We start from the raw sequence: 126328 nt of genomic DNA, 5'->3' as shown, positions 1-126328 counted from the left end.
AGACACCAAGAAGTTAAGTAACTTATTTCAGGTTACATAGCTACCTAACTATTGATTGGTCAAGCCAGGATGAAAGCCAAGTTTTGAGTCTATGCTACACCCTTCACTACCATGACTACCATTTCACTAATGTAAACAATTAAAACAACTTTATTGTAAATGAAAAATTGGACAAGCAACACATGAATGCATGATTCTTTGAAAAAATTAAATCTGCTCAGATATAGCTTGAATTCCCACCAGTGAGCATCCCCATTCCCGGTTGCTCTTCCCCACTCAATGGGTAATTATTCTGAGTTTTGTTAACATAATCTTAGTTATTTTCCGATATAGTCACATACATGTAAGTACAATACATAAAAGGAATCACCAGCATCATGTGCTCCGTTATATAGGGACCAGCTGTCAGCATCATTCCGGAGCCGCTTCCTTTCCTTCACAGTGTGCCTGTAAAATTATAAATTCACAAGAAGTTCTCTGGATGTCTTCGCCTTGATGTGGCCTAACTTTTAAACCCTAATTTCTTTACCATTCTGTGTGGAAATGTGCCAGAGTCTAGATCATCAAGGCAATGCCAGGAAAGTAACAAAGCCTTCATTTTGTGGCCCCTTCAATGTGAGCAGAGCAGATTCATCCGCTCCCTTCTACCGCTGCCTAGAATTTCGTAGAACGGGTATGCAGAGTAGTTTTCTTTTATCTCTTTCTCTTATACTCTCAAGTTGGTGAACATTTGAGCTGTTGTCAAATCTTCATTGTCATGATGTTTCACCCAAGATCCTTGAACATAGCTCCTGTGCCCCTTGGAGGCTATTTTTCTAGGTCAGAGGAAGTGGAATTGCCATGTGATCAAGCCTGCAAATTTTGAATTTTAGTAGATACTGACAAATGATCCTCCAAAGTGGCTGCGCCAATAAACACCTTTTGAACAGTTGTTACACATAGATTGAATAAAAGTACTGTCTCTCCAGGGAGGTTGGCACAAGAGAAAAGGGCTTAAGTGGCAATAGGTCACACACACTTAGGCAGCAGTCAGTGAGAGGTGTGAGCTGTGACTTCACAGCCTTCCAAGCAGTGAGTGGGGCAGGGGCAGCCGCTCTGAGCCTCAGTGTTCACATCTGCAAAATGGAGACAAAAATCTCATTACCTCAGAGGGTGGTTGTGAAGATTATGTAAGACTAGAGGTAGGGACCCATGCACAGGTAGGGTCCCTGGTCCTGGCTGGTGATCAGGGCCCATAGGGACCTTCTGGCTGCCAGTCAGGGCTTTCCTTCCCCTGCCTGCCAGTTGCTAGCTGCTGAGTGGGGCCTTCCTTCCTTCCATGCCATCCTCTGGTGGTCAATGCACATCATAGCAAAAGGTCGAACTCATGGTCGGTCAAACTCCCAAGGGGACAATTTACATATTAGCCTTTTATTATATAGGATGATATATGAGCTCATAGCATATGACCATAGCAAAGCACTTGATGATAGTTATCATTAGCTGCCAGCTACATGGGAGGGCAATAGGACGGGGGAGGTTCTAGGATGTACTTTCTAGAAAATGTTTAGGACAGCCCACCTCTGGACTGGACCCAGGCGTCATGTCCTGGAGGCAGAAGACTGGATAATACTGCTATCCAAGCCATTTAAAAGTGACCTAGAAGCCAGAAAATCCATGACCTTGAGCTTGATAGGCCAGCCTAGGAAAGAAAGAAAACTATACAGCATGGATATTCATTATCTTTTTATGAAAATTACAAATTCCCAATAAATTCTCCAGATGTCTTCACCTTGATATGGCCTACCATTTAAATCCTAACTTCTTTAACCTTCTGTGTGGAAATGTGTTGGAGTCTAGGTAACCAAGACAATGTCAGGAAAGTAACAAAGCCTTTATTCTGTGGGCTTTATTTTCCTATCAGCACTGCACAGTAGTCTTGGCTCTGACCTTCACTTGGTATGTGTAACCTTGAAAAAACTATGGAACCATTTTAAATACCTGTCCTTTGTAAAAAGTAGATAATAGCCAAAACTGGTTTGGCTCAGTGGATAGAACGTCAGCTTGTGGACCAAAGGGTCCCAGGTTCGATTCCTGTCAAGGGCATGTACCTTGGTTGTGGGCACATCCCCAGTAGGGAGTGTGCAGGAGGCAGCTGATTGATGATTCTCTCTCATCGATGTTTCTAACTCTCTCTATTCCTCTCTCTTCCTCTCTGTAAAAAAATCAATAAAATACACTTTTTAAAAAAGTAGATAATAGTAGCTGGAAGAAAAGCTAGTGCTAATAGAACACTTAAAATGTAGCAGGCATTGTGCTAGTGAATAACTTTATGTGCATTATTGGGTTATTGTCTAATTTAATGCTCACAATAAGTAGAAGTGGGTGGTAGTCCTAGGGGGCAAATGCAGGTTCAAATCCACTAGCAGTGTGATCTTGGGCAGGTGGCCTCGTGTCTCTGTGGCTCAGGAGGTCTTGTTGGAAAGGGGAATGGATTGACCTACAGGACTCCAGAAACACCCATGGGCCTTCAGTGAGAGTCGCCTTCCAGGGGAACAGGGACAGGACTCACCTGTGTAGGATGCCCCCACTGGATACTAGGGACTGAGGTGGGCCTGGAAGCTAGGGGGGCAAAGGCCCTGTGACAACCTATGTAAATATAACCATGAGAGTGATAACTGACCCCAAGTGCTAGGCTGGGCCCAGCTCTCCTGAGAAGTGGCGTTCTCGTGGGCCCTGTAGGTAAGAACAGTGTTAGCAATCTTTAGCTCAAGAGAAGCAAATGGGTCACACCCTGCAGAACTGCTCCTTAGAAGCCTTCATAGTATTCTGGTTCTTGCATGGCTGGTTGGGACTGAAACCAGAACTCTTGAATCTTTCTTAGCTTCTTAAAACGATCATCACCCCCTTTCATCCTTCCTTATGCCCAACTCCATTGTGCTAAAGGATTGCTCAAAGCTCAGTCCCTCTTTCTCCGCCTTCTAAACTGCTAAAACCCACGGTGAGAAGTCCATAGGAGGAGCAGCACATTAGCACCTTGGCACCTTGGAGCTCACTGGAGCTGGCTTTCTATCATTTAGGAATGTGAGGAGAGGACAGGACACCACAGAGGTCAGCTGTGATGGTAGAGAGGTTCGAACATGTGACTTGGGAGCCCAGGCCTAAGCATGGTACAAAAGGGGGAGAGAGGGGACAAAGAAGGAGCTCTAGAAGAAAATCTTTGTGCTTGTTGTCTGGGTGATTCAATTGTCTCCCTTTGAACCCCAGGGACTATGAAGTCAGCCTCCCTTCGCCAGAAGTGACACTGCACACTGGGCAGCATGGGAAGCCAGTACCAGATCGGCATGAAGACTTCCAAGGAGCAGGTCTGCAATGTGTGACCCCTTTGTTTCTCTTGAGTTAAAGATTGTTAACACTTGGAAGCTTCTGGCTCCTGAGAGGGCAGGACATGGGCACAGGAAGGAAGGTCTTCCTGAGCATTGGAGGTTTCTTATCTGCAGGAATCTGCATACCCAGGACCCTTTGACAGCCATGCTCAGAAGCACCTGGCCCATAACCATTTTAAATTAATCAATTTATTGATTGAGAGAGAGAAAAACATCCATCGGTTATTCCTCTTATTTATGCATTCATCGGTTGATTGTCCTATGTGCCCTGACCAGGAATTTAATCCACAACCTCGGTGCATCAGGACAACACTCAAACCAATTGAGCCACCCAGCCAGGGCCCGGTCACCATCTTTAAAGAAAAACCATTTCTTGTGCCTGTGCCTGAGCTGCCCTCTCCAAACCAAATGAATAAAATATATTTTTTTAAAAAGTAAATAATAGTAGCTGGAAGAAAAGCTAATGCTAATAGAACACTCTCACACAGGGAGTGGCTGATGGAGCACAAGATGGGAGCCCCAAGACCAGGATTAAGTAGGTGGGTAACTGTGAGCAAGTGGGCTGCACTGTGCTTCGTTTTTTTCCTCTGTGGAGTGAGAGGCTTGGGAGACCGTCAGCTCACAGTACATGAGGTTGAAGAGAGCCTGGCCATTCTGGCAGAGCAGCTTGTCTCTTTCTAGGTGAACTTAACAAATACTCCTTGTATATGGCACTGAGTTCCTAAGAAGTCATAAAGCAAAGCTGCTGAGTCTGAGCTAGTGAAGAGCTTCTGAGTCTCCAGGTCTCTGTTTTCCAGGAGCACTGTTCCTAGGTGTCAGGGTCCCAGGGTGCCCAGGGAGGCTCGGGTGCAGGAATTTGAGTGCTAACACTGGGAGTGTCTTGGCAAACCAGGACAAATTGGTTTGTACCCCAAATTCTTTTCCCCAAGGCCTAGGGCAAGGCCTAGAGCAATCAACATTTTCATCCAAACTCACCCTCCTTCCCCCCTCCCATTCTGAGAGTCAGGCAGTGCTGAATTTCAATCCTGGTTATGCTAAGTTCCCATCCACAAAATGAGAGACATTACTGTTTTATCAGGTGCCATTTGATGTGCTAAGAATTGTACATTTCTTTATTCTATTTTTATTTATTTATTTATTTATTTATTTATTTAAATATATTTTATTGATTTTTTACAGAGAGGAAGAGAGAGGGATAGAGAGTTAGAACTATCGATGAGAGAGAATCATTGATCAGCTGCCTCCTGCACAACCCCCTCTGGGGATGTGCCTGCAACCAAGGTACATGCCCTTGATCGGAATCGAACCTGGGACCCTTCGGTCCGCAGGCCGATGCTCTATCCACTGAGCCAAACCAGTTAGGGCCTATTTTTATTTTTTGTTGATTTCAGGGAGAGGAAGAGAGAGATCACAATGATGAAAGAGAATTATTGATCGGCTGCCTCCTGCACGCCCCACACTCCATTGAACCTGAAACCTAGGCATGTGCCTTAACTGGGAATTGAACTGTGACCTCCAGGCTCATGTCTTGATGCTCAACCACTGAGCTACACTGGCCCAGCAGAACTGTACATATTTTAATTCATTATTTCTCTCAGAACCCCATGAGGTATCATTATCTGTATTAGTTAGAGTTCTCCAGAGACAGAGAACCAACAGGATATTTTTATCTATCTATCTATCTATCTATCTATCTATCTATCTATCTATCTACCATCTGATGAGAACATTCAAAGAAGAGACACTCATACTTGTTAATTCCCTTTCCCACTCTCTTTTTGTTGTAAAAAATGAGACACATGACCACAGACAGTCTGGTTCCTATTACTACTCAGATCCCTCAGCACCCTGAGAAATGGACTTTTAGCCAGGGGTGCATGGGCTGTTTGTGTGTCTGGGCGTTGGATGGCTGGCGGCAGTGGGGAAGCTGGGCTGACCTCCTGCATTCTTCTGTGTGTTCCTAATCCAGATTGGGGCCGAACCCTCAACAAGCCTGGAGCCTGGGGAGAGATAACAGGCCCTGGCCTGGGGCTGGCCTAGGAGTGCGGGGCCCTGCAGCCATTAAGGAGACAGGGGCCTCTTTGAGCTGCCCCAGGACTGTGGCCTTGGCATGCACCCAGGCCGTGTCTCTGCTGCCAGACCCCAATCAGTGTTGCAAGGACACAAAACCAGTTGGATGGTGATCTGGAGGCCGCCTTACCTGAACTTCTGCCCCAGTTATCGGTCCATCTGACCTGAGACTAGAATGATGCAACTGAGCTGCCTGGCTGTGGTATGTGCAGGCGATACTATGGCTCATGCCTGCAGGCTCCTTGTGCTGGCCCCTACCTGTAAACTTTCAGGAGAAAGTGACCAAGTGCAAGGAGGTGAGCTCTGGGGCAAGCAGGCCTGGGCTCAAACCCACGTACTATCTTACTTCTCTGTGCCTTGGTTTCATCTATAGAATGGGGGTGATTTTACTGATCTCTGAGCTGTGGTTGGTTCAGTTAAAGGTGCTCACACATGTTAAAGGGATGGGCCTAGAACAGGAGGTTCCTGCTTCTTGCCTGTCCTTGGAGTCATTCCTCTTTTGATGAAGACGTTGGTCCTGAGGCCACCTTCTCTGATGATCTGCTCTGTCTCCCGTGAGTCCAGAAACATCAATGAGGGCCCAGAGCAACTTGGGGTGGGCCCCGTGCTTGCAGCCAGGGCTTAGATGAACTGACAAAGCCAGGCCCACTCCCTCTACAGCCTGGACGGAGGTGACAGTGTCCCTGCAGGGAGAGGTCTCAAACTGCTGGGGTGGATTCTTGTCTGTTTCAGTTATATCTTCTGGGAACGATTGATTTTTTCCTGGCTGGCTCTGATTGATTTTTTTTTTTTTTTTTTTGGCTTTCAAGTTATAGTATATGAATTTCTAAATTTCAAAGCCCTGTAGCAGACATGCAAATGGATTTAATTTAAGGTATAACAGACAGGTGGAATTAACACTTGAAAGCTGACACTTTCTTGGTAGATCCTGCCATAACACCAATCACTAACAAGCAAGATTATTTATTTATTTATTTATTTATTTATTATTATTTTTTCTGAAGGAATTGGTTAGGTCTCTTCTGCCTCGGGGTGCCTTTAGGCTGTGGTGTTGAAGAGGAAAACATTGAAGGAGAAACTTCTAAGAAGAAGAAAATGTTTCTGTGCCTTTGGATAGGATGCATTGTTCTCTGTGTGTGGTTTAGCAGGAATAGGTTGGATGAAGACAGTCCGGTCAATCTGGGGTCAGAGAAGACATTAGCCAACTCTGGCCGCCCCTCCCCCAGGCCTTGTTTTGGTCCTTCCTTGTCTATGTTTTTCTTTATGTCTTGGCAGGCTTTTCTTGAGGAACACTGTGGTCCAAAAGAAAAGAGCCCCCCAGCCACTGGGATTAGGATAATGGTTACATACATGAGAGTTAGATGTGGGTATAAATTCTGACTTTCCCCACTTCTTGTCCCTGTGTCTGTGGGCTTCATTTAACCCCCTAAGACTTGATTACCTGTAAAATGGGAATGGAAACAGCACCTGCTTCATGTTGCTAGGAGGAAATACATAATTACGTAACTCACAGAGTACAGCACATGGCACTTAACAACTTTCACAGCGAGTTTTAATCTCTGTTTAATGTATTATCAACACATTTGGCCAGTCCAACCCACCAGCAGCTGACGGGCCATCCTGTGGCCTCAAATCATGCCCTTGCTTCATGGGGGGTAGGAGGGGGTGGGGAAACAAGAGAAATATGGGCCTTATTTCTTGGTTATAAGGAGCTCTATGAGAGACTAGACTTACACATGCCTAACGATGAGCTAAACAGATCTAAGCCAGTATTAAAGGAGATGCTAAGTTGAATGAGGCAAGTGATAAGAAGAATTGAAATGGGAGGGTAAAAGAGGCCACTGGGAGTTGGTGCCTGAGCACTTACCGTGTGCCAGGTTGCACAGGGCTGGACCCCTTCATCCTTACCAGAGCTCTTCGAGGTGGGTGTTTTTACCCCAGTTTTATTTACAAACTGGCATTGAGCCTCAGAGACATGATCTAACCTGTGCAAGGTCATACAGCTAGAGGTAGTATTGGAGTCTGCTGGAGCTGACCTTGAAGGAGGGGTAGGGCTGGGAAGGGCAGAGGTCAAGGTCAAAAGAGAGTTCTGTTTCTTGTTTTCTTATGTCATGGACTGTGTGCCTGCTGCAAGGTGGGGGTGGGGGAGTGAGAGGAGGCCCCTTGGGGCACACCGCTTGCTCGTCATGCTTGGCAGACTACAGGCATCAGTGCCAGCCAGTCCCGGCAGGTGGAGACCACATACAGCTTCTGCTGGCCACAGCCCAGCAGTGAAACCCGATGCAGGCCCTGGCTGCACAAGGTGGCAGGCATTTGCCTTCTTATCAGCCAAGCGCATTCCAGGGTCCAGTGACCACCTGGGTTGCTTCTGTCAGGGTAGATCCACTTGGGGCTGTGTGCGCATTGGCATTGCTGCCTGTCCCGTGCTTTCTGCGTTTCTGAGAATCTGGCCTGGCTGCAGGGCATGGGCGTGCTGGGTGTGCTCCCCTTGCAGCCACTGGATCTTCAGGGAGAGCGAATCCTCATCCTGGGACAAGCACGTGCTAGTGTCAGGGGACGTGGGTCAAATCCTGCCCCTTTCTTGCTTGTGTGACCTAGGACAGGTCACCTCAGCCCTTTGCACCCTCAGCTTCCTGTACCATGACATGGGAATGGTAAAAAAAAAAAAAAAAAAAAAATACTTAGGTTCAGTTTCCTTTTGAATATCGACTATTACCAAGAGCTGGACTTGCCTTCTGGATGCTCCCTAAAATTAACAATTGCTACTTTAATGGCATTAGCTGCTTCTGAGAGCTCCGAGTTCTAGAACAATGCTCAGAGGGGGAGGGGAAGGGTGGTCAGAGTGTGCTGTGAGACACCGGGACCTCTTGCTTACTCAGACTTGGAAGATCTGCTGGAGGGAATGGTGCTGAGTCAGCCGGAGTGGGTCGCTAGCCCCTGTTTCACCAGTGTGCTCAGGAATGGCTGTGTGACGGTGATAAGACGTTGCCCCTAAAATGTATCTGCTGGGCTGAAACTGGACGGCTTAGCTCCACGCTAGCCCCCCAGCCCAGAACAATAGCATTACAAGATAAGGTGCATTGAGATCTTTCTCACCCTTTGTATCCAGGGGTTTGTGGAGAGAACACAGCACGAGTCAGACACACCTGGATTTACAGCACAGCTTGCCATCGTGTGAACTTGGGCAAGTTCCTTTCCTCCTCTCTCCCCTTTTTGGTGTCAGGAGAGCTGCATTCCATTCCTCTTTTCTTCCCTTTGGTATTGATGAGAGCCCTGGGAGGTAGGCACTATTGTGAGTATGATGAGGTGAGCAAACCAGCTCTGATCACTTAATTGACTTGCCCAAGGTCACTTGTCTGAAAAGCCAGAGTGAGACCAAGGTGTTGGGCCTGGATGCAGCGTCCTGTGTTAAAAGCCCCAACCAGGTCCCCCCGGGACCCTCTCCAAGAAGTTCTGGGCTAGGGATCCAGTCTGACACCCCAGTCTGGCTTCCCAGTCACTGTGCTTTTCCAAGCTGAGTTCCTGCTCTCTGGTGATACCAACTGGATATTTGCATAGTGTATCTCTGGGAACAATCTCATGGCGAAACTCCTGCTTTATGAGAAATTGGCACATTTTATGAGGCCCCCTTGGTGTGTTGCCATGGAGCAGATAGGGCACATGGATCATTTCAGGGGCTTGTAAAAATTCTCTGCCAAAAAAACAAAAAGCTTTAAAATGGAAGCCAGGAATTTCTATAGAGACATTTTCTTGGGGAGGGCAGATCTGGCTTTATGGAGAATCATAAAAGAATTGTCTAGATTGGCCTGGGGGGTTGATTTGGAGCAGCGCTGCCTGAAATCGACTTTATTCTCAAACACCTGGTGGACCAGCTTACAACTCTGGAGTCCCAAACAGGTGAACAAATGCAGAGGTGGGGAGAGGATGGAGGGCAGTTGGGGGTCACTCAGGGTTCTCTGAGTTTCAGAAAAGTGGTGTGACCTCTTAGAGGTGGCAGATGTGTGGATCAAACAAGAACATTTTATTTTTTCCTTTGGTAAATGAAGGAAAATTCCCAGTGGCTGGAGGAGAAGCTGTGATCTTTGTGGGTCCAACTTTAACACTGGTTTCTCCACTTGGCCTTACACTGGTTAGCAGAGGGAGCTGACTGTGGTGAGGTGCGGAGAGGAAGAGGAGCTGACAATGGACCACCTAAGCCAGGAGGAGCAGGTTTCTGCAAGTTGTTTTGGGGGTGAGTCTGAGACCTCCACTTCCTCTTGGCTCATCTTGCTCCCCACATGGAGAGTGGGGTACAATCCTTGGAGAGATGAGGTTGGAGAAAGAAAGAGGTTGCATGAGTCAGACCTACAGCTGGGGACACAGAGTTTTGCCTTGAAGCTTTAGTGACATGTGACTGAGGCTTGGGAGCTGGCTGATGTCTTAGTTTCGGCCTGAATCCTCTCAGGGGGTGCCAGTCCCCAAGTTTTAAAGGCTATGAGTGAAAAGAGAGAGGAGAGAGAGTGCTGCTTCCCAAAGTCCTTTTGAGGAAAAGGTAACCCAGTTCTGCTCTTCCCAGTATGACAAGCTGTCAAAACCCATCAGTGTTCCCTCGGACTGTGTATCTCTCCTTCCTGGCTCAGGAGTGGTTTCCTTTTCCTGGAAAAGTCAGGAAGCAACCCCTGATCTGGGGATCGAGCCCAAAACTTCTGATGTAGGGGATTAAACTCAAACCACTGAGCATCCTGGCCAGAGCTGCTCATTGGTTTATTCTTCCTCTTTCTTCTGTTTCCCAAAATTGAAAAAAATATATACATTGATTTTGATCCCCACCCTTGACAATTTTGCCTCCTTAACAAAGCTGTGGGCTCCCTGAGGCCTGGGACTATGTCTTGAACTTGGGAGCCAGATGGCATATGCAGATACTAGAAATTGTGTCAGCGAGGTTCTCAGTGAGGCTGTGTCCTCTGGGACCTGTGACTGCCACAGAGGCCAGGGCACTGCCCTTCTTCCCTGAACCTCCTGAGCCACTTTCTTTGGCTGAGACTCTGGCTGCTACTCAGCAGCTTTGGTAGCTGGTGGTTGCCTGTCTCCTCCCTGGGTGGCTTGACAAGTCCTCAGCCCATGTCATCTCTGCAGCTGGAAGAAGAGGTCCTGAAACCAACTAGCCAAGTCTAGAGTCCCCTTTCCCTGCATTTCTTGATTTCTCTACTGGCAACAAGAGTTCTCATTGGCTAGCAAAACTAGAAAATATCTGAGCCTTAAGTTTCTCACTCAGCCGGCTGAAAAAAAATAACACAAAATAAAAATGGATTTGCTGAGCTCTATTCATAGGACATCATTGCAGATAAACTTACATCATTATCCAGATTTTAAGGGGGAAATCTTGACTTTCTGTTGCTAAGGTTTGTGACCACAATGCTGTGGTGCATGGGGGTAGGGAGGTGGGGATGTTAAGAAGTCTCCATGGGAGGGTTTAGTTGACACCTTAAGGTTAATTAACTAATGCCATGGTGCCCAGGCTATGGGCCAGGCACAGGTTAGTTGCTTCATAAACATTCTCGAACCCTCAAACAATCATGGGAAGCAAACAGGTGCTATTCTTTATGCTCATTTTACACAGGAGAAAACTGAGGTTTAGGGAAGGCTAAGTGGGTTAGCCAAGCTAACATGCCTAGGAATTCAAACCTGGGGTGCCTCTGGTCGGTGCTCATGCTCTTAGCCCCTACAGTGTACCACCCCCAACAGGAAAAGTGGGGTGGTATCCTTTAGAAAGCTTTCAGGAACCAGGTGCTGAAGGGAGGCAATTTAACCTAGAATGACCTGTCAGGTTAATAAACCATCCCAAGCAGAATATGGTTTTTGCCTTTGTTTTAAATGCCTGGGTCCATGAGACGGGCCCTATAAAAGTGTACTATTGACTTCTGGACACGGTTACTAAAAGTTGCAGAGTTGTCACGGTGAACAGCCATTTTAGCTCCTTGCTACACAGAGCGGTCAGAGTCCACCGTGAGCCAGTTGGAAACACAGGTCTCAGGACCCAACCAGACCTGCCCCATCGGAATCTCACTCTCACGGGGCCCTGGAGACAGTGACTGAGTGAGATGGGTTCCTGGTCTTGGCCTGTGGCTGTGTGGCTGGGGCTGTTGGGTTTTCTCAAGAGTAGAAAGCAGATATAACTGGTCACAATTTAGTTCACTTCTTTTTTTAATTTAAAAAATGTTTAAGCACTCATGATGTAACTAGTAATGATGATTAGTTCATAAGAACTAATTATTTAAAACCACTTCTGCTGAACAGTGAAGTTTACCTGAAACTGAATACTTGGTCACACTTCATGTGCCTCATCCACTGAGCATGCCCTGTTTTCTGTGCCACTCCTCAGGACGAGGTCCCTGCCAATAGCTCCACAGCAGCACTTAGCCACCTGTGCGCACTTATCAGAGAACAGAGCAAAGCCAGCACCCTTAGTAAGTACAGCTACTAAGAGTCAAGAGCACTTTACTGATATTGCTATTATTTTTTTGTTTGGTTCTTAAATTTTGTATCTCTTTTGATTTTTTTTTTTAAATAAAAGAGTTTCACATAAGGTTGTGTGAATTTGTCAACAGGGACTGTGTCTTAATCATTTTTCCACCTGCAGAGTGCCCGGTGCAGTATTTGATATATAAGAGTTGCATAATAATTTCTTTTGAATGTGGAACAGCCTAGTAACTCCAAAATCTTCCCAAGAATACTTCTTAAAGGAGCCTTTTGGTTTTGCTTAATGGCATTTAAAATAACAGTTCTGTGGCATCATTTTAGACAGCTCTATTGGAGCAGTTTCCTTATAGAGGCCATGACAATATCTGTTCAAAGTCTCCTGGGTCCCTTTCTGTTCTGTACCATTTCACTATGTAGCTTTCCAACTCAGCACTTTGATGTCAGAGTCAGTGATGCTCATTCTGCTGATGGGCAGCCCTGAGCACTGATGAAGAAGGAAGCAGTAGTGTGAGCTACCCACTTCAGTGGACTTCTGTTTTAGAAGCATCTGGGCCACTTCCTAGGGGAAGAAGGACATGTATTGTGAGATTAGACAGATTCAAGTTTAAATTATGATCCTCTAATATATTGGCTTTATCTGCTTCATTGAAAATTGACTCATTCAAAGTTGAGTCAAAACACAGTGTTGGGGGAAAGCTTGACAAATACCCTGGGCCCCCAGAAAGAAGAACAAGTGGGCCTGAGAGCAAATAAGCCTGAACTATCCCTGGAGGCAAAAATGACAAAACTGAAGTTGTCTTATTTCGGGCACACCAAGGCAGGTTTCTTTGGAAAAGACAATAATGCTGGAAAAATAGAAGACAGCAAGAAAAGGGGAAGACCAAATAGAAGATGGGTTGACTCCATAAAAAGAGCCACAAACATGATTCTACAGGCACTGAGCAGGGCTGTTGAGGACAGGACATTGCGGACATCATTCATTCACCGACTCACCAGGAGTTAGAGCCAACTTGTTGGTATGTAACATACACAATGTATTGGCTTGGACTTTTGACTCAATCTCTTTGAATTTTGATTTTCACATTTATAAAATGGGATAACAAGACCAAATGAGATAGGGGCAGGTAGGTGGTCTAGCAGACACAGTAAACCTGGGGAGCTGCATCACAGGGGCTGCCAGCTGAAGCCAACAAAACATGGTTTTTCCTACAGTGCAGAGACAGCAGGAAAACCAGATAGGCAGGGTAATCTTTTCCAAGGGAATGAAAGTGACTCATCTTGGATGTGCCATCAATGATGCTTCTCTCTAAGATAGGACAGCTTCTTGTCCCAATGCTTTAGAGAGTTTGGAAAGGCCTTGGACATATGGGCCATGTGATGTGGCCCAACTTTCTGAGATGACTCCTGTTATAAGCTCATTCAGATCAACAATAAGTAAAATAGCATTCTACAAGTTGTTCCCAGGACAAAACCAATTTTGAAGAATGAGTAGGTTTTATGCCACTGATCTGTGCACTTCTGTCAATAAATTGTAGCCTAGAGAGGCTAAGTCTTTTGTCCAACACCAAAATAAGAGGTGGAACCGGGAATCAAACCCAGGACTATCTGGCTCCAAAGTGCATATGCCTGGTCTGTACCAGTTTTGTATGGAAACGATGGAGTCAATGTCTGGGAGGCTGAATTCTTCTCTTTTTGTCGCAGGAAGAAGTACAGAAGCAAGTGCACCTTTCTCAAAGGACTGGGAGGGAACACCGAGGCTCAGGCTCCGCGTGACTAACCAGGTCAGAAGGTTCAGTTATGTCCTCCACAGGTGAGCTCCTCCAGCGAATCACTGAGTTCTTGCTCCCAGCCTGGGAGGGGTGCTGTGCTGGGTCACCAAGCAGGGGTCCTCCTCCAGCCATTCTCACAGGAGAGGAGATAAGAATTAGGAAAGGGCCTTGAAACTCAGGGTAGCTTTGACCCCTCCTTTACCTGCTGGGATATGTTGGGGACAGAGGGAAAAATCTCAGCCTTTTCATTTTCTTATTCTTGGCCAGGAGTGAGTGATTAAAACAATTAAAAGAGGAATTTAAAAAAGGTGCAGGGAGATTCTTCAGCATCTACCTCTGGTGCTGCTTACAAAGCCCATGGCAGAGAGAAACGCTGCTCAGAAACAGTCTGGCTCCTCAAACCCAATTGGAATTTGCTGTGGCTGGTAGACTGACAGGCAGGTCCCAGGAGGGAAGGTAGGCAGGTCCCGGGCCTCAGGTCAGGAGCTGCAGGGCTCTCTCTGCCACTGCCATCTCTGGACACCCTCAGTCCACTCAGCTTTCTTGGGGCCAGCTCCAGGGAAAGCATAGATGGATGTCCTGGCTGTATTTTTTCAGGTTCAGGTAGAGGGTGGTATGTGAAAAGATTTACTGAGACAGGTGAGGTGTTCAGGCTAAGAAGGAATCAGACTGAAGCCATAGCACCCACATAGGGGCCGTTTGAGGCTGTTGGAGGCTCCCCGTGAAGACACAGGCTATTGCAGAAGGAAGAACCATTTCTGTGGCTTACTCAGGGTAAAATCCCATGAAATGAGCATGCCGAGTCCCACAGAGAGTCGGGAGCTCCCCTGCTGGCCTAGCTCAATGCCTCAAGTGGAGATGGGAGGAGTGTTCCTCTGGAGACGTGGCAGGAGGTCATGGTAACAGATCTGACTATGTGTTCCAGCCACTGAAACCGAAACAAAAGGAGCCACACAGGGAGGAAGGCCGAGAATACGAGGTGGTCCTAGCTGGCTTGGCTCAGTGAATAGACCGTTGGCCTGTGGACCGAAGGGTCCTGGGTTAGATACCGATCAAGGGCACTTACCTTGGTTACAGACTTCTCCCCAGCCGGGACTTGGTTGGGGTGCAGGTAGGAGGCAACTAATCAATGTGTTTCTCTCACATCAATATTTCTCTCTGTCTTTCCCTCCCTCTCTTCCACTCTCTAAAAATCAATAGGAAAATATCCAGGCCAGAATTCTCTAACAATAATAATGAATATGGTGGGAGGATATTTATTATTGGCCAGGACCCATGCTTTTTATGAATCTTAAAAATATGTATTTTTATTATAAATAACCTTTGCTGTTGGAGGGGATATCGAACTTGTTTTGTGTTTGTCCCTTATTAAAGCAACCTGAAACATTAGGCATGTGCCCCTTCTAACTCTTGCTACAACCCTCAGACTATGTCAGTAGCACATGCTGGCCGGTGAGAGCCTAATGAACAGTCCATTGCCCTGGCCTAAGAACATCCCTGCCTTCCCTCAGAAGGTCTTCCTGGTTGAGCCCTTTGCCACTCTGAACTCACTTTCCTCACCTGTGGAATGCAGGTTGGTTGGACTGAACCATTAGTTCCCATCTCTGGGATGCGAACATTAGGATCTTCAGGGAATTTTTAAAAATACTAAGGCTTCTTTCACATGCCGATAACACTTACATGGATGTATGTAAAAAATGGTGAAAACAAATACCTATAGTTTAGGTAACAGCATTGCACTGATGTGAACTTATGGTTCTGATACTGTACTCTAGGTATTCAAGAATTCAGTCACACCAAAACTGGTTTGGCTCAGTGGATAGAGTGTTGGCCTACAGACTGAAGGATCCCAGGTTAAATTCCGGTCAAGGGTATGTACCTTGGTTGTGGGCACATCCCTGGTAGGGGGTGTGCAAGAGGCAGCTGATAGGTAATTCTCTCTCATTGATGTTTCTAACTCTCTATCCCTCTCTCTTCTTCTCTATAAAATAAATAAATAAATAAATAAATAAAATATATTGAAGAAGAAGAAGAAGAAGAAGAAGAAGAAGAAGAAGAAGAAGAAGACAGTCACCCTTGAGGGAAGCTGGGGGAAGGGCACCTATGACTCTATCTATTAATGTTGAAACTTCTGGCAATTTCACAAGAAAGGGTTAATAAGCATTCTAATGCCCAGCGCCCACCCCAGAAATTGTATTCGTTGGTCTGAGGCTTGGACGCGTCAATGTTTTTAAAACTCTCCTGGGTGATGGTCATGTGCAGCCAGGTCTGAGAACCAGTGAACTAGATGAACTCTGGGTCCCTTTCCAGCCTGAAAATATTATCAGTCAAATTAATCTCAATCCCTCTTGAAACTATTTAAATGTTCTACTTGTCGGGGGAATATGCTTTATAAATTTATTACCTTCTGTTAAAAAACATTATGTTACTTGTCCTAAAGTGACCCGAGCTCTGGCCTCGTTCATTTCCGAGTATTGTGACCGTCTAGCTACACCTCGGGCCTGCTGCTTCTCAATCTGTGTCCTTCTCCAGGAGTCTGGTCTCCACGGTGGTCGCCACCTACTGGCTGCAGACCACTTCCTGTTTGCCCTGGACCACTAACCCCGAAATAAATGCTACCAGCTCCGCACAGGTCTCCCCACTGAGGACAGAATTAGGCAGGACACGTGTCCTATTAAAGTCCCTTTCCTTTAGCCCTGGCATGTGTGGCTTAGGTAGGTTGGAGCCTCACCCCATACGCCAGATTTTGGGTTTGATCCCTGATCAGGTGTACATCGGAGGTAAGCATCCGTTGTTTCTCTCTTATCAATGGCTTGCTCCCTCTTCCTTTCTCTCTCTAAAATCAATGTAAACATAGCCTCAGGTGAGGATTAAAAAAAAAAGTCCCTTCACCTTATTCTCTATACTTATACCTAAAGTTCTATGGGCAGCCAGACTTCCTGAGCAGTGCAGTCAACCCACAGGATAATAATGTGGGAGGGGAGAAATTCAAATATAGTGCTGAATGGGCTGTGATCACACTTAGAAAAGCACCCCAAAATTAAACCTCTCACAGGAACCCACTTAAGGATGTACCCTAATTCTTAGTCTGGATTCTCTGTCCCCTTAGGAGCCTTCCTTTCAGAGAATGCTTCCTTCTTTGCACAACCATGATTCTTACCCTACCTTCCTTTACGAAAAGTGTCTCCTCCCCCCAAATTGGTCTTTCCCTAGGGATGCCCCCTCCTCCCATCAAGGCAAATCTGGAACTTGACTAACAGCAGAGGTCGTCTCAAAATCTGGCATATTCCACCATGAATTGCACAATAAGGGAAGGGAGTGACTTTGCATTTTGGGCACTCCAGGTCCAATGCTGACAAGTTAAAAGGCAGATGTCTCCTTTTGCCTCCTGGTTATCCAGGTGGCAAAGTCTCTTTCTCTCTCTTTATCTCCTTCTCTCTCTCTCTCTCTCTCTCTCTCTCTCTCTCTCTCTCTCTCTCTCTCTCTCTCTCACACACACACACACACACACACACACACACTTCCATATTTGTCAAAGACCAACCATCTGTTCTCTATCCATATTAAGGGAGAGAAATTGTTTTCTAAGACACATTCCTGCCCTCAGTGAGTTCTCAACACTTTATTATTATGCAGAGCTGTGTCCTCTCAAATTTGTCTACCCTCCAATGCCTACCTTTGGCCCAGAGGCTGACCTATACTAACAATAGAGGAATATGAAAATAGCTGGGATGCTGTCATGTAACAACCAATCAGGACGGGGTAGAGAGCTCTCAGCACACCTGTGCCGGGGGTTTGAAGGGTGCAGAGAGGAGCGGAGAGCAGAAAAGTAGTTAAGGGGATCAGGCCAGGAGGGGAGAGCAGTTAGGGGCATCATACAGGCAGGCAGGTGAGCAGTTAGGAGCCAGCAGTTCCAGATAGCGAGAGGTATCCTGGATTAGAGGGTGCAGGCTGGGCTGAGGGACCCCCACCCTCACCTCATGCACACATTTTGAGCAGAGGGCCTCTAGCTGGAGCATATGCAATAATGCCAATTACCCTGCCTGTGAAAGCACACAGCCACCTAGCCCAGAACGGCTCCACTCTGGCCACACCAGAATCTAGGCCAAATGCTGTTTTCTAGGCAGGACACCTTCATCCCTTTATCTATAAGATGAAGGGAGGCAGAGTGAGGGTTAATTTACATTTCTGGGCAGTCTTGCCTGGGCATGTACTGGGGGCTAGGTAGGGTTTGAGGACTTAGAAATGATAGTATGGTGGCTTTCGGCTTTTGCTTTCCTCTCTCAAAAATGCTGGTGCCTTTCCCAACCCTCTTCCCCCAGGGCATTTTCCTGACCTCTCTCTTTCTCCTCAGCTCCAAAAGCCCTTCTTTTACCTCTCTAATTTGTTTCCTGAGCTCATTTCTTCTATGGCTCACTTCTTTTAACTTTAAATGAACCTTTAGAAAGTCACTTCTGATAACTTTCTAAATAAGCCTTCTCTTATAGTTTGATTCTTGATTCTGAATTCTTTCTTAGCTAGAACTCAAGCCCCAATCATGGGTGACAATCTGGTGCTGTTTCTCTGCTAACAGATCCAGGAACTTTTTACCTGCTGAGTTTATTCCCAACATGAAAGTCATGGAACAGTTTGAGAAAGACAGTTACTGGAGCTGAGGAATACATTGTGTGTGAGTAGAAAGCAAATGAAGGATTTCTCTATTTTTAAGACCGTCATAGTTTTGGAATCATAAATGAAATAAAAACTTATTCTGAGCACCTTCTATGCACAAGACATTGCTAACACCCTCTATTTTTATATCACCCTTCTGTGATTCCTTGTGTATCACATGTCCTCATTCAACCTAAACTGATATTAATCTCACCTTTCTTTGTGTTGCCCACGTATTTATTAACACACTTACTTTAACACATTTCAGCTTTCTAATAGAGGTCTTTAGAATTCAAGTCTTGTTTTCTCTGCACTATCCAACACTAAATCTTTCCTTAATTCCAATAATCATCAGGTCTTTAAACTGATATTTTATCAGGACAGGAATATTGAATCTCTCTCAGAGAGAGAGAGAGATCCAGGAACTTTTTTATATATCTTATACACACACACATAAATGATGGTAAATCATGTTTATTTTAAGATATATTATTAATTTCATTAGCTTTGATTCTAATTATTTTTTAAAATATATTTTATTGATTTTTTTACAGAGAGGAAGGGAGAGGGATAGAGAGCTAGAAACATAGATGAGAGAGAAGCATCTACCAGATGCCTCATGCATAGCCCCTACTGGGGATGTGCCTGCAACCAATGTATCGATATATGCCCTTGAATGGAATCGAACCTGGGACCTTTCAGTCCATAGACCAATGCTCTATCCACTGAGCCAACCCAGTTTTGGCTGATTCTAATTCTTTTTAGCCTTCATCTTCCTTGACTAAATAAAACATTTTTTTTTTAATCAAAGATGACACCCCACCTCCAACCCCTCCTCACCTTCCCTCCTGCAGTTCCACCATTTCAGTTGTGCTTCTCTGTACCTTGTTCCTTGTGTCCACCTGCAGGCTGAGGCCAGGTGCCCAGATGCCACTATTCTGGGCCATTGCCTAAGGTAATTGTTTCCAAATGTTTGTTGTATTCGGCTTTGTCTCATCTTCTCTCTCTCAGGCTTCAAGGGTGGACCCCTAATTTAAATATCTCAAGTATTTGAAATTCACTACATACCCATCCTAACTGAAATTCTCTAAGTCTTAAATTTTAAAAATTATGTCCCCTCACCTGAAACCAATACAGTTTTATGAACCAATGTCACCCAAATGAATTCAACACAAAGAAACAAAACAAATAACAATTACATCCCCCTTTAAGCCTTTGACTGCATTTTGAAGGCATTTGATCAATCTTGCACATGGTAAACAATCAATATATATATATATATTTTTTATCAATTTCTAGTGGCTCTGAATAATAAAACCATTTGAACCTCCATAATAATCTATTTAAACGCATCCGTGGTCTGAGTAACTGGCTACAGATATACATGTGATTTTTTAAGTCAAAAAGATCTAATTCCTTTAAGTATAATGAATGAAAACTTCACCGAGGCTCTTACAGCATCAGACAATCTGAACTGGAGAGTTCTTACCCTGGTTTATAGGTTGTGTGACCTTGGGCAAGTTGTTTTATCTCTCCAAACTTCAGTTTCATTATCAATTAAAACGAGGAGATTAAAAAGCAGTCTCTCTCCTATGGTGGTTTGAGCATTAACTGAGATAAGGCCCACAGCCCTGGCCCAGAGAAAGAGCTCAGATCCTGTAACCTGTTATTGTGCTGCTAGTTCCTACACGTAAACAGTTCAGACTCTGAATATGTCAGTGTTTTCCAGGTGTAGACCGAGGACAATCTGTATCAGAATCCACATAGGTACATTTGAAAATGCAGATGTCTGGGCCCCAAATCATGCTCTCTCACTCTGAGGCACAGGCACCACACCTGTATTTCATACAACTTCCCGGATATACGCCGATGAGAGGCATTCTGGGCTGTGCCAGGGCTGCATGCAGATGTCCTACCTGCCGCCACCTGGGTCCCAAGGAGCTCCGTGTGAGCTGTGCTGATTAGGAGACTGGGCAGGCAGCAGCACACACTTGACCGTGTGCCAGGTGACCTGCTAGTCTAAATTGAAGAAAGATCTTAAAGATCAATTTAAGGTGGAGAGGTAATTAGTGTTGATTCACCACAGCTATATGAGTCCTTGTCTCACATTCTTCGGTGAGCCTTTCCTCACATTGGATTTAGGCCAACAGTCAGGGACATGAAGAAAAAAACAAGGAACGGGGAGGTGGACATGCTCTCTGTGACTGCTGCAAGGTTAACTGACTCAGAAGGCAGAGGACACAAGTGGGGAATAAAAAAGATAAAGAATGATAGCCAAGAAAAAGGGATTATTTATTTATTTATTTATTTATTTATTTTTTTGGTGCGAACCACTGCACATCTTTTGGTTCTCTGCTTTTTGTCCCTTGGGGCAGGATGCTGGTGTGTGAAGGGTTCGGTCTGTGTGAACAGATATTTGTTGACAGCAGGCCAGTTTCAATTCAGTTTGAAGCTATTAAATATTTAGCTTTGTTGGCTTCTCAGAAAGGCAGTAATTGTTCTGTTTCCCTGGCACATTTACCCCGTGAGGCAGGTTGCAACCTGTGCCGTTTGCCCAAGCCTTAGCAGAGGCTTGAGGGAGAGGGCCATCAGAGTGTCATTTTGAAAGCGTAACTGCCTCTGAGAAAAAGAGGCTCACTGAGGTGGCAGCTGGTCAGCTCCTTCCCCTGAGTCCCCATAGCGGGGGCCTCTGAAAGCTCTTGCACAAGACGTCTTTGGATCCTGTGGACAGGCCAGCCCTTCTGGGGAGCTTTGACTAGTTGGATGGGGTACACTTCTCTGTGTGAGGTGATTGGGGTTTAATGGGGGATGATTCCACGGGTTCCTGAACAGTCTTTCACAAATGGTGGAGCAAACTTTTCACCATCACCAGAGAATGAGGGAGAGTGAGTAAGAAGCATGTGTTTTTTTGTTTGTTTTATTAATACTCACCTGAGAATATTTTTTCTATTGCTTTTCAGAGACAGTGGAAGGGAGAGAGGGAGGGCAAAAAAGAGAGAGAGAGAGATAAATATCAATGTGAAAAATACACATTGATCAGTTGCCTCCAGCATGACCCAACCAGGTATGTGCCCTTGACCAGGAATTGAACCATTGATCCTTCAGTGCATGGGCAGATGCTCCTAACCACTGAGACACTATCGGCCAAGGTGAGGCATGTCTTTAATGTCCTTCAGACCCAAGTGCTTATTGGCTGGGTGACCTTGGGCAGGTGACTTAAACTCTCTGAGCCTCATTTTGCTACCAATGTTGTGAAAATTAAATGAGGTGATATGTGAGAAAACCCTATGCAGTTCTGGCCCCACAAAAAAGGGCTCAGAAAGTGGCAGCTGTGGCCTGTGCCAGTGGTACCAGCATTGCTGTCACTGTGCTATACTGGGGACCCGGAAAACGCTTCCCAGACTTTAATGCAGGGAGGATCTAATCCAGCGCCAACAGGATTTAACAATGGAGTCTAGCAAAGGCAGTTTAAGTAACTCTCCTCACCTTGAAAGACAGTTGGGCTTGTTCAAATAGATTATTCAGAGGAAGTGAATTCTGAAATTCAGTTGTAAACAACATGGCCAATCCTACAAGTCAATCTGTAAAGATGAGTGATGCGTATTTAAGGACCTGAAGCAGAAATTCAAAAATATAAGGAAACAATGAATTCTAAACTTTGTGATTCATCAACTGCAAGGCAGCCCTCAGGAGAAAGAAGATCAAATATTTGTCCAGGCCCTACCTGGTTTGGCTCAGTGGATAGAGCATCAGCCTGTGGACTAAAGGGTCCCGGGTTCGATTCCCATCAAGGGCACATGCCAGGGTTTCAGGCTTGATCCCCAGTATGAGGAGTGCAGGAGGCAGCCAATCAATGATTCTCTCTCATAATTGATGTTTCCATTTCTCTCTCCCTCTCCCTTATTCTCTGAAATCAATAAAAATATATTTAAAAAAATATTTGCCAGAAAGTTTACAAAACAATGCCTTGGAAATAAAAAGAATTATCTTCAGGTAAATATTGCTGTGCTTTTTTATCATATTAATATTTCATTACCTAATGTTACATACAAAAATCAAATGATTCATAAATGTCTTTCTCTGATGTATGTATGCCCTTGGATTTTCACTTTTCTACCATCACAGCTGTGTCTACTCCTTATCCCCATGGGTGAAACCAAGGCACCTCACCACATTAAAATCATTTTAAATTCACGAGTAAGATTAGACTATTGAAGAGTAATTAGTGACTCTCAGAAGTGATATTATTCAAACCAATGGTAACTATTATTCAAATAAAAAAATAAGCCAACATTTAATAATACAAAAATTATTTATTAGTAAAAAAAAAAAAAAAAAATTAGGCTTTGTTCGTGATACAGAAAAGTAAAATCGTTAAATGTTCCCTACAAAACTTTTCACTGGAAGCATACAGAGTAGGAGTGGTGCCGTGACCGGGTCTGAGAACTTCATCTTAATGCCTAAGACAGCGCCGGAAAATGCAAAATAGTGACCTGTAAACTGCACCTGCGATGTTTTGTTAACAGATTGCCTATTGCAAATTCTCGTTTGGCGCGGCAGCAAAACAGACATATGCATGCCAGGTTCTAGGTGAATGAAACTCTATGAGCTGTAGCAGATGTCACAGTTTGTTTCCTGCATGTAGAAATCACTGCCGGCTGCTGCTGAGGGATCCAGGGTCACACAGTCTGTGCCGGGACAGGAAAAGTACTCAGATGCTCTGATGGTGGCCAAGTGCTCAGCCTCGCAGGACACACAGTAGCAGCCTGAGGTCGAGGCTGGGAAGAAGCAGTCGTATTGGGCGTGGGAGGGCAAGTGAGGGTAGGAGTAGTCTTCCGAGGGATAGCCACAGTTTCTGGTGTCCAGAGAAGGGGCGGAATTGTAATTCTCCGGTGTATAGGAAGGCAGATGAGATGGCGAGTAACCGAAGTCTAAGGAGCCAGAGAGAGTGGAATCTGAAGGTGACCCCAGGGTCTGGGAAAATAAAAACCAAGGAACAAAGAGCTTGATAACTTAGACAGGATTAAAAGGACTGAAAAGAGTGGATTTAATAACTCAGGGTAAGAACATTAGGGGTAAAGAAACAAAACACCAAGCCCAACCCAAGTCTGTAGAAGTAATTTTATTAGCTGATTGCGTGATTTCATGACACCACATTCTATATTTACCTACTTCTTTCCCAACAATAAATTGCCTTGCTTCACTGGCTCCCTTTGTTGTAACCATACTTTAGAGGATGTTTTGCCCTTAAGCCACATAATCCCATTGTGCTTCGAGTCACCTGCTCATCAAGCCCTGCTGTGGGTCACAATCTAAGCTCTGGGCACAGTGTAAGCTGCAGATGGCACCGTGGACGGCTCTCCACACCCCTGGCTGTGAGCGCGCTCAGGTAGAACTGGGGCCTTCTATGATCCAGTATCTGGCAGACTCCAAGATGTGAAACAACTCTTATATTCACTAAAGTTTTGTCCCTTGATGAGAAAGGTACTTTCCTCTTAAGCAGGTCTGCAGCTGTTACTGAGAAAGCCTAAGTTGGAAGCTAGGCGGGAGCTGGGTGACTGGGGGCCCTGCATGCATATTCTGTGGAGTTAATTTCCTATCCCCTTAAAATGTAGTCTGATACCTACACAAACATTTGACAAAATGAAATAAAAAATGATTTACGTCAAAAGATGGTACTTTATAAGGTTTTAAAAAAAATCTATGAGTATCTACGCAACTTCTAAAACAAGTGGTATCCTACTAAAGTAAACCTTATTGCATTTTAAATGATCTGTTTTTAAATGTTTGAGGTTCATCAGAATAGACCATCCAAATTTTTCAAATATGAGAGCTTCATTTTTCCTAACCACCTCAGACTTAAATGGTTCTTGTGCCAAAACCAGACCAAAAGAACCAGTTAGTAGAGTCAATTCAATGTCAAAATAAAAGGCACTTAGCAAAATGACAGTTTGGTATTGTGTAGACGTGGCCTTAATTCCATTTTCAAGAACCCCCAAATCCAAGGGCCATTTTTTAAATCAATGATTTCCAATTAGGAGATGTCATTATTGTAGAGTTTAAAAACATTACATGTATATTGCCCCTCAGTAGCTAGGGAAATGCATGGTTATTTCTACTTCCAATGAATCGTGGATGGTTCTTTGCTTGCTCCCTGGATGCTTTCTTTGTTGACAGTGTTTGTATGCTTTCTCAGGAGACAATGCAAACATTCTTACAAAGCTTTATAACCATATAATAAGCAATAAATAGGTTTTTCTAAGAACTGAGCTAATTACCAGGCTCTGGTTGAAGCAGAAAGGGGCAGCCTGGAAGCTGTCCGGAAAGTAGTGTGGAGTACTTTGCGTGGAATTGAGCAAAGGGTCCAGATGAGACTCTGTCTGAAGGTAGGAATCCAAGATCTGGTCGAGGAAGCTTGGGTTTTCTTCACAAGAAACACAACTGGAAAATTCTCGTGGTTGAAAATAATTAGGTGTGGAAGAAACGGATTCAGGTTCAAAATACACTAGCAGAGAAAGGGGGAAAAAAAGATTTTTCTATTTTAAAGTTTGTAGTCATGAATTTGAATGAAGTTCTAGTCTACGTTTGAATATTTGCTATGCCTAGGGGAAAAGGGGGCTTATGAAGTTCCAGAAAGGTGAACAGTCAGGCAATTTGGTTTTTTAGTTGCCTTAGCTAATTCAAGTTTCATTGAAATGAATCTGGTTAATAATATGAACATTGGCTGTGAATGTGGCTAGTGTTAAAATAAAAGGATGGTGATCCAACCTGTGTCTCACTGCCACAGAGAATCATGGCTCACACCTGCACTTTCTTGGACCATAAAAGCATCCACATTCAGCCTCTACCTGCAGTTCAAGCACACGTCTCTGAAACAGCCGGAGTTGTTGGAAAAACTTCTGGTGTCATGGGAAATAATTCTCTTGATTTAGGGTTAATACATTCCTAAACTTTCACACTTACTAAGTTACTTAAATTCCAAGGAGCATTGTAAATACCAAGCAAGTTATAAAATCAGAAACCAGAAACACACAGGACAAATTACCATTACTTGCTCTAAATTATACAAAGCAAAAATATTTTCTTAGCGTTAACATGAGAATGGAATTAAAATAAGGTGTTACATGCCAAACAAGAATAATTCTGAAACCGTGACTCCTTTTTCCATTTTAGGATTAATAGGCCCAATTTGTGGTTATTAATCTAAAAAAGCTCAAAGAAGAGAGGTTTAGAGTGTGTCCATCAGAGGGATTCTTTGAAGTCTTAAGGTTCCTTTGAGGTTAAGTGAAAGTGGCAAATTCAGTGGTGAGCTATCATAAGCAGGTTTCCTTGAATATGAACTCTTTAAACTCTTAGCCGATGAGTGGCGTAGGTAGGAGTGTTTATATAATAGAGTTATTCGTATTGGGCTGAGAAAACTTTCAGCTGTTTGAACTGCTCTCTGGGAAGACAGAGGGGCGGGAAGCCCCTGTCGGCTAGATTCTAGGACCTCAGAGTGTTCTGTGGTCCATCGAACGGCAGGAGACAAAAGACAGCTTTCTAAAAACAATTCTGATCTTTTCGCCCAGCTCAGTTACTTGTAGATGGGGAACTGGAATGAATGAGAAGAACAAACTCAGGCCAGAGTAGGCAGGAGAGAAGAGACAGTTCAGAAAGAAGAAAACATTTGCACTTGTTTGCTTGCGGGGCTTCCATCTGGAGTCACTAAGCCTTTTTCACCTCCTGATTGGTTGGATTGCAATTAAATGGTGGTGCCTATCTTAACCCCCGAATCAAGCATTGAAAGACTTTCCAGATTCACTTTTGAAAGCGTGTTGGAGGGAATTGTAATGCTGCTGTACTGACCTGCAGAAGGTGGTGTGACCGGATCTGAAAGGTGGACACTGTTTCCTCCGGGCAGCTGCCAAAGCAAGGATACAACCATAAAGCAAAGCGCAATGAGAGGTCTACCCAGGGAAAGCTATTTTGATGTGAACTATGTGCATTCTGCTCTAAGGTAAGCTAGATTCTTTCTTCTAAAAAAGTTAAAAGACAACCGATCATATATATATTAGTTTTAATTTTTAGGTTTGCTTGGGGATTTTTTCTAATATCAGATTCTCCCATTTAAAATGTAAAGGCTATTCATTTGGATCAAAATTTAATTTATATGATTTTGATATACAAGAAATGTAACAATTCACGAAAACTCAGTAAAAAGCCTTTCAATTAAACCATTCATTCTGAAATTAATTTAATCCCAACTTTTATGATTTAGTCAATCATTTCCTTCAAAATGTTCATATATAATATCTGGCTCCTTAGCCGTAGGGATTTGTTTTCTCCAAAGGACACAATGCCTAACTTTATTAATCCTGGATAGTTCAAAAATATTCACATCATCTTACCAGCTATGAAATACTAAAAATGATATAAAATATTTTTTTCTTAAAGCTGTAGTTATTGAATTGGAGTCTATCTATATTCTAGCTAGTGTCAGGAAATATTTCAACTCTTTGTATGACTTTTACTCATTTTGATACAAGTTGCTTTTTTCACTATTATAAATACTTCAAGTTTAATGAGATTGTTCCTTTTAATTATTGAAAGCAAAGCACCCCGTGTCTTCTAGTTGAATTGATAATTTTACTAACCAAGTAATTTAGGATTTGTTATTATTATTTCTTTAGGTTTCAAGTGCTGGCTTTAACGTTTAAAGAGACCAGCGTTGCTCTGTGATTCACCGCACCTCTCTCTCGGGTTCCAGGGTGTGCTTACTCCCACACACAGAGCCACTGGGAGAGCTTCGCCAGCCACGGCTGAAACAGGAGGTGGTGTTAATTTTGAAAGTGATCCATGCTGTAATGTCATGAACCAGGAAGCTGGAATCCTTCACCAGCTTTTCATGCAAATATTTGGCTGCAGCTTGAGCTGAAGGACTTGAAAGGAGTGGGTTTAAAAACTGCTTCATCGTAGGTCTCTCATTAACCCCATTCCTGCCTCCCCCCCTTTACCCCAATGATCTGTTTGTCTGCCTCCCCACCTTATCTCCCTCAGGTATGTTTACAATATCCTACTTGATATTATCTTTCTAGTCATGGGTTCACTTTCTACTTTGCTCCAAGAGTACAAAGAAAGGCAACCCTTTCGCTGATTTCAAACAGCGAAAAAAATCCACAATCTACAATTTAAAAAACACATCAAAGCTGTTAAGAAATTAATGGTTAAAAAAAGGGTAAATTATATATTTTGATAAGTACTAGCTCAAGTTCCCCTTTATCCTAAAGGTAAAAGGTGTGTGTGTGTGTGTGTGTGTGTGTGTGTGTGTGTACGCATGCGCTTGCTGGGCTGTTTGCAAATTGATCTGGCCTGGCCGAAATAAGTTTTTTTTAAAGTCAAATTTACAAATACTGCGCGCACACATTTCTCCTGGCACTGTTTGAGACCCTGATATTTATCTCAGTCTATAACTTCCATTCACAATTGTCTTCTTACGATTTCAAATTGTGGATACTACTGATTCTATGACAATTTAAGATTCATTTCTTCCTGCTTTGTGTATTTTATAAAATTAACTCTCTCTTTGGCTTAAAGCTTCCTAGAGGTGTCCTTTAACCACTGAACAACTTGGAGATCATCTCTGTGGAGCCAGAAGTCTACACCAAGAAGCAGGCACACATTATCCCCTGATGTCTGCCCCCCTTGCCTCCTGAGCATACCTTCACAGCTTTCCTGGAATCCCAGATCCTTCTGATGGCTCCCACGGAGGGACTGGAGGTCTGCCTCTCATAATTAAACCATCTGTATGGTGCTACTCCTGCCTATGAAGGCATGGGCGGATATGCTATGCAAGCAACCTCTGCAAGGCGCTAGTTTGGAAGTGCTGCTTTATTATTTCTTGGGGGGTGTGGGAGGGGGATTGAGAAAAAACTTAGATAAATCAAACATCTCCAGGGAACAGATCCTGGTTAGATACAAAGCAAAATGCTTAACCCTTGCTTTCCTTCCTGCAGCTAAGCTAGCTAACAGGGGAACAGTGGCCAAACCAACCTACAAGAGGCCAGCAGCCATAAAATCGCCACGCCCTGGGGGGACCTTCTCCAGGTGCAACTGAAGCAGAATTTTGCAGTGTACCAAAGCTCCGTAATGAAGGATTACATTTTGTTATGAACGTCTTGATGGTTTTTTTCTCTCTCCAGAAGCATTTCCCAGCTCCCTTGATCCTGGTTTTATTATTTTTATAATTATTTCTGAATTGAAGGGATTGATGGTTGAGGTTACCAGACTCGCCTGCTTAGTACAGCTGGATCTGCATAAAGATGAATTTAGGGAACTAATAGGTGGGAAGTGGTGTGTGTGTGTGTGTGTGTGTGTGTGTGTGTGTGTGTGTATAAGAATAAGACCTTGGTTCTATTTTTAGCTCCGTCATCAGTGACTGCAAGACTTGAAACTTCAGCTGTGATAGAAGCATACAAATCCCTGATCTGCTTACCTGCCCTGGTTATTGTAAGAACTAAATGGAATGAGGGTACAAACAATGCTTTAAAAGAGCCACCATAAAGCCCTCTGCAAGCAGAAGGAGGCTTTATAGTGTTAGCTGAAATTCTGCATATGGAGGCATGAACTTTGCCAGCACATTTAAAATGTGTACTCTACGTCCATATCACAGCAAGCTCACACCTGGACCTCTAAACTCTGAGCAAAGGGTGCGGATCAACATTACTGGGAAGCTGGCTTTCAAGCCTTGGTTGTAATTTTACTGTAGCTGCTTTTCACAAATAATATTGAGAGCTAACATTAACTGAGCACTTATTACATTTAAAGCACTCCTCTAAGTGCTTCACATGCAATAACTCATTGCACCTCACAAAATTTTATTATCTCCAGTTTAAAGATGGGAAAACTGAGGCAAGAGAGTTGGTATAACTTGCTCAGAGGATACACACCACAGAGGCACTGAGCTCTGAACCCAGTCCACTGGCTCTAGAATCTGTGCTCGCCACCCCTACGTTATCTGCCTCTTCCCACAAAGGCCCATTTCATGAAGTTGTGTATGGCACACAGAGAGTACCAGGCACAACACCTGCTGTGGGACAGATGCCAATAAAAGCTGGAGACAGCAGCAATGCTGATCCTGGCACTATGGGTGCCAGCTGTCAGGCCCTACACTCACATCTACACCAACCCACAAGGAATTGTACAATCAAAGGCTCTCAGTGACCAATTTCCCTCTCCTGGAGGATAACCTGACTTCCTTCCTTTGGTTTTGCCACTGCCCTGAGAGCTCCCGGCAGTGCTATCTGCTTAAGAATGTATCTAAGTGGCAGGGGACTCGAACTGTCCAGATTAATCTCGCGATAATCTGGAACTGCATAAGGTTTCATTACATCTTCAGGAGGTGCTTCCACATTCCAAGCTGTCTCCTCTGAGGAGACATGGTCCCCTTTGTGTTGGAAACTTTTAGTGACTGTTGATTTTCAGATAAATGAGCTCAGAGTCTGGATTCCAGAAGATTGAGGGGAAAGGAGGTCTGTCCCTCAGAGATTCTATCCTTAAAGGGCTTCCTACACTTCTGGGAGAGATGTTCTTTGCATATGGAGGGCACATTCACCATCTTCCTAACAGAATAACAACCTACTTACCTGCTGGCGACTCCTCTCCCTACACGGGATCAGCAAGTCCTTCCTACTCAGTTAGGATCAGTGAGGGATGGGCTCCCCTAGTCCTGAGCCCCACGACATACCACAGCTGTCCTTTGTGGCTTCCTGTGGTGAACTGGGATGAAGCTGGCCACCAAACTTATGAGACCAGCTGAGGAAGGCCGGTCTGAGGGTAGTGCCTGGGTTAGGGGGTGGCCTCTAGCCTTTCCCAGGTGCAGGTTGAAGGAGGTCTGACAGGAGTTGGGAGTAAGTGAAGGGTTTATGCTTACAGTTGCCCCTGAGGCTGCCTGGTGAGCCCTTCTCTGCTGCAGCAGCTCCTTCACCGTGATCTTCACCCGGACTCCTTGATACACCTTTGGTTTCTCTGGGGAAAGACAACCGAGCCAGGGGTCAAGTGTGAGGGTGGGTGTCAGGCTAAGGTCTCAGAGGTCCTCTTTATAGACCATGGAATCTGAGGCCAGGTTTTTAGGTTTGGAGAACACAAAGAGAATGCTAAAAGACAAGTGGGAAAAACTCAAAAGTCCTCAAGCTCCAAGGGGTGAAGGAAGAGAGGCAGGAACATATGGAAGGAAATCTGTGAGGCCACCCACCTCAGATTGGGTCCTATCCCTAGACCAACAGCAACCGGGATTTTCTGTTCAGGAATGTGGAGACCAGGCCAGCGGAGCTCACCAGCTTGGCTAAATTGGGGGATACCTAGGCCCAGGCCGCTGGCCTGGGAGAGGGTATTATGGACCAGAAAGGGATCTGGCCCTGGTCAGGGATGCTCTGAGACCCGTGGCAGCGACCTAGCCCACCCCACCATGATGCTCCCACGGGGGTATATCCGAGTCCCTTCCTTCTTCTCCAGGCCAGGGGTGGCTTCTGGGGAGGCGCCAACCTCTACGCGCCCTTGGTCTAGAAGCCAGCGGGGCCGGCTGTGACTAGTCTTGTCCTTGGGCCAGCCAACGACTGCCAGTCTCACCCCAGGAAAAGGCTCCGGCCCTGGGAACCCCGTCCCTGCCTTCCCCCGATCATTTTCTGATGCCTCCCTTCCCTCGCCCCCTTCCTCCGCCTTTCCCGCTCTCCATCTTCTCCTCCTCCCTCCCCGAGTCCTGCTCCTGCGCTCCCCTTCCTCCCGGCGCTCCCCACCCCCTCCCTTTCTGGGGCCGGCACTTCTCCGCGCGCGGAGGCTCCGAGAGGAGTCCGCGCAGCGCGAGTTCCGGGAGGAAAGCGGTGCGGGGATCCCGGGGATCGCGCACAGGGAACCCACACGGGGATTAGGGGGATCTCGCATGGGGATCGCGGAGATCGCGCTCCGGAAGGGGCCGTCCTTGGGGCCGCGGGCCGGGCGCACAGCCCCAGGTGGCGGGGCCAGCCGAGCGCGCCGCGGGGAGCGGGCTGCCGCGGCCCCCGCCCCGGCTCCGCCGAGCCGCAGTGAGTAGGTCGGGCCGGGCAGGCGGGGCAGGCCGGGCTGGGCGGACGTTCCCAGTCGGGAGTGTGGCCGCAGGAGCACGGCGCGACTCCGGCTCCGACCTCCCCTTGGGAGCGAGCGCCCGCCCGGGAGCCGCCGCCCGGGTAGGGCCGGGCCCCGCGCTTTGGGGCGGCTGCGCGGCCAGCCCGGGCGCCTGGCGACAGTGCCAGGCCGCCAGCGCCTCGCCTGGTCATTGCGATCACCGCACCTGGACCGCAGGGAGACCCCCGGGCCGGGGCCAGGGAGCTGGGGGGTCTCCCCCGGAAAGGAGGCTGCGCCGTGTGCAGCCCAGACCCAGGGGATCTCGCGCCCCGCCCGCAGGGCGTGGGGGCCGCGTCCTCCCTGCGCCCAGCCTCTCCCGCTGTTTCCTCGGGAATCTGCGCCTCCGCGGGCTGCGGGCTCGCCTCGGGGTCCCCGCTGGGACCCCCGCAGTTCAGCTCCGTAAGCCCCGCTCACGCCCAGCCCGCGACCTGGGTTCACCACGAGCCTCTAGCTCCCCCCGCCGCCGCGTTGGGGCGCGCGGAATCCGGGCCGCGAAGTCCCCGGGTTACCACTGCGGCGACGTGGAAGGGCGGGCCGGGGGGCCGGGCCGGGGTACGCGGACGCCCGCAGCAGCTCCCTGGGCATCTGGGCCTCTCTCTGCTCTGGGGAGCAGGCGCCCCGAGTGGGAGCGGCCACAGCGTGGCCCGTGCCCTCTCCAGATCCCCGGGCCGGCACACCCTTGTAAATGCTCTGACTTTGTGCCTCTCTGTTCTGTGCAGGAAAAGCCGTGGAAATACACCCAGACCAAAACGCCCCTGGCCCGCGTGACCCTTCCCCGGGAGAAGCAGCTGAGTTACCCGACATGCTGGTCAGCAGGAGCTGGGTCTGTGGCTGGATGCAGCAGCTGCAGGGCCTCAGCGCCTAGGAGGGCTCCTGTGCAAGGAGAGAAGCAGAGATGCAACATTTTTAAAGTTTCACAAAGCATCCAGCTGCATCCAGGTTCCTGGAGCAGAAGACAAACAGAATTAATGTTTTATACCTTCGGGTATAGGTTTGAGTTTTTTCCCCCTCATGCCAAGTATTTAAAACCTCTAGAAACCCATGATTTGACAATCAATGATTGCGCGGTACTTTCAATTTGAATATTCAAAGGCTTAACAAAATGGACTATCTTCTGCAGAAATCCTGCACACAGGCACACCACAGAGAGTCCAGAGAAACAGGGAATGAGACCTCTGTGGGTCCTGGCCCTTGCTTTTGCCCTATTTTGAGCATTTTGCCCACCTTCTCCCAGACAGAGCAGGAGAGCTCAAAGATGCTCTGTATTTCTGCCTCAGAGGCAGCCCCAGGAGCCCTGCATGATTTAGGCTGTCCTTCATGAGCCCCTGAGCCAGGCTGGCCAGCCAGATGGGGCCTCACATCCCAAACCTGTATTTTTAAGGGAAAAATCTTACATTTCGGGGGAGTGAACATGACAGCCAGTAGGTGTGGCATAGCAAAGAGTCACTCTGGGCCCAGCTTGCAGGTCAGAGAGCCCGCAGAGGACTTAGCTCTGCACCTCATCTCCTTTGGACCCCACCTGTCCACGTGCAGGCTTCCCTGCCCTTTTGCCTGCTCTCTGTCTGGGCCCCAAACACTGGGGTTTCAGCCCAGAATGCCTGCCCATTAGGACTTTTGTGGGTCCCCCTCCCGTTCCCCCTAATGTGCTGAGCTGCCCATGGCCTGGCATCCTGGAGGTTTTCTGAAGCTGGTGGTTTCTTCAGGGTGAAGTCCCCCCTCTTCCCCCTTTTCCTCCCAGAGCATCTCTGCTGGTTTACTACAGGAGCCTGTGTTTAGGAATGAGAATACACAGAATACACAGGAGCTTGGCTCCTGCTCATTTTAGCTGCAAGGACATGAGGTACTCAAGTTTCACTCTTTGGGGTGAGAGATGGGAAGGGGGTGGTCCAGGTCCGAGCCCCTCACAAATGACCTGGGACTGTGTTGGGTCACCTTCTCCAAGCACTTCTGGTGCCTCTCCCGTATCACCTGGGAGCTTGAAGGCAGATGTGGTTCAGGGAGAGAGAGAGTGCCAGGCTCAGCCCTCTCCTAGCCCCTGAGGTGAGGGGAGGCACTGGAAGACAGAAGCAGGTGGGAGTCCCCGGAGGCCAGGCCAGGCCAGGGGCCTGGGTCTCTGCTGTGTCCCCTGAGTTCTCTGGAATGCCAAAGTGGCACTGAGCCCCAAAGGGCACGAGAATGCCCTCAAATGTGTCTGTGCTGGGTGGAGCACGAGGCAAGGGGGGCCGGGGGGCTCTGAGTGATAAGACACCAGAGTCTGTGATGGGTAGGCGTTGCTTGGCAGCTCAAACCTTGAGGGGGTCAGGACTGGGAACACCTGAGGTGGCACTGGGTACCAGAGGGCAGGGCAGCTGCAATCTGTAACATCTTCTGCAGCCTCTTTCTCCACAGGCCCCCACTTTCTCCCAAGTTTCCCTGCTGGAAATCAGACTCAGGAGCAGGGGAGAAGAGTTGAGAGGCCCAGTTCCCGTCTCTAGTCCTGCCCTGACTTGCCTTGACCTGCCCTGCTGGACACTGCTCCTTCTGCAGGAACGGCAAACAGCTGGGAATCAGGGACGGTCTCATCCTCATAGCTTTTCCATTATTTCATTTTTCTTTTGTCATCTGCCTTTCTGTTTCACACTTTTTTTTTTTTTTTTTTTTTTTTTAGTTTGCTTGTAAAAATCTTCCTCTTTGTCTTTTGGCCTATTTGTTTATTCCCACCCCCACCACCCCAATATCTTTTTGTCTTTCTTCCTGTGGCTGCTTTCCTCCATTTCTTGCCTGCATGTTTTTTTTTGTTTTGTTTTGTTTTTCCTCCCTGGTTCCCTGTGTGTGTTTGTTTCCCCCTGTACTGAGGTGCTGTCTCACTTTTTGTTTAGTTTATATATTATATAATATATTTTTGCTGATTTCAGAGAGGAAGGGAGAAGGCGAGAGAGATAGAAGCATCAGAGAATCATTGATCAGCTTCCTCTTGCAGGCCCCCCACTGGGATGGAGCCCACAACCTGGGCATGTGCCCTGACCAGGGATCAAACCTTGACCTCCTGATTCACAGGTCGATGCTCAACCACGGAGCCATGCCCCCTGGGCTGCTGTCTCACTCCTGAAGGCTCAGTCTCCTTCCTCCTTTCCTTCCATATAGAGATGGACAGGGATGGCAGGAGGCCACAGGTTCCCTTGGCAACATCACTGAAGTTGATGCTGATGTTGGTTGCCCTGCGGAGAAGGCAGGCAGTGCTGGGTGACAGATGAGCTCCTTGGAAGTCACCGAGTCTGTAGGGACATGGATGAGCTCTGTCCTTTTGCCAGGAAGCTGCTGCCTGAGCTATGGCAGTGTTCTGGGGGCTTGAGTGTTGGCACCTGGTGCTGGGATGGAGGTCCCCGTGCTGTTGCTGGCCAGCAACTTCAGGCAACTGGGTGTCCTCAGGCCTGGGCCCTATTTTGAGAAAGAAGTCCCCATTTTTGTTTCAGCCCAGTATTAAAGGATTTTAGTTTCTGCTGTTTCTCTAATTGCAGACCTTAACCCACATATTCAACAGCCAAACATCAGGCTTGTGGACATCAGGGAAATTCCTTTCTAGACATGTCCTGTGACTGTTTTTGACACAGGCTTAGCCACGAGGCCAGGAGCCACCAGGTCTGCCTGGAGACCCAGGGAGTTGGATGTTCCTCACAGGAGACTTTTAAAAAAAAAAATTGTCATTTATTTCCTTGACCGGTTTAGCTCAGTGGATAGAGCATTGGCCTGAGGACTCATGGTCCTGGGTTTGATTCCAGTCAAGTGCATGCACCTTGGTTGTGGGCACATCCCCAGTAGGGGGTATGCAGGAGGCAGCTGATTGATGTTTCTCTCTCATCAATGTTTCTAATTCCCCCTCTCTGTAAATAATCAATAAAATCTATTTTAAAAATTGTCATTTATTGAGTGTCGATTGGATGCCAGACACTGTCTTGTATGGTCTCGCCATCTCCCAAATGAGGGGACAAGCACAGAGGGGCAAGCAACATGCCCAAGGTATCTGAGCATAGCCATGGCAGGGTTGGGAATCAAACTGGGATGTGTCTAAGGCTGAAGCCCTTCCTCCCGATCTTTTATAGCACAGGATTTCAAACCTTCAATGTCAGCCCACTAATTCGTAGGGACTAATGTTGGAAAGATACTGCCTATAGGACATGCCAACACACGCGTGTGTATGCATGTGGAAGTGTTGTGGTGTGCTGTGTGTTTCATTGTCAGGTGTGAGAGGAGACTGAGGCAGTGCAGCAGACTGACCAGAGCAGCAGTTGACAACCTTTCGGGCCGCACGGACCATCACTAGAGAGTATTCTGTAAGCACAGGTCACCGGAACCCTGAGAAGAGACTGGCCAGAAGGGAGGGTGAGCTATTAATTATGCTATTTACAGTTTGTGCTTCTCAGACTGGGAACGCTTCCCTCTCCCTGAGGCACTGTCATCTCTAGGGTGTCCTAATAATAATTTTAGGATACATATATATATATATATATATATATATATATATATATATATATATACACACACACAATATATTTGATTTTTTACAGAGATGAAGGGATAGAGAATTAGAAACATTGATGAGAGAGAAACACCGATCAGCTGCCTCCTGCTCACCTCCTACCGGGGATGTGCCCGCAACCAAGTTACATGCCCTTGACCGGAATTGAACCTGGAACCCCTCAGTCCACAGGCTGACGCTCTATCCACTGAGTCAAACCGGTTTCGGCTTAATTTTAGGTTCTTAATACAAGGCTGACAAATATTGTGGACTTCCAACAGGCTTTAACAGGTTCACTTGCTTAAACGTTCAGCATACGGTCCTGATGTTTAGATGTTGGAAGGGATCGTTTTGGCACTGAGGGACTAAGTTTTTGCAATGTCCCTGCTGGTGGTCATTCAGCCCCAGGCTTCCTCCATTGCTTGCTGGGCTGCTGGCTCCCCATTGACAAGTGGTGAGGAAATGGATGCTCACTATTTATCAGGCAACCTGTCCTACTAGTAGATTGCTTTAAATATAATGATCATTGATTGAGTCAACCATTAGGTATTAATTGAGCACCAACTATGTACCAGGCATGGTATTGAGTACCAGGAATGCAAAGATAAGTAAATCCTGCTTTCTGTCATTAATTGCTCTATGTGTGAGTAACATGGGATAACTCTTCTCCACTTCCATATTTCTGCTTCTCCACCAGGGGTTTGTTTGGTCATTCATTGCTTCCTTGCTTCATTCATTCATTTATTTCATGCATTCAAGAAGCATATACTGATTATCTGCTCTGGCCAGGCCCAGTGCTAAATCTGAAGAAGTTACGATGACCACTCCCCACCTAAAGGCTTTTTTTTCTTTTTTTTTTTTTTTTGGCTCCCCATCTGTAGTTTCTAGTTCTTCATATATAATTTTCAGATGTCTGGGTCACTGAGCTCAGAAACCCTTTCACTTGTCATTGACCTTCTTAAAGTCACTCAGCATGCAGAATAATGGGAATAGAATGTATTTCTCCTTAGACTTCCAACTTACCGTATTTTTCGGACCATAAGACGCTCCGGACCATAAGACGCACCAGTTTTTAGAGAAGGGAAATGAAGAAAACAAGATTCTGAAACAAATAGTGTCCTAAAATATTTTATGTGCATTAAAACCCAACATCACAGTCATAAACACATGTAATCAACCCTGTAAAGTAAACAGCAGCATTTAGAACCATTTTAGAGCCGGGCAAGCACACAGAGACCACACAGAGCCGGGCAAGTAAAAAAACTTTTATTTTAAAGTATATGTGTAGGCTATATTTGGACCATAAGACGCAGGGTCTTTTTCCCCCCACTTCTGAAAAATACGGTAACTGTTTTAACTGAATTTTAGCAGTCTTTTGTATGCACATGACATTGCAGAGCTTTATGTTCCCCCCCCTCCCAAAAGTAGGAGATTGAACTCAGCCATGAATATGAAAAGACTTTCAGTACAAGGGAAGGGGGGTTTATTCCCTCCAAATTTGACTACAGCTCTAACCTCTATCAATGCAGTTTTTTGTTTGCTTGTGCTTTTTTGTGTTTGTGGGTTTTTTTTGTGTGTGTGTGTGTGTTTTTTTTTTGTGTTTTTTTTCATTTTGCTTTGGAACACTGTTACCAAACCTTATGGAAAATACCAAGTTCCAAAAAGATGGAGGAAATAAGTAGTTCCTGGACCCAGAGTGAATGTTTGGTCCATATGAAAATAACCAGGAAGACGATTAGATAGGTGTTATTTAATGATTTATAATAAGTCCATCTCTTCCCATAAAGCATATTCAAAGTTTTAATTTTTATTTCAGAGGCTGCCATGGGCCATGAGCATGTAATAATTTATTATTTAAATAAGAAAAATGCCATCAGTCAATACTTGAAAAGTTCACTTTTTACTTGAACATTTTTGTTATGTAATGTGTGTCATACAAAAACATATATAAAGATTACCATGATAAAAGCTTACCAAGGTTAAGAAATAACATAGTTGAGGGACTTTTTATTTATGACCAAATTCATTTAGTAAGCATTAAACTTTTATATTATTCCATTCAATATATCTGGTTAGAAAGAAGATTAATAGGGACATCTAACAATTTTCCTAATGCCAAAGAGCTTATTCTTAAGTATTATTTGTTTTGTCCATATTTTTCCCCTTTTGGAACTTAAGAATATTTTTACGGTTCTCTCCTCTTGGCTTGTAACATACTGATAATGATATTGTATATTGCACATCCAGACATCTTATTATAGTTATGATTAGAGGACACTTCTATATCAAATATCAAATATAGCATGGTATCATAATTTACAGACAATTAGAGAAGATTTTCTCACTATTTAGTCTGATTTTGGAGTATTCAACTTCCTGATCTATTTTTTTATATTTGTTTTAATCCCATGGTAGATAATACCAAACATTGAATAACTTTTATTGATAAGACTTCTTAACATTATAATACAGATACAGAATAAATATATGAAAAATTTTCTGTACTACTTCAAATCTTCAGTAATTTTTCTTTTTAGAGGCATTTAAAGTTACTAAATTATTTATTTAAAATGTGTTATCATTAAATTCAATGTCCCCCCTCTCAGCATTTGCAGAGAGCATTGCTATTGTGAAATGTTTAAATGTGGTGAAGAGGAGTGGTCACCCACAGAATGAGGGGCTAGGTAGTTATTCACCATGGTAGTATGATTTTAATCCAATGCAACAATGATTTTCTGAGCAGCTATACAATGGTGGGTACTAAGCCAGCTGCTGAGAGCCACTCAGGAGTCCTCTCCTTGGCAAGTCTAGCAAGAGAATCACTCTTTTGCTGGAGTGGAAGATTTTGCACGTAAGCTCTCCTAGTTATTGAATAGTCATTGAATATGGTGTATAAAATGGACAGTGTCCTGTTGCTTTGAACAGAAAAGAGACTTGGTACCAAATCCCATAATAGAACTTAAAGAAAGAATGAGGTGTGTGGTTGGTAGAATCGCTAATGTAAAGTGACTTAAACCTAGGACATCTATTGTTATTTCGATTATTTTTTTAATTTAAAGTTTATTAAAGCATAGTTGGCATACAATATTATATTAGTGTCAGGTGTATAACACAGTGATTCAACGTTTATATACTTTATGATATGATCACTCCAATAAGTCTAGTAACCACCTGTCACCATGCAAAGTTATTACAATGCTACTGATTATTTCCCCTAGGCTCTACATTATACCCCTGTGGCTCATCTATTTTATAACTGGAAGTTTGTATTGTATATCCTAGTCTCCTTCCCCCTTTTTCTTCCACTCTTTCTCACCCCACCCCCCAAGTAATCATCAGTTTATTCCCTGAATACGTTTCTGTTTTATTTTAGTTCTTTAAGTATATAACTAATGTTTTACTCCTTATGCATGTATTACTTAGATTTACATATTAAAGAATTGATCACAAAGCTACTAGTAATACTTTTATATGTATGTATGTAAGTAAATGCATCTTTTACTATTGGGATTAGTAACTCTTTTCTCTTTGTGGAATTTCTTTTTTTTTAATTTTTAAAAACATAGTTTATTGATTTTTTTACAGAGAATTTTTTTTTTTTTCAGATAGAGAGTAACATCCATGAGAGAGAAACATCCCTCAGCTGCCTCCTGCATACCCCCTGCTGGGGATATGCCCTCAACCAAGGTACATGCCCCTGGCTAGAATCAAACCTGGGGCCCTTGAGTTTGCAGGCTGGTGCTCTGTCCACTGAGCCAAACCAGACAGGGATTTGTGGAATTTCTTATGGTGTACTTGAAGTACTTCAGTACTAGAGTAGCATCATATTGTGTTATTAAATGAACTGTAGCAAGTCATAACGCTCATTTAGCATTTGTTAAATAAATAAGGTAAAGATGTGGTTTTCTTCTCTCACTTTTAGGGTTTGTATAACATTATAAGAGACACACAAATACATTCAACTACTACTCTGATTAATGTCTGTTTTCAGTGATTTATTTTGTCTACATTACAAATTTTGCGGAGGCACATTTTGCTTTCAACTTCTTTTTTATCTTGTCATCTAGTAAAGTTTCTTTTTTATTGTATTTGTTTTTATTTTATTTCATTTATTTATTTGTTAATCCACTCCAGATGATATTTTACCATTGCTTTTCAGAGAGAGTAGAAGGGAGAGAAGGAGAGGAGGAAGAAAGGAGGGAGAGAAAGACAGAATGAGAGCAAGAGCAAAAGAGCGAGAGAGCGAGAGAGCGAGAGCGAGAGCGAGAGAGAGAGAGAGAGAGAGAGAGAGAGAGAGAGAGAGACAACAATGTGAGATACATCAACTGGCTGTCTCCCAAATGTGCCTTGACCAAGGGTGGAGAGTGAACCTTGCAACCCAGGTATGTGCCCTTGACTAGGAATCAAACCTGTGACCCTTTGGTGGGTGGGCCAACACCCTAACCACTTAGTGTCACTGGCCAGGGCCAGTAAGCTTTCTTAAGTGGCATGAATTTAACATCACCATCTCTGCTTAATATTTTTATTATTATTAACCAGAGACTCAATGCAAAAAATTAGTGCAAGATTAGGCCTTCCTTCCCCTGGCTGCCAGCACCAGCTTCCCTCTGGCACCCGGCACCCAGACTTCCCTCCGTCTCCAGCAGGCACCTGGGATCTGGGCTTCCCTTGCAGCCCCAGCTTTATCTGGAAGGTCGTCTGGAAGGATGTTTGGAAGGACATCTGGTCTAATTAGCATATTATGCTTCTATTATTATAGATAAATTTAGAGAGAGAGGAAGAGAGAGGGAGAGAGAGAGAGAAAAACATTGATGTCAGAGCTCAATATGGATCATGGATCAGCTGCCTCCTGCATGCCCCCTACCAGGGATTGTGCGCACAACCCAGGCATGTGCCCTGACTGGGAATCAAACCAGTAACCTTTCAGTACAAGGGACAATGCCAACCAACTGAGCCACACTGGCCAGAGCATCACTGCTTAGTCTTAAAGGACCTGAAAGAGATGGTGTCTTCAACCTGGATTCACTAATTTTTTTCTGGTTTCCTCAGGAAAGCTGTGAGGGAGAGCACAGCAGATTCAAGGAAGGAAAGTGAGGGAGAAGGTGCATTTTTTCCTTCTTATGCTGGCATTGCTCATTATGAAAAGATGCAGCTAGTCTCTGGAATGAAGTGGGAAATGGAGAGTACTGAGATGGGAAATGGGATAGGGAAACACAATTAATTTCCCTGACATAATGTTATAGCTTGGTTTCACTTTTGAAGAAAGTGTGGTAAATCCCTAGAACAATGAAAGAACCAAATCAAAGTATATGTAACATAGAAACACACTGTAAAGCTAAATAGAATTCTTAAAAATTACTTACCCAGTGGAATAATTAGAACCACTCTCTGTCACCATCCCCATTAGACTAGACAACTGAAATGAGTTCTAGCTAGAGTATGGGCCTGTGTATGCTTCCTTCTCTATAAGTTAATTTTGTTAAATGCAATAGAAGGGCATGGGTGCTTTAAGAAGAATGTAGACATTGCTGGTTCCTGAGCTGTAGCTACCTGAGAGCCAACGTGTACCTGGGTTGAGAAGAGATGAAGGTGATATGTGAGAAGACGACAGTGAATTAAGAGAGGTGAGCATGCCTACTACTCGGCATTATACTCAAGCAGAAGTTCAAGTGTTGTTGAGGTATACTTAGGATTTACACGGCCTTTATTGTGTGTGCTGTTTGGTAACAGATGGTAAACAGATGACTAATTATTATATATTTTATACAACCCATCTAGGAAAATCACTTTGATACCCCAATGAAGATGCCCACATCTATGGAGAGGGCGAGAGCTCTTCTTTCTGCTGCAGGGACCTGCTGTCCAGATGTGCGTGATGCTGGATGACAGCTGGCTCTGCCTAGGATCCTGCGAACCAGGACTCAGTGGGCTTAAAGAGAAGCTCTCTCCCTCACAGCAAACATTGCTCCCAATCCACTGAGGAGCAAATATGGAGCAAAGTGAGGATCTGGGGGTGAAAAAGAGGGCAGGAGGACAAGAGGAGTGCAGGGGACCAGGACAGTGCAGCCCGGCAGCTGAGGACCACAGTGTTCCCAGATCTTCTGTAGAGATGCTCTCCTAGGAGGGTGCTGAGGGGTGTGAGATAAAGGAAATCCCTCTATCTAAGCGTTGCAGTGGGTGTTCTCTACATTAGGAGAGTGTTTACTTAGCCAGCAAACACTCTAGAAGACCTGGAGAAAGAGGAAGATCAATTATTCACTTTGAAGTGTTAACTAATGTCTCCATTGGCTTTTCTGGACTCCTACCTCGCTGAGGGAGAGCTTAGGGATACCATCTCAGGGGTGTGATGGAGATTCTTTAGGGGCTTTGGGCAACCAAGTGCAAAATGAGAGCACTGGGCCCCAGGGGATGGAAGGAATATGCATCGGGTCAGGAGGAAAATGTGTTAAGGGAATAAAGGAGGGTGGTAAGAAGCTAAGAGGGAGAGCGTGTGTATAGCATATGGGCCTTGGTTCATGCACTACAAAGTCCGAGTGTCTGTGGGGCATTTAGCTAGGCGCTCTGTTGGAAATTACTCTGGGAACTCCACTGGCAAAGGAATTCATGCCAATCAAACTTACACGTGACAGATGACTGCTTCCGATGTCAGTTTCTTCATTCACACGCAGTAAGATGTGTAGGGTTCTGACCAATGAGCTCCCAACAAGGTCTTCCTTCACTGGGGAAACCTGTGTAACTCTGGCCCACACCTGACGATACGCCCCTCTTCCAAGTGCCTCTGCCTCTGGCTGTTGTGTGGTCTGCTGCCCGTTGCCCACCGTGCGGTCCTGCTCTCTGTATTTCCTTTGCAATGCACTTGTTCTTATTGGGTCAGAGTGCCCATTCTACTGACCCACTCTAATAACCCTAGGTCTATGCCACCAGAGAGACAATGTCTAGCTAATTGTGGCAACATTGATCAAAAATAAGTTTTGGTCTGTATTGTTGTGTTTTTTTTTGTTGTTTTTTTTTTGAGTAACCTAATTTTCAGACATCCTGTGCTTTTGGGAAAAGTCAAAACTATGTATTTAAGAAGCCATAGACTCCTGACTCCTTCCTATTTTAATGACAATGAAGCATTCCGGTGTGATGATAGATCTGTCACTGGGCCTTTGCAGGCCACAGTAAGGAGAGTGCTTTAAAGTCATATGGCACAAAATGAGGTTTGTCTGCTGTGCCCCAATCTACATTGTATCCTATGAATTCTCTTTACTAAAGAACACACATAGTTCATACCGAAGAAAAACTGAACAGGAGAATCAGGATGTGTTATGGATCCACAGACACTTTTTAATGTAATTTAAGGGGAAATATCAGTGTCAAAAATGATACCTCAAAGATAACAGAAGATTCAGAGGGCAATGGGTCACTAACGTTCCTCAAAGGCTCCACTGGCAGGCAGGTTGTCTCATTAGAATATGGTCCCCGGGCAACAGTGCAAATAAATGCCATTGTCCATTAACAAAGTGGGGGGGGGGGCATGATGGCCTATTTTGAAAATCCAGTTCCGAGTGACTCCCACACCAAAGACAATCTGTGGGATACAGAACCCCAGTGAAAGAGAAGCAGAGATGTTCTGTGGTGCATCCCTCAGTAAGCTCGGCGGCACTCGTACGACCCCCACACCATGCCCCCGTCTTCTTTGGCCCAAGGAGAAGGGTCCTGAAGGGCAGAGGCATCTGACCCCTCTTCTGGGGAGAGGGGCACTGCCTTGGGTGGCAGGTCATTGGACACTGTGGTGAAGGGGGCAAAGGGATATGGGGGCGGGGTGGGGTACCCTGGTGTGTGGTACAGATCCTCCAGGGCATGCAACGAATAAGACTGAGCCCCAGCCAGGGGAGATCCCCAGCTTGAGCTCCGGTGCTGGGCAGTGCTCCCCGACTCCAGCTGGGAGAGGCAACTCGTGCTGGGTGGCAAGGTCTGCAGAGAGTCGGTGGGCACAGAGTCAAGCTGGCTGAGGCCATCCGCCACTGTCTGCTCCCAGGAGTCTCTCTGAGGGGAATGGAAAGGTCACCACGGTTAGTCATTCCATGAGACTCTGATGTAAACAGCCTTCCTCCCAGCACGGGGTGCTGCTCAGAGAGGGCTGGGTGTCCTCCCCGTCCGAAGCCTCCCGGCCTGCAGCCTTTCCCTCTGGGATGGACATAGCAATGAAGCTGCAGTTTCCCTGTAGGTAGTAAGATTCCTTTCCCAGACCACATGAAATGAGTGAAATGGGAGCATAAGAAAACGAATGTTTATCCTGCAGTTTGACATTTACAATGCACCATGTCCTCCATTCTTTTTGAGCCTCACAACAGTCAGGGTCCTAGAAAGCCTTTCCACAGTGGGAAGTCCGGCAGCGGCTCCTGGAAGGAGTGGGCCTCTGGGCTGCCAATGGGCGTTTGAGTGGACCGGGAAGGACACCTGCCTTGCTGAGCAAAGAGGTGGAGATCGCATTGGCTCAGGATGGAAAGATTATGATTCCTATCATCTTCTATCTTGACACTAAGTTCTATCTTTCTATCCTGTCACTAACTAGGTTCAGTCTTCCATCTTGACACTTAGTAGGTTCAATCTTCTTTCCATCCTGTGACACTTAGTAGGTTCAATATTGCCACCCTGTGACACTTACTAGGTCCATAATTTCCATCCTGACACTTACTAGGTTCCTGATGGAGCACTCACTTTGTTTAGCTGTGAAATGAGGCTTTAAAAACTATATCCTGGGATGTTGCAAGGAGTAAATGAACAAAGGCACAGAAAAGTTCCTGGCTGGCGTAGATGCTTAATAATGTCCTCCAATCTTTATTTAAAATCCCATTTTTAGAGAGATTCATTCCTTGGAGGGTGAAGGCTTCCCTGTTTTCTCTAAGGAGGGTGTTGGTGTTCAGAGCTGCACGGGCTCCCCTTTGGAAGGACGCAGAGAACAGGCTGTGGGAGGGGCGGATGGGGGTAGGAAGCATGGCGGGAACCACTCCGACCCACCCCGCCCACAGCACTCAGGTGCCTGGTCTGAGGTGTAAGGCCCTCCCCTTGCGCTGGGGGAGCGATGGATGGGAGAACACCTTCAGAGAGTGCCCTGGAGGGCATCTGTCCTGGCATCTCTGGGGGCAGGTGCAGGGCAGCCTCAGGGGTCTCCAGGGTGACCACACCGGGTCTCAGTTCTGCTACCAAGCGCTAGGGCTGGCCGGACCACCCAGCCCTGAGCTCAGTCACCCCCTCAGTGAACTAGCTGCATACTCACCAGCACGAAGTGTGTGGGGTCGCTGGGGAGGGGTGGTGGCAGCAGCGGTGGCAGGGCCGAGGCCCCGAACAGCGGGCTGGCGCTGGAGGTCAGGGCCTGCGGGCGGTGGTCCCCGTAGGGCTCGGGGAAATAGGAGTCCAGAAGGGCGGGGTGGCTCTGCCCGGCAGAGGAGGGCTCGCAGGGAAAGGGCCTGGCCACGCTGGCGGCGCACACATCGTTTGCAAACTGCTTGGTGCCGTGGAAGTCCGAGTCAGACAGGAAGGACCTCCGGACGCCATAGTAGCCTGACATGACCGGTGACCCTGTTGCCAAGTGAGAAGCAAACAAGCACTCACTTCCTCCCAGGAGAGGCAAGGTGTCTGTGGCACATGCTCCAGCACATGCTCCCATCCAGGCCGCCTTTAGATAGATACACGCCTCGAGCGTGTGAAGTGTGGCCACATGACCTCTTTCATGTGGTCCAGCCCAAATAATGATATGTTTGACGTTCCCTCTCCTTCGCTGATGAGTTCACTTTAGATGGTGCAATAGCTATTGGATGGTTCACTCCAATAGGTATTGATCCACAAGAGCCTGCGTCTGGCATATTATCTGAGATTCAGTGACTCTAGATAAGGTGATACTCTGATCCCATCCTAATCCCCAGGTAGGTTGTATTCTTCCTCTAATCCTGTGTGTGTGTGTGTGTGTGTGTGTGTGTGTGTGTGTGTGTTATCAATATATATTATTGATTTCAGAGAGGAAGGGAGAGAGAAAGATAGAAATATCAATGATGAGAGAGAAATACTGGTCGGCTGTCTCCTGCAGGTCTCCTACTAGGGACTGAACCCGCAACCTCGGCATGTGCCTTTGACTGGAATCGAACCTGGGACCCTTCAGCCCATAGGCGGGCATTCTATCCCCTGAGCCAAACCAGCTAGGGCTACTCACTGACTTTTAACACCGTGTCTAGCACCCACCTACCTGGCTTGCTTTGGAATGATATGGCTTCTGTGAAATCTAGTTAGGGGAAGGACCACAAAAAATTGTCAGGCTTCAGGAGACCAGTGTTATTTGCTGCCCTCTTGTGGCCATAGTGTGGCCACTGCACGCTTGGGAAGAGAATGCATGGCAGTTTCTCTGGGGGAAACAGGGGAAGAAGCTAAAACTAAGAGTCATATGTAAGACTAAGGCCAATGCAATGGACCCAGAAGGGAAAAGAGGTGTTTGCTAAGGACTTTATGACTCTGTAGCACGGTCGCAGCAGGAAACAATCACTGAGAACGTGCTCAGGGATTGGACTCAGTTAAACTGGCCTGCACATGGTGGATGTGCTCCTATCGACCAAGACTAACACCTGGAGGCCACAGAAGGGCTAAGGTGGGAGGAAGATGCAAATGCTTGACTTTCATATCTCCCCTCACCCAACCAGTGACCACTTCTGATCTTTGCCCCTGCCACCCTGCCCACTCGTCTGTAGGGACAGAAGTCAGACTGTCCTTTGTACCATGACTCAGTCCTAGGTCACTCCACACACAGCACTTTGGCCTTGTCACATGATGTGGCTCTTCATGTTATGCTCACTACTCTCCCACCTGAGTTAACCTCTTTCGTACGAGTGCCCTGCGGGCAGAGCCTATATTTTTGTACATTTTCTGTAAACACGCTATTTTATTACTGTGTTCAACAGTTACATCTAAACGCACTCATTCATCCAGAAGCACTTGTAGAAACATATAGCACAATGCTATCCACTCCATTTTTATCTTAAAATGTATAGCCCCGCACTTCTAATTTGCTCATTAGTTCGAAAGCTACAGTGAGGGGTTTTATCTTAAGCACATTTCTCTAGGGTAGGGGTGTCGAACTCAATCAGAGAAGGGGCCAAAATCTAAAATCCAGCCTAAATCGCGGGCCGAATGGTTTACTGAACAGTCATAAACTGTCATTGTGATGGAAACGCAGCGGAGTGCAGTGATGACAGCGCAGTGCGGGCCACATTGCAAGGCCTGGCGGGACGGATTTGGCCCGCGGGCCTTGTGTTTGACACATGTGCTCTAGGGGGTGGGGAATCTGGAGCAAATGAAAATCAGAATCAATACCTAAGGTTCTGTCTCCTACCACAGCGCTATATCCAAGGGAGTGGCTATGGCCGAGAACAGAATTAAGACTATGTCCACGGGTCCCAGGGTCTTACGTTTATATTTCTAATCTTCAAATAAAAACAACCACAAAGAAAGACCCTCGCTGTGTTAAGCAATTTTTTTTCTTCTTAAGAAGAGGAAGAATAATTTTAGGTGGTAAGAGAAGCTATGTAAGTTTTCCTTATATAAAAAGGAGCAGAATTCAGTGACAATAAAATGTGAATGGGAAGCACAATAGGGGCATTCAGAAATGTGAACCTTCTGCTTATTCCTTTCCCTATCTATCTCTAGAAGTTCCTAAAATTATTAACCGTGATGGCACCTCTGAGTTTGGGATCTGGAAAGAATGTGTGTGTGTGCTCCTAAGAAAGTGCCCACCGCTGTCATCAGGAATGCCCCCGATGGGTCCCCATAGGGGCATTTAATGAGACATATGTATTGAAATGAAGACAAGACACTTAACCCAGTGCCTGACTTATAGAGAGAACTCAATATATGCTTGTTTCCCACCTGCCCACAGGTCTCTATTCTTGTGTGCTAAAGCAGGTGCATAATCCACCAGGTCATGGTGCCAGAATTTTAGACCTTTTAAAATGCCATCAAGAGCCTATATGCTATTGCCTTCACCCAATAAGCTTCTGCTAGGCAGATGATCCAAAGGCTGCCTGCAAGACAGCATGAATTCTAAGTTTAGGAGTAACTGAATTAGCTCTCTCGTCACTGAGTTTATATTTTAAAAACCACTATTTTAAGGAGGCAACATTTGAAATGTGCTGTTGGATGGTTATAAAAGAACCAGGGCCCAGGTGTCCCATTGAAACTCAAAAGGGAATGGGTGAATCGCTCGTTGGGCTGAAGTACTCACCTGGCACCTGGACAAATGGAGACGGAGAGGAGCCGACGCTGCCCTGGAAGGCAAAGACAGCGAGTGTTTCCTTCGTTAGTAGCATGTTTGGATTTAAAGAAAAAAGGTCAGGGGTATATTTTACAAACCTTACTTTCTGATAGGAAGGAGCACTGTTTAGGGGGCTAGAGTGATGGGAGTTAACTGACACTATGAATGTAAGGACTGGAGAACAAAGTTTTACGGGGAACAAAGATAAATCAGTTTTAGACTCTGTAAGCATGCCAAAAGGCACTGGCTAGATGAAATGGACTAATTTACCCTTTGCTTTTTACTGTTTGTATTAATATCATTCATCAAAACTCTATCAAGTACTAGAGGCACAGTGCACAAAATTCATGCACAGGGTGGGGGGGCCGTGTCCCTCCATCTAGCCTGCACCCTCTCCAATCTGGGACCCCTTGAGGAATGTACAACTAACTGTTTAGGCCTAAACATCCCTCTCACAATCCAGGACTGGTGGCTCCCAACCACTTGCCTGCTTCTGCCTGATTGCCCCTAACCACTTCCGCCTGCCAGCCTGATCATCCCCTAACCACTCCACTGCCAGCCTGATCAATGCCTAACTGCTCTCTGGCCTGCCCAAATGCCCCTAACTGGCCTCCCCTGCTGGCCTGGTTACCCCTCACTGCCCTGCTCTGCCAGTCTGGTTGCCCCTAAATGTTCTCCCCTGATGGCCCAGTAACCCCTAACTGCCCTCCCCTGTAGGCCTGGTTCCCCCCAACTGCCCTCCTCTCCTGACCTGGTCTCCCTCATCTGCCCTCCTCTGCTGGTCGGTCACCTCTAACTTCCCTCCCTGCTGGCCTGATTGCCCACAACAGCACTCCCCTGCAGGCTGGGTTCTCCCCCACAAAAAAATGTTCTCCCCTGCAGGCCTTTCTCCCCCCCAACTGCTCACAATTGCCCTCCCCTGCCAAACATCTTGTGGTGGCCATCTGTGTCCACATGGAGGCAGCCATCTTTGACCACTTGGGGCAGCCATCTTGTGTCTTAGAGTGGTGGTCAATTTGCATATCACTTTTTTATTAGATAGGATAGTATCTATCTATCTATCTATCTATCTAATCATCAATCATCTGCCTATCTCTACCTACCTGCATGGCATTTGGCTTCAACATTGAATTGCTACATTTTTACAATCTGCACTCATGTAGAATCAAGTGCCACTGAGGCACTTGATTCTACATGAGTGCAGTCACAACCCTGATTGTGACTTGTCTTCAGTGCCAGATCAGAGTGTGGTTCATAGGCAACACAATAAAAATATGTGGCATAAATACACAGTCCTCTAAACCACAGGTAGTGAGCATGGGAGGATGGGGGATATTGCCAGTTGAATTATATCCCCCAAAAGATATATTGAAGCCCTAACATTCAGTACCTGTAAACATGACATGATTTGAAAATAGGAACTTTAATTTCATCATTAAAGTAAGATGAAATCATGCTGCATTAGGGTGAGCCCTAAATCCATCATCACTCATGTCTCTTTAAGAAGAGGAGAGACATAGCCACAGAGGGGAGAAGCCATCTGAAGACAGAGACAGGCATTTGAGTAATACACCCTCAAGCTGAGGAACACAAGGATTGCCAGCAACCACCAGAGCCAGGAAGAGGCAAGGAGGGAGAGTCTTCAGGGGAAGTGGGCCCTGCTAACACCTCCATTTTGGATTTCCAGTCTCCAGAACTGTGAGACAACACATTTCTGTTGTTTTAAGCCACCACATTTGTGACTTTGTTATTTGAGGTCTAGGAAACCAATACAAAGACTGATTGACGATGAAATAGATGAGAAGTGGCATGGTCTGGGGGGAATGTGGGAGGAAGGCACTTGAGCTGGAATTAGGGGTGGGGTGAGGAACACATCCTGGAGGAAATGGTGCCTAAGCTAACCTCTGAAGGGAAGTGTTTCCAGGTGTACAGAGTCTTAAAATATACCAATGCCAATCTGGCTTTCAGATGCTCAGGGATGAAGTTAAGTGGAAAATGTAGCTGTTTTAAAAGTTGAATCCTCAGTATCCAGTTCTATGGATCTGAGCTCTTAGCCCTGACCCTCACAGTCCTGTAGACTCTCAAGTGTGGAAGAGATTTGTATAGATAGTCTCATCCAGCCACTCACTCAGTGCTGAAATTCCCTCCATGGTAACTCTGCATGCAGTTAGCTTCTTGTGATAAAGAATCTGTTTAGGAGGGGGGTTGTAGAGGGGGAAGTGGTTAATGGGAAACTTATATGTGTATATGCATAACCCATAGACACAGGCAATAGGGCGGTGAAGGCCTGGGAGAAGTGGGTGTGGGGTGGGAGTGAAGGTCTATTGGAGGGGGAGGGAGGGTGCATGCAGTTTAATGGATATAATTCCTATTGTCTCCTCAGCATCTGTCAGCCATTCTCTCACCAGCTGCCATAGCTCTGCCTCTAGCCTCTATAGAAAGCATGGCTAAAGCTCAGTCCATGCTGCCAAGGCCCTTCAGCTTTTGACTTCTCTGCTATAAAAGCTTTCCTGGCTTTCCCTCCACCACCAATCTTCAGAATCTTCTTCTTCTGCCCAGGTGTAATTCTTACTGTGGAATTCCCAGCACCATATCCTCTCCAACCCAATTTTAATACCTGAGGACTCTACAAAGGTTTTACAATTTGAGTGTAGTTTATTTTATTTATTATGTGATAAAAATAAGCCTCTGTGTTCATTTTTCCTGCATAAATTTGCCTCCTCCCTGATGTGGAAATTAAACTCTCTGTCTCAATTCTTTATGGTTACTCATAAAATGTTACCTTGTCTATTTATCAAAGACTACAAAGAATATCTTAAACCTCTCACCAACAGACAAGATCCTTAGAACATTAATTCTCACTACCGCTCTCTTAGTTTATATATGTACATTTTCTTTCATTTTAGCTAGTTTTTAAAAAATATATTTATTGATTACAGAGAGGAAAGGATAGGAAAGGAGAGAGAGAGAGAGAGAGAGAGAGAGAGAGAGAGAGAGAGAGAGAGAGAGAGAGAGAGAGAGAGAGAGAGATTAATGATGAAGGAAAATCATTGATCAGCTGCCTCCTGCATGCCCCACACTGGGAATTGAGTCCCCAACCTGGGCATGTGCCCTGACTGAGAATTCAACTATGACCTCCCCGAGTTCATAGGTCAATGCTCAACCACTGAGTGACGCCAGCTTGGCTTAGCTAATTTGTTTTTTATTAAACTTATACAAATTAGGCATTATCATCATTATGATTTTATCTGCTTGCTTTTCTTCCAGACTTTTTCCCTAGATTTATTTTTCCTTCTTCTAAACTAAAACTTTAGAACATTCCTTTTGTGGCCTTGTTGATAAATTTGTTTCAGTTTTATTTAACTAAGAATATTATTTCTTTGGTCCTTGTATTTGAAATATAATATTGTTGTGTTTGCAACTGTAACTCAATATATATAATTGATTTTTTACAGAGAGGAAGGGAGAGGGACAGAGAATTAGAAATATCCATGAGAGAGAAACATTGATCAGCTGTCTCCTGCACACCCACTACTGGGGATGTGCCCGCAACCACAGTACAAGCCCTTGATCGGAATTGAACCTGGGACCCTTCAGTCGATAGGCTGACACTCTATCCACTGAGCCAATCTGGTTAAGGCCCCAACTATAACGTTATATAATAGTTATTCTTCTGCTGGCACATACCACTCCATGACTGGCTTCCATGACTGCTGTTGAGAAGTTTGTTACCAACCTCACAATTATTCTTTGTGACTATCTTTCATTTCTTTCTGAGTGATTTTTAATACACTCCTTTGTCTTTAAGATTTTTCAAGTTCACCTCATTTTATCTAGAGGTAGATTTTTTAAAAACTTGTCCTGCTTGGTATAGGATGTGCTTCATGTGTCTGAGGACTTACGTTTTTCCTAAGTTCTGGAAAAGTTTCATTCATTCTCTCTTTAGATAGTGCTTTGCCTGTATTACCATTATCCTCTCCTTCTGGGATCCTTGTTTAGATGAATGTTAAACCTTTTACTTTTATCCTCTGTCTCCCTTAACCTCTCCTTACTTTATACTCATGATTCTCTTTTCTATATTTCGATATAGATTAGTATAGAGTTCTTCAAATCTACATCCAGCTCACTTATTTGTTGAGTTTTAAAAATGTATTAATTATTACTTTTTCATTTCTATAAATTCAATTCAATTTGAATTTATATGCTTGGTAATTTTTAAGTCTTTTGTTGAGTGTTAATTATTTATTAAGTTATTATATACTTTTTTATCTGGAAATTCTAATACCTGAAAGTGCTGGGAATTTAAATGTATTTTTTATGCTGACTCTTTTTCTTAGTGGTATGTTTCCTTCAGCATTTGGTGATCTTTGATTGAAACTCATATCTGGGTAATCTGAATCTGTGAAAATTCAGGGTCCTAAATTCAGGCTGCTCTCCTCCAAAAAGATTTATATTTACATTTCTTGGGAGCCAGCTCTCTTTCAGCTTTCCCAAATTAATCCCGGAGTCCCAGGTTGAGTCCGTCAAACTTGGCAATAGCTCAAGGACCAGTCTTCACATGTGAAGCTACTTTGGACCCCCATTCTCAGGGGAGCCTGTCTTTGGGTGTAATCATTTTATCATTATTCCGTCTTAATTTCTGCTCAAGCCTTTCCCAAACCTCCTATGCCAACCCTACCCACCAACAGACCCAGCTTTGGAGATTTCCATTGCTTCCTGCCAGGTCAATCGTGTTTCATAGAAGGATCCAATTTTATGTGCGTGAGATCTCCCACCCCAGACCATCCATCTGCCTGAAACAAAAATAGAATCCCTAAACATTAAAACTAAATATTCCTGATTTTTACACAGCACAAAAGCTTTTATTTTTCTGTGACTTTCAACAATTTTTACCATTTATAGTAATTTCATAAACATACTGTCAAACACACGGCCTAATGTATCATATGCATTGTTTCATTTAATTATCACAACAACCCTAGAGAGAATAACCCTAGCTCCCACACAGGTTGTGCTGGTGGTTGGTGGGATCAAATAAAAACCTTTTGCCTCCTAAGCATTTTTAGCTCAAAAATAAAAGTAGGAAAGCATCATAGTTAAAAATGTTTTTAAGTATAAAGGATATGTAAAGAGAGATTAATTATTTAACTATCTAAAAGCTCACCAAAATGGTCAAGTAGGATTTATACTCCCCAGTCAGGTATCTATCTATCAATCAATCAATCATCTCCTTAGTCTTTCAGTGAATATTCCATTTTTTTGGGGGGTGTCATCTTTATGGAGGAATAATTTACATGTAGTAAAATTGACAAGTTGTAAAGTATACAATTTGATGGATGACAAATTTGATAAACTCTTGTGATCCTCCACCAAAATCATGACATAAAACATTTCCATAAATTTATTTTATAGTTATAATTGGTGCTGCCCTCTCTATGGGTGGCATGAGAAATAAATATAAAAAGCAATGCTAACGCGTCACTTCACTCCATCTCACAGGATATAAAGAGTCCTGAGGGGCCTGCATGGGACTGGGAGGGATTTCACTGGACACGTTTCAGAGGTGGAACTTTCCCATCCCATTCCCAGATGTCGGAGGTTGAGCGAGAACAACCTAAAACATGAGCCTTCAGCATGAGCACCAGTTGTCACTGCTCATGTGAAAGGAGAACTCATGTTCCTTTCTTACTTGTTTAAGATAGAACACTCACCATGCTGCCACTCACCACATGAATCCCCTAGAAATAATATTGATATCGAAGAGTCTATAACTTTTGACCAAACGAGATGGTATATAATTTTTATTTTGCATATTGCAAACAACAGGATCTTGCAATGCTAGCTACCCAAATTTAGAGGTTTATATTTGAATGAAATTTGCCAGTGTGCAACTTCCTGTAGCTAACACAGCAGTCTCACAGCTGCCCCCAAAGCCCTCCCATGAAAATGAGTTAAATTGAACTAATAGGTCACCAAGGTAGTAAAGTGATAAGACTTTCCCTTGAGCACATTTATAGTCCATTTTTATGACCCTATAATATTTTTAGGAGCCAACCTAGATGAAGGAACACATTGAAAGGAAGAGATCTCTGTCTAACGTTTCACACTACCATACAATATATTTTTAAAATTCTAACTATAAAGTTTAGAAAGTATTTCTTCAAACTTGAACATAGTGCACCCTAACTGGTTTGGCTCAGTGGATAGAGCATCGGCCTGCAGACTGAAGGGTCCCAGGTTCGATTCCGGTGAGGGGCATGTTGCAGGCACATCCCCAGTGGGGGGTGTGTAGGAGGCAGCTGATCAATATTTCTCTCTCATTGAAACTCTCTATCCCTCTCCCTTCCTCTCTGTAAAAAAATCAATAAAATATATTTTAAAAAGAGACGGATTTAAACTTCAAGATAGTACTATTAATGCTGAAACAATTATGATCATAGCCACTTGTGAATAAATTCCTTTTCAAAGAATATACAGTTATTATATTTAATTACTCATTGCCATTATATTGATGGTTGGGAGAGAGGTGGAACAAATGATGTTATAATGAACATTTTTAAAACCGTATGTTACTATCTGAATTTAGATCCTCCACAGGTCATGATTTTCCTCCAACTCTGAAATGAATGGAAAGTTAATGTAAGACAGTCAGCTTTTATATTGGGCACCTGTGTTAGGTAGAATTAATTTCCTCCTCCAGAAGAAAATGGGCAGAGATAATTAGATGCCTGAGCTATTGTGACAAATATGATGTACATCTTGGGTCATTCTGATTGGTGCGAAAACTTATACAGTGACTAAAGTATACCAAGTCTGTTCTAGTAAATCTTGCTGTTTTTCAAAGTTTGAAACAGGTTTTGATTTTTGGACCACTTATCTTGAGTTCTATAGTAATTTAATCATAAATTAGAAAAATAATCCATAACGAATAGAAACTACAGTTATAAGCACCTGTCATGTGTCCAGTATTTTATATGATGTTATCTCATTATAAGGTAGTCATTGTCCTCTCAGGTTTACAAAGAGGAAAGTACAGAGAAGTTAAGTAATTGTGTCTTAAAGCATCTATCTAGTAAATTACAGAACTGGGATTTAAACCCAACTTCTCTGACTGCTCCTGCAATCTCTCAATGGCACAACCAGCAGGTTCCCTGCACTAGCCCTTCCATGAAACCACAGATGTTTACTGGGCACCTCTGAGGTACAAGGCACAGTGCTGAATGTAGCAGTTGCTAGGGAAAAAAAATGCATCCAAACAGCTTAGATTATGTTCCACTCAGGGACACAAGCCATTTGTGGTAGAATAAATGTGGCCATGATTTCTTTGCAGTTCCTCCCATCATGAAGTTCCTCCCACCCTACCCCTTTGACTCTGGGTTGGTTTTGTGACTTGCTTTACTAATAGAATGTGACAGAGGTGATGTTGGATGAGATTGAGAATCTAGGCTTCAAGAGGATTTGCAGCTTTCATCTTTGCTTGCTTTTAATCAATTAATTAATTAATTAATTAATTTTCACTTGATATTTTTCCATTGATTTTTAGAGAGAGTAGAAGGGAGGAAGGGAGAAGGAGAGAGAGAGAGAGAGAGAGAGAGAGAGAGAGAGAGAGAGAGAGAGAGAGAGAGAGAGAGAGAGAGAGAGATGAGAAAGACACACCGATTGGTTACATCCCTCATGCACCCAGACCAAGGCTGGGGATTGAACCTGCAAACCAGGTACCCTAGGTATATGGCCTACCTTAGGAATTGAATCAAACCTGAGACCCTTTGGTGCACTGGCCAACGTTGTAGGCACTAAGCCACACTGGCCCAGGCTACCTTTGTTTGCTTCAAGTACTGCCTTCCAACTTCCTCTTAAGAAAGTCACTCGAGCCTCCTGGATGTTGAGTGACAGCATGGAAGTGAATCCAGGCCCTCCTGCTGACAGCTAGCATTTGCCACACAGGTGAAGGAGCTATGTTGGACTTTAGCTAAACACAGCTGCATGAGTGAGGCCTGGGGAAACTGGCAGAGAAACTTCCAGCACACCCACAGAAATGTGAGAAACCAGAACAATTATTATCAATTACGAAGGTTCCAGTGGGTTCTCAGGTAATGGATACAGACATACCCAGGAAATGGTAGATCATGGGTCAGGTGCATGATCATGCTCTACATACTGCAGAAGTCAAAAGGGGGAGAAATCAACTTGCTGAGGATTTGGACACTGAAAGATGAGAGGGAGGATGCAGAAAGGAGAAAGGGATCCCAGCCACAAGGGATTTTGTGAACCGAGCACACAGCTGGGAAAGCACACCCACCTCTTTTTCTTTAAGAGATTATAAGCAAGTTGACTTGTCAGGAGCAGAAGTTCCACTGAATTGATTAAATAGAAGTGTATTGTGTGCCTATAATGTAACAGGATCATGGTGATTTCCAGGAGTACAGGGGGGAGTAGATGTGGATCCTGTTCTTAGAGAGCATGCCATGTCATAAGGAGCACAGTTACATAAGTATATGTAAATAAAAACGAGGGTCGAAAGGACTAGTATTTCATGAATACTTCATGCTAGACTCTGAGTCAAACACTTTTACATGTATTAATGTGTGTTGTTTCACCCTTTTTTAGTAACAACTAACATCTGTGTGCTTTACATGCTTTGCACTCCCCTAGATGATTTACATGCATGAGCTCATCAAATCTGTACCATTAACCAATGAAATATATTGTTGTAAGTTGTCATCTCTAGATTATGTATTGGAAAACTAATAAGTAGTACCAGGTATAACAAACTTGTCCAAGGTCACAAAGCTAGTAAGTGACACAGGATAGATTTCAATCTAGATTGATTATAACCATGACTTAGTGTAGATAGGGGTGAGAAGTTGGTGGAGGTAAGAACAAAGGGAGGGAGAGAGGTGGGCTGCTATCTTGAGGGAAAGTAACGGAACACATCAAATTGTAGATGATATTTGAGTCTAGTTTTGAAGGATGAAAGGAAAAGAATAAGCAGATAGAATAAGTGGTGTTATAGCTGGGGACCAGAGCGATGCTCGAATGTGTGCAGGAAGTGTGCAGACAGAAAAGCTGAGGAGAAGCTATCGTGGTGGAGAAACTAAGCCAGAAAGAACCTTTGAACCACACCAAGGAACTTGGTCTTTGTCTGGTAGCAGGGAATGTCCCTGACAAGTTTTTAGCAATGTGGACATGGTGATAGTGGCATTCTAAGCAATTTAAACAGGTGCTGAAAATGATAAGTCAGGGATGGTTTGGGGGTGAGTTTTAAGTGATTTGCTTAAGGCTTTAAATGTATAGAGGTAAAATGAAGACTAAAAGACATTTAAATTTTCTCTAGGGGAAAGGAATTTATTGTGAAAACACCAGTGTATGCCTTTCGTAACAGTGCATGTAAATATCTAACATAGATTTCAATCTTCATTAACTTGTGGTGCAGCAACTTAATTTCATTATAATACAGCTAAAGGCCCAATGCACAATATTTGTGCAAGAGTAGGCCTTCCCTCTGGCACCCAGGACCCGGGCTCCCCTCACAGCCCCAGCTTTGTCTGGAAGGCCATCCGGAAGGTTGTCCGGAAGGACATCGCCCTAATTAGCATATTACTCTTTTATTATTATAGATAACATAACAAAATTCTGGAAGATTGTACATGAAACTCAGAGTGGTGAGCCCTGGGAAGTAGAAGGGGATGAGTTGGTATACTTCTCCTGTTTACTTTATACTTTTTACTGTTTGAAATTTTACCATGCGTCACTTTTGTAATTAAAACAACTAGCAAATAAAAGCTAAAAAAATACAATTTAGGTTTTGTATCTTTATCAGAAATCACAATTTCCTAATAAAACAATGATTCCAAATGTCTGAAATTTCTGGTACATGAACTATTTTATAGCCTTTGGAAAGCTAAAGCTGTTACAGAATTCCAAATCTCTGACAACTACTTGAAATTTTGCTGTTAAAACTCTCCTGCTTGGCACAAAATTATGCCCAGACTGTCTCTGTGAGGAAGTGATTTCTGTTGCCTAAGTTACAAAAAGAATCACATTTTTTATTATCCCTGGGCCTTCATGTGCCTTTGGATGCTTTTTGCATTTCTGTAGCTAGGTTAGAACAAGAACTGCAGGGATGCACATTGGCAGGTGGTCCTGTACACTTTGGCCAGAACTGAATCTGCAGGCTGCAGCCCCGCCCTCAGACTTGCCGTGGCTCTTGTGCTGCAAAACCCGGCTCTTTTTGAGAGCTGTGCAAAAGAATTCACCACCAGGAAATATTTTTAATTTCATGACATTAAAAAAAAATGACAGAACCAATAGAGCAGCTGAAAAAATAAGTTGCTTGCAAAAGGTTCACCTTTATTATTATTTAAAAAAATTTCTGCAATTGTGAAGGAGCAGGTGGTTGGGTACAGAACACAGGGAGCCCTGGAAATGTGGTTTAGTTCTCTAAATAAGGCAGGATAGTGGGCTAATTAAAGTCAGACAATGGGTCACTCTGAAAGCCTTGGATAAAGCAGCCATTCAAATGAATAGCGCAGATATAATGTGTACCTCTGCATTCAAACATTGGCATTTTGAGTTTATAAGGCATTGCCTACTCAGAATTTTTTTGTGTGTGCGTGTGTGTTTTAGGTTCTTTCTAGGTTCATGAAGGAGTAAGTTGGCAATGTTAACAAGCAATATGCAAAACACTGTGCTATGGGAATGTGTACCAGGGTAAACATTGATTCCCTTTATCAATAGCTTTGCAAATGTTACAGATAAATGGATCTCTCCTCTGGCAATTCAGAAAAAAAAAAAAAGCAGGAAGGGCAAATGAGATGGGCTTATTAGTGAAAAAGCATCATTTCTCTAAGAGATTTAGTAACTAAACACAAAGATTGGAGGTACTGCTAAAAATAAGAAAAAGAAAAATCATGTAAAAAATATAATACCCAGCAAAGCAAGGCATGCTGGGCCATTTGCTGCTCCCAGGTAAGCATGAAAATCTCACCAAAGTGGGAACACATTGTAGCATGGGTTCAATTTATGAGTCTTAAAGAGATGAGAACTGGCTTTTATGGTAAATTTTAAGAAATCAGAGGAGAGCATGAATATTTATTGCGATAGCAGTGGTACAGACATTTTTTGTACTCACATGTCCTCAGAGCTTGGAATGCCTGCTAAGCAGAAATTGACTATAACATGTGTGTGCTCTGTTCTTAGTACAGGGATGTCTGCAATGGTTGTGATTTCTCCCTTAAATTTATGTATGGACAACTCCCTACATTTAAGGCTGTGGATAATCAGTTAGTTTATTTACATCAGTTTATTTCTTCTGCTTCTTTCAGCCTTTTTCTTGTTGTTTAGCACCACCATTAGACTAGCACACTATATACATTGTCCAAGTTTTAGAAGGGTTCAGAGGGTATATCTTGATTAGAATTAAATTTTGATATTAGTATACATGTAGGCTTTCATATGTCTTTTGTATGGAATACAAAATGTTGGCTTTGCGCTTAAGAATGGAGTCCATTGGTGGTCCCCATCTCCTCATCTTTTCTCATACTTTCATAAGAAGGGAAGAGCATAAAGGTATTACCCTCCGATTTCCTTCCTGGCTATTGCATTTATTAAGAATATGCATATGTTGAGTTAGTGTAAAAAACTATGAGAGAATGCTGCATACCACAGAGGTTGGGAGAGCATCTAAGAGGTGGATCACCAGAGACAGCAGGTAAAAGCTATCGCTCTCTGCTTTATTGGGCTCAGGGATCTCTTCCAGCCCTCAGAGGGATGTGCTTTCGGCCTTTTCAATGGGAGAAGTGGCATTCTGTACCCAGTCCCAGGAGTGAGCCATGGGATACCAGTCTCCCAAATCAGCTTGAAAATATTAAGAAAATCAATCTCCCCTCATTAAAAGGCAAAGCAGAAAAGGTCAGCGCCAAATGGGTTGAGTGAGGTAGGCCCTGGAGAACTCTAGGAGGACAGCAAAGAGTCTTCTAGAAGGTCAGTGTGGTAGGTTTTCCTTTTTTATAGAGAAGGCCGGGTGCCATGGAGAGCCCAAGAGATTAGGGGCCCAGCAGTGGTGGGGAATGACAGAGAGGAACTATATTCTGAAAGCAGGTTCTGGATGGCACTGGAGAATAGTTCTAGAGAGAACTACAACTTGAACTTGCATATAGATGTCTGAGTATCATAGGAAAGAAAGACTTTGGTTCTGATTTGAGCTGGGTGTGGCATCATCTGAGCAGCCTGCAGAATCACGATAGGGCGGGCAGGGAGACAGACATGAGGTGGAGAGGAAACCAGAGTCATGATTGCAGCCATCAGGTATGGAATGTGAAGAATCAGGTGAGCATTGAGCAGGGGGGCTAAGCAAAGTGGTTATTCCAAAGCCAGTCCTGCCTTGGGTCCAAATCTAAGCTTCGCTGCTCTATAAAGAGGCTTCGTTTCCACATCGGAAAACAGGAGTGTCGCCCTCTCAAGACTGTTGTGCTCCTTGTTAATAAATGAGATGTATTTAGAACTGCATAAATTAAACTATTTGTGAAGTCCCGATTAGGAACCCAGCAGTAAGTGATAGCTGTTAATATTGATGTTCTTTGTAGCTCAGAGAGAATTGAAGTGATGGAAGGGAATCCAGGATTAGTTTTCTTAGAAGAATAAGAGAGTTCAGCTTAGACTTGGAGATTGGGGGAAGAGGTGCCAGTGGATGGAATATGTTCTGAGGTTGGGGAAACTATCAAGTCAGGATGAGAAAGAGCTGTACCCAGTGGGGAGAAGGGGAAACGCTGTAAGTACCAGTCCCACTCCATCTATACCTCTCATAAGATTATACAATCTTTTGTCATTGAGGAAATGTAGGTTCAAAAAATAACATTATTTAAGTCAACAAATTGGTAGCAAATCCTGATCAAAATGTTAAGACTTTTATTTTTTTCTTCTGCCATTTAAGGTTGGAGTTTCATGAAAACACCATAATTGAGAAATACAATACTTTGTTTGTTATCCAAGACTGGTTAAGTCTTTGGATATTGACAACTGCAGAATGAGAGCAGTTGGATTTACAGTATATTAATGAAATGCACCAAGTGAGAGATTGGCTCTAGCCACTTGTCTTTCAGAATGGACAAAGGTGAAATTGCTGAGTCAGAATACAAAATAAAGTTGCTAACTGTGGCTTCTACTGTTACATTCCTCACGGTGAATCTATTTTTCCAACCTAAAAAGTCATCTAGTGGCCTTTCTAATGGCTTGACATATTATATTATGTTAGAATCTATAGTAATGGAAACAGGAGTATCTAACTGCAAAGACTGCTGTTCAGAGCTGGCCACAGTCTTGTGGATATCTACCTATATGCCACAGACTTTCCCTGTGATATTATCAAGTGCTACCATGTTCAAGGGACTGTAAATACCATGAAAGTGGCCATTTATTGAGCACTTACAACATGCCATGTACCAGCTATACCAGGAGCTTTGTATGCATTATCTAATTTCATTTCCATGGCAACTTTATGGTGGTATCACCATCCCCATTGACACAGGAGGAAACTGAGGCCCAGAGAAGTTAGACCACTTTCACACATTATTAGTACAATCTGTATGACTCCTAAATATAAGCTCTTCACCATTCTATCACACTGCTATTCCTCTTGGCTGGAGACTCCAAAAGGAACAAGTAGAAATAGAAAGACATTAGCCAGTTGGAGGGAGGGGTTTAAACAAATGGTTATAATGCAATGTAGTAAGTCTTTTAGCAGATAGATATGCTGGAGTCTATGGGAGACATTAGCAGGCAAGACTAGCACTCAATTTGGAAGGGTCTTGTACCAGGTCAGGTCTTCAACCTTCTCTTTCAGTTCATCCTGCAGACCAAATTGGTCAACCCACCTCATATCGCAGACAGAGTGCCGCCTCTCCCTCTAAACCACCCTGTGTTCTGTTTGGACTTCATCCCTCCTTACTGCTCACTTGAACTATCTTTTTCTTTCAAAGCCTAAGTGAAGGTCCATATTCCTCTGAGAAGTCTTTTTCATGTATAATTCCTTCTCCCACAGCTGGACTGTACATTTCTTCAATCTTGCATCACTTTGAATTCTAGGTTCTTTGCAGTAATTAATAGCAAAAGGGTTGATTGAACACATACCATGTGCCAAGCCCTTAACAAAAATTAAATATAACTCTTATAATAACCTTTCAAGGCAGATATTGCCTTCCTTCAACAGCAAGATCAAGTCACTGTGCAGTTGGCAAATGGCAGATTTGGGATTTGAATTCAGATCATCTGGATCCTGAGCCCAAAATCTTCCCCCAACAATGCTGTTTATGTCATAGATGGAGAACTTCAGGCACCTTGAGTACTGTAGGGTCCCAGACAAAATAGTGATCTCAAGTATCATCTCAAAGATGCTTCAACTTGGCTATGAGCTAGTTCTCAGAAACTCAGCTCTATTTAAAATCCTAAACAGCACCGAAACCGGTTTGGCTCAGTGGTAGAGCGTCGGTCTGCGGACTGAAAGGTCCCAGGTTCGATTCTGGTCAAGGGCATGTACATTGGTTGTGGGCATATCCCCGGCAAGAGGCAGCTGGTCGATGTTTCTCTCTCATCAATGTTTCTAGCTTTCTATCTCTCTCCCTTCCTCTCTGTAAAAAAACAACAACAATAAAATATACTTTAAAATTTTTTAAAATAAATAAGTAAATAAATAAAATCCTAAACAGTGAAATGGAAACATTTGAAACATGAATAACAACAATAAAGAAGATAAAGAAATGGGACTAGGTCTTAAAAGTTTGAATATTAAAATTGAATACTGTGCCCTAACTGGTTTGACTCAGTGGATAGAGCATTGGCCTTCAGACTCAAGGCTCCCAGGTTTGATTCCGGTCAAGGCCATGTAACCTTGGTTGCGGGCACAAACCTAGTAGGGAGTGTGCAGGAGAGAGCTGATCAACATTTCTCTCATAGATGTTTCTAACTCACTATCCTTCTCCCTTCTTTTCTGTAAAAATCAATAAAATATATTTAAAAAATTGAATACTGAAATGGGAGAGATGCAACTGTCAACTTTTAGAGAGAAGTTCAGAGAGAAGAGAAAAGTTGCCTGAGACCACCATAGCCAGAGGAATGGTTCAAATTGATTGAGGAAGGGGTAATTTCTCACATCTTGGGTGCATTTTCCAAAGCTTTAGGGAAATCAAAGAAACTTTGGGATGCTGCAATATACAGTTCCCAATTGTGTATTTTTATTTTTTTTATTTTTTACATTTCTCAAGAAGTCCAAATGCAAATCACAGATACGCACATCACAATGTTTACACTCGGTGGTGATTGAAGTGTGCTTGTGATTGGTGCCATAAAACAGCAGCTGGATATTAAATTAAACAAACCTATATTAGCAGCCCTGATAGAAAGACAGACAGTTATTAGGCATGGAGCTAGGCAATGCACATCTGTTCCACCGTTAGAGTTTATCCACTTCTCAACAAGAGCAAACACTTTCGATTGCTCTATGCCATAAATGCAGTATATGACACCCATTTGCCGTCTGTTTCTCCAAATTTCCCCACCAATATGCATTTCTGGGTGTGCATTGATTTCCTTCCAAAAATAGGAAAAATTTTAATCAAAGTGTCCAGCCAACAATTTGGCCTGATCTTATATGTTCTTGATGGGGAGATTTTAGCTGTTCATATAAATGTAAGGATTTGGGAAACTATAGAAAAAGGAAATAATTATTAGTAATTGGTATTTGGAAAGTAAACACTTGAGACTGGTATAAAAGAATCATGTCCACTTGAGACTGGTATAAAAGAATCATGTCAAGTGGCGATAGTTAAAATTTGGCATGTAAATATATAATATGTATAATTCAAGGTTGATAGAATATAACCTTGAATTATAAAAAAAATATATTTTCCACTTGGGATATATTTTTTCAATATTTTCCTCAGTTCAGACCTTCCAAAACAACTAGAAATCTTCACTTATTTTTTTTCTTATGTTTATGTAGAATATTAAGTTAAAATAACTTTCATAGCTATTTCCTTATTGTTCCTCACTATAACATTCTGGTAAATGAGCAGAGAAAGAGCTATTAGTGTGTCCATAACAAACAAAAATAAATAAATAAATAAAAATTGAGCATCAGCTCATGATTCTTAGGCTCATTTATTTTTTGTTAAACCTCACTTGAGGATATTTTTTCCATTGATTTTTTTTTTTTTTTAGAGAGAGAGTGGAAGGGGGTGAGAGGGAGAGAGAGAGAGAGAGAGAGAGAGAGAGAGAGAGAGAGAGAGAGAGAGAGAGAAACATCAAAATGAGAAAGATACATAGATTGGTTGCATCTTGCATATGCCCCGACTAGGGCCAGGGCCAGGGATTGAACCAGCAACCCAAGTACATGGCCTCAACCAGGAATCGAACTCAAGGTCTTCCAGTGCATGGGCCAAAGCTCTAACCACTGAGCTTGCTACATGCTACCTGGGCTCTAGGCACATTTTAATCTCTCCCAGCTGCATTGTATTTCCCCTTTCCATGACATAATTTTAATTTCAAACTGATTTTAACTTTCTGATCAGCAACTTTAAAGTTTCACCTCATGCCAGCTGTTATAAATTCAATGATTTTAAATGAGTCTTTTGATACTTCATGAAAAACTTGATTAGAAAGCACAATAGCCTGGAAGTTGCTCACTGAATTTCAAACCAAAATGAAAAGTGGTGATGATTAGGCTTAGTGCTTCTTTTTCTTGTTATCCCTTTCCCCCCTTTACTATAAATAACTGAGAGTTCACTGAATTTTGAGACATTTTTAAAATCTCTCAATAATTAGCCTTTATGGATCTCAATGAAAATAGTTTTTAATCGAAAAGAAAATGTCACCTGAACCTACATCAAAATTCTAATATATATACTTTTTGGTACTACATGTTGGTGAATGGCTCATATCTTAAATATTCTGGTAGAAGGTTACCAGTGTAGTATGGAATAACAGAAAACTTGGAGAGAGAAAGAGAGAGCCATTATTTAAAAGCAAGTATCCTCGGTAACAGTGTGAAACCACATGACTGTGGCTGCAGTGTACGGCAGTGGTTTTAAGTACAGTCTTTGGTGAAAGTGGTGTTTTTTTTTGTTTTTGTTTTTTATGGAAGGGAATTTTCTCGTTTTGATTTCTCCTGCAAAGATGTAAAAAACACTTCATGGTATCACAAACAGATGCTCTTAGGGAAATTGTGATAAAGCCGGATCAATATAACCTGCGTAAACTTGTCAAAGTGTTGGCCCGAAGACCAGAGCAGCAATTTGGACATTAAGTAGGAACTTCTAAAGGATATTTATTAGGGGACACAGTTCCATAATAAATGTGTATTAGCTTCCTCAGACCACTGGCTTAAAAAATTTACCACAAACTGGGTGGTTTAAAAAGACTGAAATCTATTCTTCCACAGTTCTGGAGGACAGAAGTCCAAATGAAATGTCAGCAGCGCTGTCCTCTCTGTAGGGCTCTAGGGGAGAATCGTCCAGGTTTGATGGCTGTCTGCATTCCTTGACTTGTGGCTGCATGACTCCAACCTCTAACTTTGTCATCACATCCCCTCAGTCTCTGTTGTGTGTCTCCTCCTTCATGTGTGTGTGAGTCTCTCAAACTCATTCTTACAAGGGTACACGTGATCGTGTTTAGGGCCCACCTGGTAATCCAGGGTTTCACATTTCAAGATTATTAATTACTTATTTTGCTCCATGAGGTGACAGGGATATGACATGGGATATTTTGGGGACCATCTCTGGCCTAATATAATATGTATGATGGGACCTCCCATCTCCTTAAGTTAAGCCTTTGACTGGTTATAATCTATCTTGCCAGTAGCCAATTTTGAACTTGTGTAAGGGTGGCTTCCTTATCTGAAACAATTCAAAGGATGACTCCATGTCACCTAGTGCATTGGTAAGAGAAGCAGGAGGTAGTCTTAGTATTACCTATGCAATCAGAGCCCCCAAATACCTGCCAGTGATATGATTCTCCATGATTCCTGCTCTTGAGTTTTATTTGCAACAAGAACAGAAACAGGTAATCAAGAATGGATTATTAGTGAATACAACATCCTTTTTGGGATATATGCAGATGATCTAGAACAGTGGTGGAGAAGATGAAAAATGAGCAGGTAGACAATGAAATCAATACATGAAGACACCTAAACTGCAAATAACCACATTTCAAGTTTATATGCATTTAACTACCCAAATTTAAAAGACCATTGAAGTGAAGATAAGAATAAGATACTAGCATTGAAACATTGGGGAATTTATATAAATGAGGTTAAGGTTGAGTTCATAGAGCCTCTCAATTATGCCTAAGAATAAGTGCATAGTCAGAGCTGGTTTGCACTTTTCTAGTCCTAGAAGTTCTTTGTACATAAATATATTTTCTTGAGTTTCCATTACCTTTGTTTGCATGTGTTATGACTTGAAAGTTTATGTCCTCCCCAAATTCATATGTTGAAATCCTAGTGCCCAATAAGATGATATTATGAGGTGGGAGCTTTGGGGTGATTAGATCATGAAAACAGCCCTCAGGATGGGAGTAAAGCCCTTATAAGAGACCCAAGAGATTCTCAGGCCCCATGTGAGAATACAGAGAGGCATCTACTCCCCAGAAGAGGGCCTTCACCAAAATGAGACCATGATCTTAGACTTGCAGCCTTCAAACTGTGAGAAATGTTTGGTGTTTAAGCTACCCCATTTGTGGTATCTTGTTATAGCAGCTGAAATAGACAAAGGTAGCATGAGTCAGAGATTTTTCTATTCTCCACATCGATCTTTCCCTTAAAAGGAATTTGGAACTAGAAATCAGAAAACCAGCCACTTGTTAACTGAAACATAAAAATAATAAATTCCCTTCCTTTATTCTCAACTTTTTAATCTCGAAATTGGGAAACCATGTAAATCTCAATATCACAGAATTAATGTATCTATCAAATGAGATAACACATAAGGAAATGTACTTTAAAAAGACCTTATAAAAACGGTGTTATAGTCTTTATATCACATGGCCATGCTGCCTGGTCTTTTGTATTTAGCATTCAGTCCAGTGCTTGGTTATATTGTCTAGTATATTTTTAAGTGGGTATTTTTCTTTTCCATCAGGTTATTTGGTGTTTAATGACACAGACCATGGATTATGAATTTTTTTGTAGCCACTTTCACTATAACATTTTCAATGTCACTGGGCCAATAGTAGTAGTTCAACAAGTTCTTATCCGGGTAAAGATAAGAACTATGGCTGTGGTGTGAGAGGCTTCACTGCTTGCTCTTTGCTCCATGGTAAAGTTCTCAAGGTCTGATGTGTAAAGATACACCCAAGGAACTTGTTAACAATGATATTCCTTGGCTCCAGCCAAATAACTCTATGTTAATAACATGGTAAAAGGACCAGGAATCTTTATTCTCATAAAATAATATAGCTTATTATTAGTTATTTTTATATTGTTATAGCTCTTAAAAAAGTAACATCAGCAAATAAAGAAAACACTATTTGATAGTCACAGATATTGAACAAGAAGTCATGTTAGACATTTTTAAAAGAAAAAATATATTACCATTTGGTCTTTTTATGTAACTCTGTTGGGTACAGGGCCTTTTGTTTGTTATAATACTAGAGGCCCAGTGCACAAAATTTGTGCACAGAGGGTGGGAGGGGTCCCTCAGCCAGGCCTGTACCCTCTTGCAATTCAGGATTCCTGGCTCCTAACTGCTCACCTGCCTGCCTGCCTTATCACCTCTAACTGCTTGCCTGCCTGCCTGATTGATTGCACCTAACTGCTTACCTGCCTACCTGATTGCCCCTAATTTCCTCTGCCTGCCTGCCTGATTGCCCCTAACCCCTCTACCTGCCTGATCACCCCTAACTGCCTCTGCCTGCCTTCCTGATCACCCTGCCTGATCACTCCTAACCACTTTGCCTGCCTGCCTTATCACCCCTAACCATTTTGCCTGCCTACCTAATCGCCCCTAACCACTTGCCTACCTGCCTGGTCACCCCTAACGGCCTCTGCCTCAGCCCCTGTGGCTTTATCCGGAAAAACATTAGGAATGATGTCTGGAAGGTTGTTCAGCTGTCCAGTCTAATTAGCATATTATGCTTTTATTATTATAGTTTGATGACAATGCCAAGGAGTGAGTTTCCTCCTCACTCACACTGGGAAGATACAATATCTGCTCCTTGACTATGGTGTTATCTTCACTGTGATCTGTATCTTCCCAATTGACAGGTTGCCCATAACTTTTATCATGTTGCACAATTTTAGCTAGAGTTGTAGCCAAACAATTTACAGTACTTCCATGAAGCTGTGGTTCATTTAAATAGATGCTGAATTCTCTCTCTCTCTCTCTCTCTCTCTCTCTCTCTCTCTCTCTCTCTCTCTCTCTCTCTCCTCTAGATAGGTATAGGTAGTTTTAACACATGCCCCACACACCCCAGATGATTCTAAGCAGGCGCTATGAGAAACACTGCACTAGGAGCAAATAAATAGACAATTATTTCGATTTCTCTTTGTCATCTAAGCTCCATTTGTTGAACTAGAAGAGAGGAGATGGTTTAAAAGAAAGGGAGGCAGAAAATGTGGATGGAAGGAAATATAATCTGGGGTTGCTCATTTAAGACATGTCCTAGAGATTTGATTTTGGAGCAGTGTTGGGCATGGTGCTGACATTCAGAGAAGACACCTGGGAGACCAGTGCCCACTGTGTGCTAGTCCCTGAGTGAGGTGCTGTCCATGCTTGCTCAGTTATTCCTGGTCATCTACTCTGTGTCCTGTACACAGCAATTCTTGACAGATCTTGATATTTATGTTGTTGTATTTTACCTAATAGATAATGATTATATACTGTCTTGATAGCCAAATACTTTTCTATTCTTGAATCTTTTTTTTTTTTTTTTTTTAAGAATTAGTGCCACTACTTAAACATTTTAGGCACAGAGCATAGCTATTTATGGAGACACAGTTGGCAGTTAAGGGTGTTAGACCTAAGATGTCTCCTACTAGGATTTTTCTTTAAATTTTTTATTAAATGTATTGGGGTGACTTGGTTAATAAACTTATATAGGTTTTAATGTACAATTCTATAATACATTATTTACATATTATAGTGATCCAACCTCAGAACTCTTTAGTTGGCATCTGTTTGATCCCCTTTATCTTTTATTACTCTTCACCCCCATTCTCTCTGGTTACTACCATACTGTTGTCTGTGTTTATGAGTTTTTGTTTGTTTGTTGACTTGTTGCTTTCAGTGTTATATCCCACATATGTATGAAATCATACGGTTCTTGACTTTTTCTGTTTGACTTATTTCTATTAACATGATATTCTCAAGATGCATCTCTGTTGTTGCAAACAGCAGTATTTCATCTTTTCTTATGGCTAAGTCCCACTAGGATTTAAAAATCTGACTTTGCATGTTACAGAGGGGATTCTTCTAAGTTGTCTCTATCTGGCTTAGAATAACATGTGCTTATTTTCACCAACTAAACTTTTGTTGATTCATGACAAAGTGGGCAGGGGGTTGAAAAGGCAGAGCACAGTTTCCTCTCACAGCCGCCAGCTGCAGTAGTCAGCCAAACAGTGAGCAGAGCTCTTGAAATAGCTTGACAGATGTGCCATGGTGTTAATAATAGTAATTATACTGTAAGTGCCAGTAGAAGGAAATATTTTCAATAGAAAATATCAGACTCAAGAGGTGAGAGGTTGCTGTGTAAATAAAGGAAGAGGGGAGACAACTAATCTTAATATTATAAGACTTACCCCCACCCCCCAAAAAAAGACTTCAGAATGTATGAGACTTACACTGAATCTTGAGTTACTTGTCTGCTTGGATCGTTTTTCTGCCAGCAGATCTTTGACTGTGTGCTTCACTCTCACGCCTTGATACACTCGTTTACTGTAGTCTCCTGAGACTTAAGCAAATGGAATAGTAACAATCAAATGTGGGTGGAGTAATCAGGTTAACAACTAGAGAGATGTATTCAGACCTGATGATTGTAATGCTGTTTTCTTGTTAGAGTGATAGAATTGAATTTGAAGTGGTTTCACAGGGGTCATCTAGTCCCATCTCCTGGCCCTGAATGGAAACCCAGCCAAGCTCTGATTAAGTGGAAGAAACACTATTCCAATTTCTACACAACAACTCTTCAAAGTGTCTCCTTATTTGTACTCTGGTTTGCCAAGATCTACTTAAGGAACACTTAAAATTTATGCTTTAATAGCAAGATCAAGGGTTAGATACAACTACGAGGTGCAAAGTTGGATTTGCATGATTAAGATTACAGAGGGAAAACATTCCTGCTGGCTCACATTCCTACTTGCTGTGGGTTATCAGATCAATTGGACTGTTTCAGGAAGATTATGTTCTTTTTCTGTTGTTGTTAATCCTCACCTCAGGATATTCCCATTGATTTTAAGAGAGAGTGGAAGGGAGAGAGAAGAGAGAAAGCCACATCAATTGGTTGCCTCCTACACACACTGATCAGAGACTGCAACCCTTGACTGGGAATCAAAACAGTGATCATCTGATGAGCAGACCTATGCTCCAGCTACAGAGAAACACCAGGCTAGGGCAGGGAGATTATGTTATTAATGAGAAGTCATTTGTTTCTGTTCTCTATACTAATTTATGTATCTTTTATTTTTGAAAATATAGTTATACATCATCAGGAGTTGTTGCTTTGAAACTGGGCTAGGGCTCAGGGAAGTGTTCATTCATTTAAAAATATTTATTGAGCATTTACCACATGTCCTTATCAACTAGAATGGTGCTGGACAATGTGCATGTATTATTTCATTTGATCCATTTTACAGATGAAGAAGCTGTGGTCTGGGGCTAAGTGATTTGCCAAGGTCTCATAGCTACTAATCAGCAGAATTAGTGGCTAAGATCTAGACTGAGGTCAGATTGTAGCTCTAACAACCAGAAAATTTGCCATTTTACCCTGATGAAATGACAGAGAGATAACAGGTTTAGAGAAAATATTCCTCCAAGGTTCTGAAATTGGGAACATTGCTTTTGGGGACAGTGACTTCCTAATTACTAAGGGTCATCAAACAAAGACTGGAGAACTTTTTGCTTGGATGATTATAGAAGTATTTAAGCTCTTACATGGAGGTTAACTAGAGGAATTATAAGACATTTTTTAACTCTGAAATTGTTCTGTAGAAGGTTGGATGGTTTTGTTTCATTGAGCTGTTGCTGGATTATCAGCAATTTTAGCCGGCTTAGAATTCAGCATCAGTGTATATAGCAGTACATACTAACATATATATGTATTAGATATATAACCAGAAATATTCTCCAATCTGGTTGTACTTGTAAATAATCTAGCATATATTTGACTAATAAGTAAAACCTCATCGCAAAAAAGATGAAGTGAAGGAAGGAGGAAACCAAACCCAAACCAGGGGCAGAATGATGCATTGGTACAAAGGCTGCTGGCCTATGAGTCAGTGCTATACAACCACATACTAGTCACTGACTTGGGAAAATCACCATCTCTTGGCCTCATGAAGAAGAAATAATATATAGGTTCCAAGACAATATATTGTTTAATGTAAATAAAAGCACACACAATCTGGTCTCAGCAAAACAAAGTTATTTAAAAGGTCCCTTGGGTCTAATTTTGACAGGAGTTGGACTATATATCTTTTTTTTTAATTCTTTATTGTTTAAAGTATTACATGAGTCTTCTTTTCCCCCCCTTGACCTCTCTCCTGCCACCCCATCTCCCAAGCATAAGCCCTCACCCCTGCCTATTGTCTCTGTCCATTGGTTATGCTCATATGCATGCATAAAAGTCCTTTGGTTGATCTCTTATTCTCTTATCCCCTTACTCCTCACCATCCCTCATAGGTAGTACAGTCTGTTTGATGCTTCTAGGTCTCTGGTTCTATTTCTGTTCATCAGTTTATGTTGTTCATTATATTCCATAAATGAGTGAGATCATGTGATATTTATCTTTCTCTTACTGGTTAATTTTGCTTAGCCTAATGCTCAGTTCCATCCATGCTCTTGGAAATGGAGAAAATAAACAAATGGAACTACATTATAATGAAAAGCTTTTTCATAGCAAAAGAAAACATCAACAAAACAACAAGAAAGCCCAGTACATGGGAGAACATATTTGTCAATGTTACTTCTGATAAGGGTTTAATCTCCAAAATTTATGGAGAACTCATACAACTTAATAAAAGGAAGATAATCAATCCAATCAAAATATGGCAAAGGATCTAAATAGACCCTTTTCGAAACAGGACATACGGAAGGCTAAAAGACATATGAAAACATGCTCAAAGTCACTATTCATCTTAGAGATGCAAATCAAAACAATGAGGTACCATTTCACACCTGCCAGGATGGCTATCATCAACAAATCAACAAATGACAAATGCTGGAGAGAATGTGGGAAAAAAGGAACCCTCGTGCCCTGTTGGTAGGAATGCAGACTGGTGCAGCCACTGTGGAGAACAGTATGGCGTTTCCACAAAAAATTAAAAATGAAACTCCCATTTGATCCAGTGATCCCACTTCTTGGAACATATCCCAGGAAAATAGAAACACCAAACAAAAAGGATATATGCATCCTTATGTTCAGAGCAGCACAATTTACACTAGCTAAGATTTGGAAACAGCCTAAGTGCCCAACAGCAGATGAGTGGATTAGAAAACTGTGGTACATCTGCACAATGGAATTCTACACTGTGGTAAAAACAAAACAAAACAAAACAAAACAAAAAAACCCTTACTATTTGCAATAGCATGGATGAGACTATATATCTTTTAATTAAAGAGGCATAAAGTACATCTTTTAAATCAGCCTCAAATTTAAAGCTTAATGACCTTATGATTTTTTCCAAAGGTTGTTCTAAGTGTTGTTCCTAGAGATATATGTGATGGCTGTATTTACTCATCATCAATTATTCATTGAATATTTTCCATGTCAGACATTTCAGAACAGGGGATAGAAAAGAACATGCTATCAAGTGGGAGGAGAAAAATACTAAAAAAGTAATTATAATGTAAATATGGTAAGTATAAAAAGAAAAATATGCCTAAGATATTCAGAAAAAAACACAGAATGTGTCATTTCCTTGTGAGTTTGTGAGGGTGTTAGGGAAAGCAAGGTGACACTTGAGCTGAGGTAAGGGGTATGTGGTGATGGCAAAAGGAGCAAGAACATTCAGGCATAGAGACAGCATGGGCAATAATCTGGAGGCAAGAACACAGAAGTGTGTGAGGGAGGATATGGCAAGAACTGAACCTGGGGAACTAATGAGTAGGGCTCAGTCATGAAGTTTCTTCTGTGTGAAGGAGTTTGGGCTTCATCCTATTTGAGACGGAGCCATTGCAGGCTTTTAAGCATGGGTGTATTGTGGTTAGTTTTGCATTTTAGATGGACTTTTCTGTCAGCTGTGTGAATGGACTTAAGAATCACAAAACCTCAGGGAAACCAGGCAGTGGGTTTCTAGAATAATTCGGGCAAGAGGTAATGCGGTCTGAGCAGCGGTAGATAGGAGGGCAAGCAGCAGACATATTTGGCAATGATTTGTATGTGGGAGGGAAAGGAGAGGGAAGATCCAAGGGCGATTCTCAAGTTGCCATCACAGGATTGGTCTAGGAACAGAAGGCACAGAGCGATCATGATGTTGATGGTAATGAAACCAGGAAAGAAGATGAAATCTCTTGGGGAGAGTGTTTAAAAGGTAGAATCACATGATGGCACACATAACAATATGGGTCTGGCATATGGGAATAAACAGGCCAGGCTGTTGCTGAGGGCTGAGAGGATCAATATCCTGGGAACTCCTGTAACACCAATTCCTAAAACACTGGACTAAATGGTTAAAGATGGAACCATCCTTTTCTTGGGGTTGTGCTACTGTCCAATGAACATCTAGTGCAGGCAGCACTGCTAATGCCTAAAATAAATAAATAATAAATAAATGCTTAAAGATGGTCCAGTGGAACATCTCATTTGAAGGGTTATTAGAGGAGGAGAAAACTCAATAAAGAAGAAATCTTTGGAGAAGAACCAGGTCAAACTAAGGGAATAAGGAACCACAGAATTTAGGGGAGGAGATTTTAAGTAAGAAGGAAAAGGTATGAGATGCATTGGAGTGATCCAGGAAGATGGAGACAGCAAAGCATATTTTCAATGCAGTGGTTGGTGTTAGACTTCCCCAATGGCAATTTTGGGAGAGTAGGGTAGCTAGAACTTTGTTCCATGATACCTCTGATCTCATCTTCAATACTCTCCTCCTTATAGATAATAATGTCAAGGGAAGAGGTGGAGACAGGGAGGGAGATGACTTCTTGAAGTTTTAATGAGAAAGGGAAGCAAGAGATTGGATGATAACTGGAGAAAACTAGAATCAAGGAGACCTTTGTTTATGTTTTTATATCCATTTAGGTACTTAATAGAGGCCTGATGCACAAAATTCATGCAAGACTAAGCCTTCTTTCCCCCAGCTGCCAGTACTGGCTTCCCTCTGGCACCCAGGTCCTTGGCTTCTTCCGGAAGGTCATCCAGGACATTCAGTCTAATTAGCATATTACACTTTTATTATTATAGATGGGTGGCAGAGATTAGAGGATATTAAAGTAGGACAGAGGAAAGGACTAAAGGTTTAGGAAAAGAGGGAGAAAATGATGGAAGAACGTTTTGAAAAAGAAGCAAGAAATTGAGGTCAAGGGCACAAGTTGGTTCACAGCCTCTGAGACTGGAGTAAAGAAAGGGGGAGGGGCTCAATGACCAAGGCACCTCTACTTTAGTGCCCCTGGAAGCTGCCTAGTGTAAAAAAACAATTCAAGTACTAAATGTCTCAAGCAGGCAGGGATCAAAGCCAGATAGACAAGCATATGTGAGAATATACCCGAGCGATCCTCCAAGTGTTGGTGTTAGATTTTTAAAATTGGGACTTTTTTTAAAACACCATGGGACGTGGGACAAATGGTTAAAAATCGGGACTGTCCCACCAAAAGCGGGATGTCTGGTCACCTTATTGTGATTGCCGCACCAGCAGCAAGGGCACAGCCAGAAGCTGGGACAGCGTGCAGGTTCTCAGGCTCTCTTCTAGATGAATCAAATCAGAAACTCTAGCCACGGGGGCCCAGAAATCCATTTTTTAATGAGTCCTCCTGGTGATTCTGATGAGAACCACAGGCATACATAAGAATAAGGACTTTGGATAAGGTTCCTGCGGAGGTGGGGGCCAACTCTAATGGAGGCATCCTGGCTAAGCATAAAGGAGAACACCTGACTGGTTGATGGCAGGTGTGGATAAGGTCTGAGAGAAGGAAGTGGAAGCTGAAGAGGTCCAGGCTGGATCCTTTGTGTGTTTGTCTTCGCTTCACTTTTTTCTGAAGGCTTTTTAATTGCTGATTCCAATCTGAATGATCTACTTATGCTTTATGTGTATGCCAAAAAGCCTAGGGGGATTACACCTATTCTCAATAAGTTTAACAAATAGCCACATAACAATGAATAGAGGGATAAAGTTCATGGGATGGTAAACAACCAGATCAACACTTCTGAAGTTTTATCATAAAACAATCAGTCTGACGTACCAGTTGGCACCAACTTGTTGCACGGGGCTATATGCCACAGGGGATGCAAAATAAGTTTAGAACATAGAACAGATGTCCTCAAAGAGATCCTATTTTAGTGAGAGAAATAAAGACATTCACACGTGAAAGGTAGGGGAAGAGTACACTCTGGATTGTTGACAGACGTTTTGTGGGAAGGGGTGGGACTTGGGTTGGATTTAGAAGGATGTTGATGGGATAAGAGGAGGAAGAATGTTTTAGACACCAGGAATGGCATGAGCAAAAGCAGAGGCAGGAAGGAGCAAGGCCTGTGCAGAAAGGGTGAAGAACTGGCGTAATTGTGGTGGCTTAATAAAATAAAATAAATATATAGGACAGGAACTTTGACAAGGATTGGAACTGTACATCTAAGAAACACCATTAAACGTATGGTAATGAAAGCTATGAAAATGAAGTTCTCCAAGGAAGACTTTGTAGCAACAGAGGAATAGAAATCCAATCAATGAGTATGGGGAAAGCTACAGTTCTGGTTCTCAGGGGAAGGCAGGGGATCTGGGGGAGATCAGAAACGTAAGTAATGTACCATCAAGATAGAATCAGATAAATGAAAGAAAGAGGCCTGTAGGGAAAGAGAAATAACTAATAGGAGCTCAATAAAAACTGGTGGAGTAAATAAAGTGCTTTAGAGAAACTAAGAAAAATGAAGGCCCAGAAAGACCCCAGGTTTGCAAAGGTGCAGATCTTTTTGAGCTCACAGGGGAGCAGTTTTGTAAGAAGTGGCAACGAAACCCTTTCTCTGGCTGTGAGAAAAACAGTGCCAGTGGGGATAAGTCATCACGTTCTGAGGCAGTGATACAAAAAGCAAATGCCAACATTTTCCACAGCACCTAAGGTGAATTAAAATAGAGTTTAACTAAGCAATGGGACCTAGTACAAATTCTTTCAACTATCATCTGGAATAGTCTTCATGTTTTTGAGAATTCTCAAAGTGGCTTAACTACCTTGCCCTCCGTTTTTGGAGCTCAGTGATATTTAGAATTTAAAAATGTTACCAGTATTCCTACTCCCAAACAGAATTTTCCTTGTGTTTTGTGTCTATTTAAAGACTACACACCTGTATAAACCTGGAGACACTTGAGTTGTTATTCAAATACTCTAGGCACAAGCTTGCATTCAGATCAGTTGTTGAGAAAACAAAGACAAGTTTCCGGAGGTAAAAAAAAAAACAACACAAATTTATCAATAAGAGTCTATTTGTTCTTTAGAATTTTTTTGGGGAAAAATGTACTATGATATTGTGATATGTATATGCTCCCAATTGTCTAAGTCACGTCCTCTCCTTATTCCCATTTATTTTGCTGAATAATTTGGCCCACAGTAAATATAATGGTGTGGTTAACTTAATATTATTTTTTAAATTAAAGTTAATTAAAAAAATTTGAAACATTGATGTGAAACAGCAATCAAATAAAATTCATATATTTTGAAGTTTAATATTTTAAATGTATGTGATTCCTAAACCATTTTTTGTTACTAAATATTGAATGCATTTATGGTATTTGAAGTACATCCTTATTTTTCTATTTTTTTTATGACATTCTCTGGAATATATTTTCTTTCTTTCAAAATTTTAGAGTATCTAAGTAGGTGCTTGTTACATGGGAAAAGAATAAAGAGATATTTCAAAACAGAAAAAGAATGAAACAAAAACTGATCTCATAACTTTAGAAAATAATAACTTATATTTTGAGTTACATCATTAGACAATGCCAGAATAAGATAATAGATGATCCTTGGCCAGGTGGCTCAGCTGCATGGAGTATCACCCCATTCACAGAAAAGGTGGTGGGCTTGATTTCTGGTCAGGGCATAAACTGAGGTTTGGATTCCATCCAGGTTGGGGTGTATATGGAAGGCAACCAATGTTTCTCTCTCACATCAATGTTTCTCTCTCTCTCCCTTTCTTTCTCTCTAAAATCAATAAAAATATCCTCAGGTGAGGATTAAAAAAAAAGATAATAGATAAATTATCTCTGCACAGTAGGCTCTCAAGATATGGAATATAGGCACTCTCTCACTCAAGACAGCAGCATAAAAATCCTAAGTGATGAGTTACTGGTGAACAGCACCCATGTTGGCTTTATTTTTCTGTCTGTCAGGAAAGTGCCCAGAAGGAGGTCCGTTCAGTCCAGTGGCAATGCAGTGTGTCTGGTGCACCACCTGGCTCAGGAGCAGCCCTGGCACTGTGGGGCTCTCTCAGGCCACTAGCCCAGCTCTGCCTGCCTTGCTGAGGGGCAGACCCCTCACAGGGAGGCAGATGCCACCCAGGAAGAATAGTGCTAGGTCTACCTTCACCAGTCTCAGTGTCTGTGCTTCCACATCTGATCTGGGAAATGGTATCATTTTAGTGTTATTATGGGGAGCGTCCAAAAGGACACAAGGAAAGACACATACAGCAACTTCTCTAGAAATATTCCAAATATTTAAAAAATATATTTTATTTATTTATTTTTTTTACAAAGAGGAAGGGAGAGGGGGATAGAGAGTCAAAAACATGGATGAGAGAGAAACATCGATCAGCTGCCTCCTACACCCCCCCCCCCCCCACACACACACACTGGGGATGTGCCCACAACCAAGGTACACGCCCTTGACCAGAATCGAACCTGGGACCTTTCAGTCTGCAGGCTGACGTTCTATCCACTGAGCCAAACCAGTTGTGGCTAGAAATGTTCCAAATATTAATTATTGAGCAGAAAATAATATATACTGCTTTTGAAATAAAGACCAAAACTTTTAAGGAAGTTAATTTGGATTAGTTAACCTGCTAGGATTTTGTCAGTTTGTCTAGCCCATGTAGAAGGCATCCATCCACAGCCCCTTCCAATACCCCAACAGCCTCCCTCCGCACCTTTAGAGCCTCATAGCTGGATCCAGAAGCTTAGCAATTCTGCCAATTACCAGTTCCATGCTGCAGGTCTTAGGAGCTTGTGTGGCTCTGGCTATCTCTTTATCTTTTGAGATCAGACTTTGAAGAATGTGGTGCCTTAAAATAATATTAGTTTTTATTCCAAGGTACTACCCAAGGCATATTTGAAATAGTTCTTGTCATTACTGACATTTAAAATGCTCACTTTTTCATCTCAAATTTGGTTGGGTTTTCCTCGGTGCTGACACTAGCATCTGTGTCTTCAGGGTGTACAAGCTGAGAAAGATCTGTATAAAGTTTGAATTCATGAAATAACGGCTCAGGTTCTCCCTTACGTGCATGTGGGATGACCTTCATTCTTAGTTTAAGAACCAAAGCAAGATGCATGAGTAAACGATATTTCAAGTTCTGTATGTGGCTCTTTCTCTTGCACTTTAAGTATAGCAAAGGGCTTACTGGAAATCGTTACATTTAACATAAAATTTCACTAGACTGAAAAAGAATGCTTTCATATCCAAGTCCTCATTTCATAAAAATAATGTTCAACGGAGTTGATCTTTCAGAATAAATGCCAACCTAAACTCTATGCAGCCAAAGGAAATCTAACAATTAAGAATTATATGTGACTAGAATTATGAAAATGTTATCAAGAGTTCTAAATTCTTGGTGTCTGGTGTATGTTTTTCATATTTGTATATGTTCCAGTCAGGGCTAAAGATATTGCTTCTGGTTCTTAGCTTCATTTATGATGACAAAATAAACATAAGGTTTATTAAGAGCTTTATATAAAATGTAAAAATCAACGCTGACTCACCACCTTCCATTCTTGATGGTTCTGGTGAATTTCCTTCTGGCCGGGATGCAGGGTTTCTGGGGAGTGAGCAGCGTGCTCTCCTAGGTAAAGGTCCTGGCCTCCTACAGAGTCAGTCTGATCCTGAAGGAAATGGCCTCTGTACATGGTAGTGATGCTTCTGAAATGACTTGCTTGAGATTTTATTAAATGCAAATCCTTGGAGTCTGTTTCTCTACAATTTGCATCCCCACTGTAGATTATATATGAAGGTACTTTTTTCCTCCCTAAGAGGATTTTTATTCAGTAACAATGAGTTTCCATTAGGAGCACAGGCTTTTAAAAGTTTATTATGTAAACAAGGAATCCATTATTTGTCTATGAATAGCAGTGGCATTTCCTATCCCTTTAATTTAGTTAGGTCTTACAGAAATAAAATGTATGAAAAACCCATATTCCTGTGTTCAAAATGTAGGTATTGTGCCTGTAATACTTAGATTATGGGTACATGATTTTTAAAAAGCTAGGTATCTTTCAGATATGGGCAGAATCCTAAGAAAAGATTTTTGTTTGGGAATAAGAATAAAAATGAATGCTGTTTTAATATAATTGACTAGACTTTTCATTATGTATAAACTATATAATACACATTTATATATTTCCTATAGCAGAACCACCAGTGGTGCTGGTTAGAAATACCTTTGTCTAGTCCAGTGGTTGGCAAACACATTAGTCAACAGAGCCAAATATAACAGTACAATGACAGAAATTTCTTTTGAGAGCTGAAAACTGACTTCTGCGCATGGACCACGAAGTTTCAATCACACTGTATGTATGCACCTGCACGTGGTATTTTGTGGAAGAGCCACACTCCAGGGGCCAAAGAGCTGAAGTTGCTCATAAGCCGCACTTTGTAGACCATTGGCCTAGCCTCTATCCCATTCTAATTCAGAATCTTTTAAAGGCAGGCCCAAGATAGCTGTATTTTAAACCACACTTTCTGATGTTTTAAAAATGGTGTTTTTTAATAAAAATTATGAACAATAAAATGGCAATAAATACATACCTATCAACAATTGAATTTAAAAAACAAAGTAAATGAACAAGCCAAACAGAAACAGACTCATGGTTACAGAGAACATTTTGACAGGTGTCAGATGGGAGGGGGTTGAGGGATAGGTGAAAACATTAAGAAGCACAAATTGGTTGTTACAAAATAGACACAGCATGGGGAATATAGTCAATAATGTTGTAATAACTATGTATGGTATCAGTTGGGTGAGATCCTTTTTGAGTTGATCACTTAGTAAGTTATATAATGTTCCGTCGCTGGGCTGTATACCTGAGGATAATATAATAATGTATGTCAGCTGTAACTGAAAAGTAAAAAATGATTTGAAAATGGGGCAAAGGGGCCTATATCGATGTGCACTCAGTGTTGTGAACTCTATAGCAAAAAGTAAAGAAATCACATTTTTGGTATTTTCTGACATTTTTCTCATTCATCTTTACCCACAATTGCTATTTAATCTAATTTTGATTCTGTCTCATGGTCCTAAATAGAGTGAGTTCCTGGACATCTTTCTAGTTTTTCTATATTTGTATAATACTTGATATTTCAGGGCTTCAGATGGGTATCATCTCCTGGTCCTCCAACCTTGGCTCTGAATCTCATGGCCCAGCCGCATTTCAGACTATGAAATCTAGGGAACCTTGTTTCTCAAAGTGTGTTCTGGAGGAACCCAGAGGTCCCAAAGACTGATTCAGGAGATCTTCAAAATGCAAACTGATTTCATAACAAATTAGTTTGCTTTTTACTCTTTCATCCTCTCAGGAATGTACAGAGGAGGTCTCTAGAGGCTATCCGACTTGTGATGGACTAACAGTAGTCGGCAAACTCATTAGTCAACAGAGCCAAATATCAACAGTACAACAATTGAAATTTCTTTTGAGAGCCAATTTTTTTTTTTTACTTAAACTTCTTCTAACGCCACTTCTTCAAATAGACTCACCCAAGCCATGGTATTTTGTGGAAGAGCCACACTCAAGGGGCCATGTGGCTCGCAAGATGCAGTTTGCTGACCAGGGACTGACAGATTGCCTGGAGGAGCAGAAAATCCAGCTGTTTCCCAGAAAGCCAAAAATTCAGGAGGTTCACAAATTTGTAAAATAGTGCCAACCTTTTCAGCAACTTTCTCAGTTTGAAAAGCACTGTTATTTTTTTATTATAAGATTATTTCTGTGGATATGTAATGATGCGTCATTGTTATTTTAAATGACTAGTAAATATTTTAAAATTTCTTAGTTTTAATTTCTAATGTAATAAGTACATTTTAATTAATTACTTTAATTTATTCACACTTCAATAAGTCATATTAAAATAAAGCTTTTTGGGGTCCTCAATTAATTTATAAGAAAGTAAAGGGATTCTGAGAGCAAAATGTTTGAGACCTGCTCATCTGCTCATCAGGAAAGACACCTGCAGTTTTGAGGAGTTTCTGGGGTGCTCTAATGTCCAGGCAGATTTGAGAGCTTTGTGTAGGCACTTCTCTAACTGATAGAATACATCTCTTATAGTTGCGATATTTCTAAAGGAAGTCTGCCCTTCCCACCCATGCGATTCTTTTTTAAATTTAATTTATTGGGATGACATTGGTTAATAAAATTACATGGGTTTCAGGTATACAATTCTGTAATACAACATCTGTATATTGTATTTGGTGTTCACTACCCAAGTAAGTCTCCTTCCATCACCATTTATTCCCCCCATACCTCTACTCACTTCCCTCATCCCCTTTCCCCTCTGGTAATCACCATACTGTTGTCTATGTCTCTGTCTGCGTGCTGCTGTTTTTGCTTAATCTCTTCAACTTTTTTACACAGACCTCCAAACCCCTTCCCCTCTGATAGCTGTTAGTCTGTTCTCTGTATTTGTGAGTCTGTTTCTAGTTTGTTTGCTAGTGTTTGTTCATTGGATTCCACATATAAGTGAAATATGGTATTTGTCTTTCTCTGACTGGCTTACTTCTCTTAGCACAATCATCTCAAGGCCCATCCACGCTGTCACAAAAGCTAAGATTTCCTTTTTAAAAAGTATGTAATATTCCATTGTGTGAAGATACCATAGCTTTTTTACCCACCCATCTACTGATGGGCACTTGGCCTGTTTCAAGACCTTGGCTATTACAAATAATGCTGCAATGAACAAAGTGGGTAGATATTCTTTGGAATTAGTGGTTTGGGTTTCTTGTGACACATTCCCAGAAATGGAAAAACTGCCACCCATGTCATTATTAATAAATACTGAAGATTGAGGGCTCCTGCTCTGGCTCTACCTGATAACTCAGTGGTTTTTCAGATTCACTAGGAATGCTGCCTTCTCCACATAGTTTGCACCAGGATAGATTCAATAGACCATTCCATGGAGCTTCTTACTTGAAATGATGCTGATTTCATGCTGCTTTCCATTCTGGTCAATGGTTTGCATGTCCATCCACCATCCCCAACTAGATAGTCTCTTTCTTCTCCTCTGTATTCCCACAGCATTTAATTAAGTGTGCTTACAGGGCTGTGCACATAGTAGGTCCCCTGTGAGGGCCAGCCATGCTGAACCCTGCCCTAGAACCCAGCAGAGATATTGGTCTCCGGTATAAGCAGGACATAAAAGATAAAACAGAGCCCAGGACATTCCACCAGTCTTCCTTGTAAATAAATGTTATAAGTATAAGCCCTTTCTCTTTCCACAAACTGAACGCAACACTGAAGACTTTGTAACCATTGCCCTGTAGACCGTTCCTGCACCCCAGACTCAAAGGCTAATGATTTCCTGCAGGAAGTTTGATGCAGAAATGCCTAGAACCCTGCAGAAGCATGGCAGATGATAAACGTCATCAGAAGAGCTGAAATGCATGGAAGCTGAGAAATTGATTTGCAAAAGATCAGAGGGCTTGTGCTGAAAACACCCTCCAGTACACTTGCTTCATTTGCATAGAACTCCAGAATTGTTTGCATAGAGTTAAACACATTTTAAAAAATCCCAGGAAAGGTTGTTTTCCTACATCAAGGAAACAAGTTTTCTGCAGATGTGAGTGGCTGGTTGTTGCTGGAAGGTTGTGGATTGGCGGTGAGTGGCCGTTCGGCTTCAGTGGCTGGTGGGTTTAGAAGCAGGGCCCACGAGCAGCCAGGCAGGCTGTTGGTCTCAGTGGATATGGTGATGGCTGACGGCATGTTGGGGGGAAAACAAGGCGGGTTTGGCTAGAGTAAACACAAACCCACAGAGCACAGGCAGGATTAGTATTCCTCTCCTTCCTCTTACAATATATCGCGAACAACCCTCAGATACTCCCAACCACAAAGTTTCTGTGTCAGCTTCCTCCTTCATTCCATGGCTGGGCACCTGCTGCGTGGGTTGGCAGTTCCTGACAGCTTGGCAGACATGGTGGAGGGGAGGGGAGGTTGTGGAGGGCAGTGTGAGGGACCCTGAAGCAGGCACCTCTATTTCCCCCACCCTGCCTTTGTTCCAGGGCTTCCTGTCCCTGAGGTCTATCTATGAGGGAGAGCTGAAGAGAGCAATAAGTGGCTCAGTGGCTTGGGCTGTGCCAGGCTCCATTCCCACAGTGCACAGGGGCTCAGGGACACCTCACTGCAGGGAGGAGGGGAAGGGAGAGCATCATATTGGGAGGTAGAGAAGCAAAGTGCTAGTAGCACATGAGATGCCTCTTACGTCAGAAAAGAATGAAATTGTGACAGACTTAGAAATAGATATTTGGTTTCTGCTCTTGGTTCTTGACAAAAAAGCTCATAAAAGCCTTGTAATTGCCTAAGCATTAGGAGTGTTAGGAGCATATTTTTTCCCTTAATATTTGGTCTTTGCTGCCAGCTACTTCCATAGAGCTCTTAGATCCATTGGGATGACCTGGGTGATTGAGTGTCTTTGTTCTCATGAGGCAACACTTAAGTGACTCTTGGGTAGCTTCAGGAGAGGGGCTGGTCACTGGATTAGACATTTGGAACTTTTAGCCCTGCCTCCCATTTTCCAGGAGGGTACAGGGACTGGAGATTAAGTTAACAGTTGATCATATCTAGAAGGTGAAGCCTCCAGAAAAGTCCCTAACCTACAGTCTCCAGAGAGCTTAAAGGTTGGTGAATACACAGAGATGCAGAGAGGACATGGCAGCTCTGTCTCCCCTGCCTTGTGTATCTCGTCCATTTGGCTATTCCTGAGTGGTATCCCTTATAATAAATCAGTTAACAGTAAGTAAACTCTTTTTTTTGGGGGGGGGGAGTTTCTGTGAACAGTTCTAGCAAATTATTAAACCTGAGGAAGTTGTCATGGGAACTCATGAATTGTAGCTGAGTGGTCAGAGTACATGGGACAACCTGGGAGTTGTGATTGGCATATGAAGTGGGGAGGACGTCTTAGGGGACTGAGCCCTCAATCTGTGGGGTCTGCACTAACTCTGGGTAGTTAGTGTCAGAATTGAGTTTAATTGCAGTAGACACCGTCAGGTTCTGCCAAGATTTGGAGAACTGCTTGGTGTGAGAAAACCCACATGTTCTGTGTCAGAAGTGTTGTGAGTAGAGAACTTTCTCACTTGGTTTTCTTTTAGGCATAAACAAGCACCTGCCCAGGGGCCCAGTGGAATTCTCATGTGCAAACGGAAGTTTCTGTCCTCCCCACACTTGGAGAGGTGTGAAAATCAGTGTGGCCCAGTCACCCTTGAGGGAGTGGCACATTTCTGGGTCTCTCCATCACCCTCATAGTTTATTAGGGGGCGTGTGGGGTGGAGGTAACAGTCACCCTGATGAAGACTGAGCAGGGAGGAGGGCCTTGGCCACCGGAGTTTGCCAAGTGAGGGTGAGGATGGCTCGAGAGCAGAGCCAGAGGCTTCCCTGAGGCACCGTAAAGGGCAGAGAAGATGCCAGATGTGGCCACTTGAAACCAGCTGAACTGTCACCTGGAGGGGCCTGTCTGGCATTGATAGCAGGGAGTCCTGGCCACTTTTATGATTCTTCCACATGCAGCCAGTCTCATGGCCATAAGCTTTCCCTTGAATCCCCAAACAACTCTGCAAATACTCTGGCATTTTGACATGTGGACAACTCATGTGTAGAATCAAATGTCATTAATACAGAGTTTCCACTGGAAAGAACATTGGAGATTAGGCAGCCTATATTCCTTAAGTTGCATGGGAAAAATCACTATGCCAGACCAAGATCCTAGATCACAGCCTTTGGGAAAATGATTAAATGTACCATGACTTTTTTTTTTCTTTAGCTTAAAAAAAAAATCCTCACTCCAGGATATTTTTATTAATTTGAGAGAGAGAAGATGGGAGAGAGAGAGAGAGAGAGAGAGAGAGAGGTGAGAGAGTAACATCCATTGGCTGCCTCCCACATGCTCCCTATCCGGGATTGAGCTCTCAACCCTTTGGTGTGTGGGATGATGCTGCAACCAACTGAGCCACCTGGCCAGGCTCCCCCATGGAATTTGTTTGGTATCACAGGCACAATGGAGTTACAGGTGAGAGGGGTCTGGAGGTCGGCCCCAGGGGCTGTCTTTGACAGGGCATGCTGGGGGTAGGCTGACCCCTAGCCCTGGGAGAGAATGAGTGAGATGACCAAAGGAAGCCTTCAGGGATTTTACTTGATTTCTCACACCTGTCAGTGACACCACTGGCCCCTCCAGGAAGCAATGATATTGCTCTTTGGGGCAGGGGGAGTAGACGGGTTTATTTGCTGAGCATCAGTGCACAGGGACTGAAGATGGTCTTGGACCCTGAAACTTGCACTTAAAGATACCAGTCAATTTCATGAGCCCATTCCCCGCATCCATTAGAGTAAGAATTTAAGGATCAGGGAAACGAGTGAGCGGGTATGGTGGTGCAGCTGGTGGATGCCTGTCCACTCCCACCTCTGACTCTCATGTCTTTTCTTTAGTAGAAGAGGCTCTGAGTCCCTTAACTATGGTGTGGGAAGGGGAAGAAGCACCGGTGGGAGGGATGAAATAAACCCTCTTCCTAAGCAAATCTTTGGTTAGCAAAATGCCAGGATTTAGGATCATAAGGTTTCCATATCCTTAGGCATCCTGAATGTGACTGTGAAGGAGAGAGCTTGAGGGTACACATCAAGAAGTAGACAGTAGGTTTTATCTGCCCAGGGCAGTGGTCGGCAAACTCATTAAGTCAACAGAGCCAAATATCAACAGTACAAAGACTGAAATTTCTTTTGAGAGCCAAAATTTTTTAAACTTAAACTATATAGGGAGGTACATAGTTATTAACTTAATTAGGGTACTCCTAAGCTGGCCTTTGCTAAAAACTCAAGGAGCCAAAGAGCTGCATGTGGCTTGTGAGTCGCAGTTTGCCAACCACTGGCTAGGGGTTTTCTTCACCTTTATTAGGTATGAGAGGCAGACAGATTTACGCAGAGAGTCTTGCTTCCTGTCCGGAGCCAGGCCGAAGCACACCTTGGGAGGATCCAAGGGGCCCTGATACGGCACCCTGACAGACACTATGGTCTGGTTCAGCCTGGTTTGCGATGATGAGGATGGTCTTTCCATTTATCGGAATCAAGTATTGTGTCTTTCGAAGTTGAGGTGCCAAGGATTGCAAAAACACACCATGATTTTGTGTGTCACTGAGAAAGAAAGCAGAAGCTGCCATTGAAACTGTCAGTGACAACAATCCTGGTATGTGAACTGGTCACAGACCCTCTCCTTGGCTTGACATTTCGGCCTTCCATGTTGGGAGATGTGATGATTTTCCTTGTTTTTAGTCACATTGTTTGGCCTGTAAATATATTTATTAAAATATGTTTTTGCAATGTACTTCCCACCCCTAAGCCCCCAAATGTAACACACCCCTGGATGTCAAGTATTTACTTAGTTTTTATTTTGTAAGAAAATGTGGAATTAGGGGCATTTCTAAAAAAATGAATATTTGTTTTACAAATATCTAATTCATGTCCCACAGCTGTTTCTGTGCTTTTTGTGGACAAGACAGTGTGAACCTCAAGGCCATCACAGGGTCCTCTATTTGAAAACACTTTGAATGACATTTAGACCTAATATACGTGGTACCAACAAGGTGCCTCGCCGAGGTGTTCCCCTGCCCGCACCCACATGGGGCAGCCCCTGTTTACTCTGGTCGTGGCATCTCATATGGCTCATGTCCCCTTTCACTCTCAAAAGAGTCTTGGTTTGGAGGATTACATTCCTTGGTCACCTGACACTAACCTCCACGAAGGTGGCAGCAGGAACAGCTATGACCAAGTTGCCTGTCAGGCAGTGACAACCAGCCATCACTCCTGCTTGGATGGCCGGGATCACTCCATTTCAGAAATGCTGAAACGTGAAAACGTGGGTATCTCAGAACCCATGGAATAAGAAAGAACTCACAAATATTGTGTGTCTGAGTATTCAATTTTCCAAGTTGCCTACCTTTTCCTCCAGTAAGGAATACAAATCCATTCTCAATTGGTTCTTCAAGTGGATCCCTACTGTGTGCGAGACAACTACAAGTCCAGTCTCGTGGCTTATTGGGGAAGGCGGGAATAAGTGAATGATGGTCATGTGTATCTCAGCAGCAGCACCATTATATACACACACACAATATATATATATATATATATATATATATATATATATATATATATATATATATATATATATTGTGTGTGTGTATATAATGGTGTGTGTGTATATATACACACACAATATATATATATATATATATATATATATATATATATATATATTCCCCCCCCCCCCCATTGATTTCAGAGAGGAAGGAAGAGGGAGCGAGAGATATAAACATCAATGATGAGAGAGAATCCATTGGCTGCCTCCTGCACAGATTGAGCCAGAAACCCAGGCATGTGTCCCTGACCAGAATCGAACCTGGGACCCTTCAGTCTGAAAGCCGACGCTCTATCCACTGAGCCAAACTGGCTAGGGCAGCAGCACCACTTTTTGAGAGATGAACTGTGCCCGCTCTGTGTTGTGCTGTTTTTCTCCTTTCTCTTCTGACATTCAAACCTTTGTCAGATCTCATCTATGTTGTCTCCATTGCTGGCTTCCCTCCTGGCTCCTTTCTCTGATGTGTAACCTGGTCGCAGACAGTGTTGTCTCCTCCCGACTGAGCGGTGGTTTTCTTTTAGTTTCTTCATCTCCAACCTCCTCCCCCTTTAGCCTATCTATCTCAACAAATTCAGAGCTCAGACCATTCACTCTTCAACTTGAAACCCCAAAAGACCCCCCATTCCCTCACTACCTCTCCCTCCCCCCGCACACACACCTGAAGGCTTGGTTCCTCATCCACCCTCTACAGTCAGGCTCTGCCCTCGCCCTGGAACCTTGTTCTGCTGATATAGTATGAGCTTATGTTCACTGCTTCCTACACTTTCTACATTTTATTGTTTCTAAGCTCTGGTTCATACTGTTTTCTCCACTGGTAACATGTTATCCTCTTCTTTATCTACTAACATTTTACTTATCCTTCAAATTCCATCTCACATACAACTTCCTCTGTGAAGGCTCTGCTGTTGCCCTTGAATTGAAGGTGATGCCTCCCTCTTTTCATCCCTACAGTCCTTCTGTTGAGCTTGTTTTTCTTCTCCCCACACACTTACACATGTACTTGTTTCCCCCCCCATTAGATCAGGACTCTGAGGAGGTGGAGACTGTATCTCTCGTGAAATGTGACCCAGCACCTTTTAAATAGTAAGTGCTCAAATATCTACTGAACGTAGGAGAGTTCTCTAAAACATGGCGAGGAGATAACATCGATGAGACCTCGAATGACTCCGCCCAGCAAACAACTGGTAACTTTTCTGAACTATAACATGAGCAAGAAGGAAACTTTATGTTTAAGCCACTGTAATTCAAGGTCTCTTTGTGACAGCAGGTTAGTTTTTCAAACAAACACAGTGGGGAAAACACATAAGTTAGAGGGTGCCCTTCACAGCTACAGAGGAAGACTCATTCACTTACTGACCTCAGAGATGCTCATCAGCTCTGTGTGACAAGCAGATGAAGATCTAGGAGTGACCCCTCCGCCCTCAGTGGTGCTGGGAGCCAGCTCCTCAGTGACCAGAGCCTTTGCAGGAAGGAAAGACCATGGTGTGGCAGCTGTGGCAGGGACCTGACATACAGTGCAGAGGTCCCTGATGTGATGACCCTGACCAATGAGGTCGTCTGGCCACTGGGAGACTAAGCACTGAGTTCAGCTTAGAACAAAAGGTGAAGAAGCCACACTTCACTGAGGACAGAACCAACCTTGAAAAGGGGAAATCAAGGTGAGCCAGCATAGACAGAGACCAGAGCCAGGGGAGATGGGAGCTTTAGGGACATGAGCATGGAGACTAATTACAAAGGTGAAGGAGTGGACTGAAAGCCAGTCCAGATGGATCTGAGTACAAGAATTCTTGAGGGTAAAATAGGAGAAATGTTGGCCTTGGCTGAGTAGCTCAGTTGGCTAGAGGATTGTCTGAATATTCCAAAGTACTGGGTTCAATCCCCAGAGGGCACATAAGTGGAATAACAAATAAGTGGAACAACCCTAACCGGTTTGGCTCAGTGGAAAAAGCATCAGCCTGTGGACTGAAAGGTCCCAGGTTCAATTCCGGTCAAGGGCATGTATCTTAGTTGCGGGTACATCCCCAGTAGGAGGTATGCAGGAGGCAGCTGATCAATGTTTCTAACACTCTATCCCTCTCCCTTTCACTCTGTAAAATCAATAAAATATATTTTTTAAAAACACAAATAAGTGAAGCAAAAATTGATGTGTCTCTCAAATCAATACATAAAATAATAAAATAAAATAAGAGAAATGCCATTCTTTGCCTTGGTCTGAATGCTCTGTTTTGCAGGAGCAGGAGTGCTTGTAGAGTGGATGTAATAAAGCCAAAGGACAGAAAGGCACATCTGGAGGCTCATTCTTAGAAAAAACAAACAAACAAACAAACAAACAAACAAACAAACAAACAAAAATGGTGCCTTTAGAGTCCAGGGTCTGTCGCTACATCTGGCTGCTTCCCAAACCAACTTTTGTCTGTTTACACCTCTCTTGTCTGATCCCTTCAATGCCTAGCACTTCTCCACCTCCCTAGATTTCCAGAGGCGAGGTGGGGAAGCCCAGGCAGCTGCCCTATTTCCTGGGGCTGGGTCCTACCACAAACCCTCTCACCAGCCACCCTGACTGGTCTTGACCAGTTCACAGCCTCAGGTGCACCAGAACCAGAGCACAGAACATTGCTCAGAATTCCAGGAGCTGGACTTCCATCCCATGCCCTCAAGCTGCATCTCCTAGCTGTCCCCATTCTCGTGACTCTCCACTGTCACATGCCTGGTCTAGGTCAGAGTTCTGTTAAGGGACTGGACCCGCCCTGCCCATCCCTCCTCCATAGAATGGTGTCACATTTCAGTCTCAGGTCAGCTGCCTTGGTCTGGATCAGGTCCACTCCAATCCCCCTTAACACGTGCCAAGTTCGGGACAGGGATGACCATCACGGATAATTCCTGAAGCCACACAGGAGGCGGGGCAGGCATCGAACAGTGCATGCTGTGGCCCTCCCCTTAATGACTCTGAGTTTTTTTTTATAAGCTCCTCAGAAACTGATCCATGAGAAGGAAAAACCTTCTCTTTCCTTGGTTTTTCTCTTGGTTTTTCTCTAACCCCTCATTATCACTAATAACTTTTTTGAGTTATCTCAGACGTGGAGTAAGGTGCACAAATAACTAGCATGGCTTTCAGTTCTGGGAAAAGATTTAGGAGACAGTTTGGAGAGTAAGTGACTGGGGTCTGGAGTTGAGGTCTCTCCTAGATTCTAACTCTTGCTTTGTTCCTAATACACTGAGTAAATCCTTGAACAAGCCTGCATCAATAAAGACGTATTTTCATGGGTCACTAGAGGCTCCAGGGAGAAGGAGAAAGGCTTGGAGTGTGGGTAACCTTAGCTTTCTGTTTTCTCTTCCTGCCTTGGACAGATCTGTTTTCCTCCGCGTCTCTGATTCTCCCTCCCGGGAAGTCCTTTGGGAGTATTTTCAGTTTAAGCCACTAGGTGGCGCCTCAAGCCTAGCAGTAGTTTACCAAAGGGCTGGCTCTGACAGCTGGATTAAGAGCAAGGATTTGGGAGGGAACTGCAGTGATGTGGAGGAATGGACTCTTCTCTTTCTGAAAATCTGGGATTCAATCAGTTCTTTCCATGGTTGCCTGCGAAGAAGGAGGTCATAGCTCTAATTCCTCTGCCTATTCCTCTGCCTCTCCCCCCTGCCCTTTGCTGCTAATTGGAGGAGGGTTCCCACGCTCAAAGCCCTTCTCTATTTCCCTGTAGCCTGTAGCCACACATTCTTTGGGGAATCCCAGGATGGGGACTCCACTCTCGTTCACGTGAGGCAGCAAAGCCAAGTGGTTACGTGCACAGGCTCTGGATCTATTGGGTTGAGCCTGGCTCCACTTTAAAAACGATGCAAACTTAGACAAGACGCAGACTCAGTTTCCTCATCTACAAAATGGGGATAACCAAAGATCCCTGCTTTGGGATTGTTACACTGTGGTAGCATAGCTATTACCTATTAGGCCTGTTCAGGTTAGATACTAGATCAAGCCAAGAAAAGTTTAGTCCTTGGTAGAATCAATATGCCATCCCACCAGCCGTGGTGAAAAAGTATCAGTTTATGTCTTTTCTACTGATTTCTCTTGGTGTGCCTCCTGCTCGCAAGGAGGCCTCTCCCCCTGGCCAATAAGCTGGGAGAAGCCTGTTGGCCTGTTCTTCTGGTCTTGAACTTCTCCCAGTTGACCATGCCCTTGGACACAGAGCCTCCAGACCATACACCAGTGTGTTAGCTCAAGGCTGGCTGCTTCCCTTTGTTCCTGCTTGATTCCCCTCCAGGTCCCTGCCCCCAGCAGCCTGCTGTGGGCATTTCCTTTCTTTGTACCCATAATCCTTGGGGCATTTTTTTTTTTCTTTCCATGTCTGGGGACTTTGCTACATCTACCACTTTTGAAATCAGTTTGATTTAAAATATTTTAATCAGTGGCTCTTATGGCCAGATCCTGCCGTAGCATGTTTTGTATCTGCTGGGTATTGTTACTCCAGTGCAGTAGTCGGCAAACTGCGGCTTGCGAGTCACACGCGGCTCATGAGCCCCTCTTTGCCGCTCTGTTGATTAATGAGTTTGCCGACCACTGGGATAGGGGCTTAATCACAAGGAAAAACAACAGCTTGTAATTATTGGAATTGAGAGTCTAGGTCAGAGGTCTGCAAACTCATTAGTCAACAGAGCGACAAACTGTGGCTCAGGAGCCGTATGTGGCTCTCGAGCCGCAGTTTGCTGACCACTGCTCTAGTGAGTGCCTTCAGTTCCAGCAGCTAGGAGGAACCAGCTTTCTCCTCATAGACAGAAGGGACTGGGAAGGTATCAGCTCACTGAGTAACTATGGGGGTGCAGAACTGTGAAGGGTCCCCTGGGTATACTAATCCTCAGTTCTCTGTGTCAAGTTGTAAAATAAAATTCACATCTACTCAGGGGTCTACCCGAAAATCTCAGAGGGAATAACCTTGACTCTGTTGCCCAGAACTCTCTTTACTGCTTAGTTTTCTCTCTGTTGTCTGTGTTTAGGTACTTCAGTTTTGTCCCCCAGTCAGGAGCTTTTGGGGTTAAGTGGAGACTTGAAAATGAGGGAAAATAGATGGGATCCCCTGGGCTCCTGGGTCAAGAGGCACCCAAGGGTCCTGCAGCCTCGAGAGTCTGTTCTCTCCCCGTTAGGAAAGCAGCTGCTGGTTTCCTCGGCTGGAGAATGGTCCTCCCTTCCTGACTGGCTCACAAGAGAGATGTGGTTTTTGGATGGGAGAGGATTACTGTGCCTACACAACAAGACATACAGTCTCACTCACCCGGGACAGACAGATCTGTGCCTTGGATTCTGTGGTGAAAGTATTGTCTCTCTTGTTTCATATCTTAAAGCATGTGCATTTTTCTGTTGATGCCTGCTAAAGGATGTTGGGTGATCTCAAAATGGACTCTAGGGCCCACGGCTGAAACAACTGGCAGGAGTTACCTGTCCTTGTGTCAGGAGCTCCAGGGGAGATTCGTGGGGGTCCCTGGAAGTCACCTCCTTCAGATACCCCCATCCCCCATGTCCCAAGTGTGCATAGAAAAACTACAGAGGGAGTGGAGGCGGCGTGGGTGCGCGGTATGTGTTGAGAAGTGATTTCTTCTCCACCTCCTGGGAGAGGAGTGAGTTATATGTGGTCCTTTCCTCATCCCAAAGCCAAGGTTGGGGAGGCTTCAGGAAAATGACCTATAGTGTGGAGATGGGAACCTGGATCTCTAACTGGATGACTTGCCAATCTGCCCTTCGCAGATCCCATTGGATCCCATCTGAGCAGGCAAAGGAGGGCTGGGACGCGGTGGGAAGGAGAGAAGGGTGGTCCTGGTGAGAATACATGTGTCTCCTCTTGGCCCAGAGAACACAGTGGGATATAGCTGGGTTTGTGTCACTTAAAAGAGCTTCTCTGGCCCTACCCAGCTTGGCTCAGTGGATAGAGCATTGGCCTGCAGACTGAAAGGTCCCAGGTTCAATTCTGGGCAAGGGCATGTACCTTGGTTGTGGGCACATCCCCAGTAAGGGGTGTGCAGGAGGCAGCTGATCGATGTTTCTCTCTCATTGATGTTTCTAACTCTCTATCCCTCTCCCTTCCTCTCTGTAAAAAATCAATAAAATATGTTTTTGTTTTTGTTTTAAAAAAAGAGCTTTCTCTGGAGGAGAGGGTATCTGGGAATGATTGGCCACAGCTCTGTGCGTGGTCCTCTGAAGGTGGAAGTTGTGGGGAAGGGGTGGCAGAGGTAGAACCAGAGCTACATCTCTGGAGTCAAGGAGTGTGCTGAGCCCCAACAAGAGCGCCCACAGGGACTCATTGAGGGCAGGTATCTGAACAGCAATCATGAGGGGGTGTCTATAGCTAGTTAGTGTCACCCTGAGAAGTGACAGCCAATGGGAGAGGAACCACAAGGGCCATTTAAATAGCCTCTTCTTGCCAACATACTAGAGAGGCTGGGCCTTGAAGGAAGGAGAGGGAAGGCAGCCCAGAGCTTCCTATGGCACTTCCTCTCTCAACTCCAAAGCAGTGCTAATGAGAGGAGGGGATGCGCTATGTAAATGGAGTTTCACCTGCACTGAGTTTTAATTAGAAAATAACAGAAAAGTTTTGAATTTACCTAGGATGCCACTAAGGAATGCAAAGGGCAGATTGGATTGAGCTTGGTTGACTAATTAGAAAAAAATAAAACTATGTCATGTTCATATACCACTGAGACAAAAAAATATACTCGTTAAAAGCCTCTTAAAAATAATCTGCCCCAAAAGAGGCACAGGCCTCTCTAAAAGAAATGTTTATAGTATAAATTGGATATACCATTATTACTGGAAAGTTATGAAAGTTTCTGGTATAAAACACGAATTTTTCCCAAAAGCAGTATTTTAATCAAAAACAGTTTATAAAAAAGCCACTTGTCATTAGGTCTTAATAGATTTCTTCGCAGTATGAGCTGAGAGTGGGTGAGTAAGATTGGCCTAAGCTCCCTCTTCTAGTCTTCTTAGAGCAGACTCAAAGTCCACCAAGGATTCTAAGACTCATGCTGATTAAAACTTTCTCAGAGCAGGCTTCATATCAGAGCATCTGCGGAGCTATGCTAGAGGTCACATCTGTCCTGACTGATTGAGTCTCAATACTTAGCCTCTAGAAGCTCCGATTCATTCTCTTAGGACCCAGGGGGAAATGCACCTCCCTGGTGTGAGTCTCTACTCTGGCCTGGACACCAGGCATGGCTTCTCTCAGCCTATAATTACTTTCCTTGCCACCAGTTGTGACCTTAACTCTGCCTAACATTCCCTTCTCATTGCCCCTGACTGTGACCTCAACTTAGCCTGAGTAAATGCTCTTGTTGGGCTGTGACCCTTGCTCTGGCTATTAAGCTCTGTTGCCTAAAGTGGGAAAACATTTTCAAATTGGGTCCCTTTTTGTTTTCAAACCATTTTGCTTTAAAAGAATGGCACATCTGAGGGGGATAAGGGCAACCGTTTTTTGCAAAGAAGAAAGGGTACCGGTTGGAAGGCATTTATGGCAGAGCTGTATGTCATAGTATTAAATCTCTGTGTTCTCTGACATATGTTCGGTATATGTTTCTCCTTTGCTCTCTCACTGGAGCCCTAGGGGCTGTTTCTCTCCCCCCCCCCGCACCCTCCCTCCCTCCTGACCACACAGAAGCAGAAACAAAGACTTATAGGAGCTCCTGACCTACCCAGAAGAGAGGATTCTGATGCAAGCTTATCTGTAGCTGGAGTTTTCCATCCCTGAAAACGAGGCAAGCCTGGATGCAGGGGAAAGGAAGAGGCAATGGAGGGACAAAGCTGGCTAGGGTGTTTGAAGTGGGGAAGAAGCCAGGCTTAGTGAGGATAAGGGATGGAGCCAGTGCTTGGTCCCAGGAACTCATCTACCGCTCTGCACAGCCTGTGACCTCACAGTCCTGGATCCCTGCAAGCCCCTGGACAGAGGGGGAGGGATGTGAAACATCTTATGTGAGGAAGGAGTTACAAAAGGAAAAATTCATCCCTAGCCCAGGAGAAACTATTCATAACCGGTGGGATTTCGCTTTGACCCAAAGAAACCTTAGGCATGCTCCCACCTAAGGTTTCCTTAGGTGTGAATTGAGCTGGGTTGTGAGCTTGTCAATTAAAAAAAAGCATTTCACCTGCATTTTAACTTCTGTGTCTGCTAATTCTAGAAGGGGTAAACTTTCAATGGCAAGTGTCTGCACTCTGTATTTTGATAGTGATTTAGATCTTCAGTTTTCTCTCGATGCAATACTGGTCATTCCATTGACCTTTGGGGTTGACTGTCTAATTTGAATCTTTTTTTTAGCTGATGATGGTTGTACTAACCAATGCTAGCTTTGCAACTGGCCAACCAGTGATTTAACTGGAAATGCAACAGTCCAAATTCTGGCTCCAAATGATGTGTTTTGACCTCAGATCCATGCTTGATTACTTTTACAGAATTAAGTGTACACAGATAAATCATCAGTGAGCTACCAGTGTTTATTGAGTCAGTCTTGGAATAGAAATTATGTTTCGTGTGTGTGTGTGTGTGTGTGTGTGTGTGTGTGTGTTACAAAAGAGTAAAATATTTGAATATAGCACTTGAGGAACTTATAATCTAACCAAAGAAATAACATAAAGTTAGTAGGTTTATATTTAGAATTGTTTCATATGGCTAGGTATTTCTTAATCTCTGAATAAGTGTTTATATACATTCGAAGTATGACATTAAAATTGAAGTTTCAAATAAGGAATTAAGATGCAAAAGATGCTGCCGAAACCAGTTTGGCTCAGTGGATAGAGCATTGGCCTGTGGACTGAAGGTTCGTGGGTTCTATTCCTGTCAAGGGCATGTACCTTGGTTTTGGGCACATCCCCAGTGGGGGGTATGCAGGAGGCAGCTGATCAATGTCTCTCTCTCATCAATGTTTCTAACTTTCTATCCCTCTCCCTTCCTCTCTGTAAAAAATAAATAAAATGTATTTTTTAAAAAGATGCAAAAAAAATGCTATTTACCAAAATGAGATAAGATTAAAAAAATGTCATTGAAATCATATGGTATGTATAGCCTTTTCAGATTGGCTTCTTTCACTTAGCAATATTCATGTAAGGTTTACCCATGTCTTTTTATGTCTTTATAGCTCAATTATTTTGATCATTGAATAATATTCTATTGTATTGATGTTCCAAAGGTTGTTTATCTATTTATATCTTTAAAAAGGCTATTCTTTTTCCAATGAATTGTGTCTATTTTTCTGGGCTCTCTATTCTGCTATGATGGTTGAAATTCTCACTAAGATCCTTGAAAGTTCACTAAGTCCTTTAAAACTCTCATTAAGTCCCTTGAAGCTCTTATTCACATCCTTGAGCAACATTATAACACTGTTCTGAACTCTGTATCCTCTATTTTCTTTCTTCCATTTATTTTATTTATGACATGTTTCTTTATCTCCACATTTTGGTTGCTTCCCTGTGTATGTTTCTGTATATTAGGTAGAACTGCTATGTATTCTGGAATTGGTAGAGTGGTTTTATGTAGTCAGTGACTGACTGGTAGAGCTCAGTGACTCAGCCTCCCCAGTCACTTGAGTTGGGCACTCTAGGTGAACCCCTGTGTGGGCTGTGTGCATAGTTTTGTTGTAGTTAAGCTTTGATTACTGTTGGAATCACTGGGAGGAATTGACCTCCAGGCCAATTGGCTGTGAGGAGCAGCTGAACCTATAGTGGAAGGGCTACTGTGCAGGAGACACCCCTATGGAGCAGGACTCGCTTCAGTAGAACTCTGGTGCTCACTGAGTATGTTACTTGTGGATGTGTAGAGTTGTAATCTGGGATGGTCTGAAGCTGTCCACTGGGTATACTGGCTCTGGGGCCTCCACGGAGGTGCATAGTCAGCCATTGCTTGGGGCTACCTTGCAGGAGCTACAGAGAGATATGCAGATAGCTGCTACTTGGGCTTGGAAGTTCCCAGGCAAGGCCCAGCTGTGAAACAAAGTAGGCTGATGCTAGTGCTGGGTTTTGGGCCTTTTATTGATAAGTTTTGGATATGCTAACAAAACTGTTGTTTATTTGAGAGATTTTAGTAAAGTTGAAAGCCTGAGCTGGGACAAGCCATTAATATGGGAAAACTACTACCAACAACTTGGATGAGGCTGCAAATGGATAGGGCAGAGTCTCAGGGAATCATCAGGGATGAATGAACAGGGTAAGCCAGGCTGACTCAGATATGTCTGCCAGTCTGTTCTGCATCAGGGAGGCCTCAGCACAGGAACAATGACCCCTGGGAACATCCTTGTCTGGGAGAAAGCCAACCCCAAATTCTTACACTAATGCCAGACATTCCAGTTCCTCCATGTTTGTCCATGGTTTCTTTGAAGTTGTTGCCCTGGTGCTGGAGCCCAGAGGAATGGAGTCCAAGTTCATGACCAGTCCTGTAAGAGGGACACCTGGGTCTCCAGCAGTCTCTGTGTCCCTCAGCCCCAATCCCCGCTGATTTTTATAGCTTGTAGTTATGGGGACTTCTCTTCCCAGCTCTGTAACCCTGGGCCTTGTGTGGGGCTGGACTCCTTATTCCCCAAAAGTGGCCTCTGTAGCCAAGATATCCCTCCTGATTTTAAAAAATGGTCCATATGGGTGTCAGACCATCCCATTCCATGCCTCAGCCTGCCCCCCTACCAGTCTCAATGTGTTTTCTTATTTACTTCTCTAATTGTAGGACTTCCATTCAGTCAGCTTTCAGGAGGTTCTGAGTGATGGTTGTTCTGTATTTTAGTTGCAATTTTTATTTGTTTTTGAGAAGTGGTGAGTACAGGTGTTTACCTATGCTGCCATCTTGGTTCCTTGGTTTTGCTAGGAAATGATATTTTTAAAGTGAAACTAACTAGTTAGCTTAGATTATGGGTAGGTTAAACTTCTTAAAATAATATTTTAGACTTTGTGGCCATTCAATCTGCCATGGTAGCCTGAAGGCAATCATAGATTATATGTAAACTAATGAGCTGAGTTTTAATAAAATTTTATTTATAACAACCGCCAGCATTTGGCCTGCAGGCTGCAGTTTGCTGATCGTTTTTCTTTATTTGAAAGTAAGTGAACTTAATTAAATGCTAGTAGGCAAATTATAATATCTAGCGTGGAGTAGTAATGACAATGGGTGCTTTTGTTATTTGTTTGTCAGGAATCCTTTAAGAACACTTTCCAAAGCCTGGAGCGGTGAACACACAGTACAGTGTACAGATGATGTGTGGTGGAATGGTGCACTTGAAACCTGTATAGTTTTGGTAACAAGTGACCTCCACAAATTAAATTTAAAAAAATTATTAAAAAAGAGAAAAGATAACTTCCTAAAGAAAATTTTATCAAAAAAATTTAAAGAATAAGAAAAAAAAACTAGTATCAAATGCCACTTTGTCTGTCCAGAGGAGGAATCAAAAGAAGCACAAATAAGCCACTGGAATCAATTCACTGCTGACGGGACAGTGGCTCCAGGCTAGGCAAAGGCTCACCCTCTCAGAGGGAACTGCTAGTGACCACTTACTGGGGCAAGAAATAGACCCACATGCAGAGCTTTAAAAAAGTGGTATATGCTTCCAGCTCACAATTCCTTCCCAGGAAAGACTCTAGCCTGTCTGTAACAATATAGCTATTCTTACTTTAACATGAATTACTTAATTTCTTAGAAGGATCATCATCAGCAAGTTGGTAAGGGGGGGAATGCTGCTGGAGGCTGACAACCCACTAGTCAAGGAGGACATAGGCTTAACACAGACATGACCGTTAAAGCCCTCAGCCTTATAGTCATTTGCTGCTGGGATGAACAGTCCTTATGTGCAGGGACCCACTATTGATTTTGGCGAAGACAATTATGCAACATGGACCAGATCCATCAGCAGCATGGTGGAAATAAAAAGGTATTGGTGTATGCATGCCTATGAATAGATGGTGCTCAAGCTCAGTGAAATTGGCCGAGGTAGTGGCTTAAATGAATATGAAAATAAGTAATTTTTCTGGAGAAACAGTCACAAATTGTTTAGTAGCCGAAAGTATGTAGAAAACTACTACTGCTATATATATTTCCAGAAGACAAGGAATAAGGATCCATTGGAATTATAAGACAAAACAAGATCAGGGGCCTAATTGACCCCAGGTCAGTATGGAAACCTTAATCGTATTCCGTCTAGTGTGGTAAGAAAGGGAAGAAAAGCATCCAAATGTGTAATAGCTTTCTAAAAAATGATTACAATCCAACTGGTTAAGATTATTAATAAAAAAATTCTTGGCACATAAAGGCGTAAAATTATTTGAAACACTTCATTTCACAATGATGTTGAATAAATAAAGCATTACTTTCCTTAAGTAAGACCAGGTGTAGAAACAAATTACTTTTTTTGTTTTGGAACATTTTGGAGATTTGTACTTGCATAAGATTGTTTTCATATAGTACAAAGTGAAGTGTGGACTTGACTACCATTTGGTAATAATGACCAATTTTAAATTCCCAGGAATAATTTATTCTGTGTATGAATTACTTTCATGCAAATTTTAAGTTTAGATTTCTAATACTGATACAATTACCTCAGTAACTGCCAAACAGCTTTCTTTTTTCCCTATGTAAACATTTATAATGCAAGGAGATTATTGTAAATTTTTAGGTTATCTAAGGTTTTTCACCTTGTTGCCAAGAATTGTCTAAACATATTTTTTTTCTGTTTTAAAAAATTTACGTGTTGCTCAGGGTTAGCTCTTTTGCCTTGTTTTATGTTTCTCTCTCCCTTTTAACGTAATAAATAATATATAATAAACATAGATGAAGACCAATTGTACCCATCCCTAGCCCCACTACCCTCTTTCTTACCTCATAAATAAGCTTTATCCAAATTTGTGGGGGTTTTTTTGTAAATATATTTTAATTGTTATATACCATTTCAGTGTACTAATAAGCCATATTTTAATTCATTCTCCAATTATTTGTTGATTTGTGTTTTTATACTGGCATAAACAATAATGAAATCAACTTTGCAATGTTTTTTCTATGTACACATATATATAAGTAGTATTTCTGGGCATAATTGTCTCCAATTTAGCTGTGTGTTTGTGTGTGTGTGTGTGTGTGTGTCATGCACAAAATTGTTCTTTCCTGTGGCTGTACCAACAGGAAACAATCTCATCAATGTGCAAGAATTTTCATGTATCCACATCTTTAACAAACTCAACATTAGGCTTATAATTTAAAAAATTTTGCTAATCTTATAGTATTGAAAATTATGTGTTCTGTGTTAATTTGCATTTGGTTATTGCCAGTTACATTGAACATCTTCCCATATATTTTTGCTTCCTTCATATGTTTGTTAAAGATCAGATGAGATAATAGAGAATAATAATGTGTTGGGGTGCCAAAGTTTTCCATATCTAGGAGTAAAATTTCTCAAAAAAATGAAAGAGGTGATTACCAACTGTGGCACTATCAACTGTGAGGAGAGGGAGAGGATGTCAAGAATTCTCAGAATCAGCCTAGCCTATTTGGCTTAGTGGATAGAGCATTGACCTGTGGAATTTCAGTCAAGGGCACATGGGGGGGAATGTGAGCTTTACCCAGTAGGGGGTGTGTAGGAGGCAGCCAATCAATGATGTTTCTAGCTCTCTCTCCCTCTCCTTTCCTCTCTGAAATCAATTTGGAAAACACACACACACACACACACACACACACACACACACACACAGAATTCTCAGGATCAAGAAAATGTGAACAACAGTTTGGAAGTGGCACTGGGATCCAGAAGACCCCTACCTGAAGAATGGCAAACAGCTTCCAGGGGTCTAAGAGGACAGCAGGCTAGATGATTTCCTCAGGAGAGAGGCAGCTTTTAATTTGAAGCATGAGAAGCAGTAGAAGATACAGGAGAGTTTGCTGAATATAGATTGGGAGGTCTAAGCACTCCCCTGAAGGATTTAGGCAGAGAGGGAGGGGTATGGAGATGAGAGTTTGGGTACAGTGGACGTGAGGCAGCCAGATTGGGTCAGAGATTCTTTCAGAGGAGTTCAGAACCATGTGGGCTTGATGGTCTGGCAGCTCCAGGGAGAGAGACTGGGCTAGTTGTTCTTACTCATTTGTTTGTCCCAAGAACCTAATGTGGTACCTTCACCTGAGTTAATAGTTTCCTAGGCTTCCTGTCCTTTAAGAGGCCCAACTACAGTACATGCAACAAGAACCTAGAGTTAGAAGTTGATCATTTCTACCTCCAGGAAAATAATTTTAAAAATTATAAATAAAATTCACCAAGGAATTACCCTAAAATATTTTTTAAATATTTGTTTTACCTATATAAATATGATATTTTTTGGTTTAGTCTTTATCAGTAACTTCACAGGGAAATATTTTTATTACTTAAACTGAAATTGTATTCCATGCAAACATCAATTCTGATTGAGTTATGGTTGGTTTGACTTTATCTTCTCCATAAAGTAGTGTATTTAAGCACATTTATCTATAGTTAAAGAACTTTTGTTGTTGTTGTTTATAAAAATTTTTTAAAAATATATATTTTATTGATTTTCCACAGAGAGGAAGGAAGAGGGATCGAGAGCTAGAAACATTGATGAGAGAGAAACATCAACCAGCTGCCTCCTGCACCCCCCCCCCCCCCCCGGGGATGTGCACGGAACCAATGCACATGCCCCTGACTGGAATCAAACCCGGGACCCCCCAGTCCGCAGACCGACGCTCCATCCACTGAGCCAAACCAGTTTCAGCAAGAACTTTTGTTATTAGGAGTGTTTTTGATGCTTATGAAAGTCAAATTTTACACATTTTACTAAAACTTGGTGCTAGTGAAAAAATTAATTTTCTTTTATTGTGTTGCATCCAATTTATAACAGAAAAGCAACTGCAGCATGGAAAAATACCAAAATCCTAAGTAATTTAATTAATATACTACTTGTAATTTATTGGAAATTAGTGAAAACTTTTTAAATTTGCAGTATTGGTGATGAGTTTAAAAAAAAGGAATTAAGACTGGAACCTACTTGATCCAGTGCCCCATGTCCCATCAGCTGACAGGAATGCATATCCTGCTCCTAGGTTTTGCCTGTCACCATGCGGCCTCTTGTCTTGAGTCTCTGCTGCCTTTTCTCAGATTAAAATAACACATTTCATATAACTGCATCTATTTAAATACTTACAGGTGTGTTTAAATATTTACTTGACTATTCAAAATTTTGATTTAACAAAAATTCATTGTAAGGAATCAGAGAACCATCACAGTAAGCCTTACTCCAGTTTATTTTTAATTCTACCCTTTCATTTCCTTATATTTACACTCTGCAACTTGTTTTTCAGTTCACAACATTTCAAAGAAATGAAATTTTCTATTGAAGTGAGCATGCATCTATAATAGCTCACACCTTAGGTCACGTCAGGGAGTCATTCCTGAAGGCCTGGCTAGTAACCCAGAGAGAAGGTAGTATGCTTCTAAAAGACTCCAAATTGCTAACATTCATTCATGCTCAGAGGTTCAGTATGGTAGGAATATATAGCATGGGGAAGTTTTGGAAGATTAAACTAGAAGGTATTTGGGGAGCTATATTAATTATTTATTGGTGTGTAAAAATTTTCTCAAAACCCAGTAGTTTAAAAAGTTTAATAAGTAGTTTAAGAACTTATTTCACAGTTTCTGAAGTCAAGAATCAGGGAGCAGCTTAGCTTTGTGGTTCTGGCTCAAGGTGCCATGAAGGTGCCAGCTTGAGGGTGCATGAAGGTGCCAGCTTGGGCTGTGGTCACCAAAGGTGTGAATGGGGCTAGGGCAGTGGCCAGCAAACTCATTTGTCAACAGAGCTAAATGTCAACAGTACAACAATTGAAATTTCTTTTGAGAGCCAAATTTTTTAAACTTGAACTTCTTCTAACGCCACTTCTTCAAAATAGACTCGCTCAGGCCATGGTATTTTGTGGAAGAGCCACACTCAAGGGGCCAAAAAGCTGCATGTGGCTTGTGAGCTGCAGTTTGCCAACCACGGGGTCAGGGGATCTGCTCCTCAGGTGGCTCACGCCCATGCCGGGCAGATAGTGCTAGTTTTGGCAGACTTTCATTTTTCATGTCAGAGACCATTCTAGAAGCTGTTTCAATGTCCTCATGGCACATCAGCTGGCTTCCCCAGAGCAAGTGCTCTCTGTGACCGGGCCTTTGAAGTCACATATCATCATTTCTACAATATCTGAATGGTTACACAGGTCAGTCCTAGTCCGTACAGGAGAGGACTGCACAAGGACATAATGCAGAAGATAAGCATCATGAAGGTTATCTTGGAAGCTGGCTATCAGAGGGCCAGGCTGTGGAATGCCTTGTATGTGTAGCTCAGGGGTTGGATTTTAAAAAATAATCATGAGACATTTAGCAGAGTTTGCTATTTTAAATAACATTTATATGAAAGTGATCTATGCATACTGTAGAAAACTTGGAAAGTATACAGAAGTACAAAAAAAAAATACTTATCTTACCACGGTTAACATTTTTATTTCTTTCCTGTTTCCTCCTGTTTATAAGGATTTGTACTCTTTTCCCCACTTTTTATTATAATTTAAGAAGCTTTTCACATAATTAAAAAGTCAACAGTATCTTTAAAACACAAAGGTTAAGGAAGTTAATCTGAGATCTTGAGAAACGTGGGCAGAGATCAATAAGGAGTCTATGAGATAGTGACAAAACACAAAAAGATTTGAGGGACATTTCTGAGCTGATATCTACAAAATTAGACAACCAATTAGATGTTAGGCATACGGAAGGGGCCAACACTAAAATTAAGGTCAACACTAAAATTTCTGGAGTATCATTATAGTTGATGGTATGATAACATTTGGATGGTTAATGGTCTGTGTTTGGAATATACTGATGGATGTGCCTGTTGGACACTGCAAGTGTGCAAAAGTTAGAGAAAAAGTAAGCAGAGGGAAAGAAATTGAAGATTCACAAAAAAGAGATATGTGATAAAACATGACATTAGAGGGGGCATGAGAGGCAGGGATCTAGGCACATGATAAAGGGCTGCCCTTGGAGAGGATAAGGTTCTAGCATTATTAAGTATTCGGCATTCCATAGGCACTGAGTACATATCATCTCATTTAATTATTATAACAACATAGTGGGATGATATTATTAACCTCTTATAATTGGTGTGGAGGTTAGGCTCAGATGATTAAATGATTTTTAATTCTAATAGATTTAGGATGAAAATCTAGTTCTTCTTGGAGAGTGTAATAGTTTGACTTTATTTTTGATGTTTGACTGCTGGCAGTTTTTAAGCCCTACTATTCCCCACCCACTCTTTGCTCTCACCTGGGAAAATTGATAAGAACTTCATAATTAAATTGCCAAGGGTTAAATACAAAGAGAGAATCTTAAATGCAGCAAGAGTAAAACAGTTACCTAACAAGGGAGAGGCCATGTGACTGTCAGATGATTTCTCAATAAAAACTTTGCAGACAAGAAGGGAGTGGCAAAAAATATTTAAAGGGATGAAGAGCAAGGACCTACAACCAAGATTATTCTACCCAACAAAGCTATGATTTAGAATTGAAGGGTAGATAAAGAGCTTTTCAGACAAAACAAACAAACAAACAAACAAACAAAAAACTAAGGAGTTCATCACCACCAGATGAATATGTTGGAGGGTATTCTTTAAAAAGAGGAATAAGAATGAGAAGGAGAAGGAGAAGGAGAAAGAGAAGGAGGAGGAGAGAAAAAACATGAACAATAAAATAATAAATACATATCTATCAACAATTGAATCTAAAAATCAAAATAAATAAACAAGAAATCTAATGAAGAAAACAAACTGATGAATAAAATGGAATCAGAGGCAGACCGATAGATGTCATAGGGAAATGGGGAGAGGAGGGCAGGAACGGATTAACCAAAGATCTTATATGCATACTAGGGGCTCAGCACACGATAATTCTTGAGGAGGCATTCTGCCTCCCATCTTCTACCATGGGAGGAGGCGCCCTGCAGGGCACCAGGCCAAGAGGAGCTCCACGTGCCCCGTGGTGACCAGTCATTTTGTCGTTTTGGTCGTGACTCCTCTTGGCCTTTTATTATTTTGCCTAGAGGCCCAGTGCATGAAATTCATTCATGGTGGGAGGTTCTCTCAGCCCAGCCTACACCCTCTCTAATCCAGGACCCCCTGGGGGATGTCCGAATGCTGGTTTAGATCCCATTGCCTGATCCCTGTGGTATTGGGCCTGAACCGGCAGTGGGACATTCCTCTCACAATCCAGGTCTGCTGGCTCCTAACTGCTCACCTACCTGCCTGCCTGCCTGATCACTCCTAACCACCTTCCCCTGTCAGCCTGCCTGATCACCCCAACCTCCCTCCCCTGCCAGTCTGGTTGCCCCTAATTGCCTCTGCTTCAGCCCCCACTACCATGGCTTTGCCTGAAGGGACAACCAGTCAAAATTAGCATATTACTTTTTTATTACCGTTTCCCCCAAAATAAGACAGTGTCTTATATTAATTTTTGCTCCCAAATATGCGCTAGGTCTTATTTTCAGGGGATGTCTTATTTTTCCATGAAGAAGAATACGGTACACATTTATTGTTAAATGAAAATAAAGAAAATTTATTACCTGTACACGTTACGGTAGTACGGTAGTTGTCAACACAAACCAGACAAACTGTGAATCCTACAGTATCAAGAATTTACTCATTTATTCAATGACAAGCATGTCATCATCTTCTGGAACATCATCATAACAATCCAATTCCTGAATATCCTGGTGAATTTCTTGTGACTCCATTTTTTTCAGAATCAGTGGACCAAATCTCTCATGTTTAGCAATAGCATTCTGAAACAGAGCCTGGGGGGGGACTTATTTTCAGGGGGATACCTTATATTTCACTCAGAAGGAAACCTGTAAGTAGGTCTTATTTTCAGAGGATGTTTTATTTTCGGGGAAACAGGGTAGTATAGCTGGTTACTGAGCAGTGCATTCTGGGGAACATGGGGAAATGGCCCTATGACTCAGAGACCAGGGACTTGACAGGAAGCTGAGAGGTCCTGTCTCACTCAGCAGAGGACGGGCCTGAGATCATGGGTGAGGCTTAGACTGTGTTTAGGTCTGAGGAGCCTCCCTCCTCCAGGTACCACTTGCTCAGTGGCCTCCGCACACACCCTGACCCAGGTTCAAACCCACAACCTTTCAGTGTACAGGATGAAGCTCTAACCAACAGAGCCACCCAGTCAGGGCAGTTATACTTGGTTTTTATTTTATTTTACTTTTTAATTTTATTTTACTTTTTACTTTTTTATTAAATCTTTATTGTTGAATGGTTTACATATTAATAGTTCTCCCCCCTCCTCTCAATTAACCTTTACCAGCCTATTACCCCCACCAGGCCATCACCACCCCATTGTCTGTAATCTGGGGAGTTGCACATATGCACATAAGACCATTGGTTGATCTCTTCCCACTCATCTACCCTTCCCCACCTTCTCTCTGAGGTTCAACAGTCTGTTCTCTCTGATTTTGTTCATCAATGTATTTGGCTCATTAAGTGTTAAAAGTGCTCTGCTTGTGATCACTTGGGTTTTCTAAAAATGCAGTCATTTCATGTACAAATCTTTTTCTTTTTTCTTTTTTTTCCCAAATGTTCTTGTGGACACATTGGGAATATAGACACCAGAAATAGAAGTCTGTGACTAAGTTGGAAATAGGATGCTTTCTCTTTCATGACAATGTTTACATGAGCCTGTGCTCCCGCTGTGTTGAAAACACCAAGTACTGTGGCTGCAGGGGGGCTCTCATTGGCAACTCATCCACATAGAGCCATAGCCTCCCTCTCCATCAGCTGCAGCTCCCAGGATAGATGCATGCACCCCTCAGCAGAGGTGGGGGCACTTGGCCACCTCCCACAGGCTTACCCCCTGTCATCACCTGGTGGGGCCCACCTTCCGCATAACACCCTCTTGTTCCTACTCCCAGGCCTTTCCATGCACTTCCCCTCACCAGCCCCCTCTCTCCTCTGTCGTGTCTGGAGCCCCAGGTGCTGTCCCTGAGAGGTGTGTGACACTCCCTACAGGACCATTTCATCTTATTCTTCCATGGCATCCAGTGTTTCTTCTGCCTCATTAACTTGGTTTAAATCTGAATGGAAATGGTTCCATCTTCTGTTCCTTTTGTGTTCTTTCCACCCTTAAGTTAATGTCATGTCCTTAGTATGTGGCTATGAGATGTCTCTGTGACTGGGCTGGGAAACTTTTCACATTTCTCTTTCCTTTTCTTTCATCTCAGAATAACTGAGCTCTGCGGGTTATCTGGAACCAAAGGCCCTGGGCATACAATGCTGAGCCCTCATTTTATCCTTTATTGTATTATTTAACTCCTGGGGTTGAATTAAACACAAAAACATTAGAAAATATACCCTTAGATATACAGTCTGAGTTATTACCCAGAAATTTCCATGGGAGTTGACACTGAGGCATGAGACACATGTATTTATTGGTCAGTTTCCTCAGCTATGGGACGAAGGTTGAACCTGCCCCTCGGATCCTTTGGAGGTTGGATATGATGCATCCAGAGGGATTAAGTGACAGCTGGGAGAGTAAGATGGGAAGCCAATAGGCACTTGTTTCCTTTACCCAAACAGGTGTAAATAAACAAACAAGTTAGAAAAACACAACTCCTTTTATCATAACACCAGGAAGGGCTATGCCTGTGGGAGGAGGTGCAGGGAACCAGGGCTGCCCCCTTGCTCTGGCCCACCCTTCTTTCCTCCCTCCCTGCAGTGGCCCAGCCTCCTGGCTCCCCCCCTCTTCTCTCCCCCCCCCCCCCCCCCCGGCATTGCAAAACCACTCAACTCAGGCTCTGGCTCTTCCATCTTGCATGGGAGGAGCATGCACATTTTCTTGCAGACACTGAAGCAGCTATGGAGTAGGGAGGTGGCAGTTTTCCCTCCAAGGAGTGTATTTGTACTTTAAAGCTGATGCTTTCTGTCCACCTCCCAGCAGTGAAGACTGAGGGTCCTGCAGGGACTGAAGTCCTTGTTGAAGTCTCCACTCTGGAGCCTCTCACAATGGTTAGTCCACATTCCAGAAGGCTGCTCAGTGGAAGCGCCAAGTTCCTAGAAGAAATTGAGAATCCATCGGAGTCTGCCAGCTGTAGGGAAAGACTAGGAGGTCTGCCTTGTGCCTGACTGCCAGTCCCCAGTCCTGCTCTGCTGCCACCCAGCCGGGTTCCTCTTAGTTCCCTATTGGCCATCCAGTGATGGGAGTCTGGGGGCAAGGGTTGGGGAAGGACCTAGAGGTGCTCCATGCACTTCCTGGTGTTCAGTCATCTATTCTGTCATTTTGGATGTTACAGACTCTGGCCTTTTATAGTGTATATATGCATTACTTATGGAAACAGACAACAGGGTGCTGAAGGCCTGGGGCAGGGTGGGAACTGTGTGAACAGGAGTGAAGGGGGAAGGCAGAGGGACATCTGTACTCTCCACAATAAACAAGTCTACATAAATTAAAACAGATAAACTAATTTGTCAATATATTAACATATGGATTCAGAAAACCCACTTTATTGTATAAGGGACTTTCACTTTTAATGTATACACCCACCCCAAATTAGTCAGGTATGTCAAGCTTTTACTGTATACAAACACACACACAACTCATTACATACACTGAGTGGCCAGATTATTATGACTTCTGAACACATAATAATCTGGCCACTCAGTGTATATGTGTGTGTGTGTGTGTGTGTGTGTGTGTGTGTGTGTATTGGAGGCCTGGTGCATGAATTTGTGCATGGGTGGGGTCTGGCCAGCCTGGCCAGGGGGATGGGACATGGGTGGTTGGCCAGCCTATCTGCTGGTCAAATGCCTAGTCTAGGGGACAATTTGAATATTAGCCTTTTATTATATACACTGAGTTGCCAGATTATTATGCGTTCAGAGATCATAATAATCTGGCCACTCAGTGTATGTGTGTGTAATATATGTATAATTCTTTGGCCTTAAGAAATCCTTTATTAGGCTTACTGTTTAACATGGTAAGAACAACCAAAATGTGAGGAACTTCGGAACAGAAGGTTCTCTGACTGACTCTTGCTGCCATCATGACAATATCGTAAGGGGAGTCTGCTAGAATTCAACTCCCTGGATCTGTGCCTTCGCTGTTCATCTCCTGACACTGAGCTGCCCACAGGAATCTTCTGCTGTAGCTCACTCAAGCTCAGCACTAGAATTCAAACACTAACTTGAGGAAGATCCCAGGATAAAGGAGCATAAAGATACACAGTGTAATCATGGCACAATCAGCTCGAGTGAATATAACTATCAGATCTTTAACAGTGTCTTCTGACACTTTACACCTGATTCACCTTTATTACCTTCCAAAGATGAATGCTAGAGTATTTCCCTCCCTGTTCTAATCCCAGGGAATCAAAAACTTGCTACCAAACTTACTCTGGATTCAGGCCAAAGCTATTATCTCTGCAGCCTTTCGAGCCATCTGCCCAATAGTCTTCTTGGAGTTCCCTCTCTCTCTCTCTCTCTCTCTCTCTCTCTCTCTCTCTCTCTCTCTCTCTCTCTCTCTCTCTCGTATTTTGCTTTCTGATCTTTATTCCTCTAAAGTTCAATATTTCCTCTACAAATCACAGTTTCTTTTCTCCCCTTTTTCTTGGAGCTTCTAAAATGGATTTCTTTCATTTTCAACAAATTCTCCATGAGGATCAACTTCCAAACTAGTGTGACCATACCCAGCATGCCCAGGAGTTATGTCAGCATTTCTCAGCCTCATTGCCCTTTTAGTTCAAATAGTGGCATATAAATGAGCAGATCTGCAATCCAAATTGCATTTCCATTTACTTGACCCCAGTTTGGTTGATTCCTCTTGAATTATGCAAGGAAACTGGGTGTTGTGAAAGGGAATTATGTTGGCCAGTGAATAAGAATGATGTGATTTTCATAAAGTCAATTATCTTCTTGGTGTCTCAGTTTCCTCATCTGTAAAATGGAGATGAGAGAAAGGTTTTTAACAATGCATCCTGTTGTCAAGATGTTATATTTTTTTCAGTTTACATTGATAACATTTACACATTATAAAGTCAGTCAATGAAAATAATGAATTCTGTTTTAATAAATAGCAAGTTTAAATTGGGAGAGGTTGTGGTGGAGGAGTGTAGGCAATGAAAGCAGGCTCAGATGAGCCTCATTTCTAGCAAAGATAAATCTAGGATTGGGGGACCCGTCAGCACTGCCCAGAGAATCCTAGAGTTCCAATAGCATGATTTGATAGTCACAGGGCTAGGAGATGTCTGACACTTTGCAACTGTGACCTCAGATATCAACTTCACATGGGAGCCTATTAGAAATGCAGAGTCTCAATCCGCCCTCCCCCAAAACTGCGCTTCAACAAGACCCTCCAGTGACTGGTTTGCCTGTTAAGATTTGAGAAGCACTGATTTGGAACACTTTCTCAACCTTGGATGCATGATGGAATCACACAGTGCTTCTCAAGCCTTAGGTTCCTTTAAACCTCAAGGACCTCATTGTTTTGAAGCCCTTTCCATCTTCACAATTATAATATAGGGAACAATAAGAGATTTTTGATAAATGCACAACTAGTTTGCTCATGTTCCTGATGTTTAAAAAGTCTAGTTGCTGAAAAGTGAGCTATTGTAGGTAGCAAGGAAGTCGATGTTTTAGATATGAGTGAGCTACCTGTATTATCTTTATTATATATCTAGATAATTCCTAGGATATTAAAAAAGGACACCTTGATAAATGTATAGAATATATGAAGGAGAAACATCTTCAATATAAAAGTGTTTTCCATGGTGAGGGGAATAAGCCTTGAGTAATTACCTCTCAGACTTTTTACTTTGACTTTTACTCTCCTCTGAAAGTGGCTATCATAATTCAACACACTTTATTTCAACAGCTCTGCTCCCCCTGAACGTAGTGCCTTTGTGTTTGATCTGGTTCACAACGTGGGGATGAGCTGGGGTTTATATGTTTCACTTTGCCTGTGAGAGTTGGCCTCTTCTGGTGAGGACTATCTTATCAAGCAGAGGAATTGTCTGTAATTATCCAACTTTTTGATATGGAAATGGTTCTTGCTCTTTTTATTTCTTTATAAGTTCAACTGTAATTTATATTTCTTTTAAAAATAAATTTTATTGATTTTTTACAGAGTGGAAGAGACAGGGATAGAGAGTTAGAAACATTGATGAGAGAGAATCATCCATCAGCTGCCTCTTGCATACCCCTCACTGGGGATGTGCCCACAACCAAGGTACATGCCCTTGACCGGAATCGAACCTGAGACCCTTCAGTTCGCAGGCCCATGCTCTATCCACTGAGCCAAACTGGTTTCGGTTGTAATTTATATTTCAATATAAATGCAGCCTATGAATTTGATAACATGTAAAGCCCTGCTCCCCCACGTTCTTTTCTTTTGTAAAAAAGTGTATATAAAAGCTGAACAGGAAGTGGGATGACTAATGAAGACAGCTATTTTTACCTACGCCAGCAAGCTATTCCCAGTAGAATTACTGTTGCAAGAAAAATTATCTTTTCTCTAGGGATGCCACCAGTGTGGTTCAGACTTGCTGTTGAATGTCTTCGGAGACAGCACACAGGTTCGTTTGAATAAAAGGAAGATGATCTATCAGGTTCAGGGCAGGTGACAGTAGAATTTTCGTCTGACATCTTTCAATTTTAAATATAGAAGAGGCGAATAAAATGCAGTGATATAGCTACAAAACGAAAACTACCACAGTTGATGGATGGGAAATGTAATAACTGGCCTTCCATTTGAAGAAAATGTTGCCTTTTTTGTTTGTGACACCAGATGTGTCTTTATTATGATGTTCCAAACATTGTCTTTCACCAAGAAGGGCGTCAATTATCATCTGGTTGTTGGTGTACAAACTGGCTGTGTTCTTAAATAAATGAATGACAGAAAGTTTTTTAAAAAGTGAAACTATACCTTAAAAATAAAAAATGAAAAACATACTTGTGTATATGAAAGCAACTCAAATGAAATTGACAATAATGTTTTGGTGATATCGTGGACTGTTTGTCAGTGTGAACTTGGGAAGAGTCCCAGCTCTACCAATAAACTTTCTCCTGTAGATTCAACAGCATTTGTATATTTAATATAATAATTGGTGCATTACTTTTTTTAAATTTGTTTGTGTTCAAAATAGTACTCAGTACAGCCCTAGCTGGGTGGCACAGTGGGGGGGAGCCTTGTCCTATACACCAAAAGATTGTGGGTTGGATTCCTGATCAGGGCACATACCTAGATTTCAGGTTTGATCCCTAGTTGGAGTACGTATGGAAGACAACCAATCAATGTTTCTCTCTCTCTCTCTCTCTCTCTCTCTCTCTCTCTCTCTCTCTCTCTCTCTCACTCTCTCTCACTAAAATAAAAACAAACCAAACCAAGGCTGTATTCATACTTACTAAAATGAATTAGCCGCATTCAGAGGGAAACCTGGGCCCTCTGGACTCCTCAGGGGCTGCATGTCGACCCCCTTGCTCTGCAGGAAGCGGGGATAGAAAGCCTGCCCAGGAAGGCTTGAGGCACTTCAAGGGCTCAACAGCTGGAGCTGTTTGTCCATCAAAGGAAAGTGTAAGCAAAACATAAGGGAAGAGGTATTTTTCAAGATGGGGATGAATCTGGCTGAGAATGACCACTCATCTTCAGTTTAAACTTGTAGAGACTCCTGTTGAGGGGCAGACTTTTGAATAATAAAATAACTGATCTAAACCATCTGTCTAAGAAACACCCTGCTTATCTGAAGAGACTGCATTATGCTGTATAAGGAAACCCGAATCTGCAACTCTGAGGTCTATGTGAAGCAGGGGTCAGGTTATATAATCTTAATAGAGAGAGCAGCCCTAAGGTGATGACCCCCTAGGAGCAAAGGAACCCCTATAGCAGAGATTAATAGCAGAAACTCTTGTTAGATTCTGGAGTTAACAAATCAAGGTTTCACCAATAAGAAGAACATCTGCAACCTGAAATTGAGGGATGGCTCTGGGATTCAGACAAACAAGAAACATGGTTGTTTTGTTGTTGTTGTTGTTTTTTGTTTGTTTGTTTGTTTTTGCTAACTAAGGGGTATATTAATAATAACAACACTTAGTATTTCTGTGTATTTATTGGTGGCTCAACATGATTCTAGGAGTTTTACATATACTCATTTAATCTTTACAAAATTACAAAATAGGTTACTATTATTAGGCTCTTATAACAGAAATGTTATAATCAATTGCCTAGAGTCACAGCACCATGTGGCAGAGCCAGGATTAGAACCCAGCATTCTGACCCTGAGCCTGTTCTCCTATGCATCTTAGTCAGCGATGCAAGCAGGAATGAAATCAGGAGGGGGAGTCTGGATCAGAGAGAACCTATGGAGCAGAGGATTTGTGACTGTCCACTTGTGATTTGCTGCATGCATGTACACATACACACATATACACACATGTACACATGCCCAGCACTGTATAGATATACATACATACATACATACATACATACATACATAGAGACAGTAGGGGGGACACCTGGGTTTTGCATTTGAAGAACTAGTAACAGCATATTAATGTTACTCCAGGAAACAAAATAGAAAGAATGTGTCATCATGGTTGCTTTTATATTTTTTTCTCACTTATGAATAATGGTGTGGTATTTTTTTTTTTTTTAGCTTAAAGCTAAATATAGGTGAAGAATGAGAGTTCTGAAATGTGGTATTTTTTGTCTTAGCTATTTATAATTCACTTTGAAACAGATAATTAAAGCTACCTTTAAAAGACAAAACTAATGAGAGAATTTGGTATGTAATTTGGTCTGATGATGTATAAGGTCATATCAGAGAAAGTACAGAGGCTTTTTGGTCTGAATTAGAGAACATTATTATTTTCACCTACTGCCCTTTGAGGCAGTCTGGAACTCAATACCTTGTACTGTTCCAATAGCAACAGCTGTGGAAAAGCAATTCAAACATCTGGCTTTGGTCTTACTTGTGGCCACACCTTATTTAAGGACCACACTCAGAGAGGTACTAACCTATTTCCCCGGCTATGGGGAGCAGTTGCCTTCATTGGGCTTGTTTGGTGCCATATTGGACAGAATGTCTGTGTCCTCCCAAAATACACGTGTGTTTAAACCCTAACCTCCAATGTGATGGCTTTAGGAGGTGGGGCCTTTGGAAATTATTAGGCAATGAGAGTGGAGCCATCATTAATGGGATCAGTGTCATAAAAGAGCCTGCAGGGAGCTCTTGGCCCTCTTTCTACCACGTGAAGACATGGAGGGAAGATGGCCCTCTGTGAACAGGAAGTGGGCTCTCACTAGACACAGAGTCTGCCAGTGCCTTGATCTTGGACTTCCCAGTCTTCAGAACTGTGAGAAATAAGTGTTGGTTGTTTAAGCTACCCAGTATACACTATTTTTGTTATAGCAGCCAGAAAGAACTAAGACAGATGCCAAGGATCAGAATGCCATCAGGCAAGCTTTTATGGTGATCTCATTAGAAGAATATAAGAGTTGTTCACTGAACCCAGGTGAGAAGTACAGCCAGCTTCCTCTCCCTCTCACAGGCTGTGTGCTGTCATAGCACTGCTCCTCTCTTTGTCTACATAATTATTCTCTATTTTTGCAAAATGGCTCTTTCTTCTTTGTCCATATTTGCCCTGACTTTAGCTTTGTGTCATCTCAGGTGCGTATCAGAGTCTGACCTGACTCTGAATCTTAATTCAGAATCACAGAAGAGAATCTGATGCTGGGTTAGGTGGGCACTCTTGGTTCAATCAGCTGTGGCTAGGTAGATGGACGTGACCATCTGGCTGCCTATTCAGTAGGATTGTTGGTGCAGACTCTCTGAGTAATGGAACATGGGGGAAAGGGTGGGAGTAGTTAATACACAGAGAAAATGATTTAATCACTTATAATACAGCAGTGACCATTTTCCTTACATATATTAATTGAATGCTCCAAGTCTTAAGAGCAGATTTGTGTAAATGGGATCATTATTCTAACTGTAATACCTTGATACTGAAGCACAGAAAAGTTGAAACAATTGCCTAAAATCACAGCTCCATGTGATAGAGCCAGGACTAGAACCCCTTCCCCTGAGCCTATTCTTTTCAGCAATCACAGGTGGGCCAAGGTTGTAGACAAGAAGAAACTGGGAGGAGTCTGGATCAGAGAAAGAAACCTGAAGCAAGGAGGATGTGTGACTGCCCATTTTCACTTGCTACATACACATGTGTATACACACAGATGTATAGATGCTTATGCACATTCACATATTCTTTCTCTCTTTTTTAAAATATATATTTTATTGATGTTTTACAGAGAGGAAGGGAGAGGGATAGAGAGTTAGAAACATTGATGAGAGAGAAACATCGATTAGGCACCTCCTGCACACTCTCTCCTGGGAATGTGCCCTCAACCAAGGTACATGCCCTTGGCTGGAATCGAACCTGGGACCCTTGAATCCACAGGCCGACGCTCTGTCCACTGAGCTCAACCAGTTAGGGCCATTCACACATTCTCAATCTGAACTCTTGCTGATGTTAAAACCCTTCCCTCAAATATGTCAGGACATCCCCAAGGAGTGTCTTACCTGTGCCCAGGGCTCAGATTGCTCTTATTTTGAACTCTGCCACACTGATTAGTGCCACTGTGGCTCAGCTGGATTTGTCCACAGGTCTTTGTCCTATGATCCCTGCTGATTCATCCTGATTACTAATGCCACTCCCCTCCTCCCCACACACCATGGCATGAAGGAAGATAGATCTATTGTACATAGTTCATGAGTGCACTGTAAATAAATTTTGAATGAAATTTTACTTGCATCATGCCATGTTATTTACTTAAGTATTAATATAGAAAATACTGTATAGTCCTGCTTTAGAATTAGGAGTTAGAATACATATTAAACTATTTATAGATTTATGCAAGTTGAATTTAAAAACAAATTACAAATTAATGAGTTGATCTTTAGAGAGTAGAAAGAAAGAAAAAAATATCTCAAATAAATATAGTCCGTTTTCTCTGCCTTTTAATGAGATTTCTCTGCTAGACTCAGGGTGGGGGGCTGTGGTAGTGTTAGTGCGCTTGCGTCTTTAGTAACTAGAGACTTGTTTGACAAAACAAGCCAGTAGTAGTGAAGCCTGGACCCTGCAGGCAGTCTCTGTCCTGTGGGCATCTGATCTGGGGTTGGGGGGAGGAGTGTTCTCTGACCACAGCTCAGCCACCTAAGCGGAGCAGCTGTTGGCAGTTCCTGCAGCTCCGAGACTCTTTCCCAAATGTTTCTGATGGAAAGAATAATCACAGGTGGCTCCCCAGGCCACTGTTATGGAGGTTTGGACTCCACAGGGTCTGGGCCAGGGACCTGGGAATTTGTATTATTGAGAACGTCAAGTAATTCTTTTTATCAAGAAGTTGGGGGAAACACTTCATTTTGAAACACCTCTTTCTTCTTTTTGCTGCTATGAAATTCTTCTAAAATCACACACTACCATACAATTAGTGATGCTTTTACTTCCTGAGTGGTTTCTCGAGTTGCTGGCCCCATACCCACCATTCATTTTGCACACCATACCATCATCAGCTTATTCTTCTGGAAATTTTCAGCTGTGATCATTACTTTCCTGTTCAAAGTACCTAGGTTGCTCTGTTGCATATAGAATTTCACCCAGGTTTCTCAGCCTGAGATGTATGGAACTTTATAAATTGATCCAAATCTGTCCTTTCAAATTCTTTCTTACCAAGTTCCTTTATACATCCTAGGATTGAGCCAAGTTGTGGGCATTTGATTTTCCCTTTTTAAAAATATATTTTTAAAAATAATATTTTTAAAAATATATTTTTATTGATTTCAGAGAGGAAAGGAGAGGGAGAGATAAAAATATCAATGATGAAAGAGAATCATTGATCAGCTGCCTCCTGCAAGTCCCCAACTGGTGATCAAGCCCGAAACCCTGACATGTGCCTTGACAAGGAATCTAACAGAGACTTCCTAGTTCATAGGTCAACATCCATCCACAGAGCTACACTGGCCAGGCCCCCTTTAGATTTTTTGTTATGTTCTGACTGTTTGCCTTGGCTTATACTCTTCTCTCTGCCTGGAATATTCATCTTGTCTATGTACGTCCATATCTTATCTATCTTTGAGAAGCAAGCTCAAATGTTACCTCCTCTCTGAAGTGTGACTTCACTTGATCAGTCAGAGAATAAGAATTTATTTATTGACAACTGACTATATGTCAGACAGGCAGCACTGACATGGGCAGAGCCCATAAAGCTGCCAGAAAGCTGGCTGTCCGAAGCACACAGATAGCAACACTTGGGTGCTAACTCCACAAACAGGAGCTGTGCCATGCAAGGCAAGGAAGGCACTGGCATGACAGAGTGTGCAGCCTCAGGGCTTTCTATTCCACTGGATCATTGTTTAACCAAATCAACCCTAACTAATAGCTGTGGTTTGGATCAAGATTTTATGGTCAGATAACAAATGAGTCACTTTCTTTCTCTTTTCTATTTTGGCAAGAACTGAAAACAATTAGTGATCTATTCAGTAAATCCAAATACTTCTGTTAGTCCTGTTGGATAAAGATTTTAATATATTGTTGGGAAAATTTGGCTGGTGCCCAATGAAGGCTGCATTTTTAAGGCATTTCTCTTACCCTGTAAAGGAGGAAATTGGACAGAAACATTAATTTTAGGGGAGAAATGAGAATAGAAATGAAATGGAACCTGAGTTAGGCTTCAGGATTTTTCTTCTCAGCCTTGTCTCCTATGGTCTTTAGACTTTCTATAACCTGATTCCTAGAAGCTGCCAGACTCTTCTCCTCTGTGAGCCAGGCTGCTGGGCAGCTCCTCCGTGGCTGCCCCTGCCCCTGTGAGCAGTGAAATGATCACAGTAGATTAGATTCTACTGTATGTTCTATGCTCCAAAGTTGAATGTGACCTGGCCCCTGACCTAAAGGGGTTTGTTGTCTGTTAAGGAAAAGACATGTAAGTAAAGTGATTTTAATATTATTATTATTGTTTTTAATATTATTATTTTTAAATATATTTTTATTGATTTCAGAGAGGAAGAGAGAGATAGAAACTTCAATGATGAGAGAGGAATGAGAGAGAATCATTGATCGGCTGCCTCCTACTTGCTCCCCACTGGATATTGAGCCCGCAACTTGGGCATGTGCCCTTCATTGAAATTGAACCCTGGACACTTCAGTCTGAAGGCTGATGCTCTATCCACTGAGCCAAACCAGCTAAAACTAATTTTAATGCTTTCTTACGAGTAGAGAAATCTTCAAAAACTGTAAAAACAGCAGAGTGCGTGAATGAAGGACAACAGACATGACTATTCCACCCACTTAGAGGAGCATCTTCATCTGCCCAGCAATGCTGCCCTCCCATTGACTTTGAGTAGTTTCTCAATAATCTCTCCCTCTTCCTGGTTCTCCAGAGGTTTGGCTCTTGGAAAGGGCTCCTCCCGGTCTGCTTTGTCCCTGTCCCTGTGGCCTCCCTGAAGCACATTCCAGAGCCACTTGAAAGCTGGTTCTTTCCTTTGGTGAAGCTGGCCTTTTCCCCATTGTTCCAGACTAGGATTGGGGCCTGCTCCCACAGGGCCTCCTGCATTACCAATCTGCTTCCCATGAGTAATACTACCTCCTCAAAAGAATTACAAACTCCTGAGGGCAGGACTATGCCATTGACTTCCTTAACACATCTCTCATTAAAACCACTATAAATTTGAGATCATAGAGGTTGCTCCACAGTTATTTTGAAAATGTAGTCTTGTCAACATGGTCTCAATATTTGCATACCTTGTATGCTTATGGAATCTGATGAAAGCCAATCATGCAGAGAGGGGTGGTCTGCAGAGATTTTCCAGCCTGAAATTATTTTGTTTATGGATTTCCAGGCTTCTTATTTTCCATTTGTCCCTGTAAAAATGCATCTTAGTTTTAGAAAATTAGCCGTCTAATCTCTCATATGCCCAGTGGTTTTCACACTGTGTCCATTTTGAGCAGACCGTCAAAAATAATGTGGTGTTTCATCATCTACTGGCACAGAACGAATGGAATGAAAATGTCCCCAACCTTTGATATTTGAAGTCAGGACTCTTGAAAGGTGGAGAACAGCTCAGAGTAAAAAAATGTTGTTCCCTTTGTTTGACTTTGACCTCTGGGGAAAGGAGGTAGGAATCACAGAACCTTTCACAATATTTCCCTGTTTGGTGCCTTCTGTGCTCAAGGCTTCTTTCTCATTATTCCTTCAAGCATTTCTGTGACTTGTCAATTATCTCAGCCCCTCTCCCTCCTCCTTGTAGAGGTGATTAATTTCCCTTATGTTTCATCTTCTCATGCGTGTGCATGCTCATGCAAGCTGTGCTCTGACTTTTCACTTATTGTCAGTGCCCCATAAGGGTATGGACAGGTCAGATTAAAATTAGAGCTATTTGATATATTTTTTTTCATGGATGTAATAAAAGGTTTGCTGAAGAAAAGGAGTCAAATGACTGCTTTCAATGCAGTGTTCCCTGTTGGTAAGATGAAAAGCATATGAATTATACATTTTATTTTCCCAGTAAAAGAGAAAAAGTTTCTTTTATATATAATTCTTAATTATTTTTTTCTTCTGTGAAAAGGGCCCCTTAATAGAATATAAGATGATTCATTACCGACATTTTATATATTTCTCTATTAGTTGGGTTCCCTCCTCAACTCAACCATGATGTTCTTTTTCTCTTTCTCTCCTTAACTTAATTCACTTATGTGAAAACTGCCCGAGGTCTCCTCAAATATGGTGTTTCAGATGTACTGCTTCATCCCCACACTGTTTTCACTCAGAGAGCAAGGAGTAGTCTTGGAACTGAACTTAAAACTTCCCTGCTGTTCTATGGGCCACACCTTCCACTTTTTCCCAGCATTTTTTGCAAGAGCCTAAACTCAACTTTGTTGACAGAGTAAGGAAGTGTTTTCAAAAGTGTTCCTGGATATTCAAGTTCACCAAGATGCTGCACGAAAAAGGCTCTGTGGTGATGTTAGTTTATATACTAACATACCTACTCTACCCCCTTCTTAGAGATTTCCAATGCAAATATTGGAATATATTAAATACTAGAGGGCCGGTGCACAAAATTTGTGCACTGGGGGAGTGGGTGTCCCTCAGCCCAGCCTGCACCTTCTTCAATCTGGGATCCCTCAGGAGCTGTCAACTGCCAGACATTCCTCTCACAATCCAGGACTGCTGGCTCCAAACCACTCGCCTGCCTGGCTGCCAGATTGCCCCTAACTACTCTGCCTGCCAGCCTGGTAGCCCCCTAACCGCTCTCCTGCCAGCTTGATTGATGTCTAACTGCTCCCTTGTCAACCCAATCACCCCCAACTGCCCTCCTTTTCAGGCCTGGTCCCCCCTAACTGCCTACCCCTGCAGGCCTGATTTCCCCCAACTGCCCTCTCCTGCCAGAATATTGTGAAAATGTGGGGGCAGCCATCTTGTGACAATGTGGGGGTGACCATCTTGTGATGACATGTTGATGGCTATCTTGTGATGACATGGGGTGGCCATCTTGTGGCAGCCATCTTGTGAGAACATGGGGGATGGCCATCTTGTGGTGGCCATCTTGTGACAATGTGGGGGTGGCCATTTTGTGATGTGAGAGTGTGAGGGTCAATTTGCATATTACCTCTTTATTATATAGGACCATGGTCGGCAAGCTGTGACTCATGATCCAAATGTGGCTCTTTGGCCACTTGAGTGTCCTCTTCCACAAAATACCACAGCCTGGGTGAATCTATTTCGAAAGAGTGGCATTAGAAGAAGCTTAAGTTTTAAAAATTTGGCTTTCAAAAGAAATTTCAATCATTGTACAGTTGATATTTGGCTCTGTTGACTAATGAGTTTGCCAACCACTGATATAGGATATTAAAGCCTCTAAGAAATTCTGCCTTTATCAAACCTGTTTATTCTTATTTCCTTATCATTTCCTTAATGTAGTTGATCACTGATTCCCTTTTATTCTCCTAGCACATTTCATCAATTTATAAAACACACTTTGAGAGGTACTGGGAATAGAATGAGGAAATACAACTCAATAAGCCTGGATAAATTGCAGGTATGCAATGGTTTAATCTTCTGTCTGGCTTTTCAGTTTCTAATTGTTTCATCAGTAAATTATATGCTCCACAGGGACAAGGACTTTTACCAGCTTCTATCAGATCACTGCAGAATCTCCAGTGCTACACAACAGAGCCTGGCATGTATTCACACTCAGGAACCATTTGCTGACCAGGAAAGTGCATGCATTGTGGAACACAGACACCATGACCTTCTTAGCTCAGTCCCAGAGGTGGCCCTAGTTTTAGGATGAAACTAGGCTTTTACCAGTTGTCTGATTTCTTTAACCAGTTGCCTCCTCTCCAAGTTTTTTTTTTTTTTTTTTAATAGATTTTATTGATTTTTTTACAGGGAGAAAGAGAGAGGGAGAGAGTTAGAAACACTGATGAGAGAGAAATATCCATCAGCTGCCTCCTGCAGACTCCCTACTGGGGATGTGCCCGCAACCAAGGTACATGCCCTTGACCAGAATTGAACCTGGGAACTTTCAGTCTGCAGGCCGACGCTCTATCCACTGAGCCAAACCGGTTTCGGCTCTTCTTCAAGTTTTAACAAAACTTCTAAAATTCTTCATTTTTAGTAGCTATGTGGTACACACTTATCCTCTTCATAGTTCCCCATAATATTTTGAAAATCTTTCTGTATATTTGGGAAAATTCCTTTTTTGTGAGTCTTGTTTCCCACTGAAAAAGTCAACACTCAAATATTCAGGCTATCTTGCAGAAAGATGCACAGCAAACATAGAGAGGGTGTTGTGAGCAAACAGGGTTAGTTGTGGAGGAAGTCGTCCAGCTGAGGTCAGTTTCTGATGCAGAAATAGGAGCATCGGTGGGGACTTTAAGCCAAGTGGCAGCAGATGTCTCATCAGGCCAGTTCTGAAGGGTGATCTGAGCCTTGAGCTTGGGCACTTAGCCAAGAGTCCGGTACTCCAGCCCTCAGAGCTGAATTCAAATATATTTAAATGTCATTGCTAAAGGTGTCTTCCACAATTACATCAACAATATAACCCCACAGGTCTCAAATTCTAATTTTAGAATATTTTTTCTTTTATTCTCAAAGATTTTTATACTTTATAGCTTAAATATAAAGTCCACACCATCTTCACTCACCTCCATTGATCAATTTTGTACACACATACACATACACGTACATTACTCCTTTGCTGCTTGTTTTCCTGTTTTCTGGGGTTTAATCACTTTAAGTATAGGACTTGGCCCTTCTTAAGGCAAATGTCCATGCTTTGATTTTTATAATGGATCTTTTTTTTTCCTCTTTTCATAACTGAGACACAATCCCTAATCCCTCCTAAATCATTCTTTACTGTGCCCCTCTTATGCTGAGATTCTTTCAAGTGAAATGATCATCCTTGGAGACTGCAGGATTCTATTTTCCCATAATTGGAATAATCTACATCGAGTTTTAATAATTTAGTTTAATATCTGAGTCATCTTATCTGCCAAACAGAACTGGAAAGGGAACAGGGAGACACTATTAGGTTTAGCTACTAGTAAGAAAGATGCAAAATAACAGCTATTTAAATAAGACAGAGATGTATTTTTTCCTTTGAAAGGCAAATCTAGAAGAAGGCTGTTGATGATAGTATGGTGAATCCATGGTTATCAAGGGCCTGTCTATCTTTCTGCTCTTCTACCCTCAGTAAATGGCTTCGGTCTTCAGGGTTACCTTATTCTCGCAAGGTGATTATAATAGCTATAGTTTTTTCATTCTCCCTTCCATTTAAGTCAATTGCCTTTCGAAGAAATCACACTGAATGACTTTCATTCATATCTCTTCAACCATTTCTATCTATAAGAAACTATACTTAGAAAAAACTATAATAATAAAAGGGTAATATGCTAATTAGACCGAACTTCCTTCTGGAAGAAGCTGATGCTGCAAGGGAAGCCTGGTCCCACGTGCCAGAGGAAAGTCGGTGCTGGCAGCTGGGGGAAGAAAGGCCTACTCTTGCGTGAATTTCTTGCATTGGGCCTCCAGTAGTTTTATATCTTGTCAAATTCCCACCCCCACTGATGCAGGGCTCTGTTTCACACAAAGGGTAAAGGAGGGAATGTATAGTGGGAAAACAATTAATAAACTCTACTTTGAATATATATATATATATATATTAGTTTTTAAATATATATTTTATTGATTTTTTACAGAGAGGAAGGGAGAGGGATAAAGAGCTAGAAACATCGATGAGAGAGAAACATCGGCCAGCTGCCTCCTGCACACTCCCTACTGGGGATGTGCCTGCAACCAATGTACATGCCCTTGACCGGAATTCAAATTTGGGACCTTTCAGTCCGCAGACCAACTCTCTATCCACTGAGCCAAACCGGTTGTGGCTGAATATATATATTTTTTTTATTTTGCTGTTTTCCAGAGGATGGAATTGACTATAAATCCAGTGTAACAGTGTTGCGAAGATTTCTCATTAAACATATCTTTCATAGGAACAATTTCTTTTTATTTGGGGGACTTTCCAGGAATCTGTGCAGTCTCATAGGCCATAAGGTGGGGACCAACTATCTGCGTTTATAGCTACTATGAGTAATTTTGTCCTCCAGGATTTAAGCCACTCATAGTATCGGTGGTATAACTTCTGGAATGCCTTTAAAGGACAGAATGAGATGCAAAGTATGCTTGAAATGAAACATTTAAAGAATGCTCCCCAAACAATCAATTCTTGAGAAGAAGATTCACAATTCAAGGAATTTTGGGCTTAAAATAAAGATTTTCATCTTTAGAATCTCAAACACAGTCAGATTTCTCTGGGCTCATTATAAGTATTAAATCATGGTCATCATCCTAGAAAATAGTTTTGTTATTTCTTCATGTTCTCTGATAAATAATGGGAGGTCAGTACAGGGTGATCTAGTTTAAAGAAGGATCTGCTCAAGATAAAGGCAGATAATGAAGAAAAGAAATAATCTGATATTTTCTTGTATAAGCTATTTTGGCATAAGCTTTCATTTGCCATTTTTAAAGTGAGAGGCTCAAAGCTCAAAACTATGAAGAGACTGTGGGATTTAAAACATATGGAACATTATCTCCAATGACTTAATGAGAAAACACTGGATTTCAATCCAGTGATTCTTTGGAACTCTTCTGTCATATAGTTACCCTTGTTTTTAATCTATTTATTTGTAATCCATCAAAAGTCAGTTTGGAAGCATTCATAGTGCCCAGATATCCAAGAACCCTTTTCCTGGTGTTATTTATTTAGGCTAATAACAAAGAATTCAGATTTAGCAAAAATGCTGTACTCTTTTTGCCTACTCTCCTCCTTCCTCCCACATAGTTTGTTCTTATAACAAACAACTGGTTCTGCTCAGCCAGTTGATGTAACTATAACCTCTCTCCCCACTTTGTGGTTTTATAATCTTCCTCCCCCTTCTGTATAAAAAGAGGACACAGTGATGACAGTTTTATAAACAACTGAGAACAGTAGCTTTTACTAAAATGGAGAAAGAGTGGTATCAGCTGGGGGCATGCCTCTGTGCCCCATTGCACTGTGGAGGATGTAAGTTTTTAGAGAGACTTGTGGGATGATGAGTGCTGGGTGGAAGCAGGTGTGTCTGGAGTTGAGTTGGTATGGAGGAGGTTGGGCACAGCAGTGACTGGCCATATACCCATAACAATCACGCTAAAATAGGAGTCATTTCCCTTATTTCATTCAAGCATATGTTTAATTAACCCAGTCTTTCTTACTACTCTTGGAGGTATTCAAAGAACATCCTGGGTGGTGAAGAAGCAAAACATTCTTCCAGCATCACTGGTGAATTTTTCATTCGAACCCAGCCAAAACTCAGCTGAAGTGGAGAGCTACCCACTTAGCCAATCCGTCAGATTTAGGGCTGTCTGTGAAGCTGTGTCTTTGCCTGGGTCGGATGCATCCTAGTGAGAGGAGAGGTCCAGTTGCAGTGGGGATGAGATAGTAGCAAGGATAGAGGATTGGATGCTGGAGGGAGTGTGGCCATGGGCACATACTGAGTGATGAGTGAATTATAGTATCCTGTGCTCTTGTCCAAAAAGAAGAGAGAGTAGAAGATGCAGCTTCAACTCTGTGTC

The 126328-nt window shown here is 42.8% G+C and overlaps 2 protein-coding genes, 1 long non-coding RNA gene and 1 other non-coding gene across 6 annotated transcripts; 2 read left to right on the top strand and 2 right to left on the bottom strand.

The window, feature by feature from the left end:
- Positions 1–22634: 22634 nt before the first annotated feature.
- On the bottom strand, positions 22635–26237 carry COLCA2 (colorectal cancer associated 2). The gene is made up of 3 exons (XM_036428158.2): positions 26159–26237; positions 24592–24818; positions 22635–23287 (listed from the first exon to the last, which is right to left on the bottom strand). Exons 1-3 carry the CDS (start codon positions 26235–26237, stop codon positions 22916–22918), a joined length of 678 nt encoding a protein of 225 aa, XP_036284051.2. The 3' UTR covers positions 22635–22915.
- Positions 26179–28463, top strand: LOC123651881. 3 transcript variants are annotated; one of them, XR_006740856.1, is made up of 4 exons: positions 26179–26309; positions 26983–27349; positions 27887–28069; positions 28306–28463. It is a non-coding gene; the product is annotated as an uncharacterized LOC123651881 (long non-coding RNA). The 3 variants fall into 3 exon arrangements; XR_006740858.1 differs by having other exon boundaries at positions 27887–28172; XR_006740857.1 differs by having other exon boundaries at positions 26983–27527.
- A 14657-nt stretch (positions 28464–43120) lies between these two features.
- Positions 43121–79662, bottom strand: CUNH11orf53 (chromosome unknown C11orf53 homolog). Its single transcript, XM_036427074.2, has 5 exons — positions 79544–79662; positions 70052–70161; positions 48196–48238; positions 45208–45509; positions 43121–43973 (listed from the first exon to the last, which is right to left on the bottom strand). The coding sequence occupies exons 1-5, from the start codon at positions 79551–79553 to the stop codon at positions 43572–43574; spliced, it is 867 nt and encodes a 288-aa protein (XP_036282967.1). The 5' UTR covers positions 79554–79662; the 3' UTR covers positions 43121–43571.
- Positions 74108–74283, top strand: LOC118713856. The gene has a single exon (XR_004986416.1). It is a non-coding gene; the product is annotated as a U4atac minor spliceosomal RNA (small nuclear RNA).
- Positions 79663–126328: the final 46666 nt, after the last annotated feature.

The sequence above is a fragment of the Pipistrellus kuhlii genome, unplaced genomic scaffold (genome assembly GCF_014108245.1).
Source record: "Pipistrellus kuhlii isolate mPipKuh1 unplaced genomic scaffold, mPipKuh1.p scaffold_m20_p_9, whole genome shotgun sequence".
Classification (NCBI taxonomy): Eukaryota; Metazoa; Chordata; class Mammalia; order Chiroptera; family Vespertilionidae; genus Pipistrellus; species Pipistrellus kuhlii.
Note: the sequence above shows the minus strand (reverse complement) of the source record. Positions and strands in the feature narration are given on the sequence as shown.

Excerpts from the sequence above, each read along its gene's own strand:
- COLCA2 (XM_036428158.2), bottom strand. The coding sequence starts at position 26,237 with ATGGTTGTATCCTTGCTTTGGCAGCTGCCCGGAGGAAACAGTGTCCAC. Across the intron at positions 24,819-26,158 it reads GGTCACACCACCTTCTGCAG|TGTATTTTGAACCTGAATCC; the intron begins GTCAGTACAGCA and ends TTTCTCTGCTAG. Across the intron at positions 23,288-24,591 it reads TCTGCTTCAACCAGAGCCTG|ACCCTGGGGTCACCTTCAGA; the intron begins GTAATTAGCTCA and ends TTATTTTCCCAG.
- CUNH11orf53 (XM_036427074.2), bottom strand. Across the intron at positions 45,510-48,195 it reads TCCATTTGTCCAGGTGCCAG|GGTCACCGGTCATGTCAGGC; the intron begins GTGAGTACTTCA and ends ACTTGGCAACAG. Across the intron at positions 43,974-45,207 it reads ACCCCACACACTTCGTGCTG|AGAGACTCCTGGGAGCAGAC; the intron begins GTGAGTATGCAG and ends CATTCCCCTCAG.